Consider the following 109135-nt stretch of genomic DNA (forward strand, 5'->3'; position numbering starts at 1 on the left):
TGAGTTGAGTCACTTTGCCCCACCATGAGTTCATGTGGTCATAGTTCATTGTATCCATTAGTCCATGAGGCTGGGTAGACTTTTATGGTGTTGTGACAGATGGCAGCATTTCCTAAATTTGTGGTTTCAGTTTACTATAGGAAAAACCTTCATACTGTCTATTCTGTTGAAAAGATCACATGGACGAGCAGCAAAGAGAAGTGTGTGTTCACCTGGCTTGGCTAGTGCACTGCATGGCAGGGGGTCTCTGACATTAGAGTCTGGAATGCAGTTCCTCCTTTCTAGAGAATGACTGAGATTGGTCAACAGAGGAAGTTTCAAAAGTGCAGGGTGTGGCAGGCAGAGAAGGAGAAGCCATTAGATGAGGAACTCCCAAAAAGAGAAGGAGATCTGATTGCCCCCAGGACCAGTCCCAATAGCCAGCCATCACAAGTGACGGCAAAAACAGATGCAAATAAACTACACAATGTGTTTCAACTCCAGGAAAGCCATATAAAGTGGCTGGATTGGCCAGCAGCCAAAAATCCCCACACCAGGCAAGTTTCTTTTGAGACTTCAGCTCAATTTCTTCCAACCAGCAGAGCTAATGTTCCTCTGTTTGGAGAGTGATCTTGTTCTAGCTGATTATCCTCTTTTTTGAAGGAACCTAGCAAAGAAAGCTGCTGCTTTTGTCCTTTTCTGTCTCTGGTGATATCCATTTAAGCTCGGGTGTGGGCCTTCAGTCCTTATCTGAGCTTTGTCCTAGGTGTACTTTCTTCCAGTTGCATTGCAGCTGTGCCTGGTCATGCACTCTGCTCATCTGGAGTGTGTCCAGTTTGATTGGCCTGTGCCCTGCCAGCCTTGTTACTATGCTTGGCTCTTGGCTCGCTCTCCAAGGGAGCAGCCAGCCCTTTCAGCTCCCTGACACTTGCCTGGACAAGGCTGTGAGCAACTTGATGTACCTTTGATGTTAGCCCTGCTTAGTGCAAGAGGCTGTACTAAATGACCTCCAGAGGTCCCTCCAAAACTACCTTTTTCCAGTTCTGTACAAATGCAACCACTAGCCCTTATTTACTAAATACAATGGAATTTGCCTTTTAACCAAATGGAAAAATAGAGGGAGACACTAGAGGGGCTGGTGTATTATCTGTGGTCTTTAGCTTCTACACCACCTGATTTTCCCCCTTCCACTCCCTTCTGCCTTTCTCTCTCAGTGTACTGAGGTGTGGGGACATCATGAGTCCTCGCTCTTTCAGTTTGCCATGCCAAACAGGAAAAACTAAGTGAATATTAATTGCAACAAGTCCTATCTTTTCTGGTGATGAAGCTGGATGAAAGCCACCTCCACCAGTGAAAGGGGCCGAGCCTGTGTTACACTGAGTCCAGCACTGCTGTCTTAGAGACCTGTAGACTCTTATTTCTGTTGATTATTGTTATGTTGTTCAACATCAGAAGCAAAATTAACTCTTCCCTCCTCCCTTTCTCTCTGCTTTCCTTTAGCAGCATGTGTCAGAACACACTGGCTCCTCAGCCTGTCTCATTCCATTTTTCATTCTATTGTTTGTATTTCTATTTATTGTTCGGGTAGCTTTGCTTCTCTTAGCATGCAGTGCCTCTGGGAAATTCTTAATCTCTTTGCTACAACTCTTTGAAGACGTTGACAGTTGTTGACTTACTGTAGCCATGCTCAGCTTGCATGACTCAGTGGGTTGGGACATTGATGCCTTCTTGGACAGAGAAGATCTTGCAACCATTAATGTGCAAAGGTATAATTTGCTAATTTTGTTTCGTTTTGTTGAATTTTAGAAATGAAGAGCACAAGGCTATGCTTTTGCATCTTTTTGCTTATATAGCACACCACGTCGACATATTTGCAAGTAGCTACCATTAGACAGTTTCTGAGACAATGCCAGAATTCCTAATGGAAAGTTAGTTTTCTTTGGCCTCTGCATTAAATATTGATCTATCCATATGGGCTTATGTTTTCAAAAGGCAGCAGTTCAAGTCTTCATAGCACTATGGTGTTTTTGTTCCTTAAGTCTACTTGATCTAGAGTTTCATGTATACTTTGAGCTGATTAACCTATTCTAGAGATTGCGGAGTGCAAAGATGGCAAAAACTGGGAGATGCACCCTTAGAGTATGCATTTTTCTCACTGCACAGTATATGCACAAACGGGAGGGAGTTTTGGTAGTTATGGAAATGGTCAAATAGAGTTTTCTGTGCTAAGAATGATAACCCACTGCTCTGAATTCTTACTGACTAAAAAAATTGCAGTACAAACCTCTCAGGAAAATAAAGGTAGGAATGCCAAGATGCTTGCTTAAGTCAGTATGCTGGCATAGCTTTTCTATGCACCCATTCCTCTTCCCCACTGCCAGACCACTGCACCGGGGAAGTGAGAAATCCTTACACTGCACTCATCATGCAAGTATTTAAAACAACTCTGCCTGATGAACTCAATGAACTCTCAATGGCTTCTGCTAGCAGACAGTACTATTGACTTGCAACATTAGCCTTGCAGGTTAATCATTGCCATGGTTTAAATTAATTCCGAAACAAGTTCCATAAAGCCCAATACGTAAGCAGGACATAGAAACGTACTAGCAAAATGTATTAAGAGCTCTTAAAAGACCAATACCAAGCCAAGTGACTAGCTTGGAAAAATCATTTTGATAATATAATAGAAGTTCATACTATTTTGCTCTAGCTGTGTTTTCTTGCTCAGCTGACATGGAGCACTTGGCAGGAAAAGCACTGCAAAACCAATCTCATCATTTCCCCTGTGCAGAGAAGCTGTGCTCAACTCAAAGCGCGAGTCCCTCCTGTACGGTGAGAGCCCCACGCTGCGGCACTGCAGCACTGGCTGCTTCCTCGTATGTGCTCCCTTGGCTGCACGTTGAGCTCTCTGCTGCACTGGGCCAAGGCTTCCCTAAAACGGGCTGGAAGTAGCTCCTAGCACACTCATTTAGGATATTAGTCTGGGATATGGGAGCAGCACAGCTGAATCCCCTCAGGTAAGGAACGTTTAGAGTAGGACTGGAGGAGTACTCCAAATAACAGGTTATTATGCTAAATGTAGTCACTCCTCTCTCCTGTTTTCAATTAAACTAACTCTTGACTGTTATACTCTGTATTCTTCAACGTGTGCTGGATGAGGACTTGCGCACACTAGGTGTTTCTCTGCTTTGTGTCTGAATTGTGGTAGATCTTAGGTGACTGCTTATGCAAACAGGCTGATTCTTCACGTGTAAAGGTGCCAAAGTACAAGCACTAGGGAAATTTTGCAAATCGAAAAGCAGGTATTGACTGAAACAAGCAAGGCACTGGCAGTGCTAAACAGTACAAGAAAGCATGTTTTCTCAATCCAAGTCTTGAACACAGGCACCTGCATTCCTCCTGTGTCCTGTGATAAGTGCAAAGGAACATGGCCTGAATATTATTTGTGGCTGCTTATAACTGACTCTTTAAAAGACTGAAGCACTTGTGAGAATCAGCTGGCAGCAATTCTCCTTCTCCCTCTATCAGTTATGTCCATTTACTTTTTTTTTATAATATCAAGGATTCATCTTAGTTACACATTACTTTATCTTGCAACTTATCCATCCCCACAACCTGAGAGTACTTCATCTGTGTATAGATGCCATAGGAGTGTTTAGGAGTGACACAGGAAATTTACTCATTTTACATCTGCAGATCACATGAAATGACTGGGAATTCAAAAAAAATTTTGAAAATTGCTTCCAAAATCCTGAGATTAAAACGCCCTGATGTTAGTTATAGTTTCTCTTTCTTCCTTTTAATCCTTCAATTTGTCACAGACATTAGCATAGAAGTTGAAAATACACACAAACATAATGGTAAATATTTCTGGCTGTTTTTATGGAGATTCAGCTGGGTTCACCTTTATGTCTTCCAAAGAGAGGTGGAGTCCCCCTGCCTTTCTCCTTGGGTGCTGTCTTTCCTTTCCTTATTGGGGGATTGTAAAACAAAATTGGAAACTGAACACTGGAGCTCTATAAACTGCAGTGCTTCTGTAACGTACTGCCCAATTATTTCTCAACAAAGAGAGCAAATATCTTCTATGTATCAGGATAGCTAGCCAACCTTAATGAGCTTGCAAACTGATAGAAAACTGCTAATCTAAATGAGACACTAATCCAGTGCAGTGGCTACAATTATAAGCCTCAAATTTGTTTATTGACTAGAATTATAATACCCTTTTTCATGCTGAAGTAATGATTAACATAATTTTTCATTGTATAATTGTGATCAACTAAATAACTATAAAAACTAGTCTTTGTATTAAATTATTTTCAAAAAAGCATAATTTTCATAATAGCTGAGAATTCATAGTCTCTGTGGATCATTTCTTTTTTTTTTAATATGAGTGTTCATGGCTCAGTTTGCCCATATTGTTATATTAGTATACAACATACAATGTTGTCATCCAGTGGAGTAGAGTGGGATGGTGGCTACTGGAGTAGTCCGAGGTAGTAAAACAATGATTAATGGCTTTTCTGGTCTGAGGAAGTAAATGTGATTAAACAGCACTTAGATGCTAATAAAATGGCCAGTGAAGATCTAAATGGAATTGTTCACCCAAGAATGAAGCATGCAGGGAGGCACCAGCATCTTTTGGTGACTAAAGACCGTGGAAACAAGAACCAAGTTTTGGAAAAGACTCCCCCCTCCAAATTTAACCATGTTCAGTGACTAACACAGCAATGGTGGAGTCCAGGAAAATGTGGTCTGTTGCACCTGCTTTCCTGCTGTATGGACTTTGATCACATTTATCTGGAGACTATGCACTGCAAGATAATCAGCTGAGAAATGCTAGTTTCTTTTAGAAGGCTGTCCACATCTCTACAGCAACCTGTTTTCACAACTCCCCTTTAGAGGTAAGCCCTCAATAGGAGCTAATTTTGGCTTACAGGTATAAATACACATGCTGTAATGCAAAGGCCTGTCCTGACTTGAGTTGCCCCCTTGCTAAAGACATTACACTTTCAACTGTTTTCTAAGAGGAAGTTCAGAAAACTGTATGAAAGGGCTGGGTGTGGAGCAAAGCCTTGTATCTCTTCTATGAAACATCGCCTGGTTAGCATTTCAAGAGCATGGCCTCAGCCAAGGAAGTGATGCTTAATTTTGTTTTGAACTTTTTCGGCATAAACAAGAGAGCATTGTTTTCCGTAGCTAGGCAGCTCACGGGACTGTTGTTTTCTGAAGTCAGATGAGTAAGCCCTGGATGCAGACAGGCTGGTCCCTCGACGCATACTGCCAGGGGAGCTCCAGGCCATTAGTTCTCAACTGGGAACTAAGAGTACTCATGTTTTTTAGCTTTATTTTTTAATGCAGCTGAGTAGAAAGCAACTTCTTCTGGCTGGTAGTCTTCTCCTCCTATACAGCGGTCAGAGTGCTCTCCCTCCTCTCCAGGATTCCTAAGAGTGCGCTACAATGAATGAGGGGAATGATTTTTGTGACTTTATTTCATAGTGATATCTTAAAAACAGTTGGCCTTGAATGGAAAAGGTATATTTTTCTTCTGTAGCTTATTGTTTTTGCTCTGGAAATCTTAGAAAAATGTGGATTTTCAGCACCAGCACCGATAGAAAAGAGAGAAGATGATGCCACTATATTGCTACATCTGGGCTGTCAAGATCAATGTATCTTTGATTTCAGTAATGACATTTAGAGGGAGCCTATATGTTTCAACAGAATAGATCAATGAATGTTAACAGAAAGAGTAGGACTATAGAGAAAGGGTGAAGAAAAGGGAGAAAATAAAATTAGTAAACTTTCTGTTTACAGTATCACTTGAGAATTTTAACACATTTATGTTTGATAAACAAAAGGAATACAGAAGTGGAAATAAATCAACCAAAACAGGTATATCTGAAATTGGATGTAATTCAATGAAGGCTTATGCTGCCCACCAACTTGCTTCTGGAAACAGAATTCAATAAGGCCAGTGCACAAAATGAGGCATAACTAGCAAGGGTCATAAGCAGTAATAAGAAAATAGTTTATTAATAGTAAAAGGAAGCCCAGCTAAGAGTCAGTACAGAAAAAAAGTCAAATATTTCATACTTTTTTGTTTCATCTTTCATTACAGATGGGTCTCCACATGGCTAATAAAATTAAATACCCATAGAAACTTGGGCCAGAATAAGGAAAAAGCAGACTACAGAGTACTTGCATAAGTGGAATGTTTTCAGACCCACTGCTCCTAATGAAACTTTCCTTATTGCATTAAATAACTAATAAAGCAATCAAATCTATTAGTGGACATTCATATTTTTGACATCTATTAAGATTAGGACCACACAATCACCACCCGGGCAACCTTGCTTTGTCTCTCTCTACCTTGAGTATTTCTTCATCCAGTCCAACATCTTTCTGTCCAATAAAGCAGGTGTTATGGTCAAGCTGCCATCTCCTATGCAACTCTATATTTTCCTTACATCTTCAGAAAAATGACAAACTGTTGTTCTATCACCAATGTGAAGGGGTAAAAACGTATTTAACAGTTTACCACTCTTTTCCTTTGACTTTTATTTAATAAAAGAAGGAAAGTGATTGCCCCTCTCACAACCACTGACAAACATTAACAGAACAGGTTTTTAACCATTAAGAATTCTTGTTTGACAGAGTAAGTGTGTCTAATAGTTTGTTTTATGTAGAATAGTTTTAACTTATATCAAAAGTGTTTTGCTTTCAAACCTTACGTTTTAGTACTTAGTCAAACTTAGCATACATTTTCTACTGAATTTGTCACAAAGCTAAGCACACTGAAGTCTACATCGAAAACTGGGAACTTTATTTAATGTTTTATAGTAAGTCATGATCACACATCCAAGTCCACTTGTGCCATCAAAATTAGCACACACTCACCTTGACCTCTTTTGCTGGAAAAGGGATTAGGGGCTGAAAATTCTGACATTTAACAGCACTTGGTTTTGTTTTGTCTCCTCTTACTGTACTTTATCCAGGTCTTTCTCATCCAACTGAATTATGAGATGTCTGGTTCACATCTGCCCTAGTTCAAGCTGCTGGAACAAGTTAGTACACTGCTATCCTGCTCTTTCCTAACCACTGAACCGTACAGTCCTTTTCCAGTCATCCTTAGAGGTTGACATGTGATACTGTTCTGAGGCCACTGTATGACAGACTGCCCACAGATCTTAAGTAACACTGGTCAGTTGATGCAATATTAGCTGTTATATTCTGGGTGCTGTTAATTGCAGTTACAAACCTTGTGCTAGTATGACTGTAGATCTTGCAGATATTGGGTCTCAGTAATATAAGTACATATTCATCAAAGATGTGATAGGTGCCATTCCCCTGACTTCTGGTGGAAGACTCCTCCCAACTTGCAGTTACTTGTCTCACTTGCCCAGAAATGGCAAGCTGTTCTGCATAGACTGCATAGTAGAGATCAGCAGTGGAACAGCAAACGCTTCACCCTGATTTCCAAATAACGAGTACAAGAGGCTAAACCCATCTTCTCCCAGCTAATGGGGAGCCCTAGGTTATGCTGATGTACCAGAAGAGCTTTGGAGGAGAGAGAGAAAAAAAAACAGGCCTCTGTACTATCAACTAGCAGTGTGTTATAGGTCTTTCCACCAGGCGTGGTCAACAGGCAACCATTGCTTCTTGGTGAAGGCTAATGAATTTTATAGATCCACATGCCCAGGTTTCCTAGTTTGGAGATCCGTAGACTGATGGGCTCAGAAGCACAAACAGTTACGATTCCCAGAGCCCTGCTGCAGGAGAGGTATTGCATGGAATACTAGATACTCTTGCAGTTGGAAGGAAGAAGCAACAAAATGCATTACAGGCAGCCTTTCCAATGAGCACCCACGAGGCACTCTGGGTCAGCAAGCCTATCTGATAGTCTGACTGGCAGCAGAGGACAGGCCTGGAGAGTGCTAGGGATAAAGGATGTACAGCAAGTGGAGATAAGTGTTCAGGTGATGGAAGACTTGTCAGACAGACTTAGTAATTTCAGTTAGGTTATATGAAACATTGGACTTGGGGACTGCCCAGTGACAGTACTACAGAATTTCACAGCACTGATAAGATGGGAAACAGGCCCCTTTTCCACATGGAAGTAGAGTTCAATTCACTGTGTTTCAGTTTTCGGCAGTCACCTAGACAGCACTGAACCAAACAGGGCTGAATCCAGATAAACCTGGCAGTCACTTGTTTAGCATAGGCGCAGTTACCTCTGCTGCAAGTATAGAGGTCATCCAGGAGCACATGTAGTCAATGAGGCCAGCAGTATAAGTCCATCTATCAGCGATAAGAAGTAGTAGGTCTCATGCCCCCGCCCCCCCTTTCTGGTTATGTGGTCAGTTTACTCCATCTTTCTGTCCCTGGGGGCCACCATTTTTTTAAAAAAGTCATTCCTAATGCCAGAATTGTAGAGCAGGCCTGTGCCTGGAGAGTCTGTGGCTGAAGCTTTGTTGTGGGAGTTAATTAACCATTGTTTACATGTTTCCTCACCATGGAGAGGAACAGATAATGCCCCTTCTGCAAAACATACTGTCACATCTACTGCAGCACTATTTCAACAGTGGGGTCTTCACTGATGTTATTCCAGTTGTTCAGATACTGTATTTCTGCCAGTCCCACCCACTTGTGCACATGCTAGTAAAGAGTAGCCCAAAGACTTTGTGTTCATAAACAAGCCAATAAAGTCTACACAGCCTGTTGTCCCCTTTAAGCTCCTTTAGTTTTCATTACCACTCCTTCATCCCACGGTGCTTCTGGTGCTATCTCCACAGCAAAAAATGTGATTTGGGACATATGTCTCCAATTTCCTGCATACATTCCAGGTCGCAGATAATACAGCCCTGTCCTGCTTCTGGATTTTTGATTAGAGGCATAAACCAGAGATGCTAGTTTATGCTATGGATCAGTTCATAGTACATCACACACTTCCAGGTTTTACAGTTGTGATGCTTTTCCACGTCTCGCATTTCCCACATAAAATCATAGTCAGATAATCAGTTTGATTTTTAATAGCAAGGGCCTTGTGCCTCTGTAATCATTCACCAGATCTGCACCTCAGCCTGCAACTAGGGCATGTTATTCTCACAGCCATGCTACCAGCACCGTTGTGAGGCAAGCAGTACCAATAATAACATTTACAGCTGTGGGCATGATCATACAATGCATGACAAAGCTCACATTTTTTTTCATCCCAAATACCTTTTTGATCTCTGCAATGCTGTAATAAAGTTCACTGTGTAAAAGAAGAAAAGGGGTTATGAGATATCTAAGGTGGTCATTTGGCTTAAAAAATCCCCCAAACCTTTTTTCCCTCAGATAGGAGGATGGTGCATGTATTAACATGCAGCAGATCCTCAGAGAGTGGGCTCTCACGTAACATGACCTTCCTGTGCACAGACCACCTCAGTTTGTTGTGCAGCTCTATGGCACTGCTCAATAGTTGTGCATCTGTCAGATCCCTCACTGCTGTAAGTGCTGTGAGCCTTTCAGCAAAACAGATATTATTGTCACTGTTATCTACATCAGTGAGTGATAGCTTGAAGATAAAGCTGAGCATAATCACCCGGTTCAAACAGCTTGCATAGGTGGTTAAAAGTTTGCTCTAGACCCCAAACAAACATTTCATAAGCATCATGGAGTGATACCTGGTCTAAGTTAACAGATCTGTGCTCTTCTGTATATTGCCTAGCACTGACACTCTGAGTGGGCCATTCCTATTGCTCCAGGGAAGTCATGGGTCAGGCTACCTCCCCCTCTACATTCTCTGTTCTGTTTGAGGGCAGAGGTAAAGCTGGGCTTTCAAGTGCCTCCTCAACACTTGGTAGGGACCAAGCTTTTATGACCCCTCCCCCCTTGCCTACCACTCTTCTGTACTCCAAAAATAATCATGGTCTTTCAGCTCTGCAAAATGCCCATTGCTTTTTCACCTCCACTTGCTCTTTTCCCCATAGTTATGGTCTCTAAGGCTGTGTGTCTGCAGGCTGTGTCCCAAAGCCTGGGTCTACTAGAGTCTAACAGGACAGTCTCAAGTTCATTCTCAGTCTTCTGCTTCTTATTTGCAAAACAAGGAAACACATATGCCACAGGCCTGCAGCCCATAAGGGTCTTACAAGTAGCTGTAAGCTCCCCACCACTACCCACTGTCTTGGTGTGAAATGTATCTCAAAATTCAGTTGCTGATTCATGGGCCCATTGGCTGTGTCTCCTAGTTAATGCGGTCTTTTGCAGGAAGCCCGTTAGAGCTTTCCTTTATCATCTCTGCCTGTATGTTCTTCAGAAGTTGGTGTTTTGTTCTGGTTCTCCATTTCAGTGGACAGGGTTGCCAGTGTCCTGCAGCACAGCACAAAGTGCCAAGGCTGCCCCAGGATTATGGCATGGTCATGCTGGGGGTCTGGGGCTGGGCAGGGGGGGCTTCCTGTTCGCCTCCTTGGACGGGTCCATGGCCCTCACGCTCGTCCTAAGTTGTTTGTGTCCTCCACCCCTCTGGAACATCCCACCCTCTTAAACCCCAGGCCAAACACATTAGGCATGTTCAGCAGACTTGTGAAGTGGGGGGGCCTCAAACCTGTTTTTTGCTTTTATTTATTTACTTGCTATTCACATTTAAATGTCAGTTGTTAATTTCTTTTTCTCCTAATAAAGAATATTTTGCACAATTTGTACACACAGTTTTATAAGTAGTCCTGACCCTGTATTTTTCTTTTTACGTACTTTTCATTCTATAAGGCTTTAAACTTTAATAATTTAATTAGCTCTTATTAAACACATGTGATATACATACACCTCTATGGATTATATCTATATTTTATTTATATGTATTTTATGTGCATATAAATGTATAAAAATATGTATTTTAAAGTGTATCTATCTATATATATTTATACATATTTGTATACCCCTTTATATAGTTAAAACATATATTTAAAAGCAATATATATATATGCATTTTTATAATACATATATTTTATACATGAGAACTTTCTGGCCCAAAGGAAATGAGAAACCAGTCAGAAGGTGTTCTGGGATCACATGGGTATGAAGAATTTTTGGGTCCCCTTTTCCCTGAAGCTCAGACTGCCCACTAGTGTCTCAGAAAGGAGGTCTGTACACTGTGCAGTTCTCTTATCCCTCTGTGACAGTCTGGCTTTTCCAGGCTTGAGAAGGCCCTAACCACTGCAGTAAAATGTACTCCTACTCGTATTACCACGTATTACACAATATAGTTTTCCCTCTGCCTTCTTTCCTGCTAGCAGGAATCTCGGCTGCTCTGTAAATGCCAGAAATCCAGCCACAATCCCAGTATGTTCTGCGACAAATAGAAAGTCATCAGGATGACCTATGACAAGAGCAATCATTTGGATTTGTTCAGTCTAGCATTGGGCTTGACTGCTCAGAAGGCTATGCAAGCTATTGAGCAGCCACTGGGCCTGCCCTTGGAATTGTCATCTCAGTGGATCAAAATCACATGGGGTTAACCATCTGTAGTAAAAAAGTTAAGATGATGTCATATTTTGTAAGCCATGCTCTACAGCTACAGGAACACACTGAAGATGTGGAGCCAAAGAGACAGTATCTCACACAGCATACCAGAGGACTACATGCTGTCATTTCTGAATGCTTTGCAAGAATAGAATTAGAGTAGAATTTATACTTACAGTCATAGCGCAAATGGTGGCGCATCCAAAATTCACTGGACCATTAATAGCTATTGGTCTTAGAGGGAAAGTTTTGCTCATCCTTAAGTGGCAAATCATTGCAGGACAAGAGCAATTTTTTTTTTTCTATCCTTTGATCAGTTGTAACTCCATGCTATTACCTGGCACCCTGTCCACCATAGGAAACCAGGAAGCCTTCTGGAAACTAATCCAGCAAGCATGCCACACATTGCCTCCTGGGCTAATCCTTCAGGAGAACTCAGTGCCCATTACAAAAGGAACTTTTCAAATCTCCTAAGCCTTCCTCCCTTGGGTGTACTGGCATTCCCATCCACTCCTCTGTGGCCAAACTCTGGTTGAGGGTCCACCCCTGCATCTCACAGTGCACACATTTTTGGGGTCAGGGGATGAGATTCGCCAAAGTTGCCCTTCTTTGAAACATTGTGGGAAAAGCCTAGAGGAACAGATCTTCTCATTCTCTCCTCCCACTGTTTTGGGGTCAGGGGATGAGATTTGCCAAAGCTGCCCTTCTTTGAAACATTGTGGGAAAAGCCTAGAGGAACAGATCTTCTCATTCTCTCCTCCCACTGTTGACCATCATCCAAAACCTCTTCATCTGTGGGCTTTGGTGTAAACATGATCTACAGGCATAACCCACATATTTCCCCCTTGATCACATTCTCTGGTCATTAACTCAACTTTGCCTAAATCTGCCATTTTATTTCAGGCAATCTTGTTCCACAATATGCCTCCAGAATGGTTTGCCTAGACTTTCCAAAATGTCTATGCCATGTATACCAAATGTTCATTTGTTTTCTAAGAGCGTTGCTGGCTGTTGTCCCACTTACAATATGCTCAGAAATACTGAGGATGTCTCCCTTTCATCCTCTTTTTCTCTTCTTCTGCTGCAATCTTTTCCTATCACCACAAGACCATCACTAGTACCCTATTCCAGATCCTGATTTTCTGTCCTTTCATCAGAAAACAGCTGAGCAACATCTTCTGCCTTCCACACCTTCTTTGAGGACTTCAGCACCCTAAGGTGTGCTAGAAGACTCTCCACATGTGGGTCACTGGAGTAACAATACCCTTGCGCCTCACCACATGTGCTGCCTCCTGCTTTTCTCCCCCCGTATGTCAGCCAAATCTGCTGTTTCCTGCCTGCCTTATGCCCACAGACCTCTCCATTTGTATTGGGAAGACAAGTTCAACAGCACTTCTGAGGCACATAGTTTATGTCCAGTTTCCAATATCATTTATCTACTACTATCTTGCTACCTCCACACCTTCAAACCTTAAAAAAAAAAAAAAGAAATCTGTCCCATACCCTTCCAGTGCTCTCCATCTGTCTGGCACCCTTATTACCAAAGACTGCCAGCTGTAAATACAATCTTCCTGCAGCTGTAGAACAAACATCCTCAAATATTACCTGACTCCATGTCTTTTTCCCCTCCCTCTGCTGCCCAATTGGCTTTCCCTAAAACTCCTCTTCTGTCAGTGGTTCATATGGGGACAACATCCTCCCGCTTTGTATCTAAAGTGGCCCAAACTCTCATTTAGTAACAATTTGGGGCTTTAGGACCTTGAAAGGGGAAAAATCATTACTGAGCTGGTTGGAGGACCAAATGAACAATCAAACAAGGATCAGCAATTGACAGAACCAGTGGGCTATGGACTAAATCAAAAGCTGTGATCTTGGTGTGGAAGAGGGGAAAATTAGTCTTTAACTCTAAATGCAGATATTTCTAAAACATTTTTTAATGAAATCAGTTTCTTTCACACTAAAGTTTTAATGCTGTAGACCTAGGTAATGTTTTGAAAAAAGTTTTACAGAGTGATTGGTTTTAGCTCATTTCCACTTGAAGAGAAACACATCTGTCACTACTCAGCTGATTATATTAGATATTTTTGCAAATCTTTTTGCTTCTGAAAGCAAAACTTTTCTACAGAAAACTTCTTGATATAGCTGGTAAGATGTTTATTGCACTGAATCAAGCAATTTTGTTTTAATCTGGTACTATTAAGTGATTATCCCAAAACTGAATACTTGAATTTAACTCTAAGTGTCTTTGAATCTCCAAACACTGTAGCAACTGCAGAATTATAGCCTTAACATTAGTTAGTTACAAAATTGCATTTGCAGCTTCTGGGGTCCTAGGAGCCCAGGAAACCTTTCTTTTATTTCGTTTGATCCGTTTTCTTCTATCAGAAGATATTCTACCCATAAACATGCAAAACTTCTGAGTAGTAGACAACAGAAAAGTACAAAAGGCATATCAAAAAAGATTTGTATGAACAACTACCAGTTTTTGAACAAAACAAACATAAGAAGCTGTAAGGTGACTGCATAATTACCTCGTTTCATTTAAGCAATCATGAGGTCTCTGAGAAGAAAGCAAATGAAATATAGTGTAGACATTGGCATATCAATGCAATTGCTCAAGGCTTCTGAAGACTGTATACAATGCTAGTAGTCAATGTTTAGAAAGATGAATAAAACAGACTGCGATGATACAAAAAATTGTCAGACTGTTCAAAAGCAGGCTAAAGATCTTGGCTTATCTTGTTAAGCCAAGATCTCTATCCAGGAGAACCAAGATGTCTTTGCCCATTAAAGCAAAGATATAGAAAGAATCTGATTAACACACATCTCTCAACCTGCTTGCTAGTACAGTCCAGTATGCTCTCCAGGCTTGCTAGTACAGCCCAGTATGCTGTTGTCTGCCTGTGCCACAAGGGTACACTGCGAACTTACATCCAGTTTGCTGTCTGCTAGGACCTTCCCAAGTCTTCTTACACAAAGTTGCTTTATAGACAGTTGGCTCCAGCCTGTAGAGTTATCTGGGGTTATTGCATCCCATATGCAGAGCTTTCCTTACGGTTAGGCTGAAGACTAGAATAATTTCTCATAGTCAGAACTCCTGGAAAAATCTTTTCAATGGGAGAATTACGGGATAAAAATTTCATTGATTTTATAAAGGGCTTTATCATCTACTTCTAAGCCACCTGTCTTAGTAGGTACTTAGATGTCAGCTAACTGACAGAATGTGGCACTCCTTAAATGGCTAATAAAGTTACCAGTTAAGTAAGAATTCATTAATGAGTTACTTAATTGATATAACAGTGGCACCAATCTAAGCCTTGTTTAATTACTGCCTACTTCAGTAGAGTATAATTAGAATTGCATAAGCCTTTGCTGCACTGTCCTTCTCAAACAATCACAGAGACATTTACTTAATTAGAAATGTACTTGGCACCTATTTATTTGATGCCAACATACTGAATTTAAGCATCAACCTAAATCAGTATTTACCCTAGGATTTCCTGAACTGAACTGACTTTTTAATTAATGCTCCCTGAAACAGCACTTATTTATTAAGATGTATCTAACTTACTGGGTAAGCAAAAAATTCTGAAACTACTTAAATTGTTTTTTAAATGTGGCAAGATCTCTAGGCACCCTGAACAGACAGAAAGTACTCTCCTTATCATATTGTTTGAAAGTCAATTATTTAGAAGAAGCTGCTCCCTAGTAAAACATGTAAGCTTACCTACATAGGCAATTTTGAAACAGAGAAAGCCTCTTCATTCCCATCTGCCATATAAACAGTGCCATATTGAATTTCCATTAGAGAGTGGTTATGACCTTTAGTGTTTTGTCTTTCAGCTCCTCAAAACTGAAGGATGATAACCTCCATTAGTTTCTTCTCAGACTAGATTAAAATTTTTCCATGCTTTGAGAGAATAAATGTGCAGCGAGAGGACTGGGCTTTGGAATAAGGACATATTAAATCCAGCAGGAAGCTGAATCATTTATTGGGTGGCAGTTTCTGAATATATGATTTTACAGAAAGTTTAAAAAAAAAGAAAAAAAGGTATGAGGGGCAAGCAAAGCAGATCTCCACACCACAACAGACATGTTTTGTCCTTCCTTCCATTCACTGAAAACAGCTCCAGAGGAGGCAACAGTGGATTATACATGGATGGAACCTAAACCAAGGTTTGAATTTACAGAGGATTGCCTGAAACACCAGAAACACTATGCCTTGGTCTGTGCCCTGAAAACAAAGATTTTTGCAGTGGCAAAACCCAACCTCTGTTGCAAAAGAGACCTGTATTTTCTATGCAAGAGTGAAACTGGAGAACTTGACTTCAACAAAATATGTGGTACCATAAACAGCAGCTCTTGGTGTGGCAGAATAAGCAATAAGCCTACAGCAAGGGCACCTGACCCACACCATAGCTCTACTCTGGAAGGAAGCAAATCATACTTGCTTTTCCTTACTCCATCCAGATTTCACCCACTGAACGTAAAAACACACTCACCTGTCCTTTGGATGCTTAGGCACTGAAAGGATTGACATGTTGTTACATGCTCTCAGGTTTGGATTCTCTGTTGGAAATCCACAATGAACTCTGCAGTCTCTAACTTTTATATATCTACTCTACTAGATTTGCATCTGGGTCTCTGAGTGTACCTAATTGTTTGATCTTAATCACCTGTCCCTCACAAACTGTGGGACTGGGAATGCAAGAGGCATTCCCAACTTCACTGAGAAATCAAAGGCAGACTCCAAACATCTGCAGAAATGACAATGGAAGATAAGCTGGACAGCACAAAAATTTAATGATAGCAATTACCATTTTCAACAGAGCATTAAGGTACAATATCATGTGTGCTCTTTAACAGTGAAAGAGCACGTTATTAATTTTTCTAAGTTATACTCATAACACAGAACATGTTCCACTCTCACTGCAGAAACTAAAGCCATACGCCACCATGGCATTATACACAGCTGGATCCCACTCCGTTACTCACAACTGCTTCCCAGTGAAGTGTGGCTGCGCTTGCATTTTATGCAATCAGCATATGCTTTCCTTGAGTATCAACACCCTGTCCTGTACGCAATCTGCCTCATTTGGTCTGTCATTCAGTTTGCTGGTCACCTTTAATCTCTTTGGAAAGACTTCCCGATTTTTCCCTCTTTATACCAAGCACTGCTACTTTGTCCCATCCTCCATTAGCCAGCTCACATAAGAGCCTGTTATCTTTCACATACCGTTCTTGTTTAGACCACTTGCCTGAAGCCTCGATCCCAATATTCCCAGTCAAAATTCTCTGCCTTCCAGCCCCCTGTGAATCAAATCTTTTTTCCCCACATGCTCTTCTCTGTGAATCCAATTCAGGCTCTCACTTTACTCAAATGAACTTGCCTCTCGCTAGCATTTTCTTGGTCACCAAAGGGACCAGCAAATCTCCCATACATAGCCCTACACGACACAACAACTGCTTTGTGCCCAGCAGCACTAGTGTTTGCAAAAGAAAAGAACACTAGCCGCTATTCCTTTCTTCTCCCCTTCCCTTGCTACATGTATATCATATCAAGGATCACAATGTAACAGAAAGTTGCCCCTCCACACCCAATATATATATAGGAATATCTCAAGCAACTCACACTTTGTTTTCAAAGTGCACTGGGGATTCCAGGCTCTTTTACTATTAGCGTACATCAGCCACAGCATCACAAACTGGACATCTCCTGGTAAACAACAACCTGTCAGCCTCAAAGAAATATCCTCATACAAAATACCCAAAGGGAGGACTGTGTAGTTCTACAGCTGCTGTTATCACCTTCTGTTCTTCCTTCCATCTGTCCATCCCCACAGGTAGAGGTGTTCCAGGTTACACTGCCACAAAATTCAGCCTACAAAGAAAGAATTTATGCTCCCATTTTTGGCCCTCTCCCCATGAGGAATGCACCCACCCTCTGTTGCACAATGAGGATACCAGATACCCTTTTCTCATCAACAGAATGGCTCTGTGAGCAGGATCGTACTGTAATGAATTATTTCACAGTTGAATCAAGACTGACAGTGTATCTTCCGCCACCTGTAAAGGATATAAACTCATTTATGGGGAGGCACAAAAGGTTGTAGTTTGAGGAGCTGGCATGGCCTGTAATAGACTGGATGATGCAGAATGCAGGCCTGAGTACATGTGCAGAGTTTCAATTCCTTTGTCCACAACGGACAACAGATTCCTCTAATCAGAGAGGAAGCGTTTACTTATTAACCAGACATTAGGCTCAAGCAATAACACAGTGGTAAGCTCAGCACTTGTGACCTTGCAGCTGGCAGGACTCATTTTTGTTTCCGAGGACCCCTTCTGGGAATGAGACTGGCCCAGCTGAGAGGGATTCCAGGGCAACACAGAGCCTGATCCAGAACTCTGGATAACTAGCATCAAAAATGATCCACAATTTTTGTGCCAACAGGAGAGGCACTAAAAGAGGCATGCAGGCTTATCTCAGGAGAAATTTGATCTGAGCAACCTCTTTTCTGTTTACTTGACAATATCAGAACTAGTGTTTAACACCTTTGTGCTAACACCCAATTATCTTCTCAAAAAGCTTCTTCAGTTCACAGTGATGTTCCCTTTTCAGCTGATGTACAGCCTTTGGCCGAATAATCCCCTTTTCCAGTATCAAGAACCCAATGCTATCATTAATAAGCACCTAATGTTTTGATCTGAAAAAACTCTCTCAAATAGACAATTCTCTTTTTTTCTTAGCTATGTATATCAATGCCTTTTTGGTAACTGGCTTTGTAATTTTTAAAGCAGTAATCTCCGTAGTCTTCAGGAAAAAAAAAAACCATTTTATACAGTAAGATCTTTTTTCTGAACTGTAGCATACAGGAATTGATACAAGAATTAGCAATTAGGATTCAAACTACCATCAATGACGTTGTGACAGGTTGGGCTGAAAGTAGTACTGTGGAGCGTTTGTTGGTAGAAATAGTCAAGGAGTGGTCTTGAAATTACTTAATGCAATATTCACTATGATAGTGACATAAGCAGACATACCTCTGGACTGATGGTGAAGTTAAACAACTGCATCTCAACAGAGAAGTGTTAAGAGCATTAAACAGGAAGAACTAGGTGACTGGCAAAAAAAAATTGCTCAACAGAAATAGCACAAATACAGTATAAAGTCATACACAAATAAAAAAAATCTTCTTCTGTTAGGAGCCCATCAGTGGGAAGTGGAAGAGGAGAAAAACTTGGATTTTGTGACTTCAGATACAAGCCTATCAATTTGAAACAGTCCTGAGATAAAATATAATCACAGGACAGATAAGGTAAGACATTTCTAGAGAAAGTGCCTTTACAAGGATACGGGTAAGATTTCATGCAGAGTGCTGTGTAACACTCTGGCCACTGTCTTAAAAAGCAAAGGTGTGGAGGGTAAAAAATACTTTAATTAAAGTTTCCAATTTTTTTAAAAAAATCAATTAAAACTTGTAAGGTTCAGGAACAGAAAATCTATCCTAGAAAGAAATGTATTGGGAGGTCCACGTAGCATAGCACTACCTTCCAGATCTACCTGAATGAGCTGTAAGATCCATACATGATTTGAACAGATACCAGCATGAAATTTTCTCTCAATCAACACAGTACAGTGCTCTGCTCTAGGTAATCAGGCCTGTAATACTGCCTCAATTTCTGGAGCTAACTCATTTAGAAATTGCTTGGGGGGAGTCTCTGCACAGTACTCCATTATGCTAAAAGCAGCTTAGCATAAGAACTTGGTTAAATTTAAAGCAGAAAGTGAGAAGGTATACAGGAAGGTGTGACTGGAATGCTCTTCTCAGGTATGAGATCTCATTAAGCAATCACATCATATAATCTCTTCAGAAACAAACTAAACTCCATTCACCCAACTCCCCCATAAGTCATCCCATTTAACTTGAAGTACAGTATATACTACCCAGTGATCAACAGCAGATGAAAACTAGGAAGTGCCTACAAATCACAGAAGCTCTAGAGCCTAGCCTGTCCCAGAGTCTAACACTAGTACTGAGAATATGAAGTCAACCCAATTTTAAGGTAGGACTTACTACTACTACTACAAAAATAATCTGCGTGATGAAGATGCCTACATTTACATGGCACTGGATACAATGAGGTCCCCTGCAGTTCAATATAGATTTCAGTTCCACACCAGTCAGTCAGTATAGGTGCTAGGTACCAGCTCACTCCAGTACTGTTGACAAGAAAAACAATTTGATACAGTAAGAAATCAGAAATAAGGGCTATAGCTCAGGCAACCCACAACCTTTATGAGACCCTAGAACATGCTATCCCTAGTTTTTCATTCAAAGTTTTATGGTGGGCAACATGATACAATATGAACATACAGACAAGACTGAGAAACCTATATATCATGTACTTCATAAAGGAGGGGCCCACGACTATTATCATTAATCTTTGTCTCAGTTACTGAATGCTTGAAATCCCATAGATAGTAGTCAGTGATAAGGGGCTGCAGTTGAGTTAGATGATAAACTTTCGCAGTAGGCCCAACCACAGGGGAATAGCAAACAAAATGTGTGGAAGGGACACGTTACTTAAGAAAAGTTTAGAGAGCAAATCAACTGATAATCCATGGAGTGGAGGCCTTGGGAGGGGCAGAAAATAAATTAGAGACAAAAGAAAGATTGAATGAACAAAAAGATAGCCTGTGGGAAAATTGGCTCATTTATAATGAGAAGTATGAATATAAGTTTTCTCAGGCTGGAAGAGAATAGAGTTGAAGCAGAGAACATACAGAAAACAAACAAACAGACAGATAAAGAGATAAAGAGATGATTTATGGGCAGGGGAAGAAAAATGGTACTTTAAGAAGGAAAAAATCTAAACTTGTTATACACTACAAAATGTAGGCCAGACTAAGGATGTCTTCTGATCTTAAGATTTGAATCTCCATGAACTACAGACTGAAACAACAGTTTAGAGCAATTTAGAACAGTAAATCAAAACATTTAAAAAAGGGGAGTGAGGGGGGGAATGGAAAACATTCTACACAAGTAAGTAAAAGCAGAACATAAAACACAAACACAGATCAGATCCAGCAGAGAAAGTAAGGAGGAATAAACACAGAAGGAGGAGGAAGCAAAATCAAAATCACAAGGGAAAAACACATACAGCTGGATGGAGAAAAAACTTGCCCAAGATAGGCAGAAATAAAAAGCATAAAATGGAAGAAACAATAATCTCAAAATTCAATTGTGCACCAAAAGTGACTTATGTAACAGAAGAAAACTTGTGCTCCTGTGGAAAACACTGGAATCCTGTGGAAAACACTGGAATATATATTGCCTGCATACCACAGAAGGGGGAGAATCTGCCTGTTTAAAAAAAAAAAAGAGTCCCACACAAGGAAACAAAACCCCAAGCAACACATGAGACTTTTTTAATATATAGGACACTCCTGTTGATGTATTATTACCAATTCTGAATATTTTAATCAGGTGCCTGGAAAATCATGTGACCAAGGAAAAAAGTGTGTCTTTGCCCTGTGCCTTTGAGCTTAAATTTTCAAATTTTTCTCTGCAATAATGACAGTTATAAAAAGTAAATAAAACTGTGCAATCCCAGCAACATTGAGGAAGTATCAAGTGTAACTTGTATGACTTGCAAGAAAACTCAGGTGGAAACATCTTAATTATACTGTCTTTAATATTAAAAATTATTTTATTTACTATCTGTATGAAAATTTTTGATAGTAAAATGACATCAGGTTGCACAGCATTCTACGAGACTGTTGTGACCATGTCATGACTTGCATGACTGTTGAGAAAGATGGACAGTGAATACACAGTGATACTGATTTGTCTTTTCTGCTGGCATTTGCATGCACTGGTAGGACAACACACCAGTATTCTAGTCAATGACAATCCTAAACTAAAGTGCAAGTATCTTTTCAGGCAGAGATTTCCAATTGAGATCTGTTCTGCAGTGCTTATACCTGCTACATTGCATCTTCATCTTCCACAACATCCTGAAAAGCAAGTCTTATTGGCAGTTGAGGCAGTAAGCCAAGAACTTGTCAGCTGTTTTTTCAAGAGCTCTTCAGTTTCGAATCATTTCTTGAATTCTCTAAGCCACCTTGCACTCCATCTGAAATATAAGGTCAGGTCACTGTCTTTTTTGTTGTTGCTCTTCACTTCTGTGGCTTTTGCCACAGGCGATGCATTACTTGGTATTACAAAGGTTTCAGGATGAACACTTCAATCCATTTCAAACTTGATTTGCAGATTGTTTCTTTGAGTCTCCCTGCTATCTACTGAACTGATTTGGGAGAGTTTTCCTTCCACCTCCTACCTACCTAACATTCCTTATGCTGTATTTGTTACATCTAATGCTCTCAGGGGATTTTAAGCGATTTTAAGCGATTTTTTTTTTGATCTTTCCCCTGTCAAATACCACTCCTCCTTAAAGTCATCATTACAGCTGAATGGTGGGCAAACAACAGTGAAGAGGCAATCACTTAAAGTCATACATTTTCTCGCCAGGTAGCATTTAGGCATACATAGCAAAAGGCAGTTTAGATAAAAAAAGCCCAAACAAACAAAAAAACCCCCAAACTCACCCACCTGTAAATTGCTATTTAGATAATCATCTGTATTTTTGACTCCCAAGAAGGTAGCAGATAATCCTTATTCTGTTGCCTGAGGAGTCCCTCTTCACTTGCTCCATTCCCCTTACAACACTCATTTAATATCACTTAAAATCCAGGAAATCACACCCGATATTTCAAAATTTGAGGAAGAGGACCCCCCCCCCAAACTTCTATTTAAATCTTTGTTTCTCTGTGATACCACACCAGTCTTCCAGCTTTTGAATACCTTGACAAAGCTTGCACATGATTCCAAAGCACAGAACTTTCAACTTATATTTATTACAGATTTATATAGAAAGTCATTTTACACCAATAAACTTGAAAAAATTAAGTTAAATATAAAGCTTTCAACAAATAAGTGTTTCAGAATAATTTTATTTTGCTTATTTCATTATGTGGCAAATATTGTACAAAACTGCCACAGAAACAGTGATATTCAAATCAACTTTCACATCTTACACAATTTTGGGTTAAACTCTGTACCTGAAGCACTGAATATTCAGAGCACTTTAAATGCAGTAAACAATCTAGCTATGTAATAGCACAGGCCAAATGTCAAAATATCTGTCTATTTTATACACAAGTTTAAAAGCACTTCATAAAGTTGCATGAACTCCAATTGATGTCACACAATTTACTTCAAGATACTTATTGCAGAGTACTTATACTGAGTAATTTACAGTAAACAATACTGTTCTGAGGGCTGTGGAAAATAACTAGCATACTGAAGGTTAAGTCCACTGATTAGTTCCAGCGATGTCAATAGAATTTTTGCCATCGATTTCACAGATGCAAAGATTTATCTACTAATTTTTCTATTAGATAAAAGGTGTAAGGGCCAGTTCAGAGACTTGCAAAATAGCAATCTGAGAAATACTTCAGACACACGCAGTATGACAATGAACTAGTTATCGCGGATTTCAAAACTACAGCCTTTAGTACTATTTCACATGAAAGTCACAGATAAGCTGCAGCAAAAGCAAACCAGAACAAAGATGAGAGCACCACTGTCAAACTTAGCTGGGTTTCTTTTTAAGACCATGTAAATATATTTTGAGAAGAGAGATATCAGTACCTTTTTTCTTTTTTTTTTTTTTTCTTTTTTTTTTCCCCCCCTTTTCTTTTCTTTGGGGGTATTACTTCCCTGGGCAGATGTATGGCATCATGCTTTTAACCAAGTTGTTAAAATACATTTCAAAGTAAACATTCCTGTTCATGCAACTTGCTTCAAAACTACAGATAGGATCCAACAGCCATGATTTAAAGATGCACAACGTGCACATCTGTGAACAAGTTTTAACATGTGTAGTTTAGCGATTTAATGACAAGCATTATGACTTCTTAGTATAAACAGATTCAGTATAATTATTAGTCTCATCTTGATAAGCTGAAGATTACCCACGTTTTATAATTAGAAAACAGTAGCAGAATACTTGAATATCTGCTGAAGTGCACCTTGTCAGGCTCACATTTTCACGTTAAAGTCATAATTTGTTAATAAAAATTCCAAGCAGGAGAACTGAATATAATGTTATTAAAACTTTGTAGGATTTACATTTCAGAACAAGAGGTACAAATGTGATGTTTTAGGTGTTTTCATGTGAAACTGTACAAAGAGTTAATAGGCTTTAGCTCCAGTCTAATTAGTATCGGCTAAGTCATTTGGATTCTCTTTAACATTAGGACTACCTACGGTATACCAATGGGGTTAGATGCAAGCATACTAGAGCTTACTTTACCTACAACTCTGAGCTGGCCAGACATGTGTGAGCTCCTGTCCAGAACCCACATTAGAAGTATAACTATGTACATTCTCCCAAAGAGGTGCTATTAGCTTGAGAACAGTGCTAAATTAACACAGCTCTTGAGTTTCTAAACCATAACTGTCTTTTGGCCACAGTAAGCTTGCACTTGTCTGCAGGCTTTGGGATAGATACACTCCTCACAAAAGGACGGAAGAAATACATTCCTGGCAAGATGCTGAGAAACTTGCTTCTTCAGCTGTACTTGGCAAAGCAGTACCTTGTAGGATCAAACATTAATTTGCTTAAGAAATTCAAGGCCTTATAAGCTATGTTTATTTATCTTTCATTTCTGTTCACAAAATGTAAAACAAAAAAGTAAAACAAATTTAAACCACTACATGCAAGTTAAAAGCCTGAACAATCTTTGGTGTTGGGAATCCCTTTGGTAACTATTCTAAGTGAAGGATGTGCATTTCAAACATCTAGAGATGTGTAAGACTGCATATATATATATTTTTTTTTATCTGAACTAATAAGCACATGCAAAAATAGGAAATAACAGCATTCATTTTCATTTTGAAAACTTTGTTGGGGGGGTGGGATGTGGTCTGCGAGTTTGCTGCTCACTTTTACATGTTTCACAATCTGTTTAGGATGAAATGTAATCAAAGATCACATTCAGGGCTTCATGATAATTTTAAGTGAGTCTAAGCATGGACCACTGACTTCTATGATCTTGGCAACAGCCCTTGCACTGCAGCTGAGTGAGGTGGCTGAAAACTAAATCAACAACAGAAGATTAATCTTCTGCCAGATCTGTTTCTTCATTGTGCTAAGCCCCTTTCAGCAGCAGCCACCTCTGGTGCTGTACAGGGGAATCACCGTTAATGGTAGTTGCAGCCCTAAGAAACAAGCAGCAGCAAAACAGTGTCAGAGTTGAGAAACACATTAATTCAAAGAACCATCACCTCAGCCAAAGAGACACCACTCAGTCAGAGCTGTGCCAATTTATTAATCTCCTTTCCCAAAGAGCTTCTCGCCTACCTTAGCAAAACAACTTGAAACAATTCACCATCTATAAGAATGTTTTGGTAACAATCACGCTGTTTAAACCATTAGCCCATTGCTTATGGCATTTCCCGTGCAACAAAGATCTTCTGTAGCCAAAGACTTAAGACAGACATTCTTAGAAATCTTACAGATGTTGTTCCAAACTCAAATCATACTTAAACCAAACTTCACAGTGCATTACCCTAAGCTCACACAATACAGAAAAAACTATAAACCCCCAACAAAATCATGCAAAACAAATCAGAAAGCTAACGTTTCTAAATATAAATTAAACTGAATGTAACGCCAAAATAATACATAAAGTCTGATCTTGTTCAAGGTCTTGAGTAACAAAGTATCTGCATATTAATCATTTTCTTGTTTTTTTGTTTTTTTTTTTTAAATGTCAAATTTGAGATAAAGCAAAATAAGTCCCCACCTTCCCCAAATACTGGTCCTTCAGATACCAAAGGAAGTTCGAACTCTTACCTGGCATTTCCCAGTTATTTTAGAGTAAATATTAATATTTAGACATTGAAAAAATTTTGCATTTCCTTCCACCTAAGAGCAACTAAAATCCCCCAAATTACCATATTAACATGAAAGTGAGTAAAATAGGAAATCATGTTTAGAATTTTTACATTAGTATTTTAAACACAGATATTTCTTGTTTAGTGGTCCATTTTAAATTGTGTGAGATCTGTCAAAGTAAATCTTTGAGATTTATCGCTGTTCTTACCACCCCAAAGAATCTTTCTGATTACCAGTTCTCTCACTTAAAAGGCATCAGTGTAGATTTACATCATTCTAGCACATTAGGTAAAAAATTGCACCAATCCCAGGTTTAAAAAGCTTCCATACTGTTAGGTGTTATGCAGTTATGTAAATTGTAAAATTATATAATTTTAACATATAATCAATCTAACTTTAGATGCATGTTAAATCTTATAATGACAACTAATCATCTGACAGAATCAAAAAGTGCCTTGCACAATAATTTAACATCTTCACCTCCTCTAAACTTCTGTATCTTAATTCTCCATGAATCACTTCAGTCCTGGACATCAAAGTAGTCAATTACTGGCTCTTCTTTTAATGATTTTGGTAAACCGTTGTTTCCAATACTCCTGAAATTAAAAGAATATTAGATGTTACTCACCTGCATGAAAAATAAGATACAAAATAAATTGACACAACTCCCATAACATCTCGGTGTGCATGTGCACACTCTATTGGTAAATGGCATGCATTACTAAACTATGTTTTATTAAAAGTATCTTAGTGCGCAAAAAAGTAACCACCTTTGTTAACTGTGATTTTAGGAAGTAAACATACTATATTAAATTAATATGCATAATGTGTGTGGCTGAATTGATAAATTTATTTTTAGGCCTTATAGCAAATACCATTTACTATAATATTTATTGTGCAAGCGGTAACACACTGAAGACTAGATGTTCAAATGCCATCCTTTTTAAAAGGAAGAGCAAAAGAAATACTGAAGTGAGTCACTGGTTAAATCTGCTCACATTTAAAAGCAAAAAGTTACTGAAAAAGATATATGGTAATACTAAATCCAAATATTGTAAAGATTTTTGTGACAAGATAGTATTAGGTCTTCCAAAATATTTTCTAGAAGAAAACACTGCTAAAGAAACTTCACTTCCAATAATTAATTTTAAATTGGCTAAAATGGTTTACAACGTTGTCACACGATCCCCTTTCAATAGGGGCACTGAACATATAGGAATCCCACAGAAGTGAAAATAAAGAATAGCAACCTTTTTGGAAAAAAGCAAATCAGGTCGAGTTACACAGTAAGCAATCATTTTAGACATGGTGTTTTGCTCTAAATCCTTAGTTCTAAAACTTAAAATTTTTCCAGAACTGCCTATTTTGTATTCCAGCAGCACCTAAAACACCCAATACCTACTGCAATAGTTGCAGCAAAATTAAGCTGTCCCTTCCTCCAAATGAGAGTTGTGCCCTCCTCCTTCCTGAGACATTATTTCAAATGCTAATTTGGAAATAACTAGGGGATGTAGGGGGAAAAAAATAAGTTTTGAAAGGTAAAAACGCACAAAGGTTAAGCCACCTTTTTAAAAATTTCATTACTACGAGATGACTACAGGTACCTGAAGCTGACAGGTCATAAAAAGTAAAGACTGTTCTATCAGACTATTCTGCCAAGAAGCTTTATACATCCCATCTTCAGTAGCTTTCAGTATCTGAGAAAAATGTAGTTCACCTTTAGCCAACTGTGTAGTGATATCTACACAAGAAAAATAAATTTACAAACTGTCCAAATAAATCATTAGGCCAGTAAGACATTACTCATTTTCTTTTAAACAGTTAAAGGTTAAAAAAAAGCCCCCAAACCCTCACCTTCCCCCCAACTGTCTAACCTTCGTATAAAAAAAGGAAAAAAAAAAAGTCCACAATATTTGCAACATTACTGCTCTTATACCACCTAGTTAATCCTACGTCTCGTTAGCACTTCATTTCAATTTTACTTCTGTGGAAAAAAAATCTCAGTGCAGGCTGCAAGCTCCAAAGCTGTGCATGGGCTGAGAAAACCAAGAAACAGTGAACTCTGAACAGTTCCCCAGTGAACTCAGCACTAAATAAAGAGCACGATTTTACAAGTTCCTTACTTATCTGTTTGTTTGTAGTGAGGAATAGGAGGTGGAGGTCTGCTCTGCATTTCTTTATCTAGCACAGAAGTTAAGGTATTGCTTGGACAAACAGACTTCCCTCTAGAGAAAGAAAACAAAAGGTTATTTTGTTTACATGATCAACTGGAAGTTATATTCATTAAGAGAAGCAAAGAAAGTTACTTTTACAACTAGTGGTCCTGGTGTCAGTGTTCATATTTGTATATTTAAGCTATCTATACAAATATTTAGCTTTCGAACTATGAATGGAGACCAAATGATGTGCAAATTCAAATACTGAGAATAAGATATCCACTATTCTGAATGTCTCTTGGTTAGTATGCCTGTAAGAGATGCAGAAGTAGCTCACTATATTGAAGTGCTGGTGCCCAGACTGCTTTCTCCACATGAACCTATAAAGTGCCAACACGATCAATTGTTAAAAAAACCAGAAGCACAACACTAACGTTCTAGGATAACGTATATCTGTTCTTTCACAGAATAGATTTTATAGCTGTTCTTTCATAGAACAGATGTATAATCAGAAGCAATAATTGTAATTTATTCTAGTTCTGTAGTTAGCATGACCTCCGGTGAACACAGTTTACTCCATCTTTGCAAGATTATGTCTAACGTTTTGGAACCATATTCTCAAAATCTGACAGTAACTTATGTTAAAGTGATTGAAAAAAAAAAAAAATCAAACAGGACAGCACTCCAAGGAAGCCTGGCTAAGCAGCACTCTCAAGAACAATGCAGCAACAATGCTTCTTCCTTGTCAACTAGTCCAGGTACACAAGAGCTGAAAATCACATGAAGCATTAGCAAAAAAATCTGCTCTCCCTGCCCTCCACACCAGTTACATTCTATTGCATGACCACGGAGGACAGCACCGTGAAGAACCCCAGTTGTGCTTGCCCTCTCCGCAGTGCAAGGGCCACTCTCTGGCTGTTCTAAAAAGGAATCTAATCCAAAAATTGTCCAATAAGTACCAAACATGCCATGGAGTTGTTTTAATGTTTCCTGAAATTTGTGACAGATATTTCAAGAATATTTTTTTCTTATTTCAACTTCAGCCACTGTTATGATTTAATTGCAAAATTGAAAAAAACTTCCATCTGCAGAATCTTTTTCATCTGTTTTGGGGGGTAAACTAGATAAATTAACACATCCTTAAACCCTGTCAGGGGTCAATATCTTACTCCCCTTAATCCTGTGGTATTGATATTTTAAGACCAAAACTGAATCCTACTGTAGCAGGATCTTAGCAATTCTGTGTACACTAAACTGGATTGCTTTCCTATTTCTAAGGAATACTTCATTGCTTTTCCAAGACACAGATTCTTTTTCTGCAAATACAATCTGTACATGATATCATTTGTTAGCTAGCTATTTTTTTCAGATGGAGAATAAAATTAGATGCACCTCTAGATTTGAAAATAGATAAGTAAATGCTACCTCCTGTCCTTTGCCACCTATCTTGTATTTATGCTTTAATAGTTAATTTTATTCCACGTTGACAACAAATATTTCCCTATTTATGACTATCATTTAATGCAGCCTTATCTCCGCCCATATTTTTATTCTCACAAGCATCATTATATTTAAAACCACCATCTAACAGATATACAAATAGCAGATTAGTGACCTTATTCTTGAATTACATATATATGCTATGACATTGCCGTTTATTCTTACATACAGCAAGTTACTGACTTTCCAAACATTCCACTGCACAATTTAGTTACACATTGTATGAACAAGCAGCTTCTTGCAATTGTTTCAAATGTGGTAATTTTATTTCTGCCTCATACTGTGTACGCTAAGAGAAAAACAGGAGGAGAAACAATATACATTCTCTACTTAGGCTATGATTTCATACATCTTTGTTACAATTCTATAGTACCCTTTTAAGTCATTTTCCAAGAACCCATTCTATATATTCTCTTATTATTCTTATTGCTTTTATGTCTTTGATAAGTCAACTCAGAATACAAAATATGACTTAAAGAATTTACATTTTCCTAATGTAACTACAATATTTAAGAATAGTTCCATTTCATTGTTATTATTCAACAACAAATTGCGCATTTCGGGGTTAATTTCCATCTAAATGCAGCTTAAGAAAAAAATCCTAATGACTTTTTTGGTTAGTAAAAACAAGTGAAATACATACAAAAATAATTTAAATATACAAGAACTTATGTAATTATAAATTAAAATCTAACCTCATATTAAATCTATTTGTCTAGATATATATATATAAATCCATATAGATAAATTTGTCTATAGATATATATAAATCCATATACGACATCTAACTATATATTAACATCTAACTGAAATCTAACTACATGCAGCTTAAGAGAGGAGAAAATATCCTAGCAATTACTTTGGTTAGTAAAAATAACATACAACTTATCTAAAAACACAGTATAATTTAAATATACAGTGACTTACATAATTTCTATGTATTAAAACCTCTCAGGTTAGCAAAACAGTAATGCTACGTTCAGTCGCTATGCACACGTAATAAGTAGGAAGAAACAGAAATCTTTATGGAATGCCGAGAGCAGAATGAAACAAATTGAACCAAACCACTTGGCTTTCTGGCAACAACTAGCCTCTGGACTAGAAGAGGCTGTCGTCAAATAATCCAACATCACCCTGGAGCTTGAGTTATCACTTGTCTAAGGCTCCAATAATTTTTACAACTTGAAGAAGTGGCAATAAAAAGAAGCCTTGGATGAAGCCATTGAAGTGAGGAACACAGCTATGCAGCTGAAGCAGATTCTTAGTAGAGCAGTCAACGCCTTTAAGAGTGGCAGAGGTGAAACAACGCAGCATGCTCATTTTGCATTATATGCTGTTCCCTGAACAACACAAGCAAAGGAGCAGCTCTGCCCCCTCTCAACACCACAGAGGAAAGCTCTCCATTCTCAAGTTGCAGGATGCAAAGCCTTTGTTTTTAAAGCATAGTTATCTTTCATTTCGCTGACACTTTCCTCTTCACTAATCTCTCATTCCCCTTGTCCCCTCCCCCATTGATTTTTCTAAACTGAGCTTTTTCAAGTATGACCTCCTTTCTCACTTTCCCCTCAGCAGAAACAGAGGTAAAGAGGTGCCCCATTTCTCTTGGGAATTCAAGACTCTAGCAAAGCTACCAGTCCATAAGCAGGCTCAGGAGCAGCTCGCGGCACTCTAGCAGCAGGAAGGCGTCCATTTCTTATAACTACAGGCAAGATTCACAGCTAAAGCAACTGGCTGTCAAAGATCATAATTTGACAGTGCTAAACTAAATTTGACAGCATTAAACTAAATAAGCTGCTCAGTGAGCAGCAGAGTCAAGGAAGCCTAGTTTTCCCACTGATGTCTAGTCTATGTTAGTGCAATAACCTTACTTTTGTCCCAACTGTATTCCCTTCATTTCCTCCTCTATTGTGAACTCCTTTCCATGGCTCCTCTCCAAAAATCCACAGGTCTGCTTAAAGATCCCTTAAATTTGCAGTAATTCCATCTTTCTCTTTGTCCACTAACTAAAGAGGGAATATATTCTGTGGCAGGTTCAGAAAGAGAGAAAACAAGTAAGTTCCAGTAACAGAGTTCTTCAAAGAAGGTGAAAGTTAAGGTGTATCTTTTCCATGCAACAATTTTTCTAAAAAAATTTATTAAATTTACTATTACTGCTATGTCAAATTTAGCTGAGGGCAAAAAGACAAAGCTATTGATGAGATGACTAGAAAACAGCCTTGCAAAACCTTATTTTCTAATTATTGCACTTTTTAATCTGGTTTCCTCTCTGAAGACTTACCTGACCATTGGAAACAGAAGCTTATGAAGTTCTATCTTTATTCTTTATCCATTTCAAACTGCTTTTAAACAAATTCTAATGGAAGTTAATGCGTGTTGCAAAATGACACTGTAAATAAACTCATTCACATAACTGATATAAACACCCAAGTATTTGAACAACAGTTAACAGAAAAAATGAGTTACATACTTCACTGCAGTAATAACAACATTACGCTTTGGCTCATTGTCATAGCTCACACTTTCAATGCCATAAACCTGAGCTAACTCATGGATGATTCTGCGATGATCTCTGTTCATTGGTGGGTAACAATGACTCTTCTTTGTATGCTTGCCCTGAATTCAAGAGAAAAAGAAAAATGTGGTAAAGTTTTTCTTCTGAGGGAGGGGGGAAAAAAAAGTGCTTCTACCTCTAAGCTTTTGCCACTATAACAACATTAGTGCAGCAAAAGGGTCATATCTCAGTACTGATAGAAAACTCACCTAAAAAGTCCATTTAATTCCTATCAATGAAATAATATTTTCTATTGTTCACATCACCTCAAAGCATAGTGTGTATGTGCGCGTGTGTATCTTTAAGTTATCAATACATGCATGATTTGTATTTTAAGTTATTTTCACCTATTCTACTCACATCCCAGAGAACCAGCATACAGTAATCTTTCTGAATTTTTATTTTTCAGAATGATTTTCCAGTTTAGAATCAAACCTTAGCAGTTTATTTTTCAGACTGATTTTGCAATTTGCATACTGCATTTTACTATGAAGGTGTCAGATTTAACTATACTTCTTGCTACCAAACCAGCAATTTATCTGCAAAATCTGCCATGTAATAGAAAAAGTCTACTGATGTTATTAAAAAGCAACAAAACTGAAGTTTTAGTTTCTAACTGCTAATGATTGATTTAACATTGATTGCTAAATAAACAGTAAAAGAACAAACAACAAATGTGGGTCTCTTTTCAAATGTTTTGGGGGATTTATTGATAACGGACATGGCTAAAGAGTGGGCACTCAATGCCTCAGTCTGCTTCAGGGACTCTGACACTCTGCTTTGGTCTTTGCCTTAGTCTTCACCAAGGTCTCCCAGGCCTTTAGACCTTCAGACAGGGCTTAAGGGGAAGAACTACCAGTAGCAGAAAAAAATTGAGTCAGGGATTTTTTGAGAAATAGCTTATATGAGTTCATGGGACCAGATGCAGTGCACTTAAGGGTGCTGAGAAGAGATCAGCCCGATGCTGTTGTGCATCCACTCTATCTTTGAAAGGCTGTGGAGATTGGGGTAGGTACCTGACAACTTGGAGAAAGGGACCTATGTTCAAAAAGAGCAAGCAAGACAACCCAGGGAACTACAGGCTGATCTGTTTCACTTCAATCCCTGAGGAAAATCATAGAGCAAATCCTTTTGGAAGGGATTTTTAAGCACAGGAAGGAAAAGGTCAGTGGGAGCAACCAGCATGGATTTACCAAAGGTTTTCAAGATCTGACTGGACAAAGCCCTGAACAACCTGGTCTGAATTAAGCATTGATCCTGCTTCAAGCAAGAGGCTTGGCTAGGTAATCTCTGGAGATCCTTTCCAAACTGAACAGTCTCTGTGACATCTTCTGACAGTCTGTGCTGTCTTTAACATTCAAATGCAAATGTCCAGTTGGTGCACTTCTGGATTACACAACGAAAACTGATACATTAAAAGCAGTCACTTGACAAATAAATGTCTTGTCTAACTCGGTAAGATGCAGAGGAACTAATTTAAGAATCAAGTATCTTAAAGGGCAATTTTGATAAATCTTAAACCACATAAGAAATAATTCACACCTATCACAGTATTGCATGAAGTAATTCTGATGCATTACTGTGTATTCTTTCAGTTTTAATAGTCCGGGAAACTTAAATTTAATATAGTCTAGAAATGTCACCTTTTTAAAACAGATTAGATTAAGTAAAAGAATAAAGACTCTTGGAAATTATTTGAACTACTGCAGTAATCAACATGCAGGTTCTTAAAATCTTTGCTTGGGACTTTTACTGTAATACTGATTACAGTTATTTAGAAAGAGGAAAGCTACTTAACAGTAATCCCATTTGTCATAATCCCTTCCCCTTCTATCCAGCTCAGCAAGAGATTTAATCACCAGTTCTTACAGAGACAGGCAGAATGAGGAGAAAACTCATCCTCTCCATTGAGAGAAAGAAAATACTAATTCTGCTACAGTCACCTAAATTCCTCTCAAGACCACCACATGTAACAGAGCAGTACATCAGGCATATATTGTAGCTACACTGTAACTGGAGGATTAAAACATGCCTCCCGTTAGGCTGTAAAATAGCTAAATTAAGGATAGTAAGAGGACCTGAAACCGTTACCAATCTTTCCCAAGAGTCACTGCTCTTCAGGGTAATATCACATGCTGTCCAGATAGAATCTTTACTTAGCAGTAAATTTCCCACCCATGACAATGCTACGCATATAAGCAAATATTTGCATGAGAAAAACCTCTAGAAATTCTGTACTTATTTATGATTACTAGCAATGCTTCCTTTAAAAAAAGTGGTGATTGGTTCCAGGCTCAGAAAAACCAGCAAAATTTCTGTCTGTATAGAGACAGACCTGGGTGATACGAGTGTTTTCTGTCCTGTCTGCCTCTGTATGTCAAAAGTGACAATGCTACTTTGCTAGATTAGTACACAATGATCGGTGTAGACAAGTCATATAAAGAGCTGCGGCTGAAACACACTAATGCTGAGGCTCCTAAGTGACAGAGAGTCCAAATCCTTTTTATTATTCGTTTATCCAGTTAAGCTGAAGTTGATATCCCCAAAGGAAGGCTGAAAAAAAGTGAAATGTGTAAGCATAAGTAGTAACAGCCTATTGAATAATCAGTACAGAAGACACAGTACTGATATGAACAGAGCTACATGAATGCGTGATAAACTAGCACACAAAATACTTTGAATACAAGTACGTAAAGCTCTATATCTAGAAGAATACAACCCACATTTTGAGTGAGAAAGGATTTAGAAGTCACAGTAAACGAACAACTGAATGTAGACTCAAGCACAAGAGGATTTAGAAATCATGACAGAAGAACAATTAAACATAGTCTTCTACCATAATGTCACATCAACAATATTAATCTGATCTTCAGATACATAAAAAGAACAGCTGACATTGATATTGAATATACTATTAAAAAAAATATTAGTGGAATACTTCATACTATTCTAGTGTCTATGCCCCAAAATATCGTCAAACTAAGAAGGTACAAGAAAAGCTCCACAAATTTTTTAGCCAGGACAAAGTATTTGTGGATGACACCTTATATAATCTGTTTAGCCTGTCAAAAAGATGATCAACAGATGACTCAATAACAGTTAACCTCACAGGAACCAAATATGATGTGATAAAAGTCAACTAAGTTAAAAAATAGTTGCCCATTTATATTCAAGTTTGGAACAAAATACTTTATTTTTTTTTTATTTCTTTCTAACAAACTGGCAGTACACAACCAAAAGAGGAATATAACGCAAGGCAAGACTGACATAATAGCAGCAGCACCAGTAGCTACTCACTGGCATGGGTAAGAAGCTCCAGCAGATAGAACAAAACCATAATTCCTGCTCTTTGCTTGTATTTGGCCTAAAGAGCTTCCAAATAGTGCATTTACCAGTGATATGAATTTAGGAAAAATAAAGCAAACATGAGCATAAAACATCCTTATTATTGGCCAGAACATGGCTATCGTTGGAAGGAGACATTTTTAGCTTGTGGATCTTGGACACTATCCTGTTCTAGCACACAAAAAATCCCAGAAAATACTGCATCAGAAGAAAATGATTAAAGAAAACAACTGCTTGAGCAAACACAGAGAACCATAAAGCACTGTTTCAGGACTCCTCTAGAATGAAACAGATTCATAAATAAAACCATGAAACTATCTTATGAGCCAACATAAAAGGTTCCAGAATCAGAAGTGCTCAAGCTAGAAAGTGCAGTGGGATTAGGAGACTTGTGATGCTTCATAAGCCCTTCAACCAGGACTTCTCTAAAGTATTGCTAGAAAAAAACTTAGTGGGAATGCAAGGTATGCAGAAAATCCATTAAAGAAAGGGGACCTCAATCCTCAAAGAGACTCCCTCTAAAGGGAGTCCCTCTATGGAGTCTTCCATATGACAAGCCAGAGCCATATATAAATGACAGGCATGATTTTGCAGCACTTTGTGTTAAGCCTATACATGCAAAAAATTTAGAGGCTTTCCCCAACAGTGAGGAATCTGCTTGCTTGCTGGACAAGACTGAAACTAATCAATTAATCCGACTTGGTCAAGCTGGCCAGAGGCCTGAGTGAGCAGCAGTGACAACACTTACCTACTTCAGAGATATCTTCAAAACAATACAAGTACCTGTGGTTGCAGGATGAAATATGAAATGGGGGCACAAGGAAGCCTCTGACACTTCAAGACATAAAAGGCAGAGAAAAAGTATGCCATAAGAAGGACCAAGAGCAGCACACTGACATCACAGTGCAATGGACATTATCCCTTTTAAGTTATATACTCAACAGTTTGGAAAGAAAAGACAGACAGAGCATGGCCTCCACATACACTGCCAAAAGAAACAACTCTGGTCTCAGGTAGCAGGGCACAAGTAAATCTACTGTTACCATGTACGCACAGATCATTTGTATAAGCACAGAAAGTTTGTAACCAGTGCAAAGAACGTAGATCTAAAATGGTCCTCTAATCAGGAAAATGGGAGTCAGGATTAAGCATTTTAAGGAGTTTGACAACCTTGTGAAACTCACCATGTAACTAGAGAATTTCTGGGGATAGGACGTTAAGATTGCAATCGGACTCCTCATGTATCTATTGGGTTGGCCCATTGAAAGCTTTATGAAAGAAGAATGATTTCTTATCTGCACCTGCATTATAATGTATGGATTCCAAGCTTCGAGACTTGTAGCATGTTTTTGGTATCCTGAAAGGAATCTCTTCCCTTTCAAGTATAATTTGACTTCTGGGGAGTTCTTGTACTTTATGGAATGGCAATTCCCAACTGCCTGAGGGGCAGGATGGTGCAGAACTGATCCCTGAGGTACTGAACTGTTATGTGGGCCTAACTGGTTCATCCTGATCATGATAAAAGTTTAAGTAACCATTACGTAATTCTCCCTTCAGATCAGACAGTGAAAGGACTGTCACATATACAGTTTGTTTTCATTTTTCATTCTCTTCTACAATGCAGGCACTCTTTTCAGTAGACACTCAATGGTCTGTTTTGTAGAATTATTATTTAACGAATGCTTGGCTACTGTTGAAAACTAAAGCACTGCAGATGCTCCTGAACTCTCCTGTTCTGCTGTATTTTATATTGCCAATTCATGATATATTACAAATTCAAGACCTATGGTTGTCCTTTTTTAGTATATGTTATGTACATCAGTCGGGTATTAACATAGGTGTATATATATTGCTATAGGTAGTTATTATACATATACACACACATATTTTAATATACTTTTATATATATAAAAATACATATCTTAAACAGGACAATCACAGGCAATAGTGTTGGAAAAGGTTTTTTAAGCTGATAATAGATGTTCAACAGATCTATTACTGAATGTCTGAGATTGGAGAAGCCTGAATACAATGAGACATACACAGCCTCTTCTAGTCTTTCATTCCAAGGTGGAAAAAATGGGTAACATGAGACAGGCAGAGAAGCACAAAGATTGTTTAAGAACCACCATATATAAGAAAAGGAATAAAGCTAAATAATTGAATTAGAACATAAGCACTTGGGGAGGGAGAAGAGGGGGGAGGAAGGTGGAAAGAAAATGAGGTTAATGCTTTCTACGAAATGTTACTGTTTCTTGAACTAAGGGCAACCGAGTATAGCTTGCTTCACAATGTCCTTTTAATCTCGCATACCAGGTCACAGGTATGGTGTAGCAGAAAGCCAGGAGTGCTTCCTATGCTAACCTTTCAGTCCTAAAGGCATAATTCTGCTGCAATATTATTGTGTCCATTGTACATGACCTTTCCAGGTACACTGGAGTCTGCCAAACAACTGTGGTAGAGCCTACAAGGCCTTGCTAATGGAGGGCTAACACAGATGATGTCTGCTGGAAGATATCCACAGATTCCTGAGCAAGTTCTGCTACCAGGGTCTGGAGAACTTAGGACTTCTCCCTCAAAATCTTTGAGCCCTTAAAAGCCATATTTAATGATTAATGCTTCATTAATGGAGATCTAGAAATGAATCATTACCTACTGCTGCATTAAAGCCTAGCACTGGTTGAATCTTTAAATGAAGCTTGGCTGTCACAAAAGTGATCCTGAACTACTATGTCTCCTAAAAATGTTGTTCTATTTATGATTAAAATGTGCACTTCATTACAGTCCAAACAGATCTAGTGTCAGATCGTAACTATTAGAACTCAAAACTTTAGTAAAAAAAACACTCAAAATCCCAAAATACAAAAAACCCAAAACTTTCTTAGTAGTTCATACAATAAGAACACTGACCTTATTCACAGCCTCCACAAGCATTCTCATTTCCTTCTCAATATCACTGACAAATTTTAAATCTTTCCTGCAAGAACAACACACCAGGTAAAAGAGATAAAAGAGACAATGCCTTCATACACAGTCTTCATTTTCTGCAATATTATTCTCAAAAAACAAAATTAATCATTCGACTGAAACAGCAACAGGAGCGAGAATATATTTTGGGTTGTACATTATTCTATTTATTTATTTTAATAAATAAAATGTTAGCATGTCACCACTGTTACAAAAATCTTGAATTATTTTCCCTTCAGGCCTTGAAATCAAATCTAAAATAGTATGATACAACTTTATTGTGTGATGATACAGCTTGGCACTTTCAAATACATAATTTAGTTTTTGAAGTCATTTTTCCAGTATCTTTAAATTACTTCTCATTAAGGAAATTCTTTAATTATAATACAATTAGAGATGGGAATTGGGATGGGGTAAACAGTGTGGAGTTTTTTCCCCAAGACAGAAAAAGTGCACTGACTCTGGTCTTCAACACGTCCAGCATAACAAAAAAGGGAGAGGGAGAGACAAAAGGCTACTTGCAAGGAAACAAAAGGCCCATTACACAAGATATTAAGGAGTTTATAATTATTATTATTATTTTTTTTTTTACCCTGTTTAATCATATGGTAGTTCAGATCCATCAGATTTAAGATATCCTTTATTTGAAGAATTTCCCTAGATAAAAAGATAGATTTTGACCTATAAAGTATACCTGTGATTGTCCAAGGGAAAAAGCAAGTTATTTCTTGAAAGAAAGAAATACTATGCTACATCAGGCTGACAATTTACGCTGTGCTGCTTTTGTACAGACAAGTTTTAGACTATTTCTGCTTTCACAGCTTTGGCACTTTTGGTTGCTGTCAAGTTGTAATTGCTTTATAGCTAGTGATTGGGACAACAAACATACGTGGCAATCTGACTTGCTGTGGACATTTTATGCCCATTACTAAGAAGAACAGATCTTGCAGAAAGATTCATCTCAGGTTCTCTACACCACAGCTCAGTGGCTGAAAAGAAAATTCTATGGAAAAGTTTTTATGAAAGGGACTCAATTCTTGAGACATAAGGCTCAGACACATTTTACACTTAAGATTGAACCAGGAGCTTTCAACCTTCACCTGATTAAAACAAGAATTGCTTATATGCCAGTCCTGGGCCATAGTAAATCTGCCCTTGAGTTTCAGACATCATGGGTACCTTCAGAGCCATGGCCAAGCTTGCACATCAGGGTGAGGTTTGTGCTCTGTTCTTAAGTGTGCAAGTAAACTAATCCCAAAAATAAGGTTAATGTTTGTTAGAGCACTATCTTTGTGAAACACCACTTTGAGAATGATGTCAGAATTTCATCTGTCAAGAAGTGGATGCCCTACCAAAGTTTTGGATACTGAAGTGAAAAAACTAGAAGACTAAGTGGTCACAAGCAAACATGTGAAATGGCAGCACTGAGTAGCCTGTCTATCAAAATCACCTGATCACTACTATGATGCAGTCAGTGCACCACTGGAAAATCTTCAAAGTTTCATAACAGATATGGTGGATGGACACTGCATGAAGTTATGAGAACCCCTGCATCTTTTGTGGAGAAAACTATTAACTTGGGAGAATTCCATAAAGGACCTGGACCTGTAGAGTTAAAAAGAAAGGGCCCTCCAGATGCATAGGTATGAACTACAGTATTGGCCCATGCAATCTGAGGCTTTGGAAAGAATAATCATCCTCTCTGGCTAAAACAACACACTGACACTCCCAGAATCAGCTTAAGTCAAGTCCAGGGAGTCAGAAAGCAAACGCTACATGGAGCAGCAGCCATGAGCACTCAATCCAAAGAGCAGGCCCATGAGCATCAGACGCTTAAGATTTAGAAACCCACTGAGAAAGCAGTTCAGACAGAAGGATACATTGAAAATCAACCCCCCAGGAGCCTACCAAACAGAGTTATCAACTGGAAGCGATCAGTGACATCAGCCAGGTGGACATCCTTTCAAAAATATTTGGAAAGACTGACCAATGTCTTTGAGCTTCAAGAAAGTCCAAGACAGTCAAGACTGAAGAATCCAAACAGAAAGACAAAAACAGCAAGCATACTGTGTTGGGGAGGGGGTGAGGAAGAATCATTTGACTTACAGAATGTCATCCTGTTGGAAAGCTAGATGTACTGGGATAAGTTGCAGAGAAATTCATTTCATGGGCAATATTGAACATCCACAGTTTCACTGCCTCCTTAAAAAGCAGAAACAGGACCTTGTTCCCTTTTACACGGTAGCAGAGTTGTGACAACCATGTGTGTGACCAAAGCTGAGGCAAGCACTTTCTGTGCACTTGTCCTTCCAGAACCTTTCATAAAGGAGAACTCCACAGAACATCAACCCTGAGCCACTCAATGGTCTAGGTGGGCTCCAATCTACAGATTGTCCACAGAGGAACTTGCAAGCCAGAGCAACAGAGATGGTAGGAGAGGCTGAAAATTTGCTTCTCCTTTGAAACCATGGAGAAGACTGAGAGAGCATAAAGTAGGTACAGGAAATTTTAAAGAAACGTTGGATTTTACCATTCCTTAAACAAAAGGTTTCCTTTGAAAGAGATACCTCTTACAGACATCTAGATTGCCCTAGAGAGTTCTGAGCTCTGTATATAGCATGAGCCACACCAGTGAAGAGCTGAGGCAATCCAACACAAAGATACATTGTGTATATCCACCTCCCTGTGGAGCACACTGAAATGTGAAATGTGGAGCATTTGAGGCAGTCTGCTCCTCTGCTGCCAATGCTGAAAAAGCACAGGTAAAGTTTTCTTTAGAGTATAAAACTGGCCTTTGAGGTCACCTGATAAAACTGGTAAAGAAAAAGTGAAAAAGAAACAGTATAGCCCCTTTTCAACAGTATGCAGTCTTTCCCTTCCAAATTTGGGGGCATACCTCACTAGGTTGCTCTGAGAGGAGTCATAAGAGGAGTGCCAAGTTAACATGCAAGTAAGCATTCTGCATTCCTAACTATACGAAGGCATGAACACTCACTTCACTGAATGGCAGAGAAGCCTGCAGTTGCCAAGCAACACTGTCAGGCTCCACTGTTGGGCAAAGATCTTGAAAGGCCAAGGGTAGCAGAGAGCATCCATTAAGCTGAGCAACAGAATGAAGCCTGCTTTAAGTCAGCCCACAAGAGGATGAAGAAGATGCTACAGGTTCAGTAGTGTTTTCTGCAGGAGCCTGATCGGACAAATGAGTGAGGAGGGGTAGTAGTAATTGGCTACTGTATATTTCACTACTGCACTTCTATCCAGTTTTAGGTGGCTTGTTCTGATGTTGTATCAGCTTGCTCATTTCATGTTTGGGGAGTTTTATTTGTCATCATCCTGCTGCTGGAGCTGGTTTGTATATTTACAAATTAATCAGTGTGCAGGTTATATTGCTCTATCCAAAATAAACAGAGCATCTCTGTTTCCCAGGATGCTGGTGAGCATCTATTACCTGACTGAAGAATTTCTCAGTATTTCTAATACTTTGTGTAGGTTGCCTGCTTGATCTCTTAAAATTACTTTTCTAAGTTTCACCAAATGTTTTTAGAGGTATTGGTATTGCTTACTAGCAAAAATCAATCATGCTTTTCACATGATTCTTTTCACTAATTTATTATGGCTGGATATGGTCAAATAACTAGCTAACTGCTCATTGTGAGTTCATATGATCTAACTGGTAATGGACATTTAACTGAAAATAATGCACAGCAAGGAAAGAAAGTGGTTCTTAGAATCAAGATGTCCAATCTGACAGTGGGTATACCGAAGCTCCATAGAGTGGGACTGGAAGGTCTATTAGTGTGCAGTGTCCATGGTGCACATTAGCCATCTCCTCATCTCCCTCCTGCATTACATGTAAGCAGGAGCAGGCCTACCACTATTTCAGATCCTCTCAACCACTGTGCTAAATAGAAATGCTCTGTTGCTTGATTTTTCACTGTACTTAGTGCTATTTATTTTTTGCTTTTCCCAGATTTTGCTGTCTCTGCCAAAAACCTCCTTGTTCTTGCAACACCTATTAGTGCAAGATACTGCCTCTAGGCAACATTTCAGGCTTGTAGTTTGCCCGTCATCTGCTTGAGAAGTTGCCCTCGTCACCCCTCCCTTCAGGCTTCTGTTTCTTGTTTAAGAAAACCATGAAGGTCTCCTACTCTCAAACCCGTACACTGTTCCTGTTGCCAGCCCACCCAAAGTAAGTGTACTTGGCTCTGTCTTCATCAAGTCCACAACAGGATGTGGAGGGTTAATACTTGGAAAAACTGGCTAAGAAGATGCCCATGAAGGACTCATCTCCCTCCCTATCTCTCCAGATTCTACTATTTGACCCAAGATTTCCTTTGTCCATACAGTTGCCATGTGATCTTGCATAGCTAACGAAATGCCAAGAAAATCCTCTTCTGTGCAGCTTCATTTGGCTAGATACTCCAGATCACCTCCTCTCCTTCTCCATTGATGTTAATTCATCAAATAACAGCTTCAGCTGCCTTAGCACCATCCCTCTCAAGCTGGGCATTTACACTTGTACCAGTCTGTCCTCCAACTTTGTATCAGCAGACCAGCTTGGGCATCTGCTTGCTCCTCTGTGTCTATTTCTGGAGCCTCCTTGGGGCAGTCAGTGCTGAAGTGTCCACCCAATGGATTTGTACCCCTGATCTGTACTTGCCTGTGCTGGTACAGTCATCTCAGTGCTAGAAGGTAGATCCCCTTGGCAGCAGAATATCTCCTATAAAGTAGCATGCTGCAGACTTGCTGCCTTCTTAACCTTTCTCACAACCACATAGCCAGATCAGTGCACAGCAGCATTACCATGCTATTCCTGGTGCCTCCTATCCCCTCACTTTCCTGCAAATGACACCTTATCTTGGCCTGCCACCTCTTCCTCCTCCTCCTGTTATCAGGAGTTGTACTGCATCTTGGAGCTCTGGGGTTTTGTAGTGAAAGACTACAGCTCAAAATAAGGAGTCCTCTCATAGCTTTTCTCAAGTTTACTCATCTGCAGATGTACATCTTTTTCAGCCCCTGGCAACACATTGGCTTCACAGATCAACTGCTTGCCTGCATAAGACAGGAAATACACTCTACTTGTGGGTTCAGCAGCAGTATTGTCTGCCTTCTTGATGCATCCTGAATGCATGTGAAGCCTGTCGTATTTCTAGAGATCCAGTACACAGATGTATAACAAAAACTTTGCAGAAAAATCCGTAAGCCCTAAGCTCTTGCATTATTGGAGCAACCTACTCAAGCAAGAAGCCATTCATCAAAACTTGCATAAAACATGCTGAGCTGCCTGAAAAAACAAAAACAAAACAGAAAAAACCACACATACACTTTGTAGATCCTGCCATTACAAGGTAAACTCAGAGCTTTTCAAGACTGCTGAGATGAAACATCATCAAGAGTGGTCAAGGTAGTAAGTGTCATAAAACCATAGCTTTATAAAATTTGCTGCTGACAAAAGATTTGTCAATACAGAGAGAAATAAATTTATCTTGAAGGCTAGAATAAGAGGAATTAAATTAGGTAATTCAATGTGTAAGGTCATTCACTTAAGGACTAAAAAGTTTTTGTTGGAAGTTGGCAACAAGTGAGAAGAATAGCCTGGATGTATTAGTTGAACATGGGTTACCAACATAACGTAGTTATGACAGGAGTACAAGTAGAACTGTAGAATGAAGATATTTTCATGAAGAAATGTGGAAGCATTAAGTTCACTTTTCAAGGCATCTATTAGACCATCTGGAATACGGTGCATGATTCTGGTCAATTCTGTTCACAAAAAATGAACTACAACTCTACAATGGGTAGAGAAGGGCAGACAGGAGAACAGAACACATTTGAAAAGGAAGATATGGAAGAGCCTGGCTTGTTTAATGTAATAAAATATACAAGAGAAATATATATATGCCACAAGACATTCAGTTTCTTTGTTCTGAAAATAAAGGCAGTATGGGAAACAAGTAAATAGGACTAGTGGAGGGAAATAATGTCATGCTTTGAGGGCATATCTCATTACTAAACTATTACTTTAGTCTTTGTCCCGACAAGTTTACACAGAAACGGTGGAGGGTAGAAGGGGGTGAAAGCAGTTGAGATATGGGAAGCACATGTACTGATTCACAGTGAAAACAGTGGAGACTATTCTAAATCCTGTCCTGTTACAGAATGAACTGGCCACACACGCACTTTTTATTTTTCAGGTTCTCACTTAGGTGGTCTTGAGAAGCACACATCATCTGCTTTGCCTCAGTGATCGCCTAGTGCCAAAGCTAGAAAGAAGAGTACACAGGCATTTTTACAAGAGTAAATAGAAGCGTTTTCTGTTTCCTACTCTCAACTCTTATTCCTTGCTCTGAACCCTGTTTTACTTATGACACCTATGTATGTACTTTGTTACACCTAACATAATTAGAAGAATCTTAGAACACAGTAGATGGAAAAATAGATACATAAATCTTAACCACGAGGTCTATGTCATCATGAAAACACATACCTCGCATCTTCTTTTAAAAGGTCACTGTACTTTGGCCCAGAAGAGCGGACGTTAAAAGGGTCAGAATTATCATCTATTTGAAGAGCCTCGGCAAGACGCCTAAGTCCAGGGATTGTGGGAACACAAACAGAACACCTTGTCATTGAAGACTGAAGAGACAGGCTGCCAACATAGATCAAGAGCTCATAAAAAAAATCTAGTCTGTATATTTGAAACTACTCCAACTTTTCACTAAAATATTCTAGTAAAAATTCTGATTGCCCAATACAGATCCCTAAACACAGGGATCAGCTTGACATTCTCCAGCTCTCTAGGTTGTACAGGAAAGATTTTCCACACAGCATTAGCCTTCTGAATTTGTAAATTCATCATCAACCAAAAAACAGCATCATCATCAACCAAAAAACAGCATCATCATCAACCAAAAAACAGCATCATCATCAACCAAAAAACAGCATCATCATCAACCAAAAAACGTTCATTGCCTACCTGTTCCTCTGAAGAGCCAAGCATTCTTCATCACATTGCAACCTGAATTATTAGAGAAAAACATAATTAGCATCAACACTTCCCCTCATACATTTAAGCTGTAGTTTTATTGCTACTGTATCATTATCATAGCCTAAGGAAATAAACAGTATGTGAGAATAGTTTATTGTATTAGATCAGAAAATAATTGGAAAAAAACACTTTCAAGTGCACAGGTCCTTCTTCAGGTCTTGAATAGAAGCAGCAATTATCAAAGCTAAATACAAGCTGAGAACAACAGCTTCCAAATTAGATTTGATTATACTGGTAAACTCAATCATTTCAGGAAAAATAGAGTTGATATCAGCACAGAGGGGAAGCTGGGAAGGATGGGAAATTAGCAAAGGACGGTGGGACAATGTCACTTACTCCTAAGCAACAACAACAAAAAAATATATATACCTACTTATACATATATACATATATATATATATCAACTGAGGAAAACAGGACAGTTAGCTATGTATAGGAAAGATTATGATGCACTGTAAGAATCAGTATCTCTGCTAAATCCGTAACTCCTAGTGTCAGTAGAGTCACGAATTTCAGTTTCCTTGCTCATCTTTGAAAGGTGTTTTGTCATTTTACTTTAAGAGATTTAAAGGTCAGAGATGGAGCAAGAGTTCTGTTAAAAAAAATATATATGTATTTTCACAGTTGGCAAGTACAGACTTCTGTCCTTAACGGACAGCAAGAGTGATTTCATCCTATTGATAACAGTTGCTTGGTTTCAATCAACTAATTTCTATACAGGTAAATGGTTCACTCAGTGATATATACTATGTTTGGAACCATATTTTCCTAAAGGTGGCAGAAGAAAGTTCTTTCCCACCTTCTTTCCCACCCATTTGGTAAACAAGAAGGGAAGAAGGAAGGCAGAATACTTTCTCTGGCTATACTTGAATGAAGATTACCTGTCATAGCTTAGATATCATAATTGATTCAGGAAAGGTCTACTCAAAGAAAAATCATCTCTGGTCACTTCAACCATTCAAGAACTGGTCTACTTCACTGCAGGTTTTCTAATGATATTCAGAATTCAGTTACAAATCTGAGCTGTGAGACCACACAGGTCCAATGAAAATTTAAATAACCCCCAGCTAGGTTCATTAAACCAAATACTTCCAATCTTTTTCTAGATAGGGGTGTCGATTTCCTTGTATGAATGCATTACACTCCTGTGGTAGGAAGGCACAGAAACTGGTGCAGCAGTGCCTACACCATACAGTTTGTACTATATATTACAAAGGCTGGGACACGAGGCACTCCCATCTTCTCAGCCCTTCTAGCAAACATACAATAGCGAAGACTCACAGCTTCAGTAGCTTAAAATGTTTTTTTGCCTCCAAGGTCTACCACTGCCAAACGGCTGCTTTCTGTAAACAGTGTGGAGGAATAAAGCCCCGCCAAAAGCACTAAAAACACCACAGTACAGATAAGCTTTTGAAAAGGGTTATTAACTACAACTTAAGCTGGCTTTATATTGTTGTCATCTGACTGGCACTGCGAAACAAGTAAGAACAAGATGGTTGAGGCTTAATCTGGGCAAAACAAAGATTGTTCTACAGTAATTCTAGAGATGGAAAAATAATGCTTATGCTGTAAGCTGAGTATTCAATTAATTGAAACACACAAGGTCGGCTGAAAAAAGATTCAATTACTGTTTGTTAATTGTGTTCTTCTTGCACCATGCTTATACTGCACTAATACCATGCTTCTACAAGTTGCATAGAGGAATTACTAAGGATTTCCTCCTTCCACATTGATTTTTTTTCTTTTCATTTTCTTCTGAATTTTAAAACCTGCCCAACTAGAATGAGGCCAGAGACTGAGGTGAGCCAGTGCTCCAATGCATTATCTCTGGTATTAGTTGCTTCATCTTGCCCATACACTCAGAATTAAAATTATGTCAGTCAGTGCAGAAAAATATCCAAAAAACATAGTAATAACATGCTCCAATTTTATAGACATAAAACAATAAAACAGAACAGAATGACAAGCAAGAGTTCTTGAAATATCTTGGTATTTGCTTTTGATAAAGGAAGTGGTGAAACAATAGCGATGTTAGATGTTAACAAAAATGAGTGATTGAAATAATCACACTCTCAATTCAGAGAGCAAAGATCGCAACAACAAAAAAACCCCTAAAACCAGAAATTATGGACTTCAAGAGTGAAGATATCAGTAAAATTCAATGCAAGACAGGTTTGCCTTCAATGCAAAGCAAAAAGGTGGCTGGAGAAATTCCTTAAAGAATTAGTTATTTAAAACAAAACCACAAGCTCTCCCAATCCAGATGAACATCAAAAGGTACAGAAACCCACCAATTTGATTAAATCCAAAGTATTTTTAGTGACCTGAAAGCAGATGTGCAGTGCCAAACATTACGAGAGCACACAAAATCCAAGCATAAGTCAAGAAACAAATGTAAGGTATCTAAACAGGGTAACACAAAAACAATATAAATAGTGAGATAATACTAGGGGAAAAACGTGCCCTATTAGCCATCCAGGAAGGAATGTTAAAAGAATACGATGGCAAAAAGATTACACTGCCTGGCAATCTATACAAATCCAGACAAACTCCAGAAAGTTTGCTGGAGTAGACAAACTCTGAAACCACAATTATATTGTTCCATACATAAATATAAGTATTACAACAAAACAGCCAATGGTAGAGAACAACTTCTACACAAAAACACGAACAGCTAAAGAATTGCAGAATTCTCTATTAACAGTATTGTTACAGTACAGTCAGCCTATTTAACATATTCCTGTTTTAGCTGGGAATCTGCTTACAATATTATGTTTTCAACATCATCTACACTTCAGGTACACAAAGGTATGCACGTTCAAATAAACATCCTTACCTGGCTTGCTTCATTTCTTTTTTTGTAATAAGCCTACTGATTTCCACAGAGTCTCCAAGTTGCAGATCTGTTAACTTAGTGGCAATAGATATAGCAGCTATTCTGAAAAAAAGCATGAAATTTCATTTTATGTCATGCATAAAACTTGAAAAGGTGTATGAAGCTGTAGATTTAAATCTCCATTTGGAAAAAGAGAAGACAGACAGACTGTTTCCTGGTCAGATTACAGAAAGGAACCTAGTTCCACATCATCTAGATTTAGGAATTTAGACCAGCTACATAAATTAAAAGGTTATTCTCTCTAATCCCCCTCGAACAATTAAAAGCAGGAAGCTTGCTTCTCCAGATTATTCAGAGCACCCATTCTATCCAAGTGTAAATAAGGCAAAATAAATATTCTTTCCTCCCACCTGCTTAATATTCAAACCACAGCTGACCATATAGGTTTAGAATTAATTTCCTTCTCAAGCAGTTTTGCAGTTCTGACATTTCAACTTTCATGTGATTCTTAACTGTGTGACTAAAACCTGTAAATTGAGTTTCCTGAAGGAGCAGTAAATTGAGTTTCCTGAAAGAGTACAAATACCTAAAACTGTTCCCATTAATAATTAGCCTTCCCAATCCAATTTTCTTCCTAAAATCTCTATGATTAAAATTGCACAGTGAGTGTTTGGTGAAATATACCACACCACCCTCAAACAAAATTCTGAAAATGGAAAATTCTATCCTCTGAACTTTCTTTCCTGTTGGTTTTCATGTAAAAGGATACTCTTTTCTCCAGACCTTTCACTCCGAATTCAGAGAAAAATTAATCATCCATCAGGAAGATAATCAAACAACACATATGTCACCATGGCAAATGTCAGTGAGAGCCAGCATCAGCTTCAAATTTATTGGGCAATGACAAAGTCAAGCTAATGTGCCATTAGATGATAATGACACGTGCACCTTTATCATCTGTACAAACGTAATCTGAACAGTTGGATTTATCATGCAAACTTAGCTAACACTAAATAGCACTTTCGCTAATATCAACTGGGCCAAGAATTAACTTATTGTAAGGTCCAAGAATTAAATATATATGAAGACATTTGAAGCTATCGATACATAGGTTTGCTTTAAACTGATGATTGTTTTCCCTCCCTCTTGACTTGGGCTTTCATTAGATAAATGGTGTGTTTGATATTTATGTATGCAAGGACTCTTGCAGACTTCAAAAACATTTCCCCTGTATAAATATTTTTGAAGTGCATAAGCCTCAGAGACAGTAGAAGTATCTTAGCCTTCAAGAATTTGGGACTTCTAACAAGCTAAGAAGGTAGCTTGATTGTTAATGACAAACATTTCAATTCTAAACTGGTAATTCAAAGTCAAGTTAACATTCTGATTTTAGTTCACAGCGAGGTAGAGATTTGTTTTTAAATAAATGCAGCTATGCTTATTCAATGAGAAATTTGTTTAAACTACAGAAACTTTTGTTAAGATTTTTTTTTTTCAGAAAACAATGATCATCACTCTTAAGTCTACCTAGCATCCAACTTAGTATTGATTACAATTGTTCTTAACTGTCTCTGATTTCCACTTCATTTTCAGTAAGTACAAGTAGATATTAAGGCAAATTATGACAGAATTTAAGTCTACACAATATTCAGCAGCAACAGAGCAGTATATTCTAAACTGGGCTAGTATCAAGTCTTGAAATACCTGTGCTTAAAGGAAAGAAACAATCATTAAGAAGCTTTCTTTGGGAGACAGGAACAATCTGTGACTGCTGTCTCCTATCAACTGGGATGCAGAGCAAAACTTTGGTTGCCTATCAACTCTCCAGATTCATTTTTGGATTTCCTCTCAATCACTGCTTCAGAGGAAGAATCATTTTTTGCCCTTCTCATTTCAGAATTTCCAAAGCCTTGCTGTGTTCTTTGCTTCCTTGTCCTTTCCTTCCCCTCTCCCACAATAGAGAAAATAAAAGATAAAGGAAGCTTAGAAGAAAGATCTGGAGATAAATTCATTGCAATAAATGGAGCTGGGTAGGACTTAGTTTTCACATTAAGACACAAAGATTTAGATGCCAAAGCTTTCACTACAGTCAATGGAATCTAAGAAGATTTATCTGTCTCTTTCAGGATGAACTTAAATGACCCTTTTGCTTCTATTGCCTGTAGTGACAAGGTTTCCATCACACATAATGGGAACTCAGACACCAAATTGCATGTGGAATCTTATATGTAGTCACCTATATTCAGGTGTCTGAATCTGGATCTGCCCAATTAATCTGCATCTAACTGCTCTGTGTGGGTAGAGCAGTTTCACAGACAGGAGATGCAGGCTTTGACGTGTCATCACATTTACAGACTAACAGTAGCGAGAAGACGAGTATGTTGCAATACAACATGTCTGCTATAAAAGTTTGGGGGAATAGTGAGAAAGATTGTGAATTAAATATAGTAAGTCAAGCTCAATTTTTTGCAGTTTGACTAAATGTAAAGTCCAATACAGGAATTAAAATAATTATTGCAGTACAAACCTTTGATATGTATTAGATGCTTCTGAGCAAATCATACTCTCTTTCCTTCTTCCACATTCACAATGGAGATCAACCTGTTGTATCAACAAAAGACAGCAGCTTTTTTACTTTCGTCTTTTTTGGCAGGTGGGGTGAAGTAGGTAAGTATATTCTTTCAAAAGTCCAAGTTTTAGTGAAATAGTGGCTACTTCAAAATGATGAGTAGTTTAAAAAAATACTTCTTCATATTTTTCAATATTGTAAGTTTACAGCAAAAATGCCATGATATCAATGTACAAATGTAATACTTTTTTGTCACTACTGTTATTGGCCAATAATTAAATGATGCAATTTGCCTGCAAATTACAATGAATTTTCTTTGGGTATCTAACCTTAGCAGAACAGGCAGTTGTTGGGCAGGGTGAAGAAGGATGACATGGAGCCATACAGGGATGGCTGCAATACAGCCTTGGAATAGTACATGGCTGTTTACATTCTTCATCTATAAGACATTCTCCTTTATGACAGATTCTTTTACATTTGTGCATTCCACATTTTAACATTTGATTGCAGCGAAGTCCACAGGAAATATCAGTGAGATGGCAGGGAATATTATTCCGCAGCTGGAAGACGGGAGGAGGAAAATAACACATTATGACTAAAAATGAGCAACTATAAAAGCAAATCTCAAAGTACTTTTACTGTTCACACCTCCTTTCAGCATTGTCTGCGCAAGAACCATAACACTAGAACATTTTAAGACAACACCAGAGTTTTGCTTTATATAATAGTCCAATATGGCAGTTGGCCTGAGTGATATGGCATGAAAGATCTACTCTGTCAATTTAATCGCATTAAACACAAACACCAGTAACGTATTCTATTCCAAACAAACAAACAAACAAACAAACAAACAAACAAACAAACAAACTAAAACATCAGTCTTGGAAAGTGAAGTAACAAATGCTTGTTATGTAAAAAGTATATCCTGAACATGAACAAATATTTTCAAGCTACACATTATTTAGTATTCAAAAAAACACTAAATGGCCAGACTTACTTCATGCTTGCCCATACACCATTTCTGAGTGAGATAGGTACACGGTGGACATTTCTCCTCACTATGACATGAATGGTACACTGCAGTCACAGAAATATAAGAAGCAGTTTTATTACTATAGTCCAGTTAAATGCTTTAAAGAAGATGGTAAGGACTACTAAACATGAGTTAGTACTTCAGAACTACACAACTTAAGAGAAGTATGATGCTTCATGCAAGTGTAATCTGTTCTTTAAAATACTCTTGAAAATTAAGATGGCAGGTTTTTAGGCAAATATTCTTCCCTATTTTCTAAAGTAAATGGTAGAAAATAGCAAACATTAGTATCTTCTGAGCAGGATTATGCTGAGCAGGATTATGCTATTAGACAGAATTTTTCAGAAAACAGATCTTTCACTCTAAAGCAAGTCTCTGCTCTGTATTTTGCAATCAGCCAGTGTAATTTCAGAGAAATTAGAAACAAATTGACAACTAGATTACCCTGCTGTTTCAATGGAGTGCTTAATCTTTAGAATATAATATTTAATCTGTTGCGATTATTAATAATGTCTAGAACTTGCTGTCTGGATCATAAAGGAAAACCCAGCATTTTAGGAGTCAGAAGTATCATCACTGATATTCATGGTAAATTTTTAGTTGGTTGCTTTTTAAATGCAGACTTTGAGAAATATTCATAGCTACTGCAAAAGGTGGTAATAAAAAAGCAAATATTTTCAAACAGACCCATGTACAATTTACTACATTTTGATAGTTGTCTTTGTGTTTTGTTTGTTTGTTTTTTAAAGCCAAGCAGCCATTGAGTCTGACTTACCTGGATGATCACACTCATGTGGCCTGGTGCAGGTTTTTTTACATTCTGGTGGCTGAGTGCCACAGGGGATGGGGGGGTAAATCACTGATTCACCACAGTAACAAGTTAACTCATCAAAACCTGAAAGAGCAACCCACAAAACAAACACATCTCAATGGCTACAGTTTATACCTGTAGTTAAACTCCTCATCTGTCTAAAAAATAGCAACAAATTGGTACTGGTCACTGTTTAGCATAAAGCACATGTAAAGCCTTGATTTCACATCTCAGGAAAAAACTGCATAGAATAAAAAAAGCAGGTGAAAGGAGTAATAAAGAGATTAGACAAAAAAAGGTGAAAATATAAGCTGTAGTTAAGATATATAGACAGTTTTTACCAAGTTCACTGTATCACTGTAATGTAGTTAAGGATAACTAAAGGAAGAGTTTTAGTTTGTTTGAAACAAAGGGAATCTTATCAATTCCTTACTAGAGAACGATAAAATTACAAAGGAACAAGTAAACTACATAGAAATGACCAAGCAATATATGTTCCAATTCCATTAATTCTGTTCTTCACAGTAGATTCTACCAGTTTATCTGTTCTGAAAATCAGGCTCACTACTCTAATAGATCCCTGGACACCCTCTCCCCCTGCCCCCCACTTTTAAAAAATTGACATCATGTTTGTTGACTTTCACTTCTCTTGGACTGAGGCAGTATTGAATGAGATATTACATACTGGAGATTACAAGTCAACATCATCAAGCTCCTCTACAGTCTACTGGTGAATATCAGCCTGTTACAGTATTTCAGATCTGTTATTTCCATTTTGCCCATATATTCAAAGATCTCTTTTACTGATATTTCAGTCCGAGACAGATCCTATTGGAAACTTTCCCCATCCCTCCAAAAAGAACAGTTTGACAGGTTTCTCAACAAGTAAAGACAAAGTATACCATACCCAAATTTAGTATTTCTGATACCATATTCTACGTTGTCTCTGCATCAGTATTGCTGACGTGGTTACCTGGGTGTTGCTGGCCTTTCAAGATTCCACTCCCAAAAGTGTTCTCAATACTCCCCTCCAACTATCTGTTAAAAACTCAGCCACCTCTCACCCTTAACTATCTGTTAAGTCCAGCCATTCCTCACAGTGCTACCTGAAACTTATCTCAGTTTTTCACTGTGGTATTTATTACGTTCAGCAATTTCACACATCCAGTAGTTTCCTATGGTCTGCTCAGTCAGCTAAATCTCAGTTTTTGTCCAAGACTGGCTGCAGAACTACTGGACAACACACATGCTTGAGGAAAGCGTAAGTGGAACTCCAAGTGAGTATTTAGATTTTGTTCATCAAGAAACACTTTCTTCTCGTTTTTTTTTTTTTCCTGACTGAAAGAAAAGCAAAAATAAAAGTAGCTGAAAGACTACTAAGGATATTGGACTTAAAGAAAAATTTTGAACTTGTCAAACCCAAGACTGGGTGGAAAGATGAATGATGAATGATCCATTAAGTGGTCTCCCCGCCCAACTTTCAAAACCTGCATTTAATAAATAGCTTATAATAAATTATGTGGTAAAGTACATCTACATAAAGAAAGGGGAAACCTAGATTAAAACACGAGATGACATTTTAATCCCTGCCCCTCCCAATTTCATGTGATGTTCCAGATCAATTTAAGATTCTGCTAGAAGAAGGAAACATATAAGCTTTCTTCTATTTGCTTCAGGCTTGAATCAGAGAGGTTAACATCTATTAAAATGGTGCAAAATAATCAACTAGCAGTCCCCTATGTTAGGTAGTAAAAAGCAGTTGTGCAATACTATTATCAACTGGAACAGCTTTTAACAGAGCACATACCCGTCAAACTATTGTATTGCCTTAAATCTGTATAAAGTTCAGTAATCATACCAAAAAATTAATACCTGATGGCTGCCAATCTATTTCTGGTAATTCAGAGGTAATTTTTACCACTCAACATGTGACCAGAAAGCTTAAGACACACAAGACTGACATCTATCATTTCTTCACATGGTTCTCCCCAGAGCAAAATTACTAGTGGACCAAGTTGGAAATGTCTGAATTCTAAGCAGCTAAGCAGACTTCTGCTATATACTCTACTACCTTTAATAGTGTTAGTATGTTGCTAAACAGATTACTCTTAAGAGGTTTTTTTTTTTTGCATGATTCCTCAAAAATATTAAGTGACTGCTGGATCTACATGCATAACTGAATATATTTAAGTATTAAATCCAACACTTAATAAATTCATCTACAATTAAATAACTTTCTCTTCCATGAAAAAATACCAATTACAATCACCTGCCTATATTCAGATTCTGATCAGATTCTATTTCCAGCTCTGACAAATTAAGTGACTAAATTTCTATAACTTTTAAGAATTAATGAAGCCTTGCATTTAACTCACTTGTTTGCCAACACGTTTGACAGCTGCCTCGATGACAGGGCTCTTCACATCTATGAAGCCCACAGTTGAGCTTGCGCCCGCAAACCAGAGAACACTTGTGTTCTGTGTCCTAGGGGAGGGCAAAAAAGAAAGGCTGAATTATGAAATCCATTGGTTTCTTGTTTCTATGTTAGGTCATAATCCAGCAATTGTCAAAACATATAGCACACTATATCAGCTTTGGCCTGATCTATACATGTTTCACCACTGATTCTGTTAAGGTCTCTAGTGCAGACAACTTCATCTATGAAGTACAGGTTATAACATAGCTATCTCCCTCCCCTTCCCTTTCCCCAAGAATCACTGTACTGACATAAAGTACCTTTACTTGACTTAACCATACCAAGGTTGCAGCATAGTTTTACATTTTATAATTATACCCATAAAATGAATGATGCAGAGTTAGTATAGGTACACAAACATATGAGCAGGACCAGTACTGCAAGCAGACTGAAGATGCACCAAAACGCAAAGATGGAAAAGCAAAAATGACTTTTAAAATCATAACCAAAGCCAAACGTGTTTCACAATGAACAACTTCATAAAACCACACAGGTGAACTTACCACACAGCAAATTTCATTACATTTGTGTCGTCCACATGACCTTTTCTTGTTGCATCGCTTGTCACACATAAATGTAATAGCAGCTATTACCAAGGAAAACAAAACAAAACATGACTTTTATATCTCTGTTCATCCCAAGAACAAAAGCTGCAGTCACAAGACTGCAGTAAGGTTGTTGCAAGACCTAGTCTTGCGCAATAAAACAAAGAAAACAGGATATATGTATACATAATAGAGAATAAAATTCAACACCAGAGAGGATCAAGTTTCTGAGACTAGACAACAATCATCTATATTTAGTTTGGTACATAAACTGCTACATCTGATTTCTTAACAAAATTAATATCACATCTTTTAAAGGCTAACATTCCTGACACAGCAAAGTACCATAAACATCAAATTTAAGACTGCTCAAACTTGTAAAGCAGTATATCAGGAAATCCAGCTACTGTTTATATGCTGATGAAACTGGCACAAACAAAAAATTGTTATCACCATTCACACAAGAGCAATCACTTGTGGATTCTGCAGAGCAAAGTCCTCAGAGACAAAAACTCAAAAAAGGAAATATGCACCTTACTATCTTATATATATCTTGTAAACAAGTACCTTAGTATGTTAGAGGTCCATTAAGGAAACATTTCCCTAGATCAAGATTCTTCAAATAGTTTTAAAGATTCAATAGGACAAAATTTAGGTTATAGAAGCCAACTGAGCAAGTGGTGTTCGTAAGTACTCCCAAGACCACTGTTGCCAAACCAGGAGTAGGCGGAGAATGGTGATCTTTGACCTGGAATACACGTTTTTATGTCTAAAGCAGAACAGGTAACTCCCTCTGTACGTGGCCAACAGGCATGACCTCTACAAGCAAGTATCCTTGCTCTGGATGGCCAACAACCTTCCCAAAAGAAAGGCAAAGGCAGCCGAGACAGTACTTAGAGACCTCTTTCCATGCTAGTTCAGCCAGATACTGCACACCAATAGTAATCCTCTATTTACTGATGGTCCAGGTCTCCTTGTTTTCTTCCAGGACTGAGATGGTGTCTAGAGGGGAGGACATGGCTGGAAGCATACATCACATGCTTCTATTTCCCTCCTCTAAAAATACCTCTCTTGCTCATCCACAAGATCAGCAGATACCAGAGGCTCCCCATGACTGACTGTTTAGGGTTCATGGGGCAATAGTGCTACAGTCCTAGATACAGGAAGGCACATTCTTATCCATTTATATTTACCAGCTCTGGTGATCCCCTTGGTGTGAAATGCTTCACTAATCCAATCTGAAAGGCCCTTCTTGAAGAGGCTTACTCTACAGAAGTGAGACTGACAACAATCTTGCAGCTAGGTCCTTTACTTTGATATAGAGACATAAAATCCATGGATCACTTACTGATTTTGTTGAAGGTGTTGGCCACAGTTTTCAGAACATGTTTCAGGACATTCCAAGTTTTTAAAAAGTGAACATATTGTCTATTGGAAGCTCTCTGCTGAGCTGATAAACAATGACTAGCAGCATTAGAACAACTGTTAAGTAGAATCAAAGCTTGCATTTCCACAGAAACTCGAACAAGAGCAGAGCAATATCACTACTTTGTATCTAAGCAGTGAGAGAGTACCAAAACATGTACAGGAAAGCGTGTGGGGGGGTGCTTTCTTATGCCACCTGCCATATTCAGCAACTGCTCAAATTCAAATAGAACCTTGAAAATTAAGTGCTGAAGAACTCTTTTTTTACATAAGAGACGGATAGAAGTGAAAGCGGTTTATTTCGAACAGTTTAAAAACTAGCAGCATCTCAAGAAGAGACCAACTTGACACAGAAACATGGCTAAAACTGGCAGTATCGATCAGATGATGTTTGCCAACTTTTTCAAGCAAAACCAAAATTAGTATGAACTCTATCATTTTTACAAACTTTAAAAGTGATTTCATAATAGATATGTAACATTATAACAACATACCTTTATTTCTGAGGAGCACACATGGGACTTCCTAGGAAACAAACAGGAAGAGATTACATCAAAACAAACTTAACAATTCAAATTTACTTATCTGGAAAACATCTAGTCAGTTGTGATACAGAAAAAAACAGCACTCAGTTTTAACCTTCGTAACTCTTTTGAATACAAGAAGAGGAACAAAAGCCAGAGAAAACCCTCATTCATGCATTATTTCACACATTTTAATTTACCATTTCAACCTTGATTCTTTTAACATTATACTTTTTCTTCAGAGTTTCAACACAAACAAGAACTTGCAGTTTTACATCCCCCACTTAATTCAGGCTACCTTTCTCTTAGTTTACATAACTCTTGGTAAAATCATCATGCTTCATACTATACGAATACAGCAGGATAATACAGGACTTTGCAACCAGCTCAAACAGAACTGTATGTATAGCCTGCAAAACTACTTCAAGAAATGGTCTCGAGGGCAAGTAGCCTATGTTAGTACTTCACAGTATAATCCAGTTAACTTCTTTAGCAGCAAGAATCACTCTTGTGCAACAACTGACAGGAGCAGCACAGCATCTTCTTGGTGCTCTTGTACTTCTTGGCTTTCTTCTCCTCAAACATGTCAGCTCCTTTTTCTACACAGCTTTAAAAAACACCAAAGATAACCTGTTTCCATGGTCCAGCTTTACACGCTCACCTTTTTTTTGAAGCCACACCTACAATAAATATTCGATGTACGAGAACACGGTCTACAATCTCCTTCATGGCAAAGGTTTTCGCATGTATGAATAAACTCTTTCAAAAGAAAAATACAAAAACAACATTAATACAAATGAATTAAAAAATTAAATTCATGACTTGATATTTATTAGGAGCATCACTGGCCACACAAAAATGCATACGTGCCATTGGGTTTCCAAATGAAGAATATTATGCATTAAATATTCACAAAATATTAAAATATTACAGGCCTACCTTTTGCAATTATTTTCAAGTTTAAAATCTTGAATATATAGACTAGAGTGTCAGGTCTATAACTAACATTGAAAATGCACACATTCAAAAAAGTTTTTTTTTTTTAACATATATGTACAAAAAAACTCCAATTTTGTATGACACAATCGCATGCAAGTCTCTGGAATTTATATAAATTTATGTAAGTATATAAATTTCTCTTCCTTTTTAGCCCAAAAAAGGACTTGCTATGCATACTTTCACATTTCATTTACGTGGTTAACTGAAATTCCACTAAAACTTAAATTATTCATTCCCTTATTACTTGCGGTCCTTTAGTAAGGCAGATTGAGTGGATCAGTCATTACCAAGAGGTCCTTATTTTGGCAGCGCTGGTACTCTCTAAAAGCCTAACAAATCATGATTTAATACATGGTTTGTAAAATTAGAGCTTCACACAATCCCACAGTAAATTAACTTCAGTTATTTAACACACTCATTCAGGTGTCAATTCATTTTTGCACATAATACCCTTCCAACATGACTTTTCCCTCATGGCCCTCCTACAGCAGCAGGAAATGATGATTTACTGGAGGCATCTGAATGAGCCAGGTCTACTCTCACATACTTCACATAAAAGACATGAAGACCTAGGTGGGCTTTCAAAAGACCACAGTAGATATTACTCTCTAGAAATTCCTACTGCTCTTCTAATACAGGAGAAGTCCATGTAAACAAAAAGTTTTAAAGCTAGCTAATGTCATTTTTCCTTCCTAGACAGATACATTTCCTAGTTCTAAGGTGTCACTGTGATGAAACACAGCCAGGTTGCAGGCTCTGCAGCGGCTTTTTCACTCAATTCAGTCAATGCTCAAAATCATTAAGAAAATAATTATTTTTGAAATCTAACTGTACGAATCAGCCATCTTTTTAACAATGAAATTTTCAATATTTCAAGGCAGAAAGTTCTAATTACCATAGCTACCACAAGAAAGAGGTTTGCCGCATGTTTTTCCACACGATGGGATAGGATCTGTGCATAATTTACGTTCAACACATCCTAGTTCCAGTAACTTGCTGAGAGGAGTCTGGCCACAGGGACAGCGATACACTACTTGCGGAAGTCGTGGACAGAGCTGGCAAGGCTGAGGATGACATACTTGTGTACAGTTGTGCCTTCCACAATTTAATTTTCTGGGGAATGGGGATGGGAAGAAGGGAGAGAAAAAAAAAGGAAAAAAAAAGAAAACCATTACCTGAGAACATCATGATCACTGAGTATGAATAAAATTACCTTTTTCTTTTTGAAAGCTTGAATTAGTGACCTTACTTGCCACATATCTTCTGACATGAGAAACTCCCAAATCCATCAGAGAATTCTTCCTTTGTCCCACATAATACATCTTTAAAGTTGCTCCCACAGTAACACACTAAAAGAAAGCAATATTCCACAGAAAGAACACAAGAAAATACCATTGAAAAACATTTGTAACAGTAAATATATAAAGCTAAAACATGAGAAATTGTTATCAGTTAGCTTTTAGAAGGATAACAAAGTTGCTTTTCTTTAGATGCAATTCAGCTATATAGATTTCTCAATTCTATAGAAGCTGGAATTCCTGTTTTAGCTGTATTGACAAGAAGATAAGAAAAGGAAAAGTACCGCCTGCACAAAAAAAGCTTACTTGTTGAAGCAGTATAAGTAATCAAAGCTAAGTATTACCTTAAAAGTCAAGAAAATACGCTTGCAATTTTCTTTATAAACTATTCAACAAAAACATAATAGTATACTGGCTTACATTCTTAGATATCTTCATTCTCATTCAAGATCAAGTTTAGAATATCTTTATCAGAAATGAAAAGCAGCTTGTTGACGTGTGTTTTCAGGCAGCTCTTCCTATTCTTACTACTGAAGTCTTGGAATTATATTGAAAGATTAAGCAGGATCACAGGATAATTCAGGTTGGAAAGGACCTCAGGAGGTCATCTAGTCTGACCTTCCCCTAAAAGCAGGGTCAGCTATGAGACCAGACCAGGTTACTCAAGGCTTTATCCAGTTGGGTTTTGAAAACATGCAAAAATGAAGGCTGCCCAACCTCCCTGGGCAACTTGGTCTACTGCTCGACTGTCCTCATGGTGCAAAAAGTTTTTCCTTATAGCCAGGTGGAACCTGTCATTTCAGCTTACGCTCATTGTCTCTCATCCTCCCACCACACACAGCCTGGCTCTGCCTTCTTGATTGCCTCCTGTCACGTATTGAAAGGCTGCTATCAGGTCCCTCCTAAGGGAAGGGACCTCTTCTCAGGCTAATCAAGTCCAATTCCAGCAGCCTCACCTCATGGGGTGAGTGCTCCAGCACCCTAACTGCCTTGACAGGATTCTTCTAGCCACGTTTATTCATAGTGATGCTGACATGTGTTTCCTGATTTATTTAAAGATTCTAGGAATGGATTTTTTTTTTCCTGTTAAGTAAAGATAAAGCACTTGCCTCATGGCACTGTTGTTTTTTTTCCTTTCTTGCCAGTAGAAGGTGGACAAGCAAGTATTCTGATACTTACCTTGCTGTACTGCTAGTTGGCAAGGTGAGCATTTTCCTGCATGGCACACTTGGGTACAGCTGTGCTTACCACAATTTAAAGTATTTCCACAGACATTAGAACAATGAATTGCTGTTGACTGGCCACAGCGAACTGAGTGACTGTAGAGAAAACACACCATAGTTTATCAGCTGTCTTAAAATTCTCAGCACATTTACTTATTTACAGAAGAGTTGTTAGGAAATCTTCACTCACTTCCCCCCTTCACCAACTTGTACCCAATGCACGGTTTATATTTGTTATACCACTGTTGCTTACTGTAGAAACACCACATTTTTCCCTACAGTTTACAGTAGAATCCAAGTTCCTCTTGGATTAATCAAATATATTTAAAAGAAAAAAGCAAATGTAACACACACAAAAAAAAGGCGTAATACCAAAGAGATCAAACCACTGCTCTGGATAGCATTAGTGACTTCATACTCTACATGTCAAAATAAAATAAACAGACCTGAAATTCAAAAACAAGGTCATTTTTATTTTGCACTTGTGAGATAAGACATACAGGACAAAACATTAAATGCTCATCCCTTGGCCTGGGGGGCCAACAGAACTCACATAATGACTCTAAAACGTACATGAGAAATAGCAACTTTAAAACATCTTAAAGTCAGAGGTGCCATGCCACGCATCCTGGATGGTGATACAGTACATAATGAAAGAAAGAAATTTAGAAGCAAGTTTTAAATGCTAATGCAGTATTACAAAAAAATAGCAATCTGGTGCAAGCAGCTGGCGCTGGGAGGAATAGCGGTGGGGGGAAAAAAATCAAGTTCATTTGCATCTACTAAAATTTTAAACATGGAATAGCCAGAATATAAAAAATGGAAGAGACCTTATCATGCAAAACAGAATTCAGTAATTTACAACCAATACAGTTTTCTATTGAAGATCAGGTGCTTTCAGCTACAAATGCTTCTACAGAAACAGCTGCATCTGCTAGAGTATCACATCCTTAAAAAAAAAAAAACAAAAAGCAAAAAAACCCACTTCATGTTATACTCAAGTTTTTTGAAATGTTTGCAGAAGCCTGCAATCATTTTTCATAGAATGAGAATGCTAACACTGAAATTAGTTTTTGTTTGTTTTAGTTCTGGAAATGAGCACAGACCAAATATTTAATTACAGGGGATCATTTCTAGGTAGCTACAGCAGAGATCGAATACTCTCAGAATGACTGAACACAAAGTGTGACAGAAAATAAGGGCAGTACAGTCTTGCTGCTGGCAATGATACTATAGGCATCAAACATGCAAAGAAACAAATCTTCAGATCTGGAGTATGCTATAGACCTCCCTGTTGTTAGTGGTACAGCTTCCCACAACTGTATATGTTATTTCTGAAAGTAAATTACTACTCCTGAAATTGAATAAAACTCAGCATTATGTTCAATTTAAATACAGAACATGAAACTTTCTCTACTTCTTTATCTGGGTCTTCCACAACAGAAAATAAATAAATATTAGTATACAACTGCAAAATCAAATCAACTCACAGATTCCCAAGACAATTCAGCTCCATGTATCATATCTAATTTTAATGCAGCCAACTATATTTCTCTTTAAAAAAAAAAAAAGCTGCAAAAATAATCACCCTCTCCCTTTTTTAAATAAACTTCTCCAACTGATTTTAGTCAACAAACATTAAAGCTCAGAAAAAACTATCTTTTTAATACAATAAAAGCATTCTCACCTTGTTCGTCCACATTCGCATGTTTTTGTCACAAAGGCTGGGCATGAAGGGCAAGGTCCTGGATGGCAGAGGCTTAAAAATAAGTTTAAAAGAAAAACAAAATTGTACAATGTTTTCCTCTAACTTTACAACACTCACAGGGAAACAATCTGCAGTGACCCAAAAGTATAACAATTTTTAATGCAACAGTAAAGTATCAGAACATTATACACACAACCTTTAATCTTGAAGGATATTAAAATATTATTAACACAAGGCCTAACCTACCATCCAGCTTCTGCCAGCTCTAGCAATAAAGTCAAGCCACTGTCAATTCAAAATGCTAACTCAGTTTAAAAAGTCTTTTTTTGATGGGTTAGCTGACTAATCCTTCTGGCCTCCTGAAGGGTTAAATGAGCAGAGCAGGCAAGAGGAAAGGGAGAAGAGAGCACAACTGGATGAAGGATGGAGGAAACAGAAGGGAAGCAGTAAGAAGACCAGGGCATTAGTTAAAACTGTGTCACAGGACTTCACTCTTGGTGAGAACTAATACCCTTTACAACAGAAAAAAACCTCTCATATGAAGGTCATAGTTCCACAGTGCTACAGATTTTACTGTCTTGACTTCAATTCCCAAAGACCCATGTAGAACCTAAAGGCCTGAAACCAGATCATAAACTAAAGAATTTGATTAGAAGTATCAACTCAAAATATTAGCTATGATCTAGGTCATAACTTGAAGAAGGAAGGGGAAGACAAAAATCTCTAGAAATCTTTTCACACTATGTTTGCTACCTGGCATACTGTTTTCCTCAACATTGCCATATTCAAACAATGTTAACATTATCATTTTAGATCTTGCCTACGTGAGTACAGTCTTGACACACTTTCTGATGATACCGTACCAAACTTAGCAGCAACTTATACTGACCATAGCTACTTTTAAATCTTAAATATCTATAATAAGAGACTGCAGTTTTATAGCAAACTTTCTTCTGACATACTGTTAAGTAAAGTATCACACAGTTAATTCACAGACCTCTCCAAGTTTTGAAAACATGCCTTTCTGAGACAGTTTTAAATAAACTTGTGTCACTGTAATGAACAGAAAGATTCTGCCAAATGCCCAAACCAGGCCTTTAAAACCAAACTTGCAATTTTAAAAAGGAGTGTCCTTTATGTATCCCTCCAGATATATGCACTCACATACTCCTTATTTAGTAAAAAGCTTTGACACAATTTTTTTTAATGCAGAAGCTATGGTATGGCTACGCTTCCAGGACTTAGACAATACAACAGTTAAGATAGCACATGCGCACACAGAAATTGCAGAAAATTCTCTTTAAATGATAAAGATAGGTGATACCTTACAGTTTCAGTCTATTTTAAGGGACTAGGAAAACAAAAACAAAAAAACATAGTTAAATGACTAAACAGTGTTACAAGCTACATAAAAAAGACAGAAGCTGAAGACTTCAGTATTAACTTCTCTTCATTACATACATAGTTTTATTTTCACTGAAGCTCAATTATCTGTCATTAGCATAGACTTCTTTCACCAGCCATTGCTGCTGCTATAGAGAACTGGCATACAGGAAAGGTTGCTGTGATGATAAATACAGATGGACATTGGAAAAATTAAACTTAGTATTTTCACTGTCTGGCAAATACAAGTATTGTAATACTGTCCAAAGGGACTTCCAGCAACTGCTGTGGAGAAGACTATGACACCAGAGATCTGTGAAAGAAGTAGCAAACACTAAACTACTAGAGAGAGTTTCGTAGCAAACACTAAACTACTAGAGAGAGTTTCATTCATTGCCTTTGCAAGCGCTCTCTCAAATGCTGTCAAGGCCTGGCATAATTCCAGCTGGCAGGGAGAACTTCAGAATTAAGCTCTTAAAAAGTTTAAGTTTGGTGTGAAGTTTATTATTGGGAACATTTTTGTGAAGGTTAAAACAGGTATTTCTTTAATACAGAACCCTACAGAGTGAAGTTAATTTAAATGTATTTAAACTAAAAACATGAAGAGAACTTGCTTGGTAAAGAGCTATGTAGGCCATAGCTTATGCTAGTAAGAGCCTGAGCATTTGCTCACTGAGTGAGAAAGCACACTTTCAAACAGCTGCTTGTCTCTCTCCCTCATATCTGCCAATAAAAGCTGTTTATATGAATGGTTTCTAACACATCTAAATAAAACCAAGTGAATATTGGCTAAAGATCTATTACAAAAAGAACATAAATTAACCTTACTCATTTTCACCAGAATGGGTTAGTTAGTGCCACACTTACACAAGCACCTAACTAAACTTTGTCAATGGCACAATGAAATGCTTCCTATAGCCAGATGGGTGCTAAATCTGAACAAGTATAATACAACAATGAGAAGAAAAAGCACAAGAACTACACCATGGAAAGGAGTTTACATTAAGACAAATTCAAATTAAGGAAACAGCATATGAAAATAAATAAGTTTATATCAATGTGCAAGACTGAGAAGTCAAACAAAAGGGAAGGAATAAAAAAACAGCAAAGGATAAGAGTAAGCAAACCTTTTGGTCTAACCCAGTACCACTGCTCTTAAATTAGGACATCCATATGCTGTTACATGAAAAGAAGAAGCTAAAGTGTCTGTCGGAGCACTGGGTATGCATTTAGATGAGTTCTATATTCTACTATTTCTTGACTTCATCAAAAGTTCTTGAAACCTAGTCAGGCAGTTGGTTCAGTCCTTATGATATGATGGAAACAATGCTACAACTATTTTAGCTGACCTCCTGTCTATCCTCTAATAAGAGCTCATGTTACACATACACAAAACAGAAAGCCTGCATTTCTTCCAGGCTTATATGTATAAGTGTACCCTATAGTCAAAGAACATCCAAATATAGCTTTCCAAAGTGTTCTGTAGATCATTTCAAGACATTTACACAATACATGTTTACTTACATGTTACAAAGATGTGGACAGTCCAAACACTGTCTCCTCTTTCCACAAAGTTCTCCACAGCTATGTGGAATTTCATTTCTATTCCATTCAGGATTGTGTACCTTACCTAAAAGGTATCAGAGGCAAAAAACACATTTATTGACTTTGGTACGCTAGCGAATTTTAGAAAAACATCATACCACATAAAAAAGCCATATTTTCAATACTGACAGTAGTATACTTTGAAAAATAAACAAACAAAAATCACAAAATGCCCTTTTCCCCCCCCCCCCATCTTTCATTGGTGACATATACCCGTTACTTTACATCTTTAAAAGTATATTCCATTAGTCCTGCAAATTAAAATTGGAATATCAAGCTCCAGAGGATTCTTTCTTTTTATGCTCTCAGCAGGCATTTTGGTGGCTGGTATCTGACATTAAGTTTATCTGATAAAATATAAGAAAATGAGAACTCTCCTTTAGTTGGTCAGGCTTCACATTCAGTAAGAAAATCAAAGGGTGCAAAGCCCTTGCTGCCTCAACACAGAGAAAAAGGCAATATGCCCAGTAAGATCTAGCATGTAAGGTGATAGGGGCAGAAGGAAGAGATTGTGTAAATTATAAAAATCACTTTTCTAAAAAGAAACAGACTCTGCATAAACTTAAACATCAATATTTGACATTTTGATGAACGCAGCAGGAAATAGTGAACAAGAAATCATAAATCCAGTAACTTAGCCCCATATATAACATATGGCTAAACAAGTACCACTACAATTCTGGGAGTATTTCGGAAGAACATTGAAACTATATTTTAAATAATATCACATATTTTTAGCAAATCTCATAGCGTATTGTGCATGAGGTGATCGTCAGGGTGACAGTTAATGACCACGTTTTATTACGCAAACAAACCTAATCTGGCTCTCTTCAAGAGGGGGAATAAATTAACAATGAAGCAATGGATCCAGTGCTACAAATTTGAGTTCCAACCTTAAGAACAACAAGAAAACCTATACATAACGATACATTTGTATCATTTTAACTTTTAGTATTCCTTCATTGTTCTGTAAGTTGTAAGTCAGGAAGAGTTGAAAAAACACCACAGATAGCATTTATTCACCTGAGCTTCAGTTAAACTAGTAGTATACGCCCAGGAAAGTCTTGAAAATTAGAGAATTCAGAAAAAATTAAGCCAGAAATTTCCCTATGCAAAGATAAAAAAGCAACATTTGACCACACTCAACAGATACTTAGTATATGGCAACAAATAGAAGACAGCTTTGCATTAGCAACTGGTAATATCCAAATGCCCTATAGCTAATGTAAAATTATCTACAGAAGATTAAAGATTCCTGTTCCATCATGGTGCTCTGCTAGTATTGACTTCAAGGACATCCTGTGGTTCCTACTGTAGATCTCTCCAAACTGTCAAACAGTTTCTAAGTATAGGCAGAATTTCTTTCCTATTTGCTTAGCAGATGGATAAGCTACCTTAAAAGTATGATTTTCATTTGGAATCAAAACATTCATTCTACCTGATTTGTTACCCATATACTCATACGATTTCACACAGCTCATACTAATGTCATATATAAACTCTAAATATCTTACCTGCATTGCATTGCTCTTCATTGACTCACTGCACTATTTAGATAAAGAGAACTTTAGATAAAATTGTTACCCAATACAGAAAAAGCCTACTTTCTTTAGTGGAAGTTCACTGATTCCCAGTTCCTAGCTCACTTCCAGAATATACTGTTTTGTAGGAAGCGGGGTGAAATTTCCTGCGACAGACAGACTTGAAGTGCCAGCTGAATAAAATTAACAAATTTCTAAAGTAACACCCAACATTAATTTATTCACATACATGCATATAAGTAACATCATTCATTTCCCCCCTTTTTTTGATATACATATGGCTTAGTTAATGGTATAGCAACCTAATTTACTACTTTTATTACGCTATCTCCACATAAAAGTCTGACTGGGTTTAACACTTTCCTATTTAACTTGTACCTGTCCCTGATCAATATAAATGTCAAAAACGCTAAATTGATCAAAAAGCTTATACATTCACACTTACCTTCTTGCAATAATATCAGTTGTATGCTTGAATTGTATATTATTTTAGCACATCTTGCCACAATGGAAGATGTAACAAATACAGATTATTTCAATCCTTCTACAAAAGATAAATTTCTAGGCTAGCAGCCAAATTCTAGTGAGTATTTTTTATTTAATGCTGTGCAAACATTCAGGATTTATGATTTCACTTTTTTGATGTTTTAAGCAACAAAAATGGGAGTGACTCTCTGTGCAACAGCCTTCAAGGTCAGTGAAGCTTTAACTAAGCACACATTTCAGGGATGTAGAAAAAAAGTAATTCAATAAAATTCAAACAAAAATAAAGGTCAAAAGGACAGAATTGTTCTTGTTTGCAAAAAGCAGCAAGAAACTCACCACAGAAACAAGTGTAAGTTGAAGGAACTTGTGTAGAAGCATTCTGACAAGCTGGACATCTCCAACCACCATTACCATCTGCAGATAAGTTAAAAATAAAGATAAAAATTATGTAAAGTAATTAAAGGAGCCAATTTTGGACCCTAGAATAAGTGCTTTCATCATGTCACTTCATATAAAGGCAAGGACAAATTTCAGAAATTTTGCATTATTATGCATCCCACTATAAAGACAAGGCTTATGTTATCATATACACCATTATAAGATGACATTCTATTTTACAGAATATAGATTGTCTCCATATCTAAAAGTATGGAGAGGGGGAAGTGTTAAAACATGGGAAATTGGTGAGAAAAATTTTCCAGTCTTAAGCATCACCTATTTTTGTCATCCTCTCACGATATGAGTTTAAATGTCCTGTAGAAGACCAATTTAGTATTGCTTCATGTCTGGAGTAGGTTAATGCTATATAAATCAGAATAATCTTTTTTAGCTTACTTACAAGCTGACCATAGCTAGCTATTGACAAGGACACTATTCTTGAAGCTGGTGTTTAATAAGACAGTAATTTTCTTGCTTCTATATTTCACCAAGGCCCACTGACAGTCTAGGTGAAGTATATATTTGTAAACAAGTCCCATCATCATCTACCTGCTCACAGTGTAAGCTATTTTCCTTAATCCTACTTGTTGCTATTAGACCAGTTCCTTGTCTTGCCAAAAGGCTATTAAGCACACCGAACAGTGTACTGGAGGATCAGAATTTGAGCCTGATTTTATAATTTAAAGTCAGTTATCTTAAAACAAAAAAACAACAGCCACCTAAAGCACAATCTATAAACAGATGAAACAAAAGACTGCTGCAGTGGTATATGATGGGAAGAAGACATGAATACACGGAGATGTGCCTCTTAGTATTTGGCATGCAATCAGAACATGTTTTAATATTACCATAAGGAAAGGTGTGTATTTCAAAAAAGAGATCATGGATCAAGCCAGAGGAGGGACTATATTCCATAAAGCAATTACCAAAGAGAACTTGAGTTCAACATATGGATGATTATGTCTAACACCAAGAAGAGCTCCTTGAACATACGAAAGTTCCTGAAAGTAAAATCATTCTGCTTGTTCAACTAAACTCAAAAACAGGCAAGACGCAGTCAATAAGCAACTGCTCAGGTTTTATCCCAGTTTTATCCCACTAGGATAGAAGATTCCTTACTTGTAAGTACTCCCCAAAATACTTTCCACACACTTTCATATTGCAGCCAGCCCTATCCCTAGCACTTTCAACCATAAAATCTTTATCTGTGATAGCACCCTCAGACTCTGTCCCTTCCTATTGCATACCTGTTGTCATGAAGGCACAGCAAACAATCTCCTCAGTGCACAGAATTCTAATAGATTAAGGGGCTTAAAAGAGCTTTGAGTAGGAAAAGCTGGGAATATACAGCTGCAGACTACAGATCTTTAAGAGAAGTTTCAAACACGCAACTCCTCCTTCTTAACACGCTTGCCTAGATGAATATTCACATCACAGGTGATTATATAAAGAAGAATCCAAAAACATCTGCTGGAATAAAGGGTCAATGTTAAAAGGCTTCGTTCCCAAAGGCAACAAGATAGCAGGAAGTTTCAACATCTGTACAATGCTAGGTACATGCACTGAAATTCAGAAGCCATCTTAGAGGCTGATTTTGGATTGGTACAGATCATTAGCTCATCTGGGAGCAGAGGCAGTCAGAGTGGAGGAAACAGAACAGGGACAGTTGTAATAGGTCAAATCTCTCCAATCCTTCCAGGCAGCAAGTAACTTGAATACTTGTTCCATCAATAATGCAAGGGCACAAGTCAAACACCACAGAGGCATTAGTTTTTAAAAGGGACAGGGGGAAGAAGAGGTCCAGACACTTAATCTTCCCCTTTGTAATAGTAAGAGAACAAGGAAAACATTGAGTTCTAAACAGGTATTGGTGTCAGACTGACCTTAGCTGAGCAACACCTAAAGGTCACATTCCTCTAAGAGGTAATTTAAAATGTCAGAAAGAATATTTGTTAAGGAGAAAATTATCTTCTTTCTTATGGGGGGGGAGGGGGGGGAAATCTTTCTACATGATTGTAAAGCGATGCCTAGCAGAGGCTCTCCTACAGCACGAGGACATCTCTAATATAGACTGAACATGCATTCTTTATGTCAGAGGCCACTGTAAGCCTATATTGTGGAAATATGAACACTGAGTCCCAGAGAACAGTTATCCACTACTATTGATCTGGAAGATGGAGCAAAGTAAAAAAAGATAACCCAACAACGATGTTGTATAGTTTCATCCAAGGAGGATGCAGAACCAATTTCTCTCAGATACCTTACAATTCATTAGGGTGTAAACAGAATAAACTGTGAGAAATGATGTACACATACTCTGCAATTTCGATTCCTATTGTGCCATAACACCCCAAATTGAGGGATATTCTCACTGAAGCAACCAGTTGCTTTGAAAACCTAAGAGAATGAACACAAGCCAGTCTTGTCAGTGAAAGATGCTCAATAGGATGGAAGCCAAATGTAGCAACTATGAAGTTTGGGTGCTGAGTTTAGACAGGGTTTCCTGGAATTCATTACACATTTGCAGAACCGAGCAGATTTAAAGTAAACCTCTTTCAAAAAAACACCAGTTATGAGCCAAATTGTTGACTTAGGTGGATTAGTGACCTATTTCTCTTCTGGCCAAGAATAACTACTGTTAGAATTCTAGTGATTACCCTTTATGTTATATAAAAGTCAAAAAAGTAGAACCTACACTGGAAAAAGCCTACCATGAAACAAATACACTCTGAAATAGAATTCCTAACCAAGATGGGTCTTGTCTGTCAAGAAATATACATCAGTGTCCTTACTGGAGCTATGGATTCAATTCTACTAAAGCCATCATCCTTAACTTGAATTTTTCAGTTCAGCTCTTTCATATACAGGATCCAGTAACATATTTGCTCTACAAATTCTTACAAGAAAAGCAAACGATCAAAAGATACAGCCATTTGAAAAGCTGTCAAGATAAAAATATCCAAGGCCACTGACCAACAGACATGCAAAACCTCCCTTGCACAAGCAGATGTGCTTCTGACTATGCTATAAGATGGTTCAGGGAGCTGATCATGCTCTTCTGATTATGCTATAAGATGGTTCAGGGAGCTAAACAAACTGCAAAAGAAAGCAACAGAAAAACAGCCAGGAGATATAGGTTCTTAGCAGACTCTCTCAGTTTGGCTTAGGATCTCATATAACCATACCCAAAAATCTGTTCCCTTCTTAAATATTCTGGTATCTTTGCAACTTCCTTTCTACTGTCATTATGAAGCATGACCACCAGCCCTCTCCAGAAGTCTAAGCATCTTATGAAATCCATGCTGCCCAAGCATGTTGTGAAGTCCAAGAACTTTGCACTTCCTCAATTCCTTCTGTAAGAACTTCTCTCAAACATTCCCACTTTTGCCATTTGAAGGGTTAACCAAAATAGCTGACGGACTATTGCTACATATTTTTTTGGTCTGCCCAGAAACAGACAGACAAAAAAAGAATGGTAAAGCCTAAAGTGGCAGGGTACAGAAAAATTAACACTATAATAAGATGAACATTAGTGTCTTCAGAGCATATCTATATCATACAACAGAGCAAAGCACAGAGAGGCTACAATTCAGCCTTAATTTACACCAAAACATTCTCATAGCAGAATGACATGATGCTACAGTTTCAGAAAGGGGTATAATATAAAGAATCTAAACTAGCTTGAACTCATGATAGCTCTAGAAGCTTCTTGCCTTCTTTGGACTTCATTTCACTGCATGGCATTAGCGAAGGATTTCAGGAGTACCTTATCTCAGAACAGAACTGAAGAGTGATTGTGCAAAAGCAGACAACTAATAGTTGGAGTGTTGCTTCTCTCACCCATGCTTGGCTGATTAGTCAAACAGAAGATGAGATATTTCTTGGTGTGTGCAGCCACAGAGCTCTGCACCTTGACGCACTGATTTCACCGACTGATCTTATATTTACATATCCAAGCCTGGAAATTAGTTTAGCCAGAATACTGGCAAGTACCTAAAGCATTATGTGTATATAAGCATATAAAAGGGTAGAAGAGTTATATATTTAGTAGCAATAAAAACCCCAAACACCCTTTTTTGCTTCAAAATTTGCTTTATTCACAGCTTACTGGTTCTCATAATCAAGCAATATTTAGAACTAGCTATCCAAAATAAGAAACACATGAAAAACTAATATATGAGAGAGAGCACGAGCGAGTACGTGTGCAAACAAGTAAGAACACATGCATACCAACCTTCAGCTTGTGAAGCTGGTGATCTTGCCCACTTCTTAATGCAATTCAGGTGGAACACATGGTAACAATTCTGGCAACTCCACACTGGTGCTACTATTCGGACCACCTCACAACATACCATACATTCATACTTTTCTGTGGTCAGCTGTTCAATCAAGGACCCTGCAAATAACATGTATTACTTATGCATAAAACATTCACTAGCTGAAAAATAATATTCAAATAAAATTCCAGAATTTCATTTAAGTTATAGCAGAATTTATTTCTCCAGCCTGGCTGTAACCAAGGTATTAGTTTACTCCTGGAAGATTCTAGTTTGGTATTTTGTATGTATTTGTATGATATTTGCATAAAAGTGGCAACAATAATTGCAATTGTGGCATAGCAGTCATTCTGATCTTACAAAATAGTAATAGCTTTAAGTTTGGCTGAAGTTAGAGATATCAGTCACCACTTTACATGGGAAACAGCTTTGTATAAAGTTTACACTAAAAAGTTTAAAGCTCTTAACAAGTATAGAAATCTCAGTCAAAACTAAACTTAATTCCCATCTTTGAGTATTAATGGAAGATCACACAGAAAATATTCATGGGTAATGCCCTTCTTGCATCTGCATATCTAACTGTTTTCAGGCTGTTTCCTGTTTCATTTTGAGGCTTTCTTCCTTTATTTTCTAAGAATTCTTTCATGTTCTCTCATTTGGCTCAAAAGGCCCTGTGCTTGGCTGTTGTTTCCCAGTAATTCCACTCCTAAAGCAGCTGGTTTCCATAATCCAGGTGGAAATAACTTACACTTCCTTGTTCTTACTTCCTCAGCTCTGAAAGATGTTTAGAAACAAAATCTTCAGAAGATTCAATACCACACTTAAAACAGCACAGACTAGTCTACTCAGGTCTGTCATTCTGGGCAGCAGGAGACCAAGGTGAGATGCTTAATATTATTATATATTGTATATATAAGCTAATTAATATTAATATATAAGCTAAATAAATTTCTCAGTTTGTTCAGTTAGAAATAGACAAAGAAATGGAAAATCTCTCTCCTCAATTATTGCCTCTGAAAGAAAATAAGATTCCTTTTCCTAGGTGCTTTGGACAACGAGACTATTTTCTCGATGCACACTTAAGCTCTTCTATTTAAAACAATAAAAAACATGATACACAGGTTAAACAATTTCTGGAGAAAGAGAAACCAGTGCTGTGACAGTGAAGAGATTCAGCTGATTTCCATTCCCCATTTTAAGGCTCTAATGATGAGAGTTGGCACTAAATTAACTCCGCAAAGACCTGGGGGTCTGCTTTTCACTATCAATGACACATCTTTCTATTCTGAACTTCCAAAAATAGTATCCAGAGGCTTTCTGTATTTCTAATTAGCTTTTGGTACTACTGTTGCAAAGAGATTGCAAAAAATCCAGCTAGAAACAGAATGCAGTTTTTCCTACTTTTATATAAAACATCAGAAAACTTTCTTTGCAAATTTTAGGATCGCCCCTTCCAAGTCTCATTGTCCAAAGTGTTTTAACTTTACCCTCCCCCACAGACACCAAAGGTGCGTGTTTTAACATGGTGCCCAACCAGACCACCATTTGCAGTTTGGTAGTGATGACAACACCCCCACCACCAACAACCCTCCCTGCCCCCCAAAACCCCTTTCCCCCTGCCCCCATCAACCCCTTAAAAAAAAAAAACAGAACACTTGCGTAATGACCTTAAAGAACACCTTCCCATTCAAAACACATATTTACATTTAATTCTATCCCCCCAAACTGATACTGATCTGTTGTGAAATAATAAGCATCTTCACCTAGTCAAATGTGCAGGCAGTTTAAATTATTCATCTTTAATACTGGAATACAAGACAGTCCAGGAAGCTTACCTGTATGAGTTTCTTTGTTTTTTGGTACATCACTTTGCTTTTTCCAGTACTGGGTCCAGCTGAAATGAAGGGAAGGTGCCTGATCCTCCTTTAGCAGGAACTTTCTTCCATTACATCTGATAGAGTCAGACAATTGATGCCTGATTTCACCGGTCGAAGTTTCATCACTTTTGTGAACAGAGAATTCTTTTTTCCTCTCATTTTTATCTTTCGAAGTATATGCAAGAGAAGACTTCTTACCTACTTTTGTATTTTTACTGCGTTGAGAATCATGTCTCTTCTGATACTCTTTTTCTATTGGCGGCTTATTCCACACAGGCTTCCGCGGATATCTCTTGTTAACATAGTTGTAGCTTTTCTGCTCATCCCCACTACCAACAGGTGCCTCACAGAATGCCTTTCCAACAGATGATTCTGAAGAGTCAGACTGAGTCAGATCCAAAGATGGTGCATTTTCAAACAGCTCAACCTTTTGTTTAGAGCTCACTCCCTTTTCCCGCTCAGGTAATTGCTTTCCTTTCTCCTTGAACCCTCTTCCAGATGCATGCATCAGGTGTGTTTTCTTTGGCTTTGCTCCTCTGCTATCTGCATTAGATACTTCTCTATCACTCTCTGAGGAGAGAAAGTCATTGTATCCTTTAGGAGCTGCTCTTCTTCCAGGTACCACTGAATTGTCTAAACTTCCTGGACTTGCAATAGCATCAGTAGCAGTTTGCCTTATCTTATTTTTAGGACATGTGCTATCATTTCTTGACCTGTGCCATCGCTGGCTTTGAAAGTTGCGATTCTTTGAACTTCTACCGGTACCAAAAAATTGGTGAAAGTCTTGACAATTCCCATGTTGACTTTCCGGATTACAAAAGCCAGGCTGCTTTTTGGAAGAGCTTTTATAATCTGTACTTCTGTCAGAAGACTGACTAGGAAATGGTAAATCGCTTCTATTCTGATTAGAGTCTATCCTATCTTTATTTACCCAGTTTATATCAGAAGCTTGTCTTTCTCCTGGAATGAAGTCAGCTGCATCAGGATTGAAATTCAATGCGCCTAAAAAAAAAAAAACAAAAACAAAAACAAAAAAACAAAAAAAACCCCACAACACCCACCACCAAACAAGTAAAATAGTAAACAACTTCTTTCAGCAAAATTACCATATACCTAAAGGTCTGGAAGTTCAATCAATCCCACACTAGACAACTACAAACAAGTTTCCAGAAACTAGAATTGAATCATAGAGTGTTGTATAAAAGTACTTCCAAAGTACTCCAAAGAGTAGCAACAGCCACATGCACTCTGATTACACTGTTCTACATACAGACATTAAATGATAAAGGAACTACACGGGGCAGTTTTGCATAATTATTATTCTGTTACAACACCATCAACATGAGCCATGTTTCTGCATGTGAGGTCTCCCTCTCCGATTTCCATGCCTCTACAGACAGAAGATGCACATTAGAAAACCCACCTGGCACAATTCAATATTATTTTGTGCCAGTGGGACCCGCCTGCAACAGGAACTATCAGGTGGGTATCAGTGACAGTTTAATGGATTGTAGCAAATCTGTTAAATGTTAGATAGTACTGTAAAAAAGAGGCTTGTTAAAAAAAAATTACTTCCATGAGATTTCACATCTTAGGTTACCTCTGTGATGGTAGGGCAGGTGTAGCATGTTCCTCGTTCAGGACAATTCAGGGAGACTCAAGCACTCAGGCTACAGACAAAAGACATTTTCCAAGAAGAGGCAGAGGCTATAGCTGCCGGGTGCTAGGATCTCTCAACTATCTATTATTTTTCCTTTCCAATAAAGACTGTGGAAATCAGTGTTGAAGGGAAGAACAAACCACAACACTCCAAAGTATTAACAAACTTTTTCAAAGAATTTCATTTACTTTCAATAGGCTTTTTTTTTTTTAAATACTAATAAGTAATGGTCATAATTACTACATAGGATTGGATGGCTAAAACATCCCAAATTATATGATACCTTTGTGGAAATGAACCTTTAAACAAACTAAAAATTACAAATTTAAGATTATACTTAAAGATGTTCTTAACCACATAATCTAATTCATACTTGTTTTTAAAACAGATTCAGCTGAAGTCATTTTGCTCTTTGTCTTTTCAAATTTACACTAAGGAGAAAATATTTTTTTTCCTTTTTTTCCTTCTTTTTAAAAGAATTTTAATACTAATCAAATTTTGAGACAATGTAATCTGAACACCACACAGAGATCCTTTAAAACAGCTGGGAAATGAATTAAGAATACTGCAAATCTCAGCAGAGACAAAATATATTAGGCTTACACATCTGAAAAGAATACAGACTTCAAGAAGCTTCCCTAGAAACACTCTTTGGTCTTTATCTTTACACATGTATCCTCTGTGAAGGAGAGGATATATAAAGTTGTCCTTTTTACTTTCTACAGCTACACTAATCTTCAGTTTTCTGCCATAATTTTTTGCCAGTTTATTTTCTATCATTAACAAAAAGGACTGCAAAATTACGGTGCAGTTGTATACTATGAAGTAACAGAAATTATTCAGTACAGAATACTTAGAAAATAACTTCCCATCTCCTTGTTTGATTTGAAGGTAGGATGAAATCTTATAATTATACATAAACCTCATTTGAAGCTGCCCATTTTATTAGTTGGTTTAAACTTTCTTTTGTAGAGTCTAAAATTTCAAACCTGAAGGGCAGATATAACAAGTTAAACTGAATTGCTTCTTAATGTTTAATAAATGTTATTCAAAAAAGTTACATAACTTTGCTCTGGAAGGTGGTATTATTTAAAACCATTGTTTTCTTGGTTATGAGAATGTGGTATGTAAAATGAATGGACTGATTATAAACGAATTGCTGCAGAGGACTTTCGACTGAATGCAATAAATAAGCTCGAAAAAATACATTTTGCAGATAAGCAAAACATACAACCTTATACTGACATAGGAACATACTGGATTTAATTTTATAAAATATATAGTCAGTTTGACTTTTGAATGCGGCCTCTAAAAAAAAGAATAACCAATTTTACAAATGTGGTAACTATTCAGCTATACAAATCATGCATTTGAAAGCACTTTCCAACTAATGTATTAAATTCGATGAAATGGATGAAAAACAACGAACCTAGATATTTAAAACCACCTCCAAAAATATGAATAATTCAGTAGGACTCCATGAATAGGACTTCTCTTCCTACTGCCAGCTTTTACATTATAAAAAAAAATTTAAAAAAAAAAGCCAGAGATCTGATAAATGCCACCAACTTAATTATTTTTGTTTGCCAAGACGAGAAACAGCCAACTAAATACGTAAAGATACACAAGTATGATAATCAGTAGCTAACACTGGAACAAAATTCCTCTCACATGTTTACACATACACACACAAACTCCAAGAAAAAGGAAACTGCCAAAGCTGGATTCCAGCCTGTATTTCTATGTGATAATCAAAGAAAACCAGAGTACCTTTAGAAACAGTATCTACATTTCGGATTTTAATATTCTTAAGAGTTTGACTATAAATTAAAACCAAGCATATGAAACACTAACATGGTTTTTTGCCCAGTCCGTCACAACATCACACATTATACTTCTTGGACAGAGCTAGGACAGACACTATACTTGGACAGAGCCAAAATATCCTGGCAACCTTATGTAGTCTCTGTGAACTACCCTTCAGAAAAACCATTTGGACAAGGACACTTTTTAAAATATGAAGCAAAGTAGTAAGTACATGTCTCAATTTAGTAAGTACACATTCCACTTCAAAAACACAATTTATTTTTGGAGCTAGCAGAGCCCTCACACATAACATCTTAAGAACTCTTTTTATGACGACATCAGTTATGACATCTGAAGCTACTGCTTACAGATATCATACGCCTCAGTGACATTTCTTGAATAGCTTCAGCATGCCAAATTCATTAAGATTTTAAACAGCTATTAAGCAATGTGCTTTAATTAACCAGAGGAGAGAATACATGAACTGAAGTTGATGGCAGTCAACCTTCATCCTGTATCGTCTCATCCTATGAGAAGTACACAGAAGAAAGTAACTATAATGAGGAAGCCCACCTAGAAAAAAAATATAACTGGTGTAACAGTCCACAGGGTAGTCTCTTATGTGTTGTAGATGGTACCTCTCTTAGTGGAAATAAGAAGAGATACTACTTCTGAGTTACATGAGAATGAGGACGACCAATTGCTCCTATGCTATCAGGCCACTCTTCCATGGATTTGGCATATACAGTTTTATGAAGTTCCTGGAAGAGGGAGTGAAAGAGGGAAGGGTGTCAGAGCAGGTGGAAGAAAACAAAGTCATAGGACAATCTGCTGTCAATGGTAGGAAAATATGCTGTTCATCTCTCAACAATGCCACCCTTCAAGATCTTCAAATGTTTTGGAGAGACGAGAATGGAGGAAAATACTGAATTGAATCTAAAGACAGAGAACACAAAAAGAGAAATTTTCAAAGACCTAGCTGTCACTTAAATTTAGCACATAAGAGGGAAGCTCTGCTGACTAACTCTGGGGTCACATCTACAGGTTTCATAAACAGTATTTCTTCCATAATTATCAAAATGGTTGCCCACCTATTGTATTTATTGAACCATATCTTCCTAAATGACAGTCAAGTGTAGTACCATGGTTTGTAAGCAGAAATACACACAGTGATCTTGAAGGAAATTAGAAGTTCAAAATTTAGCAGCATCACTAGTGGTGATCACCAGCCATTGTACATTCTGCTTATACGCTGGCTCCATTTCAGGACAGATGTCTTGAGTTTTCAAGTCATTCAAATAACCCATTCTTTCAGCTAAAGACAGATGATAGTACAGTGTGTGTACACATTAATCCATCTGTGCTAGCACTGCGCATATCAAAACAACAGTCACATCAGCTGAACGCAAAGTACAAACTACAGGGAAGACACTCCCTATAGATCTTAGGGTACGTGCATTACAATGCACCAAACAAGTGGCACATGATGGAACTGTGAAGCTTTCTCATGGCATCAGAAGCAATAAATCTCTTCTTCATAGAACACCAACCTTAGTCCTTGTGTCTTCTCTGGTCATTTTGTATAACACGTATTCACCTCTGGTCTTCTACGACTGTCACATGCAACACAGATTTACAGAAGGTTGGATTTCTTCCTGCACAGAAGTCACACTCTTTTGCACAAAGACAGGTTGCACTGCTGATTCTTTAGACCTGAAACAGTCTGCCTGCCCATTTATTCCAACTGTAATAGCCCACCTAATAAAAGATATGTTCCCTTCCTGCAACTCTTGTCAGAGGCTACTAAAGAAGGAATAACAAACAGAATCATAATTATGTTATTGTCCAAATCCAGTGCACTCATATTTTGAACAAAACATGAAGTTTTAGCCAGCCCATTTCAGGAGAACAGAGGAATATAAAAAGTATGGATAAGAAATACAGATTCACCAGAAGTAGCTTCATCAACTGAACGCAAAGTATCTACTACAGAACGGATTTTGCATAAAGGAGAGTAATTCAACATGAATCCTCCTTTTCTTGCTCACCCTTACAGTAGTCTACTCAGTGTTTTAAAGCAGCTCCCTGATACTTTCATGCATCATATCCAAGCTGCATTGTGTATGAAACACAGAACCCAGTTACTAAGGGCACTGTGAAGGAAAAATAAGCATAACCACATTCAGAAGCAACTACACCAACCAATGGAAGAAAAGTTAACCAACAGCTGTTAAATACAAATACAACATCTCACTTGGGTTGTCCCTCTAGATGCACTGGGCTGCAAAGTGGAAAGGTATACCAAGACAAATAATTCCATAGGTGCCTTATTTCTCATATTCTTCTCTTGGGTATCAATAACCACTCACTATTAGCAAAACATCCTGGACAAGCCGCATGCCTGCAATGGTCCAAAGCAGCCATTCTTGGATCTTGACTGCTTCCCCAATTTACTGTGAAACCAGAAATATCTTTCATATTGAGGGTCTCAAAATCATAAACTCCCTCTGTCCATGAAGTTGCTGGGCAAAAGCTAGTTCCAATTCTAATATTGCACAAGCACAGATCCAAACTTACCTAAGAGACAGACCCGCAAAACATTTTGTTGTATGTATTACCATAATGAGGAGCAGATTCCATAACTTAATGCCATATGGCAATACCTGTGCTAGCTTGTGTATTATAAAGCAAGATGTAGCAAGGGTGTACCAACCAGACTAATTTTTCATTAAAGCTCAGTATACCTATTTAAGGCCTTTTATACCAATGTATGTGCACTACATAAAAGGCTTCAGGATCAGAGCTGACTCACAGCCTGACAGCATGGAAGATAAACAGACAGAGCAGACAGCTGCATGCACCAGCTCCTCTTTACTGAAACTATCAGTCTCTGCTCTCCAGTCCATATCCCAGGCTATTCTAGTTTCCCCTAAGGCAGCTGTGGTCCCATTCTTTTTCCATCAAAAATGAATTCAAATGACTTTCCTTTCTTTACGGCCTGGCCGCTAAGATGAGAGTCTATACAGGATATAGTTTAATGATATCCTTAGCTGAATAAACTTGAAGATGCTGCCCAAAGTAGAGCTGCAGCTCTTCTTCCCCTCCCCCAAAGCTGCTTAAGTCCAGAAATCTTGCCGCAAGAAACAGCCATACAAACAACGAAATGAATCAGCTCAGACAGTGGATCCAAAGTGATACCGATTATCTGAGAAGTCAACCTGGACTGCAAAAAAACCCAGAGAGAGATATGATTAAAACACTAAATACCATGAGTCACTTCAGGCAACAGTGTCATTTCCAGTTACATGCCCAAGACACAACTGCATAAGAATTCTTCAATTGCTAAGTGCCTGTAACACATGAAAAGTCATTAGATGTGAGGCTGGAACCTCCTGCTCAGCAGCTGCACCCAATAAAATGAAGGTTACCGGCACCTTAGTGACCGGCAGGGAAAACCGAAAGATGTCCATCTGTGGTGCTCAGTCCCACCCCGGGGTTGAGGTACCCAGACCCCTCCTCACCCGCGAGCCCTCGACCGGATCACCCTCGGCAGGCGGCACACACTGTGCCCGGTCCCTGCGGGCCGCAGAGGGGGCGGGGGTGCGCCCCGACAGCGGGCACCGGGACTCCCGCTCCTGAAGTGTAGCGCCGCAAGCACCGCAGTTTTGCCTGAGCCCGTGCCCCCACGGCAGGCCGCTCCAGCGCCTGGCAGACAGCGCGGCCCGCGGCACTTTCACGGAGATGCGCCGGGGGGAGGAGGGAGAGGACGGCGAGTTTTCCAAATCAGCAGAGTCTCGGTATTCCCTGGCGTTCCCGTCTGCTCGTTACACGCTACAAACCCGAACGTTTCTCTCAAAGTTTTCCGGGCGCACTCTGCGGCACAGGCACGGCTCGGCCATTTCTCGCACCACCAGCCCCACAGAGCCGCGGCAGGCCGGCACGCCCGGCAACAGGTGGTGCCGCAGCCCCAGCGCCTCCCGACCCACTCGGAGCTCGGCCGCGGCCGCCCAGGCTCAGCCCCTCGCCCGACCGCATCCCTGTGGAGCGCTACCCACTCCTCCACCCGCGGCTGGCCGGCCGGGCCAGCCGCTTCCCGACTCCCCCTCAAGCAGCGCGGGCGCACCTACCTGCGCCGGGCCGCGCCTCCGCCATGCCGACACGTCCGTTCTGCCCCCACCCCTCGGCCCACTTCCTCCGCCGTCGCGCATGCGCACACCGGCCGTGCCAGCTCCCTCCGCGGCTCCGCGCGGCTATAAGCGCGCAGCCGCACTAGTGCCCCGACCGCGGGCGCGAGATGGGCGGAGGGAGCGGGCGGAGGGAGCGGGCGGAGGGAGCGGGCGGGCGAGCGAGCGCGCGCGCCCGCCCGCCCGCCCGCCCGCTCGCTCGCTCGCTGCGCTGCGCTGCGCTCCGCTGAGGCGGGGCCGTTGGGACAGGTCCATTGGGGCGGGGCGGGAACCGAGAACCGGATCTGAAAGGGGAAGGAAGGAGGGAGCGAAAACCGAGAGCAACGAACAAGCACCAGTGTTCGCAGTAAATTGCCTATTTGGTTGACAGTAAACTTCCCCTCTGCGGCCTTGTCCTGAAACGGGTTTGCTGTCCTGGCTGCCTGGCCAAGTGGGCTAAGAGCGGGAGAGCGCCCGGTGGGGGGCTAGCATACAGCCTGTCTGCGCATCTCATTGTGCTTTCTCTAGGCATGGGGGAGAAAGCAGGAGCCTGCTACCAGGGTATCTCTTGCATCTGTATGCAGTAGTCTAGGGGCGAGCCACGCACTTTTCATCCCAGGACCGTGCTGGAACTGAAGCTTCTTTTGGAAAAGAAGCCTGCATGAGGGTTTCCATACTACAGCCTGCTCTGCGGTGAAATCGTGCCATGCTGCAGCTGCAAAGGCTCTGAAGAACTGCACACTTTGTCATGCAGCAGCTCCTGTGTTTAACCGTGGTGCGATTCACACCTCCCTGCAGAGGTTTGCAAAACCATGGTTACAGTACCTCTGCAGAACAGCTCTCTGCTTGTACCACTGCAGTGTGGCTCCAGAGCCCTTGCAGAGCTGTTGCTCTGTTCAGATGCTGCAGCGTAAGTTCAGAGTACCATGGCAACTGCACCTCTGATGAAGGGCACCTCTGAGGAGCACTGCTGCATGGATTCTGCATTCTGCCTGGCACACCCACATAATGACGTTCTTTGGCCGAAGTCCCATTTGCTGCATAGTTCCCCTTCTAGCAGACAAAGTTCATGCTGGCTCCAAAGAAGGGCAGAGCAGAGCAGGTCCAGCAACAGGCTGCTAGGCAAGCCTGTAGTGACAGAGTAGCATAAGCCAGAAAGTCACGCTAGTGGGAGAGGATCAGGGACAGCACACATGGGCATACCTGCAGCATAGCTCAGGCAGACACAAAGGGCGAGAGCCTAAATTTTAAAGCAGCTTGGGAGAGAAAGAGGGACAAGCACCCACTGAAGCTTCTCAAGGCCAGAAAACTGCATGTAAAAATTGGCTGTGAGCCCTGACAGACAAACTACCAGGATGGTGGGGAGGGGAGGAAGGGGTAGGGGAGAAATGGACTCAGGGCCTTGACAGCCAGTATCTCTCCTGTATGCAGCAGGGATGCTGGTAAACAGCTTTGCCTTCAAGGGAGAGGGGACATGAAGTAGGAAACAAAAAGGAAGGTAATCCCTAGCAATGACTCTCAGTGCCAGAATGCTAAGGAAGATGCGTATGTGCTCAAGGAAACATATCTGCTAATGAAACACATTAATTCCAAATCTGGCATTACTGTATAGTTGCTTCAAATTAAGGAACAGTCAACCCACAATGGGGTCAGTGACTGCTGCCCCAGAGATGCCTTGACATGAGAACAACGTTGCCATGATGCAGAGATTCTAGTGAGGAAGATAGAACGGAGCCTTAAATAGACTCCAGCTACTCAGCTGCAAGTATAGATGTTCAGCATGAGTTTCCTTCAGCAACATGATATCCTTTTGTGCAATAGACAGCCTGGAATCCCTGATTTTTAAGGAAGCTGTTTCTAGATGTTTCCAAATGCCACTGGGGTTACAATCCCACTGACCAGAAGCAGTAGTATAGTACAGTAATATGTACCCCTCTAGAAGGCATGGGAAGAGTTATAAGGTGCTGTCGGCACACAGTGATGTTCTCTTTTGCCCTTTCCTTCCTTACATAAAGCCCTTACACAAGCAAAAAAAGATTACCAATATTGTGCTTCATTTCAGAACAAGGCAACTATCTAAAAATGAAGATGCTTGTTAAAAATAGACAGGCAGCTAAAAGAATGATGTCTTTGAGGGCTACATGGAAACTCTGTAAGGGTACAATATTGGAGGCTCAAAGGATACTGCCATGGTTAAACAGCAGAGACAAGGGAGCTTGTCACTGGGGACAGCTTCTGCAAGAAGCATCCTTCAAAAAACTAAATTTGGGTCTGAAATTGAAAAGAGAATTTTAACCTGTGACAGATGAAAAGTAAACCACACCATCAGACAGGCCAAAAGAATTTGAAGAACAACTTGCATAAGGCATAAAATCTAATAATAAATCCCTTTTCAAACACTTCAAGCTCTGGAAACCTGCCAGAGAGTCTGCAGCACCAGGAGAATTAAAAGGAATTTAAAGGAGCATATGGAGAAGATAAAGTCATAACAGAAAATCTAAACTAATTATTTACATCTGTGTTCACCACAGCAGAGTTGGATGAGATTCCCAAGCCAGCTGTCTTCTTGGGGGGCAGGGGTGGGGCTCACCAAAGTTTCTGTCTTGAAAGTGTTATTAAAAGAGGTTATGGAACAAATGGGCAAAGTGAATAGTAACAAATCAAAAGGACCAAATAGTATATACCTGGCAGTTCTAAAAGAATGCAAGGGTGAACTACAAACTCTCCTGGACAAGCTCTTGTATAAAACTGCTCTGGTAGCAGGAGACTGGGATGTCTCTCATGTAACATCAATTTTTAAAAAGGACACCACAAGAAATCTGGAAGCAGGCAATTTGATGGAAACTATAAAACAGATTAGAATTAGTGAGCATATGCATAGAGATAATATATTGAGATAATATATTGGGTATGAGTCAAAATGGCTTTTGTAAAGGGAAGAACTGCCTCACAGACCTGTTGGAATTTGCAGGAGTCAAAAAGCTTGTGGGTAAGGGAGATAAAGTTGATCTTGAATTTCCAGAAGTTATCCAGAAAGGTCAGTCATCAAAAGCTCTTAAAAATTACACTGCCAGGAAATAAATAATTGCAGGGATAAATAACCAGTTAAAAGACAGGATATAGGCAGTAGGAGCCAATCGTCAGTTTTCACAGTCACCAGCAGGGCCTTACAAGGACCTGTTTTGAGGCTTGATCTGTTCTGGAAATGGCAGTGAATGGTAAGGTGACAGAGTCTGCTGATGGTACGATGTTATTTAGGGAAGTATAAACAAGGCAGACTGTGAAGAGCTACAAGCGGAAGTGTCTTATGATACTGAGTGTTTGGGTAAAAAATGGCAGGTGGAATTCAGGGAAGCTAAATGTAAAGTAGTGCATATGGGAAGAAACTGTTCTATCTTCATATTTAAAATGAAGAGCCCTGAGCTGTTGCAACAAGAGTTATTACGAATAGCTCTATGAAAGTGTCATCTCTGTGCCCAGCAGTGTGAAAGAAAACAAATCGACTATTAAGCATTGCTAGGAAAGGAGTAAAGAATATAACAAAAAAAATATTAAGACAGTGTATAAATTGATAATGAGGGAAATCTGGTCTCTTCATTTAAAAAAAAAGAACACAGAAGAACTGGGAAAGGTTCAGAAAAGAGCAAGAAAAGATGAAAAGCATGAAATGGCTTCTGCATAAAGAATGACTTACATAAACCTGGAGAAGAGTAGAGATGGAATGATAGAAGTTTGTAAAATGTAGAGCATGGAGGGAGGAAGCGGACTGAGCACTGACCCTACCATTCTTTGACAGATGATGTCAAATAAAAGATCATTAGCAGTAGAGCTGGCCAGGCAGGTGCAGCAGTGAGTGAAGGTAAAATGTGAAGATTAAGCTTAGCTTGACCTAACAAGTATGGGTGCCCTGACAGCCCAGACAAATCAGATGCTGAAACAAAACATGCTGGTGGGGTGCTTGCATGATACAAATAATAAAATGGCTCCTCTTGTTCGTAAGACCTGAGTATGCATCTCAATGCGCCATATAGAGAAATTGTCAGGGCCCTGGATGCATCAGTAGGCCTTATTTGCTCCATTGAAGCTCAGACCTGGGTCTTTAGTTCTTGCCTGAGCTATGTCACAGATATATCATAGGCATACCCATGTCCAGCTCTGTCTTTTGCTGCTGCTGATCCGCTGACTGGATTTCTCAGATTGACCTCAGATCTGACTCATCACCCTGCCTGTGTCTGGTGATCACTGGACTGCCATTCCTTGCTTCTTACTTGTCTTACTTTAGTGCTCCTTGCTTCTTGCTCATCTTCCTCTGCTCCAGTGTGGCTCACCCACAGGCTGTGATCTCCTTGAAGGTGTTCCTGCACCAGCATGGCTCACCCATGGACTGCAGTCCCCTCAGGAGTGCACCTCCTCAGACATTGAGTACTTCCTTTCAGGAGTGTGTCCCTAGCTGTGTCACTAATGTGTCTCCTCCTCTCCCACAGTGGTTGCAGCTCTTAAATTTTTGTGAACTCAGGTTCTATGTGCTTCTGTCACTGGCTGAAGTTTTGGTGTATAATGGTTTGTTTACATTGGTTTCAGAGCCAGCTGGAACTAGCTGTGACTTGAACAGGGCAGTTCATGATCTCCTCCCACACATGTCACCTGGGCAGCCCCCTGCTACCTAAATTCTGCAATTTATGCCCAGTCAACTGGGTTACAAAAGCACATCCTTATTGTTGACTGGAAATTGGATGTCCTGTGTTTCCCTACAGGAAGGGGTTCCTAGATCCTGAGGGCAAGACCCTGCCCTGGCATCTTCTCTAGGCTGTCTTCCCAACCTCAGCACCCTATATGGGTGGATCCAGAGATTCCCATGTTTCTGGCTTTACACAGTGCGAGGCTGCATGACCTTCATGACCCTGTTTCCTGCTGATGGCCCTACAACCTCACCCTGGAGGGTGGTGACCAAAGAGTGTAATTATGCTACAGCCACACCAAGTTGATGCCCCCAGATCATGGCTGTGCCCTCTTGACAGCACAGCCTTAGCCTCAATACACCTGCATCACCACAGCCCTGTCTTGCCTGGCTCCCAAGACTATATCTCTGCCTTAGACTCTACTTCTCCCCTTCCCCCTCACTGTGCTCCCAGATGAATACAGTGAATCTGGATGTCTTTGAGATGAAGGGGTCAGAAACATTACTACCCTGTTCATTTTACTGCCCCATTGACGTGACACCAGGTCACAGCAGGCTGAACGACATCATGATGAAGGACTGGCACCTGCTGCCACTTACCCTGGAGCTCTGTAAACATCTGCAGGGGACTTAGCTTGTTCACAGAGCTGGACCTGTGAGAGTCCTACAGTTTACTCCAAATCCAGCAGAGGAAGACTCTTCTGCACTGCATAGGGCCACTAAGCCTATCTTGCGTTGCCATCTGATCTCTGCAATGCTCCAACCAGCTTCCATCATTTTGTAAATGATGTCCTGAGGGACTGGCTTCATTACTAGGTCATGGTGTATTTAAATGATATCTCTCACATTCTGCACCACTTAAGAGGTACGCATAGACCATGTCTGGGAGGCTTGAGTTACCTGTGGCAGCACCAACTATCCCAAACTTGAGAAAGGCTCCTTTGACCAGCAGAGGGTGGAGTTCCTGAGGTACCTAATGGGCCCAAGCATCTTGCATATGGACCCCCAAAAAGCTGAAGCAAACAAATGTTGCCAGATCCCTTCTGGTGTGCAGGGGTTGCAAAAGATCCTAAGATTTTTCTGGTGCTGTGGCTCCTACAAGGTCACTCACTCAGAAGGGAGCTTGCTTTTGATGGATGCCTGAAGCACAAGTGGCTTTTGAGAAACTAAAATGGGTATTCACCACAGGTCCTGTCCTATTCTACGCAGACTGCAGTCAGCCTTAAGTTGTGGAAACGGATGCCTCAAATCAAGCCATAGGGGCCATCATCTTCCAGAGGGCTGGCAAAGGACAAAGGGCAAAGGCAAAGGCGGTTAGGGTTAGGCACAGGCAAACGCAGAGGCAAATGCAGTTAGGATTAGGCAAAGGCTAAGGCTAAGGCAAAGGGGGTTAGGGTTAGGCAAAGGGGGTTAGGGTTAGGCAAAGGCAAAGGCGGTTAGCGTAAGGGTTAGGGTTAGGCAAAGGCAAAGGCAGTAAGGGTTAGGGTTAGGCAAAGGCAAAGGCAGTTAGGGTTAGGCAAAGGCAGTTAGGGTTAGACTTAGGCAAAGGCAAAGGCGGTTAGGGCTAGGCACAGGCAAACGCAGAGGCAAATGCAGTTAGGATTAGGCAAAGGCTAAGGCTAAGGCAAAGGGGGTTAGGGTTAGGCAAAGGGGGTTAGGGTTAGGCAAAGGCAAAGGCGGTTAGCGTAAGGGTTAGGGTTAGGCAAAGGCAAAGGCAGTAAGGGTTAGGGTTAGGCAAAGGCAAAGGCAGTTAGGGCTAGGCAAAGGCAAAGGCGGTTAGGGCTAGGCAAAGGCAAAGGCAGTTAGGGCTAGGCAAAGGCAAAGGCAGTTATGCTTAGGGTTAGGCAAAGGCAAAGGCAGAGGCGGTTAGGGTTAGGCAAAGGCAGTTAGGGTTAGGGCTGGGCAAAGGCGAAGGCAAGGGCGGTTAGGCAAAGGCAAAGGGAAAGGTAAAGGCGGTTAGGGTAAGGGTTAGGCAAAGGGAAAGGGAAAGGCTGTTAGGGTAAGGGTTAGGCCAAGGCAAAGGCAGTTAGGCAAAGACAAAGGCGGTTAGGGTTAGGCAAAGGCAAAGGCAAAGGTGGTTAGTGTTAGGCAAAGGCGGTTAGGGTTAGGCAAAGGCAAACGCAAAAGCGGTTAGGTTTAGGCAATTGCGGTTAGGGTTAGGCAAAGGCAAAGGCTAAGGCAAAGGCGGTTAGGGTAAGGGTTAGGGTTAGGCAAAGGCAAAGGGGGTTAGGGTTAGGCAAAGGCAAAGGCAGTTAGGGCTAGGCAAAGGCAAAGGCGGCTAGGGCTAGGCAAAGGCGGTTAGGGCTAGGATTAGGCAAAGGCAAAGGCGGTTACGGTTAGGTTTAGGCAAAGGCAAAGGCGGTTGAGGTTAGGCAAAGGCAAAAGCAGTTAGGGCTAGGCAAAGGTGGTTAGGGCTAGGCAAAGGCAAAGGCAAAGGCAGTTAGGGCTAGGCAAAGGCAAAGGCGGCTAGGGCTAGGCAAAGGCGGTTAGGGCTAGGATTAGGCAAAGGTAAAGGCGGTTACGGTTAGGGTTAGGCAAAGGCAAAGGCGGTTGAGGTTAGGCAAAGGCAAAAGCAGTTAGGGCTAGGCAAAGGTGGTTAGGGCTAGGCAAAGACAAAGGCAGTTAGGGCTAGGCAAAGGCAAAGGGGGTTAGGGCTAGGGTTAGGTAAAGGCAAAGGCGGTTAGGGTTAGGCAAAGGCAAAGACAAAGGCAGTTAGGGCTAGGCAAAGGCAAAGGGGGTTAGGGCTAGGGTTAGGTAAAGGCAAAGGCGGTTAGGGTTAGGCAAAGGCAAAGGCAAAGGCAGTTAGGGTTAAGCAAAGGTGGTTAGGGCCAGGCAAAGGCAAAGGCAGTTACACTTAGGGTTAGGCAAAGGCAAAGGCGGTTAGGGTTAGGCACAGGCAAACGCAGAGGCAAATGCAGTTAGGATTAGGCAAAGGCTAAGGCTAAGGCAAAGGGGGTTAGGGTTAGGCAAAGGGGGTTAGGGTTAGGCAAAGGCAAAGGCGGTTAGCGTAAGGGTTAGGGTTAGGCAAAGGCAGTAAGGGTTAGGGCTAGGCAAAGGCAAAGGCAGTTACACTTAGGGTTAGGCAAAGGCAAAGGCGGTTAGGGTTAGGCACAGGCAAACGCAGAGGCAAATGCAGTTAGGATTAGGCAAAGGCTAAGGCTAAGGCAAAGGGGGTTAGGGTTAGGCAAAGGGGGTTAGGGTTAGGCAAAGGCAAAGGCGGTTAGCGTAAGGGTTAGGGTTAGGCAAAGGCAGTAAGGGTTAGGGCTAGGCAAAGGCAAAGGCAGTTAGGGCTAGGCAAAGGCAAAGGGGGTTAGGGTTAGGTAAAGGCAAAGGCGGTTAGGGCTAGGCAAAGGCAGTTAGGGCTAGGCAAAGGCAAAGGCAGTTACGCTTAGGGTTAGGCAAAGGCAAAGGCAGTTAGGGCTAGGCAAAGGCAAAGGCGGCTAGGGCTAGGCAAAGGCGGTTAGGGTTAGGCAAAGGCAAAGGCAAAGGCGGTTAGGGTTAGGCAAAGGCGGTTAGGGTTAGGGTTGGGCAAAGGCGAAGGGAAAGGTAAAGGCTGTTAGGGTAAGGGTTAGGCAAAGGGAAAGGCTGTTAGGGTAAGGGTTAGGCCAAGGCAAAGGCAGTTAGGCAAAGACAAAGGCGGTTAGGGTTAGGCAAAGGCAAAGGCAAAGGTGGTTAGTGTTAGGCAAAGGCGGTTAGGGCTAGGCAAAGGCAAAGGCAGTTAGGGCTAGGCAAAGGCAAAGGGGGTTAGGGCTAGGGTTAGGCAAAGGCAAAGGCGGTTAGGGTTAGGCAAAGGCAAAGGCAAAGGCAGTTAGGGTTAGGCAAAGGTGGTTAGGGTTAGGCAAAGGTGGTTAGGGCTAGGCAAAGGCAAAGGCAGTTACACTTAGGGTTAGGCAAAGGCAAAGGCAGTTAGGGTTAGGTGAAGGCAGTTAGGGTTAGGCAAAAGCGGTTAGGGTTAGGGTTAAGGTTGGGCAAAGGCGAAGGCGATTAGGGTTAGGCAAAGGTAAAGGCAAAGGTGGTTAGGGTTAGGCAAAGGCAAAGGCAAGGGAAAGGCCAAGGCAAAGGTGGTTAGGGTTAGGGTTCCCTGCAGAAGTTAAGGCCTGTTGCTGTCCTTGCCTGGCTCTGCTCTCTTGTCAGCAGCAAGGATCCTCTAGGTGCTCAGAGAGTTCACTGAATTTAGTTGTATAGACATGAACTACACATTGTTAGCAAGTTTCAGGGCATCCATAGTTCCATCCAGAAAATCCCAACAACATGCAACAAGTGTATGTGGCGCTGCAGTGTCCAGTAGGAACACAAAGCATCTCCAATGCCCATGAGCAAATCCAACATATTGGGCTTACCATTCTTCCGTTTCTCCGATAAGTACACTTTTATCCAGAATACAATACACTTGCTCCTTTTGCCTCTATTGTTTTACCGTTGACTGTGCTGGATCTGTAAATACACAACAGTCGTGTCCCTGGAATTCCTCACCAACCCTTCCTGCTTTTCCACCGAAACAGAATTTCTGAACAGAAGAAGAGAATGCCTGTCATAAAATCTGTATGTCTCACTGTGCTAACACCACTTTAATTTAATTGTTGAAAAAAAACAGTGTCAGGTGATAGATATACTTGCATAGTATGCTAAATAAATACAGTTCTACTCCATAACATATCCAGATTAAAGCCTGTCAATTTTGTTCTGCTTTAAAAAGTTTTTCTTTTTTGCGATACTTGTACAAAATAAGCATCGGATGAGCATGCTGTACTAGCTACACATCAATGAAGTGAGCTTCTGCCATTAGTATTGCTGTTTCAAACGGGATACAACTACAGTGATATTAATTTAATTACTATGATTTTTAGCAATAAATTTAAGAGATCTGAATGCTATGCGTATGTTATCAAATAACATGGAAGAAGACTATAGAGTATGTTCTACAAATAAATAATCAAATTTTCCATTGATTTTTGCTCTGGAGCACGGTAAACTTCACTTTTTGATTTTTTTTAAACACATGGATTTGGGTGTATTTCCATCTGTCATTTGAGCGTTCCCAATGATGTGTGCATATATCTCTCAAAGTACAAGACTGGAAGATAATGAGATGAAGCATGCTGTAATGGAAGAGAACACCAAGGTGGAAAGCTCTATTCCTGTTTTGTGAGAGAACTCTCATGCTGCAACATATATACATAAATAGAAAAATAATGACCTCCTACTATATGCCCAAATTTTTACAAGAAATGTCCTCCTTTTTTTCTGAGAAAAAGAAGGACAGCAATATTTAGTTAATTTTATGTTAACAAGAGATGTATGACTTCATGTTAATTGAATATATATTTTTAAGCAGCGGAATACAAGTGGAATCTACGAATATTGTGTGTCCCAATTTACTACAATATGCTTAAGCTTTCCTTTATGAAAGAGCTTAAAATTTAAACGTGGTGGATTTCAAACAGATCCTTGTGACCAATATGCTCTTCTTCTCCTACTACTTACTATTCAAACACCAGAGGCAAACATATAAAATAACTGACTTCATGCATTTATCATGTACAGGAAAACCAGGCTAGATAATTTACCTCCTCCATATTCTCCCAATACTGAGAAGATGCTCTAATAATGATACTTCAGGAATGATGCAGAAACATATCTTCGATGTCATGGTAACTGAACAAAGAATCACAGTCACTCTCAGAGTTGCTTTCATGATCAGAAGAAATGGTATGTGAAGTGATGGAGCAGTCAGTGGCAACAGAGCACTTACCAACTTTCCAATATCCGAAAAATCAAGGAGGAAAATAAAAATATATATAAAAAAGAGGCATGGTAGTATTCAAAAAACATTCACAGACTGCTCAGAAAATAGGGGAAAGAAGGAGAAAACCTGAGAAAGAAGATAAGAAATTGACTCACCATTTTCACCCTGAACTGGTGTTGCCTCACTAAGGTTCCTCCTACAGGATAGCCGTGAGACTATCAGAAAAAGAAGCTTTTGGTCACTGAAAACAAGCAGCATTACTAGAAAGCACCTTTCAGGAAAGGTCTTTACTCCCCACTTTCTGTTTTGTAGTACACTCACGTGAAACAATTCCTGTGTATTTGTTCTCAAGACTGAATACTGTGCGCTGATGACCCTGCAGACAGTCTGCAATACTGAGCATACTGCTTATCTGTTGTATCTGGATTTGTTTTACACTAGAGGGAAAACCTTAAAAAGCAGGTGAAAAGAGAGCCATTCAGAAGAAGAAAAAAAAGTGTATTATTTCCAAAATTCCTCTACTGTCGATTTATGTGAGTAACAGAAATTGGTTGTTGCACAGAACGTGTGTGTGTGTATGTATCTGTACACAGATGAGTGAGATAGTGAGAGAGAGAAAGAGAAACAAGCAAAGAGAGAGAAGAACAGCTTGAAAGTACCAGACAGACAAGGGGTAAAGAAGTCCTCTCTTACTACTTGATCAGTAAAAAGTGACTGGACCCTCAGTCATTTGTATGTCAAGCATGTGAGTGTTTGGGAAATAGTAACCTTGTAACACAATTGAAAAGATACGAACTGCACAGGTGGACCACAAGGTGAGTAAAAAATCCTGCCTGAATGGTCAGACTCAAACATTAGTGGTCAGCCCTTTATAATCTAGCTGGCAGCCATGAATGGCATAAGGGTTGACACTGTGGCTGATGATGTTTAACATCTTCAGCAATGGCCTGGAAAAAGGCACAGAAGGACCCTGAGCAAGTTTGCACATGACATAAAACTGAGGGAAGCACCTGATACACTTAATGGCAGGGCTGTCATTCATATAGATCTTGACAAGCTGGAGGGATGAGCTGCCAGGAACCTCATGATGTACAGGATGGATGCCAGTAAAGCCCTTGAAAGAATATATTGTAGGAAATGTATTAGTTATACTAGCAAAAATTTACCTTAGTACAAGAACTGTAGCAGAGTAAGGCTCTAATTAAAGGAAAGTAAAACAGTTAAGATGGATATCAGGCTAAGGTACTTTATTTATATAACTCCTTAATAATCAGCCCAGGGCCTAACGTTATTTCTTATTTTAATTAACGGATTTCACACCAAATTAGGTCCATGCTAATAGAACTTTCTGACACTAAGCACTGTCCATGGAGAGCTGGAATAGCACATGCTTAGATATTTTGATGAATGGAGTGATAGCATCTCAATAGTCCAATAACCAGGCCATTCAAATATATAGGAACTAATAACAATATTTAGAAACTTAGGAAGAAAAAGGCAAGCAGGATCTTCAGATGCAAGTTCTGCCAGTGAAATTAAAGAAACTGAGTTGCCATTATCCACGGCTCAAGTAAAACCTCATCTGGAACTTAATTCATGTACAGCTCTGGTCACCTATGCTTAACAAAATGTGATTCATGATCCAGGCAACTGAAGATTCCTTCTCTGAGAGAAAACAAAGACAACTCAGATTGCTTAGCCTAAAAGAGGCCAAAACAAAGCAGGACAGGGTCAACAAAAAACAAAATAAAGTTTGATTTTGTTCTTTGTAAATACAGCACGGGAGAACACAGCTAGAACTGAGAAGAGATATTTAAGGTAAACAACAAACTGGCTCATCAGAAGGATATAAATTGGCTATGACTAAATTTAAACTGAAAATTAAAAATAAGCTTCTAACATTCAAAGAGTGAGGTTCTGGAACAACTCCCAATAAATGTAGACAGAATGAGAAGTCTAAATAGCTGATAATTGCTGTAAAGGATTAAATGTGACTGCATGGTGTTTGACTCAATGATTCACAAGGTTTCTTCCAGCTTCTGTGCTCCTAATTTCTTTATAAATTATGTATACATGCTGGGGTGGTAACCCACTAATAATAAGTCTCCCAATAACATTGTCTTCATCACTTTTTCAGGAGTTTAGTAATAAAAGTCAATACAGTTTTGATGAGCTGGAAGCAGCCACATATCACCAAAGCATGAAGCATGAGCATGGATGTCATACCAACTGCCCCATACAAATTCTATTTAAAGTTTGATGCTTAATGCCACTCAAGAAAATTTTCCCATATCTTCATGTTGATCAGGTCTGATCATAGTGCTAAGCAGTAGCTTTCCCACTGCTTCCTAACTGTTTATAACTGACATGGCTATTCTGAACTAGTCATGGGAATATTAAAAAAAAAAGAATCTAGTATCTGTATTGGTGATCCCTGTGGTGGCTCAGTGATAAACTTTACATAAGCATATCATGCTGCTTCTAAGTTGGAGGCAGAAGGACAATACCTCTTTTTGCTCCTCCTTGGTAGTAACCTGGGAAAGGATTACATGCAAGCTAATAAGAGCTTTCAAATGCCATATGCCAAAAGTGCCAAAGCTGACAACAGCTGAGCAACTTCATTGCTGATTGTGACAGCATTATCCTGTTTGGAGTGCTGGAATGTCAAACCCAGGCATCTGCAAGAAGGAAAAAGTATTCCCAATTGGTTCTAAATAATAAGTAAATTATATGACATACATTAGAGGTGCCTAGCCACTTATTCAAAGGCAATTAAGTAATATTTGTTTTCATTTGTAACTAAAATTTTCCTTGCAGATAGATTTTATAAAACAATTTTTTTTTAAAATAAGTGAGAGTTCTATGTAATTTGGTTAAAATAAACAAATTGTACTCTCCGTTACAGGAATGTGATTTTCATGTACCCAACTGGGATTTACTGCATAAGTGTGTCCATAATTAGATCTTAATGCCTGTGCTTTCAAAGTCAGCTGAGATACCTAAATCACTCATGGCTTTTAAAAAGAAGCTGCCTGGCAACAAAGATGTAGCTGCTCAGACTCTCTGAAGGTAAAGACACCTAGAGATGAACAACAAAGAACAGAATTATAGGAATAATAATCAATCATCTAAGGGTGAAAATACTAAATATAGCTTTACACTGGCCAAATACAAGTTCTGATTAAGCAGTTAGGACTCTGTGTTAGCTTGTACATGTGTTTAAAGGCCCTTTCCCTTCTTCTTACAGAACATGGAACAAATCACAGATTATACAATTTAAAACAGTGCTCACTGTTGTGGGAAAGAAACAGATCTGAATTGGAGCTATTTGCTACCCCAGGCTGGACTTAGTACCAATAGAGGTAAGATCTCCTTAAGATAGATGGCTCTACCATTGTCAATCACGTTCATTTTCTCTTCCTCCCTTGTCACTATGCACTTGTGTGGCAATGACTGGACTGCGTCTGACTTTGATTACCTTCACTGGGCCTGATCCTAATGTCTTCCCAGTTTGAACCTCAGACCTGCCTAATCACCACAAACTTGCCTGAAGAGCTGAACTCTTGGCTGAACCTGGCTGCTACCCCCAGGTTTGCCCTGTTTGCTTTGTTCGGGGACTGTCAATGGCAAGGCCCCAGCCCTGCTGGCTGTCTCATCCCACTTTGGCTCCCAGCTCCCTGTCACTTAGGGAGCGGCTGGCCCTTACTGCTTTCTGACATTGTGTTTCCAAACTCATTTTCTTTTAGGCTTTTGAAAGACCTCCTTTCTTTGGAAGGAGGCAGATAAGAACACTGGCTTTTCCTACATCCTGTACATAGCTTGTGAACAGATACAAAATCTGGCTGCACAGTCCAAACGCTATCATCCTACACAACTAACTTTTTGGATGTGCTTGAATACATTATCTTCGTTTTAAAAATGCAGTAAGAATCTAATTTTTTCTCATAACTAATGTCACTAATTTTAGCTAGGAAAAAGGACAGCCTTTTTGTAAGAGTTACACCCCCTCATCCTAAAAAAAAAAAAAAAAAAAAAAAAAAAAAGTTTCCTTGTATTGTCTGCAGAAGTGAAGCTTTAAGTAACTACTGTTCCCCAAAGACAATCTCAATTACACTGGAAATCTTGCCAGATCTAGAAACCTATGACTGGAAGGCTGTAAGGGAAATTTCCAGAAATCCCAGCCCCCTCTTCCAAAGGACTGAGATTCCTGTATAGCATTTCTAAGGATAATATGAAGCTTGAGCTTATTCTGAAATAGAGATTCAAGAGCTTTATAACATTCAAGTCTTTAAAGATGTTTTAATATGGATTAGAAGTAACTTGAGAAGAATATTGTATTAATTTTTCATCCAGTTCAAATTTAGTTTTCTTTGCTGATTCCTCTAGGTAAAATAGATAAGTTTGATGTTCTCATCTGAGCTTCATACAAATTGAAGCACACAAAACAAATCTACTGGTCTCTTTTCAGTGGTAAAGCCTGATTGATAGTCATCTTATGTGATGCTCAAGACTGAGATATTTTGTGTAGATCACAGTAAGATCAATTTACAATTGCCAAGTGATACAAGATAATGAATTATGGATCAGCGTATGGCTTCAGAAGAAAGTGCCTCATTCTTCAGTTTTCCCCTAACAGCCTCATCAAAATTAGTGTCTTCTTTCTAGCACTGAATCCACAATGAGGGCTCTTTCACTTGTGTAGATTCCACATTTTGTGTGAGTAAAAACAGTTCAGGACCAATATCTCTAATGTGAGCAAATAATTCTTCTTTTCAGTTTTCTGTCATGGGAATAAATTTGAAAAATCAGTAATTTTATGGGAATTTATTTTTCTGATAAATGCCTGCACTTGAATACAATGATGAAATCAGTGTGACTCTCCTTTTTGATTTTTTGTTTGAAGCCTTCCTCTCACCTGGTTTTGTTCATAATGTTTTTCAGTTTTGTGAAACTTTTTTAAACAACATGTATAAATTACAATTTTTACTTTTTTCCTTGTTGCCTGACCCTCTTTGCCTGCTGAGATCTAATATAAAATTTTGTCCCATTGGATACATTCTTTTCCAGTTATGAAATTGTCATTCATAATGTAAATAGCCATAAAAAAATCACCTCAGAGAGCAACCTGTATTATCTGATTTCAATGGCCTATACTAAGGATTACTAGAAATAAAATTAAATTATAGGTCTACATTTTACACAGCTGACACCAGTCTCTTCAGCAGTATTGATCTCTGTCCTTCTCAGTATTTTAGCACCTGGAATGCTGTGGTTTGTGGTAAAGCCACTTTGTCTTGCCTAGAATACTCTTTGAGATCCACTTCCTAGCATCTGCTTTGGAGCTGTCATCTTCGCACCAAAGCTTTTCTCATGCTTGGTCCATGGGGACTACATAGATACAATGGATCCAAATTTTGATACTCAGGGATCACATAGATGAAACTTAGGATATACTTTTTCTTAGGATCTCCTCTGGAAAATTTAACTTCGAAGCCCATATGCTACCAAGGGAAAGATCACTATTCCCACAGGAGCTCCCCATCCCACAGTACACATCAAAAGTTTTTCAGGCAGGAGGGAATGGATGACACACATAATGTGACTGCATATCTTTCATTTCTTCAGGAAACAATGTGACAGAATGGGAGGATCATCTCGCTGGTGGGTCTTTTCAAAAGACATGCTATTCTTCCTACTCAGTGCACATGGCTTTATATGATCTTGTTTGCTTTGTTCTCTTGCTTCTGAAGAAGGAGTTGCCCTAAGTAGATCACTTTCATTCATGACTAATGAGAAATTCCAACTATCTTTCCTCTGTCCTATTGTACTCTAAGAAATGTCTTTACTAGCTGATGTTCTCTTGAGGTTCACTTACTAGCTTGAGGTTTCCTGCCTGTGCCAGGAGATCAGCAAAAGGGAATTCATACTTGCTGTCCTTTCAGGATTCCCAAGTGGAACTGTGCTCTTTAGGGAATGCTAAGCAAATCTCCCAGTCTGTACACCAAGCCTTCTAACAGGTCCAGGAGGATGTCCTGCCAACCATGTCTGTTTCCTGAAGTTTGAGAGAACTTGATCTGCAAATAAGTCCAGGTTGTAAGCCCTTCCTTCTCTCCCTGGAGCCTAATTGGATTTCTGCTATCTGTGTGATAAAACTATTACCAGCAAAATAAAGAAAGTACATGGAACAGCCTGGGGGTGTACAATGTGTCCTCTGCTTCTTCCTACTTGTGCATCTGACTGGAAAATTGCCTACAGAGGGCTGTGAAGTTGGACTGCTGTTTACAGTAGCGTGTACTCCTACAGTGAGTGGTTCAAAGAGTTCCTCTAGGGGAAAGACAGTTATACTGACTCCTGCATCCAGATGCTACCGGAGTGGATTACTTAAGAGGGAGAAGTAATAAGGTTTGGTGGGCCCTCTCTAGCAGATGCTATCACAACCACTCTCTGTAGCAGGAGGCTCAAGGCTAGGCAGAGTTTGACTTCCTCCCACAAGAGGGTGAGTCCTGCTTGTATTCTCTTCTGTCTTGCTCTTCAGGTCCCTGTTGGCCTCAAAGAATTGCCTGAGAGTTCTTTTGGCGGGCTAATGCACTAATATTTGAGGTGATTTTCCAACAGATCCAGCTATCAGTCTTGCCTGCTCCAGAGCATGTGCAGAATGCTTCTAAGCAGAAGCTCCTTGGTCGCCCTCTGCCTCAAGTTCTCATGACCCTTTCTCTGGGGAATCAATTTCTTTTTGGAAAGAAGGATTGCAGGCCTGCAAGTCTTTTGAAGTGACTAAAAACATACAAGGCACTACATCACTGCCCATACTCTGCCTTCCCTCATTCCTGCATCTTAAGGACAAAGTTTACAACTTGACATTGTCAAGAGCAGTCTGAATGCAGTAGACTTTAAGAGCCTGGTGATTTCTCCTCTGATTTCCCATCTGCTATTGGTCCAAATGGTAGCAAGGCTGAGCATATAGTCCAAAGATACACACACACACACTGTACACGTGGCTGATCACAGAGATCAGCACAGAGAACAGTGCCTTTACGGACAGCCACATAAATACAAACAACACTCACATACACCTGAACAACTCAGCCCCATCCTGCTCCTTCTCTCTAGTTGATAAGGATTGAAGTTTACTAGTGGACATACACAAACCCTCACTTTCTTGATCCACAGGCACATGTGAATCTGTAGGTTCCTCCAACCTTAGACCAGTTCTTAAGTCTACCAGAATCCATGCCCAGACCCTCAGCCCAGTTTATCAAATCTCCAGCTCAGACCTTGGGTCTTTGCAGATACTTGTCTCCTCCTATTTGCTGGGTGTTCCTGCTTGATTGAAGTTTTCTGGCAGAACTTCTGTGCACATGTGCACATTCACTCACCTTACACATACATATACATCCACAGGTCCCTCAAACCCTGGACCAGACCGTAAGTGTGTCCAGAATCCATGCTCAGACCCTGGGCCCCATTTATCCAGTCTTGACCTCTAATCTTGAGTCTTCTCAGATTCTGATCTCTTGGCTGGCTAATCCAGTTTGAAGTTCACTAGCAAATCACACTCCCCTTCCCCACCCCCTGCAGAAGAGAGAGCAAAGTCATGCATAAAATAGTTAGGAATAGAGTTTAATTAAAGAGGATAGGATAGACTGCAGTAAATCAGGTCCAGGACTTGGCCAGACAAGCATACAGATGAGCAGCTTGTTCACAAGTGATCAGCCCCTCTTATCCCCTCTTCTCTCCATTCTCCAATGCTTGTTCCTCCACTGCCCTGCCTTTGGCCCTTCCCCTGTGCACCCATAAGATTCACACATACCTACAATCCCCTTAAAGCACCCCACAGTAAGTTTTATGCAATTCCACAAATATCCCATAATAAATTTGCTCTTTCCTGTGATACCCATGATAATCTTATTTCCCTCCTTCTCACCAGTAACAAAGTTCTGGTTGCATCAGCTCAAGGTCATGCCTGTGTGGTTCCTTCAAAGGCCCACCAATCAGTGAACTAAGAGTTCTGGTCTTTGTCTCCATTATCTCCTGCTTACTAGGGCTTGTGTATCTGGGTGTTTGACTTATTACTTCTCTTGTCTGTTGTCTTTTATATGGAGTATCTGTTAACCACATATCCTGTCAAACCAGATATCCTCACAGAATATCTGACATGGTGATCCCATATAATGCATCTCAGGTATTGTCTGGAATTTGTAGCTTTTCTACATATGTATGTTTCTGACTCTTTTCTCATGTCATGACTGTATCTTCAGGAGATTTTTCTTCACCTCCACTTTTATTAGATAGTTGTAAGATTGCTTTGCTTTGACCTGGAAAGCTACTTGATAGTGGAGGTCAGGGATATGATATATGGTTTGAATTACAGGCCAGTGGCATGGAGAAAATCTTTTGGAAAGCTCTGAGGAGACTGCTGGTGATCTGTGCCTCTCTGCAGCAGCCTGTCACTGAGACTGGCTAAGAAGGGATGCAGCAAGCATGAGCAAGGAGCAGCTGAAACAACAGTAAGGCAAGAGACCAAAATTTTGAGATGGCTATTTTGTGACCAATGGGTTGTGTGACTTCACAGAACAACCAAGGGCACATAGCCAAGGCAAAGTGGGAAGACATTTCTGGCCTTATGTTTACAAGAGGTTGGCAGGGAAAACACTAGCAGGCTCTCCAGAACAGAGGGAGCTATACATATTACATGCTCACATTGCATGCTTGCCTGAGGTGAGAGTGACATCAAACAAATCTTCTCAAATGTGACATGGTTTCCTCTTAAAATGATCTAGTTCCTCTACTCCAGGTGAGTGCTCTGGAGCATATTAATCTGTATTTAGTACAGCAGTTCAGCTGACCAGGAAATAAAGAACAATACACTTGCTGCACCAAACTGACAGTGCAGACACAACCTTGAGAGTCAGCCACCTGTACATCTAGCATGCTGCAGCTTGTCTGATTCAAGCTATTTCATTTCTTCAGTCAGTGAAAACAGGCAAGAAAGAAAAACTGATTAGTAAGAATTCAGAGATATTTAAAAATCATTGTCATTTCTTGTTAATGCTGTGGTCACATATGATCTAGATTGGATGTGATTGTTCATCAACAAAGCTCCAGACCAAGCATCATGGGTCCTAAAACAATTGAGCCCCTTTCTGAATAATCTCATCAGATTGATGCATTTCCAGCATTTTCAATAATTCTAATCACATTCAGTGATGAAACTGCATGACTTAGGTGTCTAATGTAGCCAAAATTTTGAGGTTTAGGTCATCTCTTTATAGTAAGCTCTCAACGAAGATGGAAAGACTTCTTCAAATTCAAAAAATACAGGTTTTATTGAAATACCAATTAGAACGCTAGACAGAACACACGCAGAAAAAATTATAAATGGTGTCTCAAGGCATTGTGGCCTTGAAGGTGGGTTTGTTGCTTCTAGACTTATGTTTTGTGAATTTAATGCCTTTTTGTTATAGCACATTCCTCTCTGTTCCCTAGGAAGTTTTCTGTCTTTCATCTGAGTTTTGCTCTCATTCTTTTCTGCCTGCTGTACACTGCAGTCCCTGGAATCTGCTCTCCCCTCAGAAAGTACAGTTACTCTCCAGTGCAGAAGCAGGAGGAACATAACACACAAACTGAAAATAATTTTTAGCTAGGAACTATATATGCAGCACTGATTTAGTTACAGAACATGAATTTAGCTTGTTCCTTTTATTCTGGCTATGTAGTTTAAAAAAAACTTTTTTCAGGTTCATATTAGTACCTTGGCTATTTTAGTTGCTCTTGTGTGGGGGAATACTTTTGATATATGAACATAAAGTTACCAGTCACATTTTATGCCAGAAAAATAAATGAGCATTTGCAAATTAAATTCCTGATGCTATTGTCAAAGGCACCAATAGAGAAAACCAAAACAAAAAACAACAAAAAAGAGGACATTACAGTGGGATTCATGTGTTCACATGTAGATGTTCATAGTGTAGGTATCTACATCAGAAGTTGTCTTCTAGATTCCTATAAATCAACGGTCAGAAAAAGGTATTTTTATGGTATGTGATTCATCCCACCTTCTCTCTCTTACATCGCAAAAATAGGTCAGTTGAAGTACATTCCAGAATGTGCCTCTCCTCTCTAATGAGTCTCAAAGGAGCCTTGCTAACCTATCCTGCATGTGGATGGCTTCCACTCTGAGTATCCACAGTATTTGAGGATATTAGGAGGCTATAAAAACAGATATATGGGATTCTGAAGAAATAAATAAAAATGGTATAATTTTTCCTTGTTACAAAAAAAAATAAGCACCATTTTCTTACTGCTTTTAAAATTGTTCTTCAGAACATACTTTGCTCCCTTGTCAAGTTTTTTGTGCTACAATAACCTAAAAAGAAGGGAAAAGTACGAAATGAGATGTGACAATCTGATATAAATCCTTCCACTTTCAAGGAATCTGGTTCTAAACATGACTTCATTAAATTTTCTGCCTTCCCTAGAATGTCCAGTTCCTGGACTAATGTCTTATTGTAAACTAAATGGCATTTCTCCATGTGCTATGTCATTAACACATGTGCTATGTCATTAACACATGTGCTATGTCATTAACACGCTTTTGGACACCAGCTTCTGTATGCTTCACGTTGTCAAAAGTGTTGCAATGCTCATGCATGATGTATAATTTCTTTCCTTATTGTGCACGAGAGAAACAAAAAGACAGAGGTTTGGGTTTTTTGAAGTGTGACAGCAAATCTCTACCTGATCCAGACTTCACAACAGAACTCTCAGTGATCAGTTTAACTCCTAGATTATAAGTTACCTTTGTACCATCACATCTGTGTAGGTATTTTAGTATGTTTTATGTCAGCAATAGTTATTCAGGCCTCCTTTTTTACTGAACTTTTAAATTGCTCTTCATATGATTCTTTCCTTTTATGCATAGCATTGCCAAGTACAGTACTGTAGAAAAAGAAATGGCACATGAAAGAGATATGGTACTTAAAAAGTATTAATTACCAGCTATGAAGTAAACTCTATTTTTCCAGGGAGAAATTCAGTATTTTAAGCATTTTCTTAGGAGAAAGTTACTGGAAAGACGGCAGAGCAGCTGGTAGCACTAGACCTATTTGGTTGCTTCCATCTGTGCAATATATGTAAAAATTCTCTTCCAGAGATGGATGAAACCTGCATGATCTCATAGCATTTACTTCCAGAAAGGAGGGGGTGAAAAACTGTGAAAGTATTATTTGTTTCCTTATTTAAGAAAGACTGTTCTCATAATCATTACCAAAGATGTAGACAATATCACTTGACGAACAAACTTATACTAAATGCATTTTTACTTAGTGATATCATCTTCTTAGAAAAAAAATACTCCGAGCACATAGGTAGCAACACGTAGGGTTCAGGTTGTTTGCTATGGGGGAAATGTAGTAACTTTTTATATGTGCCAGAGAATATTTTTTGACTATTTTTAGCATTCCTGCCATTTAGAACCAAACATATTCAATGTTTGCTTTTCCAAAGCAAATGTTTGCTTTTCCAAAGTGTTTCAAAGGCAATTCATTTCTAACAGAAACAATACACACAGAGATTAAACTGTATTAGGGACTACTAATTCATGAGTTTCCCTTCATTTCCATTCCCTTTTAATGCAACGATCTGCTTCCAAAACATTAATGTTCAGCAGTCCGAACAGATAACTGATTATTTACTTACAAGGGCTTGAATAAAGAGGAATGAAATCTTAAAAGTGCAGACATGCAGGTAGTTCAATGTTGTGGAACTGCCTCTGATGACACATGACAATAGCCATTTGAAAAACTCACTAAACGTAGTTTTTGCACAAGTGAAAAATACAATATATGGGCAGGGGAGAAAGGAGGGAGAAAAACAAAATACTGATATTCTTGCAAAAAAATGCAACTTGAAGACTCTGGCTATCTGGTGAAGTTAAGTGGTGTATGTTATCACAGCGGTAGCTTTGCAATAGAAGGAAATAAATCTAAAAAGAAGGAGTTGAAGCATTCAAGGAGAAATATAGTTTAGGGCAATGATTTCAGCTGAGGTGATAGCCTTGACATTGGTTTAATATAAAATTTAATGTAAAGTAAAACTAATAATTTTGATTCTGATCTTATACATATATCAATCGTGCAAGCAGCCAACTAAAATCACTACTTACTTCCAAATGAAAAAGATTATGATCAAGTCTCTTAAACTTCATATTCATCTGCTAATTATTACTTGTACATGTCCTAGTTATACAGGATAAAATACAAACTCATGTGGTCCTTGAAATTATCATAAAGGGACACAGGAGGATCTTGTTCTCTCAATGTCCTAGTAAAAGTCATGTCCAGTACAGATAGTAGCATGAGAATTTTAAAGTGTTCCATCTTATAGTTATTATGTCAGTAAATCTTTTTTTCTTTATGACTGAACCGCTTTTAGTATTCTGATCACTAGTCTAGAGGCTGTTCTGGATTGGGAAGGAAGGAGGTGAAAAACATATAGCTGTTCGGAAAAGAAAGCAAGATTCTATAGGTAAACACCACAAAAGGAAATCACATTATTCCTTAGTTTAAAGAAGAAGGAAAGAGAAGGGAAGAGTAAAGAATAAATAGTCTAGGCACTCACCAAGGAAGGCAATGTTCTGGTCCATACTCCAAAGACTTTATATTTACTCAGTAACAGTTTCATATAAAAGGCATAAACTAGATCCTTTTCCTGTTTGTAAGGATACCTGGAAGAGATTCAGCCATTCAGTACAATAAAAGGCCACATCCTAAGCCCTATCCACCTGTGACCAATTCTTATTATGCTATTGCTAACCGGGGGAGGCAAGGGGTGCCTGTTTATTGAAAGATGAAAGTTATCATCTTATGAATTTTCCTTTATAAAAATGGTTGCTGTGTGTCACAGTTATCAGAAGGGCTGCAGCCAGCAAAGCGATTACCACTTACCAAAAATTCTCCCCATCCATAGACAGAAGTGCAGCTGTTCTCAGTAAAGTTAGTTGCCATCATTGATTTTAATGAAACTGAAGGCAGATTCATGGGCAAAATTGCTCCTGCTCTATGGCCCAAAGAGGTAGATGGGACTTAAAAGAAGAGCAACGGAGAGCCTATGAAAGTTAGATGTGAGGGAAATTGTCAATGATAGGAGCTATTGGAGCATTCAAGGTATCTTCCATTGCTAGGAAAGGGAAGTACCCTCACGGCATTTAAATAGATACTCAGTGTGGCAGATATCTTAAAAAATGTATTTTTACTCTTTGAAGCTACATTTTGGAATAGTTTTTCCTATAGCTTTAAAAAAGAAAAGGCTAATATATTGATTTAGAACATATTATGATTTTTAAGCCAACTTTATGCTTTTTAGAGCATGCTTTTTTAGACCCATGATTTTTGAGCTAGTGACAATACCATATATGTACAATCTGGGAGACAGTCCAAACCTGGGCACAATGGATTAAGCATCCAAAAATGTGACTGGTATGAAGGCGTCATTGCAGGCTTTATCTTGTCAGATAGCAATTTCTTAGCTCAGAAATGTGTGTTTCTAGGTGGCTACAGTTTTGGGGGGCCTTTTTTGCTAAAGGAATTCTTATATAGCTGGAAAAAATAAAAGCTGACCTTGTCCTCTTGTTCTAGAAAACTGAGATGACAGCTAGAGATATTCTGAGCTCGTAGTATACAGACTGAGAAATCATAACATCATGATGAACACAGAAATTGCTGGGAATTGCAGTTTCTAAAAACAGGGTAGCAATAGAGTAATGAGTCCTTTTATTGCAATTGTAGCTGCTAGTCCCTCAGAAGAAATCCAGTTTGTTATTTTTTTTAAAAAAAGAAGCTCTTCTGTGCAAAATCAGTTCTACTCTTCTCTAATAAGGACAGGTAATATGCATACACAAAACTCAACGCAACACAAAGTATAAAAACTGAACAACAGACAAAAGGAGCTTGGAAGGCAGCACTGTAAGTGTCATGGTTTGTTGTGACCTCTCAAATTCACAGGACAATGTATTGTGTGAATCAAACTTTATTTCATGAGCTCATTAGGTAAAAGGTAAACAAGGGCTCAATCCCTTTTCAATAGACTAGACTAAACTGAAAATTTTCTAGTTAATTACTTCATTAATTCACTACTTTGTGTGCTTATGAGCAAAATAGTTACCTAGCCAACAGTGAGCATGCTCATCATTCCTTGTCCATCATGATGAAGGCGTCCCCTTAATTGCACTGGAATGCATGAGAGCCTCAGTAGTCCAGCTGCTGACGGATCTGCTTCAAACGGTGTTTGGGTGAGCTGACATACTGGTACATTCCAGCTCAGAAGTTTGGTTTATATTATTCATATTAGTCGTTTCAATTACTGGGCAAGAATTTGCTTAATTCTGAAGGGTTTGGGTCGTATCAGGTGTTAATGAGCGGTTATGTGTAAAATTGCAAGGATAGGAGACCTTGTTCTTTGTGTCCTTGAGTATCTGGTGTACGTGTTGCTCTTGGGTTAGTCTAGCAGTGCTGCTCCCAGCATACATCAGGTGTTAGCATGAGCTGTGTGTCAGGCCCAAAGCCTGAGCAGGGGTTGAGTGAATAGCCACAGATGGTAAGCATATTATAGAGACCAGTAATGAGAATCACGTTTGTATTGGGATTCAACTATATATTGCAATTACTCTGCTAAGAGTAAGTTGTACTTGTATTGTGACTGAAGCGTATTGCTATATCACTCTGCTAAATTTAAATCCTGTGTCATATCAAATAACTTAAAATGAGAAAATTTGGTATTAAACACTAAACCCTCCGCTTGTGGAATATCTAAAAAGAGCTGGTCAGAGCGTACTAGCCTCCTGACACCTTCAAAGAAAAATCGGCTTAATAGAGATGTATCTAACATTCAAAAACATTAAATGAAATATAAAATGCTGTGAAGTTCGAACTGGATTCAGGTACCTATTGTTTATCGGATGTTTTCGTGAACCATAGACTTTGATCCCTCCCATTCTGGACCACAGCAGTGTGTCCTTTGGGTTAGACACACCAAAATAACATACACTTGAAATGCCCTCTCATTTTTTCAGAAACACATTTTGAGTATCTCAAAATGTATGGTGAACATTAGCTCTACAGAATTTCTCAGGAAACTGAGAAACAGAGATGATTTCCTTTTATATTATCTAGCAGGCAAGACTGATCTAACCTAGATTGTCTGAAGTACTTCCATGTCCTGTCTGTTTTATCAGGATTCATATGACTGGTCTGTAAAAATTAGATGTTCTAACCCAACAGATCAGATTATCAAGCTTTCTTCCTCTCTTCAGTGTTTCTGCCCCAAACTGAGAGTACTTTTAGAGGTCAACATTCAGTCTAAATACTGCTCTTTCTCCTCACTGCTCTGAAGACAGCTCCTGTGATGCTCCAGTGGAAGAAAATCACCTAACCTTAATAGTTTTCCTCACCCCCATGCCCTCTCTGAAAATCTTAAATATGATTTTTGTTCTGTTATCCATGTTCCTCACCACTTATTATATAAAATTTCCACATTACTCTCTGCAGGTCTGGTTTCCTTATGTGTTGGTGTTTTAAATCAATCTACTTTATTCAAATACTTTATTTTATATTTTCTTTCTTAAAAAGATTTATAAAAGAATCAGTGTTTCCCTGCCTATGGATGAAAGTATTTAACCCAGGAATAATATGTAACTGTAGCCTTACTGTGGGAAAATTTTCTATTTGTCAAGATCACTTGAACTAAGTTTACTAAAACGGAAATTTGCTAGCTGAAAATACCCCAGTTAGCTGAAATGTTCTACTTTTTGAGCTATTTCTCTGGAAAACTGTAATTCAGAAGTGTAACAAGAACCAAAATCCACTGAAATAAGTAGGTGTTTTTCATTAACTTCAGTCTGATGAAAGCCTGAAACTGCCCGGTATTATTTGTAAGAATGTATGCGTGACAAAGTCCACTGAAATACAGTTTCTATTTCCTTGCACAGACCCCAAGAGAAAAGCAGTTTGGAGACTGCTGGCCTAGCCTGGAAGCACCTGCCTGCTATCACTCAAGCACCTTTTAGTCAAAGGGGCTTGCTTCAAATCCAACATGCAGATTTTTTTGCTTTCAATTTGCTCATAAGGTGATGTTCTACCCTCTAACTGCTATTTCTGGCCAGCAAGAGTTATTTGTGGCAATTTCATTCTGATAGTTCACATCTTGTTTCATGTGAATATCAGTATTTCTCCTGCTTTCTTTCTGCAGTTACACATTGTTTTATGAAATAGAACTTCATACTCAGAGTTCTTTACTAATGTAAAAAAAAAAGGATGTGCCATTATTCAGGAGTAACGAGAGTCACTAACAATTTCTCCAGTTAATAAACTTCCTTATTCCTCTGAAGATGAAAAATCAGCCTGAGGTTTGTCCCAGCTGGAGACCTGTTTTTCCTAGGAAGCTTCAAACAGTAAAACCAAAGACATCCCAAACAGCCTTCATCATCCAGGCCTTCAATCCTTTGTTTATACAAAAGCTTTCTGGGGAGTACGTGGAAAGGAAACATGCTGCTGGACTAACATGAATTTCTCTCACACTTATCACACTAGGCCTCTCTGCTACACAGCTGGGACTGCCACAAGCCTGTGATGATGTTTGGGCATCTTCACTTCCCCTGGTTGCAGCTGTCACCCACATTGCCCCAGCCACTGATGGGAGCTGAGGGTGACACACGGCACGCGAGGGGACAGTCTGTGTGCTGTGTGTGACCACTGCGGATGCTGTTTTCACAGAGTTGCTGTTCATATGTAAGGGTCTGGCTGCTTCTCCTCTCCAGTCGCAAGAAACACGAAGGCCAATTTATTTTGCCGATTACGACGACCTAAGCATGCTGTGATTCTGGCAGTCCTAAAGCATGTCTTTAGAAACCTCTTACAAGACTGGACTCTGTATATGTAAGAGAATAGCAGCAGCAAAGCGCAGCCGTGTCTGTGGCAATGCGATACGAAAGAAAGGCGGCACGGTCCCGCTTTCCCCTGCTTAACAGC

The 109135-nt window shown here is 39.1% G+C and overlaps 1 protein-coding gene across 4 annotated transcripts; it reads right to left on the bottom strand.

Annotated features, from left to right (window-relative positions):
- Positions 1-21147: 21147 nt before the first annotated feature.
- On the bottom strand, positions 21148-81816 carry NFX1 (nuclear transcription factor, X-box binding 1). Of its 4 annotated transcripts, none has more exons than XM_064506818.1 (26): positions 81655-81816; positions 75662-75731; positions 74020-75063; positions 72142-72303; positions 67806-67883; positions 65362-65467; positions 62434-62505; positions 60703-60842; positions 59475-59574; positions 59121-59338; positions 57888-57985; positions 57197-57227; positions 55236-55318; positions 54632-54740; positions 52221-52340; positions 51410-51489; positions 50742-50972; positions 50371-50444; positions 47844-47945; positions 44936-44977; positions 44447-44545; positions 37903-37969; positions 31564-31709; positions 27564-27665; positions 25921-26036; positions 21148-21612 (listed from the first exon to the last, which is right to left on the bottom strand). In XM_064506818.1, the coding sequence occupies exons 2-25, from the start codon at positions 75687-75689 to the stop codon at positions 25961-25963; spliced, it is 3408 nt and encodes a 1135-aa protein (XP_064362888.1). In that variant the 5' UTR covers positions 75690-75731; positions 81655-81816; the 3' UTR covers positions 21148-21612; positions 25921-25960. The 4 variants fall into 4 exon arrangements, with proteins under 4 accessions (XP_064362888.1, XP_064362887.1, XP_064362886.1 ...); XM_064506817.1 differs by lacking the exon at positions 21148-21612 and adding an exon at positions 22470-24761; XM_064506816.1 differs by lacking the exon at positions 21148-21612 and having other exon boundaries at positions 22470-26036; positions 81655-81815.
- Positions 81817-109135: the final 27319 nt, after the last annotated feature.

Source organism: Dromaius novaehollandiae, chromosome 2, assembly GCF_036370855.1.
Source record: "Dromaius novaehollandiae isolate bDroNov1 chromosome 2, bDroNov1.hap1, whole genome shotgun sequence".
Taxonomy (NCBI): domain Eukaryota; kingdom Metazoa; phylum Chordata; class Aves; order Casuariiformes; family Dromaiidae; genus Dromaius; species Dromaius novaehollandiae.

What these genes read in the sequence shown, in the direction of transcription:
- NFX1 (XM_064506818.1), bottom strand. Translation starts at nt 75,689, where the DNA reads ATGCTACACCTGCCCTACCATCACAGAG. An exon ending in TGTCCACATCTTTGTAACAT is followed by an intron (nt 62,506 to 65,361) that starts GTAAGTAAACAT and finishes CTTATTTTTAAG; the next exon opens with CCTCTGCCATCCAGGACCTT. An exon ending in TGTGCTCCTCAGAAATAAAG is followed by an intron (nt 55,319 to 57,196) that starts GTATGTTGTTAT and finishes CCTTGGTAATAG; the next exon opens with CTGCTATTACATTTATGTGT.